At 41.2% G+C, this 117,946-nt stretch overlaps 4 protein-coding genes across 5 annotated transcripts; 1 reads left to right on the top strand and 3 right to left on the bottom strand.

The window, feature by feature from the left end:
• Positions 1-8,070: 8,070 nt before the first annotated feature.
• Positions 8,071-15,711, bottom strand: znf281b (zinc finger protein 281b). Of its 2 annotated transcripts, none has more exons than XM_084039441.1 (7): positions 15,559-15,711; positions 12,816-13,343; positions 12,555-12,665; positions 12,306-12,429; positions 11,442-11,525; positions 11,189-11,307; positions 8,071-10,858 (listed from the first exon to the last, which is right to left on the bottom strand). In XM_084039441.1, the coding sequence occupies exons 2-7, from the start codon at positions 13,269-13,271 to the stop codon at positions 9,236-9,238; spliced, it is 2,517 nt and encodes an 838-aa protein (XP_083895567.1). In that variant the 5' UTR covers positions 13,272-13,343; positions 15,559-15,711; the 3' UTR covers positions 8,071-9,235. The 2 variants fall into 2 exon arrangements, with proteins under 2 accessions (XP_083895567.1, XP_083895566.1); XM_084039440.1 differs by having other exon boundaries at positions 11,442-11,535; positions 12,307-12,429.
• Positions 15,712-17,757: 2,046 nt separating this feature from the next.
• On the top strand, positions 17,758-29,793 carry LOC311008398 (G protein-activated inward rectifier potassium channel 1-like). The gene is made up of 3 exons (XM_084002052.1): positions 17,758-19,068; positions 27,013-27,229; positions 27,600-29,793. Exons 1-3 carry the CDS (start codon positions 18,400-18,402, stop codon positions 28,259-28,261), a joined length of 1,548 nt encoding a protein of 515 aa, XP_083858178.1. The 5' UTR covers positions 17,758-18,399; the 3' UTR covers positions 28,262-29,793.
• A 32,676-nt stretch (positions 29,794-62,469) lies between these two features.
• On the bottom strand, positions 62,470-102,605 carry svild (supervillin d). The gene is made up of 29 exons (XM_084039890.1): positions 102,248-102,605; positions 90,245-90,778; positions 85,776-85,810; positions 82,417-82,466; positions 80,082-80,179; positions 78,766-78,862; positions 77,166-77,650; positions 76,684-76,816; positions 72,528-72,675; positions 71,883-71,966; positions 71,669-71,755; positions 71,212-71,395; positions 70,931-71,103; positions 69,678-69,839; positions 69,299-69,435; positions 69,051-69,198; positions 68,750-68,895; positions 68,361-68,536; positions 67,981-68,116; positions 67,514-67,814; positions 67,142-67,296; positions 66,863-66,965; positions 66,445-66,652; positions 66,232-66,365; positions 65,966-66,121; positions 64,912-65,055; positions 64,697-64,806; positions 63,989-64,144; positions 62,470-63,788 (listed from the first exon to the last, which is right to left on the bottom strand). The coding sequence occupies exons 2-29, from the start codon at positions 90,628-90,630 to the stop codon at positions 63,702-63,704; spliced, it is 4,419 nt and encodes a 1,472-aa protein (XP_083896016.1). The 5' UTR covers positions 90,631-90,778; positions 102,248-102,605; the 3' UTR covers positions 62,470-63,701.
• A 1,783-nt stretch (positions 102,606-104,388) lies between these two features.
• On the bottom strand, positions 104,389-108,850 carry LOC311032828 (glycylpeptide N-tetradecanoyltransferase 2-like). Its single transcript, XM_084039891.1, has 12 exons — positions 108,743-108,850; positions 108,557-108,659; positions 108,200-108,344; positions 107,007-107,125; positions 106,775-106,866; positions 106,294-106,410; positions 106,042-106,212; positions 105,752-105,860; positions 105,433-105,603; positions 105,163-105,330; positions 104,937-105,074; positions 104,389-104,551 (listed from the first exon to the last, which is right to left on the bottom strand). The coding sequence occupies exons 1-12, from the start codon at positions 108,760-108,762 to the stop codon at positions 104,528-104,530; spliced, it is 1,377 nt and encodes a 458-aa protein (XP_083896017.1). The 5' UTR covers positions 108,763-108,850; the 3' UTR covers positions 104,389-104,527.
• Between the last annotated feature and the right edge of the window lie 9,096 nt (positions 108,851-117,946).

The raw sequence follows: 117,946 nt of genomic DNA, 5'->3' as shown, positions 1-117,946 counted from the left end.
TGTAGTAGGCTTTACAGTCGTAGAAGTCACATCTGCTGTTGTTGTAGTAGGCTTTACAGTCGTAGAAGTCACATCTGCTGTTGTTGTAGTAGGCTTTACAGTCGTAGAAGTCACATCTGCTGTTGTTGTAGTAGGCTTTACAGTCGTAGAAGTCACATCTGCTGTTGTTGTAGTAGGCTTTACAGTCGTAGAAGTCACATCTGCTGTTGTTGTAGTAGGCTTTACAGTCGTAGAAGTCACATCTGCTGTTGTTGTAGTAGGCTTTACAGTCGTAGAAGTCACATCTGCTGTTGTTGTAGTAGGCTTTACAGTCGTAGAAGTCACATCTGCTGTTGTTGTAGTAGGCTTTACAGTCGTAGAAGTCACATCTGCTGTTGTTGTAGTAGGCTTTACAGTCGTAGAAGTCACATCTGCTGTTGTTGTAGTAGGCTTTACAGTCGTAGAAGTCACATCTGCTGTTGTTGTAGTAGGCTTTACAGTCATAGAAGTCACATCTGCTGTTGTTGTAGTAGGCTTTACAGTCGTAGAAGTCACACCTGCTGTTGTTGTAGTAGGCTTTACAGTCGTAGAAGTCACACCTGCTGTTGTTGTAGTAGGCTTTACAGTCGTAGAAGTCACACCTGCTGTTGTTGTAGCAGGCACTGCAATCGTAGAAGTTATTAAAAAATAAGTTTAAGTTCACAATGTTTTATTGAAAAAGACAATGCCAAGCCAGCATATCATAATGAAATGACATAGCATAAGAATGTAAGGGTAAGCCAATTAGAGGTAGAGTAGTTTGGCTCATGCCTTTGGCCTCCAACACCTGTTTTACTGTGTAAACACCTAGCCATTATTAATCTGTTGGCTAGCATCACATTAGAAATTGGTTATATGGTAGCATACATGCCATATTCTATTTGTGTAACTTAATTTGTATCAATAGCTTCATGAGGTTTTTAGTAAATGTTTATGTACAAACTGTAAATATATGTTATATGCAGGTCTTATACATCTAATCAAATGCATAAGTGGCATATATTACTAAGATATTCTTATTAATGTATCCAAGAAAACCCATGCAATGATCATGTCATGAAACTGCTGAACTAAAATGACGACTTTTTTGATCCAATTCAGACACTGGGCTTTTCTTTACTTGGAGATAAGAAAAGGACCATTCATAGCAAGGAGAAGTACAGCTTAAAGGGCGGATAGTGAACTAGGCGTGGCCCTGCCATATTTTATGCAGTAAGCCTGGAAAAAGTCCAGCTGTTCGCTGTGTAAAAGGCTGAGCATTGTGGCGGTTTCATTGTTATTAAAGTTAAAATAATTCCATCAGCAGGTTAGTGGCATCAATAGTAACTGGTGACACAATCCAATGATGTGAATAAGAAAACATGTTAAAAAAAGAGACATAAATTGACATGCAAAATGCATTGTTATATGCATTTCCTTTTTATATATGCAAATTGGATACAAGACATGGGCAAAATAAGCAAAAAACTAAAAATAACAGGTCCAATGTCTGCACCCTGAAGCTCACTCAAAGCCAATTTAGGATACAAACATTAACCAGACTTGGGGGTTTAAGGTTTTTTTTTTTTTAAATAGACTTCTCAAGGAACGTAAGGTAAAAACAGGGTCGTAAGATAAGCTCAGATTGTCAAGATCAACACAGCAGTTAAATATGTGCACCAAACAGATCTGAAGGTAGAAAAGTGGTTGTTAGGCCAGACTTGAAGCAATGCACATTCCGCCTTAACTTTACTGTTGATTTCTGACTATCTGATATTAAATTGAAAAAAGACATTAACTATGAAAATAGCCTCTTGAGAGAATAGAGATAGTACTGCTGGTGTAAAAATGTTTTTCAACCTACATCATCACTTTCCATTTTCCATTTCCAAAGGTATTACTGAACATTGATTTATTAAGCCATGAGATGCTATAAATCTTCATATCTCATACTATCTGATTAAAGCCCAGATAAACATAAGCCGAGTGATACAAGATATGTGCTTTGGGTATTTTCTTATTTAAACTTAAGATCCAGTGGAAATTTGATTAAACAGATTAAAAGTCAGGAATATTTCTCTCAATTGTAAAATGTACCTGATATTTCCCTTATGATGTTCCACTTATGAGACACAAAGGACTAACATTTAAATGTTTCAGACTTAAAAAAACATAATAAAAAACAACAAGCGACTTACCAAGACAAGCAACAACAAAGCAGATGACTGAGAGGAGTTTGAATTTCCGAGCCATTGGAAAATAACTTGGAGACAAAACTTCACAAGAAAGAAAGTCGGACAGGGCTATGACCGGATGAGGTGTAAGGACTCAGGTGTCCTCCACTGGCAGTTTTAATCATTAGCCACTCCTCCGAGGGCGGCACCGTGGGCTAAAGTACATTTCACGTCCATAAACGAAGGCTCGGTGGGCGTACTTTCTAACAAGCCATTAATCTGTTTATGAGTCTTCCATGACATAGATCTGTCTCTGCTGTTTCTTTTTGTTCATTTCCAGAAAGTGTGTCAGATGTAGGAGGAATATAAAGCCAGATCCAGGCTAAGACAGGGGTGACTAAAACGATCACAAAGGCAACCTCAGACCAAATCATCGAGAGAATATCCAAAGAATGGAAGAGCATTATAATAGAGAAGATACTCAAATAACATTCTCATTGCTTTAAAAGAACAAAACAAAAAGGGAGAAAGCATCGTAATGCTATTAGGGAATGGACAGCTAACAGTTTTTTTAACAGCTCAATGCTGACATGATGGAGGTTCTGGTTATTGCTGTGGAAAAAAGGTCACTCCGATGATCATACAAAGTACTCGCCACTCTCTCTATGTAGTGCAAAACTCACAACATTACTCAACACTGATTATTATTGCCATTAAAATGTCTTCAACAGAACTTGAATTAAGATTGTAACAGGGCAACAGAATGTCATATTTGACATAGATCTCAGTAAATCTAAGTCATTACAATAATTACATTGATTTAGTATTTTAATTATGTAACCGTTTAACATTTAAATAGTTACTCCCCAACACTGCATGTTTCCAGGCTGAATTTATCTCCATTGCTGAAAACTTATAAAACAAAAATTGGAGGATTGTACACAAAGAAAAATACTACAATGACAAACAATGTATGTATGTTTCTTTACTTTAATATTCACCGTAATGACTACAAGTTTTTAGCTTATTTCTAGAGATCGTTGCACATCTCAGCCTCTGACTTTATAAGTTACTTATAGATGGCGTAATTAGCAGGAGGGACAAAGATTACATTCCTTGCCAGTCATTTTATGAATTTATAACCAACCAACCACTTCTACAAACACGATTTCTTCACAGTACTGATTAAAAGATGACGTTGTCCACACAGCTGCGTCCATGAAGGCAAATGGCAATTCAAAAGTCTAAAAATATCACTTCAGAAAGTGTTTCTACCCATTTTGAACTTTCTTATCAGAAACTGGGTGGCCAATAAAATGGGGTGGGACAAAGGATAACATGACCTTTGATTCAAAGACGTCATAACATGTGAGATAATAGGATCCCAAAGTTGGAAGATTTGGAAATTTGGTTTTAATCCTTCACCTAAAGAATATGTCTGAAGTTTAAAATTCTTTAAAGCTCAGTGAGAACTGATCTGTCATCCCATCACCCACCATGAACATGATATCTCCAAGTTGACTTTGATCCCCATGTATGAATTAACACATGACTAAAGTCTGACACCACTTCAGCGTCATCATGCTATGTGACAATGTGTCAAATTGCCCTAAATAAAAAGATAAAAAGCAGGTAGGTTTGAGCAAAAGTGAGATAGTTCAGGCACTGGTTTCCATGGGTGTATATGAATTAAGGCCAAAAAATAAACGGGTTTATAGATAAACTAAGACACATCTGTTTAAACAGTTTGGGGCTTCAACATGAATACAAAATGGCAATACTACTACTAATAATAATATTAATAAATACTTTAAAAAAATGTTACTTACAACTAAAAAATAGACGTTATTTAGGTTTTTGGTGCTGTTAAAGTTTGGTTATTTTTAATCTGCAGGTCAAACTCTTGAATTATGTAAACAGTCAAGGCAAAAAATATTACATGAACAGTTTGTTTCTTGGCAATGAATGCTTCACTCCCGCAGATTAAACCATTTACGGTTATTCCCAAAATACATTATCCACAAGCAGGATTTACATGTTGTTGGGAGTCAACAGAGGTGTGATCACAGTGTAATAACTGCCTCTCTGTCCTCTTACTCATGGTAAGTCCAAAGTCACTTACAGTTATGGCCATCCATAACCCCACCCAACCTGCTGTTCCTGCAAATGACGATTGTGATTACAGTTTGAACATTATGTTCATGGGAGGGAGGCTCATACCATCTTAGCAAAACTGAGCAGTGTCAGTCTTTCCCCTGAAGACCCTTGACTCTGAACTCCAGGTTTTTTTTCATGGAGACGACACAAAGCAAATAGGACAGAAGGAGGGACATTTCTTTTTCAAAACAATTATACTGCAATGTCATGGTTAATTTATAAATGTGGGTGGCACATAAAAGTACTCAGAATAAAAGCAACAATACAACAGTAATACTATTATATAGTAATTAGAAGCCATACATTTACATTTTTTAGTCAAATAAATGTAAAAATATTGATAACAAAAGTAAAAGTACTCATTATGCTGGTCCATTTCAGACTAATGTATTTAACATCATTGCATTAAAATGATTGATTCATTAATATGCAAATCATTGAAATGCTGGAACTAGTAAAGATAGAGCTGGTTTACTACTTAACATACTTCATCTGCTGGATAGCAGGAACCATAGCATAGTATTTGAGTGTTATATTATGGTGTAATATCACAGCATTACTTATTTGTTTATTATATTTTCTATTATTCAAATGTGGGTAAAGTGCCGATTTATCTGGATAGCGATGGTCCGACCACTGGATTCACATGTTATTCCTACTGAGACCAATAGAGTAAGTAAAGAGAAAGCACAGCTTGCTCCTTCTAATTTGAGGTAAGAACAGTTAAGAACATTATGGTAAACAGACTGAAAACAAAGGATCTGGTTGACATTGCATTCAGCAGCTATTAAGGAGGCCATTTTACAATGTGTAAAACATTTCAAACAACCAGTAGTATAAAAATCTACTGTCAATATTTCATCTGAGTTTCTGTCTGTCAGGAGATGCTGAGTTTCTTGGTGGAAAACAGCTCCATCCCCTGGCTGCAGGGCCTCGTGTAAGCCTTAGCATGAATCACCATCGCTTTAAAAGCATAATTTCCCCGAATGGCCTGTAATACACAAGCTTCAACTGCATAAAGAGAGTAATAACAACCCTAATGTATTCTGGAGAGCAGGGCGAGAAGCATATTTGCAGTGCAAATAAAGAAAGGTTGCTTCTGATTTCAGGCTCTTTAAAGGTGCACTCAGAGCTGATATCATACTGTCAAAGTATAACCAATTGCATTTACTCAAATACTGTGGCCTATGTAAACATACAACTTGAGTATCTCCATATTAAATGCTACTCTATACTTCCACTCCACCACATTACAGAGGAAACAACATTCATCTAACACCTCTATTCTGATTTTTCGTACAAAAAAAAGGTACTTACGTACGCAACAACAGTAAATAAAGTAATATTAATATCAGATTAAACTACATTGCACTTTATTGTCATGGCACAATGTACCTTAAATTAATTCGGGACATCACTACCTGCACTCATACTTTTGGTACTCAAGTACACGGTGCTGCTCATTTTGTATGCATTTTCGTTCAAGTACAATTTTGAGTGCAGGACTTTTATCTTGTTGGAAAATTGGTATTTTCAATTGGCTCGAAACTGTAAAACGTTACACAAAACCGCCAGTGACTCGCGGGATCTGTTAAGATCCGTTCACGGACTGCTATGACGAGATTATCGGCGTTCTCTTTTCGTTTGAACAAATCACCTGAGAACACAAAACCTCTCCTGCTGCACTGAACAGAACGGCGCCGCGTATTAAGGTTTGTCAGTACCGCGGCCATTTTGGAAAATGGCGCAACTAGCTTAACTAGCGCTACCTGTTAGTAACGTTAGTAATTTAACCTGAAAGAGGCGGAGAGAAAGTAAAACTGGTAGATACTGTCATGTACTGACACACAAAGCGTACCAGGAGATAAAACTTTTACCTTATCTTTCGGGAAATTCGAGCTTTCCTTTCCGCTCCTTGCGCGTGACCTTGCACGTTGGGCCTTCTCTTTTCTCACCGGTTGTCTCGTGCACGCAAAAGGAGACGTAACGGACCGCAAAAACTACAAGTTTAACAAACCGATTTCCGGTAACAATTTGACTGAAAAACACAAAATGCAAATGTAATCTTGAATTCCTTATTCTCTTTATATTTGATACATGTTATATTATGTTTTACAATCTGCCAGGATTCATATAATATTTTGCCCTTTCCTGGTTAATTAAACTTCTCTTTCAACTGTAAACAACTATTAATACCTATACTCCCCTGGTTAGTATAAAGGCTCTTATTTTTGCAAAATTGTATTTACTTAATTTGAATTTCCAACTACATTAACAGTACACAATTTTGCCTCATGTTTTCCCCTCGGCTATATTTATTTATAGAAGAATCAGTGATGTTGAGACATAAAACACACACCATGTACTTTTTTGTAACAAAAAGTTTTTATTGGCTTCTCTAATCCGTTCATCATCTCAATAACAGGTACAGCCTGGGAAATCATATCACAAGGGGTCTAGAACAAATAAGACAAAGGGATGGGGAGGCTTTTGCTACAAAATTTGGTATTGAGGTGACAGTCAGAAAAAAAAGCCATACAAAAATGTCTTTATCATGCATACTGGAGAAAAACTCAAAAAAAATTGAGAACACACATTTTTAGTGTTTTTGTACATTTTTGTAAACAATATCCTTCTAGAGATCATATCAAAACACATTATGGCAAGTAACAAAAATAAGGGATATAACATGAGAAAAAAAAAAAGAATGTTCTATGAGGCATCTAGAATGCAACACTGCTTGGCGTGGATGTTTAAACAGAAAAAAAAAATACATTTGCAATTTGACGAGTCATTTGCTCTATAATTGTAAACACAGGCAGTGTTAAATGATTATACAATATGTCGAACCTATACTACAAATATTTCCACTACATACATGAAACGCGTGTCCCTGCTTTCTTACGCTTTAGTGATATGAGGTATATTTAGGTCAATCTTATTGTCTTTTTTTTCTTCTCCATCTCTCACCCACTCTTTTTCTCTCCTTTTAAAAGCATAGTGTGTGTTTGGAGTGAGTTGGCTGGTCAGTCAGTCTTTGTTCCCTGTGATCTGAGCAGCTTCAAAGTCTCTTGGCTGTGGAGCTCACAGACATAGGAAAGGGAAAGGGAAAGGGGGGGGGGGCGCCTCACAGGAAATCAACTAAATTAAATATCAACCCTGGCTGCCGGGATAGAATGGCTTTAGCCACGGAAGACAAAGAAGGCCATTGTTTATTTTTGTGAGTGCAGGGCTGCATTTAGGGGAGGGGAAGTGGGTATAACATAACTTTTCTGTTTCTTAACTTTATCATTGAAGCAGTTTCTTGCAATTACTACAACAGTAGGGTTAAAAAAAAAAAAAAAGTAGATGGGACGGGGAGTAGGGGTGCAGGTCCGGTGATTACTTGCCAAAAATATCTACTACTGAGTTCTGTTGTGGCTAGTGGAGAATAAATAAAAGGGTTTGGGTATGCATCCAACATATCCGTGGGTTCAAAGATATATAAGGGTTCCAGCATGTCAGCCCGTCTCTCAAAACACTTAAATACAAAGAGGTACTCTCAAAATATTGTATAACAAAATTATGGCAAATCATCTTTGTACAACATCACCCGACAAACCGTAAGAAACCCCCCTCCCCTATCTTCTACCCTTGAGAAAAAAAGCAACAAAATACATTTAGATGCCCATGGTCATGCCTAGTCAACCCCTATCAAACCCCATTTAACAATAACCCAGACCCACCCACCCACCCACCCAACCCCCGTTCACAGTTTTCTCCTCTTAAAATAATATTAATAAGCATTAGCATAATAATCACGTATCACATATGCAAATTGAATGGGTTGTTGTTGCTTCCAATGTTGATTTGTTTAAAAAAGTGCTTGTTTGATTCCATTGACACAAAAAGGAACAGCAAGGCGTGGAGTAGATAAGTGGTGACTTGTTTTAAAAAAAAGAAAGAAATCACTTCAGCCACAGCATAATGAAAAGATCACAGATCTGTGTTTGTTGCTTTGTGAGACAGCCCTAACAGCAACTGGCTGTCCGAGCTGTATCTTTTCTATTGGGCAGCGGTGCGCACAACCAGAGGTGCATGGCTAGACATGCTTCACCGGCTGATGCTTTATGACGACAGAACCATCAGTTATGTCCTCTTCACTTCAGAACATGCTGTGCGCTGAACTCCACTACCATTTTTATACTACCTTGTGTACACATGTGGCTCTCAAAAGAAGTGTGGATGTCTTCACATTGACACAACAGTACCATAATCTCAACAAAGCTACACGCAGTAGAAACCAAACATGATCATGTATTGTAATTTGTTGTTCTGACAAGTTTAAAATAAAACAACAAACAAACACAAAAAGAAAATCAAAGCTTTGTAGTCTCAAAGTACACCTGTAAAAACTGTGCTAATTGCATCTCATAATACAAAGTCTTATTACACAATTTTGCCTATTTTCCTGAGTTAATATGTTTCTTGTAACAGACAATATATACTTTTTTGCAATTTGAATTCTGGGCCTTTCCCTGCCACAAATGTTATTATTGAAATTATCAACATTATTACTTTACAATGTATGATGATTGATAAAACACAGATTCAGAAAAAAAAATCAAGCAAGTTTATAGCTACCCTCTAAATGTTTTAAATTACATTTAAATCTACGGTACGTTCATATCAAAAATCACTACTCTTAAACAAAATTTAAGCGACTAAATACATAATAAAAATGAGAATAACTTTTTTAAAAATTGCATTTGAGGCCATGAAAGACCCTCCCTGGTCATTTTTGTATCAACATTTAATGGCAGTGTTTAAAAAACAAAACTTTGCTACAAGAACAAAATTAGGATGGGTATAGGGACTGTATGGACAGTAACAGAACAGCCCCCTAGTAGATTCACCTCGTTTGACCCTTATCTGAAACTTTGGCTTGTCTGGGTTTTTGATCCTGTACTCACTGGCTCACTGACGTCAGCTAACAAACTGGTATACCCTGAGAATTCTGACACTGGAGTCCGTATTCGGTGGTCGACCTCTGCCCCAGGATCACTGCCATAGCCCAGAGGGGTCACCCGCCCCGACTTGAACTGGGAGCCAAAAGCCTGGGCGAAGTTCTCAATCTGGTACGTGGTTTCTTTAGGGGGGTTCAATGGGGACAGGTCTGGGTAACTGGAGCCGTTGGTGGGTGCAGCGCTCCCTCCAACCTTGGGCTGCTGCCCCTTGGAGCCCTCTGCCGAGGCAGTCAGGTCCCGGGGAGGTAGATTGAAGGCACCGGGGGAGTGCTGCTTCTCCAACTGCTCGGTCAGCTCCTGAGATGGAGTCAGCTGCTGGTGGCTAGTAGGTTCCAAGCTGAGGTGGTAGCCGGCCTGGGAGGGCGAGCCCACAAGCATGCCATAGTGGGACTTGGAAGAGGACGAGGAGGAGTTTGATGAAGGGGTGGCGATGGGCAGTGGCGAGGAGACAGAAGGCGGGTAGCCACAATCCAGTGGGGATGTGGTGTACACATGTTTGTCAGAGAACAGAGGCCCCGTGGGACTGGAGCTGCTGGACAGGAGTGGGAAAGGCCCTGTTTGGCCAAGGCTGGGGAAGGGCCCACTATGGCTGGTGCGCTCCAGGGCCTGTAGGAGGAACTTTGAGTACTCGCTCATCACTGCCGTCTTGTCACCACCGTTGGGAGAGTCATCATCCAGCTCAGGGGTAACAGGGGCTGCCGGCTGGAGGTCTACGTGGTGTGGGTGGTCTGACAGGTCGAAAGTCACATCGTGGTGGTGCGACCCCTCTGGCTTATGGCTATAATGCTCTAGCAGGCTTTGCAGAACCTCATCTGGAATGCCGGACTTGTCGTGCTTGAGATCTAAAGGCGAGGAGTCCAGCATGGCCAGCGTGGGCTCAGGCCCCAGGGACCCCTGGATGACACTGTTGCCCTGCGATGCCATGTGCAGTGAGCCGGCTCCATAGTCATTGTTAACTGCATGGAGGTAGCGCCGCTTTTTCACAAACTGCATTGCATCATCGTAGTTGCTGCTGGTGGTAGGCCCCTGCTTGTTGACCCCGCCTCCCTGAAGCAGACCCATGTTATCGAGACCAGAAACCTCCACATGATCCATGGAGCCAGGCTTCTGGCCCAACCGTTTTTGTCCGTCAGCACTGTCTTCCAGAGAGAGGAGGCCCTTATCCAAGCCCTTGCGGCCGGCTTTTTTAAAGACCAATTTAGGAGTGCGTCCCTGCATGGTGGGGCCAGAGCCTGAGGGGTGCTCCATGCTGAAGTCCTGCAGGCCCAGGTCTCGGGCCATCCCCCCAGAGGATGAAGCTGCTGATGCCGAGGCATTTTTCTTCCTCTTGCGCTCACCGCCCTCACCGTTTTTAGACTTGGCCCTCTTGCGTCCGGAGGTGGTAGAGTTTCCCTGAGTGAGTGAATAGCTGCCCTGGCCTAGCTCCGCTTCGCTGAGCTCCAGCATGCTTGGGTCCAGGCCCTTCTTTATGGCTTCTCCACAAGTCCGTTTGTGCTTCAGTAACCGGTCTGTTCTTGAGAAAAACTAAATGTGGACAGAGGAAAAACAGGTGAGGAAAAGAGAAAAATAAAAGTTCTGTTTTCATGGGATGGACAGCAGAAGTTCTAAAATCTTATATCCAAATATATATCTTACATTTAATATCATGAGACAACATCACATTCTCTGACATTTTCTGAGATGACTAATTGAGGAGTGGGATTTAAGCGTGGCATGTACAGAAAGACCATAAACAGCATTCAATAAGGGGTCATTTAAAAGGCATTCAAATGATAAAACATCACAACATAAACATTAAATTAAAAAGACAAAACAGTGGTAAGCTACTTAGCAAACAGACTACATATAACCTACTTGTTGACAGGTATCGCAGCGATATGGCTTCTCGCCACTGTGTGTCCTTTTGTGTCGCTCCATATGGTACTTCTGGATAAAGCGCATGTTACACTGGTCACAGCTAAAAGGCTTCTCTCCTGCCAAAGACAGACGACTGTGTTAAGCCTTGTGCAACTAGAGCAAAGCGTATACAAACCGATAGTGGTGGCAAGTGAAAGCATATCATTCCAAAACATGCCAGCATACTTTATATCCAAGTGCAGAAACTCACCACTGTGGATCTTCTCGTGCCGCTGGAGCAGATACTTCTGGATGAAGCTCATGTTACACTGACTGCACCGGAAAGGCCTCTCACCTGTGCGATCAAGAGTACAACAATCCGCTCACCACATTAATTTACTCCCAGCCTGTCACATGACTGCTTTCCCCATGAGGTCACAATGACACGCGAACGCGTGGCACACTACCAAACACCTGGTACATGAATACACATCAAAGTAAGATGTGTTGAGTCTCACAAGCTAAACGGTCTCAACCCTTACAATATATTAAGTATGCATGGTGTATTTGTGATATACCAATAGTCAGTGTTTTGTCAGAAAGAAATGACACAAGAAAGAATTACCAAAAATGGGAAAATAAACTGCGGTTGTTTTACTTGAACTTGTTTATGAGTTCATGATCAAAGAGCCTAGTGGGGAATTCCCAGCAAAGATGACTAAGACATCCTGAAATACATGAGTCATGATTGAGTCATGCATAGCTTTAGTGATTGTCTGGTCTCATGTAAGGCCCCGAGCACTCATGAAGGGGAGATTAGTAAGTGTGGAAGGTAGTGAAGAGTGTGATTTAATGTCTTACGGTTCTAAGAATGAAGTGTTCACTAATGGCAAATTGTGTTTTTGTGCAACCCTGGTAGGCATCTAGCATTATACTGGAGTCCATGCAAAAGCATCCGAGGCTGTATATTTAATCAAGCAAACGTCCTTATGTTCTGATGTAGAGGAGAGAACCGACCCTGGTTTCTTTAACTGTATCTGTTCTGCTTTTGACCCAACATATGCTGTGTGCAGCTTACATTTTTGGACAATTTGAGGAAAAAGTAAATCACTGACAAGCAGCGAAATTCTCTCACCTGTGTGTATGAGCACATGTCTGCGCAAGTGGTAGGAGCTGCGGAAGGCAGCATTACAGTGCTCACAGATATGTGGTTTTGAGTTGGGGGACAGGCAGGCTCCATCTGCATCCAACATCATGGTCTACAAGGAAACAAACATGAGTCCAAGTGAGTAAGTATACATAAGACACTGTTGATTTTTAGCACAACTTTTAGGACATTTTATGGTGTAGTGAAGGGGAGGAGGAAAACAGATGTGTGATTAACCTTTGCATCGTTACGTTTCCTTCGTGCTTTGCCTCCCTGCCCATCCCCGTTGCTCCTCCTCCCTCTTCTACCCGAGGACTCTTTTGGCTCTTTACCCGGTCTTCCAGGCATCTAAGGACAAACAACAAGGTATGTTCTATAAATGGCAAATAGGTACTGAATCCACTGCTGCAGGAGGAAAGAAGGGTCTACAAATATAAGTGAAACTAAATGAATATTAACAACATTTCATTAGAAACAATATTTAGAATCACTTCTCACCGGTTCTCCAAGGGAACGGACGTTGCTGAGGCTGAGGTCATGCAAGAGCATGTTCTGGTGATTTTGGTGGTGGTGGTTGCCGAAAGACATGTCCGGCATGTCATTACCACTTTTCCCCGCGCCCCCTCCAGCACAGTTCACCCCTACTCCTCCACCCCCACCGTAGAGTGGCATACGGTAATCCAGCTCGCTTAGCCGTTCCTGCTTAATGCCCATGCTGTGGAGGAAGCCCCCTGTGTTCATAGCAGTTGCGCCCTGGTGTTCTGGTGGCGAGTCACGCTCTTTCTTCAGGATCATCTCCTGAGGAAGCTCGCCCATAACGGACTGGGAGGCCAGCCGTGTAAAGCTGGTGACAGGCGGAAGGTGGCTAAACATAAGCATACCCGGTGCAAAATTGGGATCCATGCCACTGTTGCGCAAAAACTCATTGCCTAATTTGTCTTGGATAATACTCATGGTGGTGGTTTTGCTTTGTGCGGGGATGAAGGTGGGCAATAAATCTAAAAAGGAATGCAGGAGAAGAATATCCTGAAAGACAGAGCAGATAAAAAGAGTCATGTTAGGTATAGATGAGTTCAGACATTAATAAGTATACAGTCACATTTTGTTGTACATTTTTGTTATAATCTCCTATACGTCTTGCCAGTTAAGCAAATGTAACCAGTTTCACATAGCTTTCATAGTGTGTACTGTATGCACTACAATGTTCTCCGAATTTCCTCTGTCGCTCCCATTAATTGCTTAATTGGATTTAAGGCTTTACGTAACGGAAGCACTACATAAAATAACTGGAAACCTTAATGAATACTTAAAAAAAACACACGACTCCATCAACATATCTGGTAAAATGCTGTTAAAGTCATCATACAGAACCACTCAATATACTGAACACATGACTGAAACATATTGAAGGCAAATTAGGAGCAATTCAATTTTTCCCCAATCGGATTACCAGACTCTTGGCATTTTACTCAAAATGCTAAAGTTTAAATGCTACAATAATCAATATGTCATAAACACTCGGAGACCTCACCATTTCAATACATTTGAATATTACACCGCAAATGAAAAAATAGGTCAGCCAGCAGGAAAGAACCGATTATTGTTTATATATCAAATATAATTCAAGATTAATAAAAAGAACATTCGATGGAAGACACATTCATGCGGTCAGCATATGCCTAGCATTAGTAAAATGCAATTTTAAAACAAAAAGCCCCAGAAAGACACACATTGAGGATGAATTATATCAACGATACATGTTGTGTGAGGATTTGATCAAGTGACTTAAAAGTAAAAATTGTGATGCTTTGCACTTTATCAAAATACACTTTTCAGCAATGGACCACTTCTATATTATGTTCAGTATAAGAAAGCGAAAGGAAAGTCTCCTCTGAAATATCCACATGCCGTATTGTTCTCCTAGTGGCATTTAGCACTACATGTGTGTTGGAGTGTCGCCAAAATCAAATCTGTGCAGTAGCTTGATAGCTTTTAGACAGACATCCCTATTGTTTTCGCACTTAAATGAATGCAGGACGGCGCCGCTTGCCATTTTGGGCTAATAAGCCAAGATGAATGAAAAGGCTCGGGGCACTGGTTGCAATATTGGCAAATTAATCGGTTCGCTACGATCGCCTAAAATAAACAATATTTAGGTCAAATAACGCTACAGCAAGCCATTTCGGTCAAATTTAACCAGCGCAGTCGAGGGTCACTGAGTGGTGCGAGTTTTTAAAACGACCACTGAATACCTGAGTGAGAATTTTTTGTTTAGTCTAGACCAGCCGACCATTTGGCTCGCGACACTGAATTCGACAGAAAGCGGATGAGCTTTTGTGATGCATAACAGTTAGCCGGCTAGTTAGCATAGCAAGCTAGCCGGTTAGCCACAATGAGACACAATCAACGCACCTTTATGTCCTCAATAAAAAACAATAGGCTAAGACGCCACAAAAGCCGAGATCAGTCCTCCAAACAAAGTCAGGCAAACACTCAAAGTTACGTGGTCTCAAATGAGCCACATATGCGGTCAATATATGTCTAATTTGATTCATTATGACCGATGTAACGTAACGTTTAGCTTGTTACCTAGTGTTGCTATCAAGCTAGCTAACGCTAAAACAGGATCCATGATTTGATACCATCTACGCCGATATTTGCTACTTAAATGGCAAGTATATAAAAGAAAGCATCCTTAAACCATAACAGTGTGAATCAACCAAAGAAATCCAATAAAACAACAGTGGAGAGAGTGAAAATTGAACTACAAGTTTGCTTTAAAGTCAGATCAACGGCATATATCGCTCATTCTCCGATTCCCAAGCTTTGATGACGCTCGTGAAATCAAATCTGTCTGGCTGCGAGCAACGCTGGCGCTCTATTTATTGTTAGCTAACTTTGGCTGTAATCACAACCGGATAACGCTTACCAGTACATTCAGCTAGCAAAACATTCCCCGGCGGCTGCGGTACATTTGGACTTCAGATCCAGTGACCGAGCTAAATAAAACTGTGCGCTTTGAGGCAGCTGTGTTTATAACAATCAAGCTGCCATGAGCTAGCTAGTTAGCTGCTAGCTGCTCCGACTGAAAACCCGCATTACGGCCCATGCAACAGAAACAATGATGCTGGGTCTCAGTGCATCTCCCCGTTTGCGCCGAGCCAGACGATTCCGTCGCGTGAAATCTCGACAAAGCCACAGCATTCGCCACAAATAAAAGTCCACTCAGTTTCCCACTCACCTACACATGACCGCAGTTGGTTTCAAACGTGCCTGTATTCGCTCGGTATTCGCCGCTTTGAGGGTTTATTGCCAAAACATTGTTCTACGGCGGTCGCTGCTTTCGTCCATCTTGTCCTGGCGCGGGGAATTATGGGTGTAGCGGACGGGTCGTGAGAGGAGACAGGCGAAGGCTGCTGAGGTTTGAGAGAGACTCACTGGACAAGACGAGCCGCCCCGTGTGCTATAGCAATGTTAACAAAGTAACATTAAAATAATTAGTGTTTTTTTGTATTCTTTTTCCTTTTCACTTGTCTGATTCTGTATATTGTTAGTTAGTGTTAGTGGTGTTGGTCTAAGTGTCTGATTGGACCAGAAAGAATACCATTTGTTTTCATAAACCCACTGGGAAGCCTAATAAATAAAATTAAATGCAATAAATTACACAATAAATTGCCCTGCCACAAAGTTCATGTGTGTAGAAATTTTAATATATCATATTGGGATCTGCATGCATGAGTTAGCCTTTATTTTGTATGTATGATTGCATGATATGTGCTGTATTTCGTGTTCTTTGTCCCTCTACAAATAGGTATTTGCCAAAGGTGCAGCACAGATATACCCAGGCCAGATCCTACTGGGGCAGATGTGTTGAGATGGACCGATCCAACTTTTCAATCCAGATATCTCAATTCAAACCATCATGATCTGATAACAGTGCTCTCACACATTAAGATAGTTTTTTTTTATCTGGTAAACACAAAACCAGCGATTGTGGAGGGCCACAGTCACAACTGAGAAAATTAAAATATACACAAACATACAGCGCTGGATTACCTGAACAAAGCAGACAACCGCCCTGGAGCCCCAGAATGCCCAGACAACTACACTGCAAGTTGATATTAGGTCATTTCAATTATTAACTTCCATCAGGGGATTTTCTCCACTGTAGTAAATATCAATTAAGGCCAGTCCTGCATTACGACGTTTATGGTTTGGCCAGGTAGAATGTCCCTTTGTCAAAATCAAATTCTAAGTCCTTCAATATTTAACTTACTGTCATTTTCTGTTGGTGTGTGATGGATTCATGATGAAAGTGTAATTTCATTGTATGAGTTGATGAGTGTTGAGGCGCTACATTTGTGGCTTAACTGGTTCATTTGATTGCTTACATAATAACCCTAGAGAGCTTTTCGTTCCCGAATGATGCATTTTCATTCAAGTGTTAGCAACATCAGTCTTAAAGCAAAACATCTCATCTTTTATTATTAGCTGAATAAACACCTTCTCATTGTCAGTTACAAGTTCATGGCATGTGCTTTGGAGAAAACAAAAATAATAACAGTTGAATGTGACTGAGTTGACTCATCAGATCACTCCCCTGTTTGTTACAAATACAAGTATTATATAAGTATATATATTATATGCATCACAGTATATTGCTGTTAAAAAAGAATAACCACTTCAGTCTGATCCATTTTTGTATGGAGGTGAAAACAAGTGCATTGCTGAGTAGATATTCTGTTCCTTTTGTTCTCACATCCCATGTCCCATACAAAAAAAATCCCCATTATCATTATGTCCAAATCCAAAAACTTCAGGTAAAAGTGTTTTCCGTTTGTTACTTATTTTCCATACACTTGTAATACTGAACAGCTAATTTCCTGCTGACCCGGGACTAGATTGTGTCCCTCTTTCTGCTCTCCCTATCAGCCTTCCATTCCTTTAAATTCCAGATATTTAAAACGTGAGCTGTTGTAGGTGTGTGAGATGATAAATTGATGATGATGAAACATTGTGAAAAATCACAATGTTGCTAAATTCTCCATGCATGCAAGCTTGATATTCCTACAACTAGTGCCATCGCCTGCTTTCACAAAGGTTTGATACGATCTTACTACTGAAAACATACACGGAACAGATATAGTGTAGATCACATCCGGTTTGATTCCATATGCAAACAAAGTAGATTTGACAACTAATTGTCACATATATTTGATTGTCGTTTTTTGGATAGATTTCTTCACCATACATCAGACAAATTGATTATTCTATAGTGCATAATGCGGCTCACATCTACGGTTATTACCTCGGATTTACTTCCACTGCAGTAACACTAGGGGGCAACAAATAGCTGCCAATCACTACGCGTTTAGAACAACCAATTGAATAGTAGTGTTTCCTCCGAGATTGAGATAAACACATTTAAAGTAATGTGGAGGGGGGGGAAAAAGAAAGACAAAAATGCTGCCAAAGGTTGATTTCACGGTGACGTTGTTTACTCGCTCTGACGATTTGACCTGATGGGGTTACAGGCCAACACCAAAGAAAACACCTTTCCCCTCTGCACCCCCTCACTAGCCACCCCACCCACGGTGGAAGAGGCATTAGCCACCCGTGCTGCGATTTGAAGTCACTCCTACAAGAGCGTGTTCCCTGAGGCAGAAGCGCACACTCCAAGCTGCCATTCACGTTCGCAGGTCTATTGAAGCAGCACCTGGATCTACCAAGGACACAGCCTTTGAATCGAGCCGTTTGAATGCAGCTTTTGTTTTAAATGTAATGTTGAAGGTTTTTTTTTCTTCTTCTTCTCTCCCTCCACGGATGAGACCTGAACAAAAAAAGTTGTCACTTGCATCAGACTCCTTTGCGTAAATGAACCGAGTGTGAATCATGCATTGCGCAGAATCTCTGCTCTTTTAGGATTAATTTACCGGAGAGAGGCGCATCTCCACCTCACAGGATGCGAGTCGCGCTCTGGATGTGAGTGCATGCTTTTCGGCAGGGGGGGTTTACCAAACTTGCGCAAAAGAGCCCGATCCCGAACAAGTATTGATTGCTTGTCCGCGAGGTGATTGGCAGAATGTCAGCCTTACGGAGGAAATTTGGGGCGGACTACCAGGTGGTAAACACCGGCGGGGGCATGACTTTTTCCGCACCCGCGAAGAAAAAGAGGCAGCGGTTCGTGGAGAAGAACGGCCGCTGCAACGTCCAGCACGGTAACCTTGGCGGGGAGACCAGCCGCTACATCTCCGATCTCTTTACCACGCTGGTGGATCTCAAGTGGCGCTGGAATCTGCTCATCTTCATCCTCACTTACACAGTCGCGTGGCTGGTCATGGCTTCGATGTGGTGGGTGATCGCCCTCATCCGTGGCGACCTGAGCAACGGCGGCCACGCCGACTCCTACACCCCGTGCGTCGCCAACGTGTACAACTTTCCCTCCGCGTTCCTGTTTTTCATCGAGACGGAGGCGACCATCGGCTACGGCCACCGCTACATCACCGAGAAGTGCCCGGAGGGGATCATCCTCTTCCTTTTCCAGTCGCTGCTGGGCTCCATCGTGGACGCCTTCCTCATCGGCTGCATGTTCATCAAGATGTCGCAGCCGAAGAAGCGCGCGGAGACGCTGATGTTCAGCCAGGACGCGGTCATCTCGCAGCGGGACGGGAAGTTGTGCCTCATGTTCCGCGTGGGGAACCTGCGGAACAGCCATATGGTGTCCGCGCAGATCAGGTGCAAACTCATCAAGGTATGGCTCTGCGTGACACAGTTGTGGTGCGCAACTCAGCAAGAAAGTAGAGGCACTTTGGCGCAGTGAGCATTTGTCCCCAAGACTAATTGACAGCCACTTCATTTGTTTTCTTTAATTGCCCATTGTGCTTTATAAGTGCTTTCCGAGCCATGCGTTGAATTTCCATTCATCTCCAGAATTGATTGCATTCCCTTGAGGGTCGCTGTGATTTGCAACATGGGGTAGCAGGTCATTTTAATGGGTTGCCATTTACATCCAGCCCTGCAGCAACTACTTCAGTGGCTGGATTGGTCCTGGACACACTGTTGTGTTTCTGCTGAGTGTGTCCCCCCCACCACCCCCCCAATCAACTGTACATGAGATGAATGGGCCCCAAGGGAACAGTAGGTGGGAAACTGCTGTTATTGCCTGAAAGATCAATTGAGCCAATTCCTTTACTGAGCGGACTTTTCTTGAGATCCGGCTTGCCTGAAGGCGAAACGCCACTAATCCGAAGCAGTGCGAGCGGACAGTGATACTGTGCCTCTGAAGTGCATGGCGTTCTCAGAGCTGAAGGCACGAGCTGCTCCGTTAAGAGGGAAACATTCGGTGTCAACCTGAAACTGCAGTGTAATCACACCTGCGTTGTTTCAATTCTTGTCCATGCACCACAGTCTATCATATCATTTGATCAGCTGATATATATTGTGTTGTTTATGCACAAGCCCCACGTTTTTCTCACAGTAGCAGGGACGTCTCATATGAAATCTACTTTCCTCCAGTCCAAACATGAGCAGATATCTAAAGGACAGCGGTGCTTTGTTGTGACAGGAGGAGCAAGCGGTGCTCTATTCATCTCTGTAGAGTAGCGTGATGATCTCAAGTGACAGTCTACTTTGTGAACCTGAAGGAAGAGAGCTCCCACTATGTTGTGGTTATACTAAATGTGTTGCCCTCAGATTATTTTTATCCAGGCACAGCATATCATTTAAAAAATAGTTTTCTCTCATGTTCTTATTTGATTACAGTAAAAGCATCCATTAGTGAAATAAAAGTCACTCAATTTAACACATTAAAACTTGTGACTCCATAACTTATCGCTAATGTTCCAGCTTTCTACAGCTAAGTTTTATTACATTTCATCATCATTTGATCTTTAATTAACAGCCTTGAAAGGCAAAGAGAGTTATGGTGTGTTAATTGCAATTAATCAACACAGCATCATAGAAGCACAAATAATATATCATCAATTTTTTTTGCCCTCTACAGAGGCTAGTTACATTGAGAGTTTAATATTCTCTAATAGTCGTCTATGCTTTCAATCAGTTATTTCAACCAGAATGATGCAGCGGGGTATTCATCCAAGGGGCATGCAGTAATGTTTGACCTTGATCAGAATTGTCTGTGTGCCAATATTACAGATATCACATTAGAATTAACTCTTTTTATGCCACATGGAGCCACTATAGATGTTTTTATTATTATTAAAGAACAGTTGCTGGGAGGGTTGAAATGATGGTGTTCATCTGCAGGCCCAGTGGAAAAGGAGAGAACCTGAAGTGTGAGCATGTTTGATTCACAACGTCAAAAGCAGAACAAGCTGCTGCAGCGCTGTTGTGGAGCCGATACATCACCAGTACTTTGGCTACACTGCATCTCACTCAATCCTTGAAGGTCTTCTTTAAAAAAAAAAAAAGAAGTAAATTCACCTGAGCCTAATATAATTAGGGCAATAGGGATGTGTTGTCACCGTGTTTTTCAGATTTTTTTGTTTTACAGGCCTTGGCTTTCTTTCAAAGATCCCTTCCATTTAAGTGCTCTTCCTAGATCTGGGCCATCTGCCAGTATATGATGATCTTTCATTAAATCATCTATTAAGCCACAGTTATTCATGGGTTGGTGGAAGGTCAGACATCACGTTCATGCCATCAATCGGGCCCCCGAGGACAACTGGTAATGTCAAAACGTGATTTCTGAGCTCACTTTTATACTTACTGCTGCTTCATGCGTTTCATGGATTTTCTTGGACGCTGGGAGAGGATGATAAAAATGTAATTTCTGATTTTTACGATCAAACCTGTATTTTCCTGGATTATAGATTAAAAAGGCTGCAGTGTGCCGGATACATTGCTGCTGGATAAATGCAGTATTCTAGTGTGTTAAAGTAGATGTGAACAGACACAGCGATGTTTTAGAGCTACGGCATTGCGGTGTCAGACGAGAGTGGCCTTTTGTAGTGTCAGTTGACTTGACATGGCCCCGTATAGTACTATACCTGCTGTGGAAACAAAGACGTGGCTCTCATGCACAGCTCAAGGTCACTGTCAGATGGGTTGCCCACAAAGCTTACTGGAGAAATGAAACATGGTGCAGTAAATCCTAATGATGGAACTGTGTAAATGCACTCCGACATGGCAACTGCAATCTATTCTTAGGGATAGACATGGGTTGTAAATTCTTATGGGACCTGGATACCTGGATAAAGTTGGTCAGGTTCTCGATCAGCACGCACCATTATTATGCAGGAGTGCATCTAGAACTTTTTAAAGTTTGGTAAAGATGGTGTGTATGTAATAGTCAACTCACATTAGCCATATTTCAATTATTTTCTCTTTCATTTTATTAACTCATCATATTGATTCAGGAAGCAGGTATAGGAAACCATTGCCTAAAGACTCACATTGTAGTATGTTATTTAAAAAAGAATATAAGAAACCAAAAAATCAAAAATCAAAAACCAAAAAATTAATGAATCCAAGATTGACCCAGAACCTGAAATATTATTAATTTAAGCTGCAGATTGTGTTCAGTGTTTTCTCTTCATTATTATTATCATTATTATTAACAAAGAAAAAGAAGGGTAAGTTGCTATGTAATGGAGATGGCTAAGTAGCTATATATTTCAAAGAATCCATCAAAAACTACAGTGAAAAATGCAAAATGCATGTTGGGAGTTAAAGTTAACCTCCACTCAATTTTTTTTTACAAATGTGGCTTATCTTTCAACTTTTAAAGTGAAGCCAATATTTTAGATTCTTTAAAGCCAGAGCTTATCATCACAATCACCCGTAAAAAGACTTTTTCTGCTACAACATTCTATGATAACAAAGGCACTAATGAATAGTATCGATGTCGATGTACCCACACGTCCATGCGCGCCTATAATAACTCATTTGATTATCAGCAGATACATTATTCCTTGGTCGGAGTGTGCGTTTCTCTGCATCCATAATGCATATTAACGGGGGAAAAAAAGAACTGTCCTTGAATATTAATTCATATTGATGCAGCAGCATTCACTAATAAATCAATAGAATGCAGTGGTGCTCTGACCACTGCAGCACTGCATGGCAGAATATGATTTTATTGTAAAGAAACATGTTTGGACGTGGCAGCGCATGTTGGAAACACACTCATGGAGAGGAGAGAGAGGGGTACTCGTCTCAGTAGGTTGGTCCACAGTAGGAGATAAATGATGAGTGCTAGTGGTAGCAGATAGACAGGCATGGATGCAGGCGTTTATCTAGACAGGCAGGCAGACGTGTGAGCATGACTCGCCACATCTGCCACCGTCTAACTCCGAAGGACAAGCAGAAAGAGAGAGGACACAAAGAGAGAGCGTAAGACAGTCGAATTAGCTTTAATGGTCGTGTCGACAGATCGGGAACGGCAGCTCAGTTGTGACGTCCGTGTGACCATTACGTTTGATGTCCGGCTTAAAGGTTCCAGCTGGACACTCAAAGACACACAGGCACCCAGGGGCCAACGTGCACACGCAGACACCTCTTTCTAACTTTCACTGCCATTGTTTGTGTGTCTTTACATCGCTTCGACATACACACTGCACACAACCGCCAAGGAAGAAGTGAGTCACCAGGGACGGCAGGGAGAGGGCCTGCTTTCACTCAACCTGATTCTCAGGTGGCTCGGTAAATTAAGCACTCCCTCCATATCAGGTCCTCTTCCAAAAGCCATTAATTTCCCCCTCGTGGCACTGACTGTTTAGTGGCGGTACGAGAACATACAAAGCTTTCACCTTGTTAAAACCACTCAGTGTCAAGCAGGTTTCTCTTTCCTCAGCAGAGGTATAATTCTGTTGCAGCGGAGCTATGAACAGCATGTGAAAAACAGCAGCTTCGCCCTCATGACGAGAATTGGTTTAAATATGGCCTCCCAGGAAATAGGATTCCAATCTCATTGACTTGTATTAGCATTGCTGACAAATGGGAGACCTGTCTGCGGTATCTCGGTGACAATTTTCATTTTTTAAAAGATTGGGTAAATGAAACAATTAATATATAATCACGGCAGCCTTTTAAAAAATGATGTGCTCTTCCATTTTACAGGAGATAAAAGAAGCAGTAATATGAAATCAAAATCAATTGCAAAAGTGTTACACTTGTATTCAAATGTCATGTTTGCCTGTTGCTTTTTTACACCTTATGTCTGGAGGATGCTGCAGGGGGATGAGACAGGAAGCTGGTTAATTAACTGCACACAAAGTACACCCATCCATTATTTGTAACCACTTATCCTGTTCAGGGTCGCAGGGGGGGGGGACTGGGGCCGTTCCCAGCTGATATCGAGCATAGGAAGGGTACACCCTGGAGAGGATGCCAGTCTATCACAGCGCTGACACCTAGAGACAGACAACCATTCACGCTCACATTCACACCTACGGGCTATTTAGAGTCATCAATCAACCTAACCGGCATATCTTTGGACTATCAGGAAGCTGGAGAGCCCCAAACTGACACGGGGAGAACATGCAGTCCCCTCTCGAGTGATATCAATCTTATCATCCAACTCTTGCTAAGAAAGTGAATAAGGGTATTTCCCTAAAGTGCATTCCTGTGCCTTTTAAGAGTGTGTTAGGTAAAGCAGTTGTTCCCGATGCACAACGTAGCGAAAGGACTCTCACCAAAATGTCCATAAATAAGTAAAAATCCATGTGACTTTGGGGGTCTTATGACTTGTGTGGACTTGTCTCCGATGCCAAATGGCCAGCCAGGACAGTCTGAGTGTGCATGCATTTGTTGCAGGTGTAACCCTGAGGAATGTAACTGAAGCTGTGTTAAGAGTCCCATGAAATAGCTTTAGGAGGGCAATTTTCTTCTGTGATTAGACATAGTTCCACATGAAAATAGGTTGTTTGGGTGGGAGTTAAAGTGATAGGGTAGTTCATTTTCCTCCAAACTTGAAATGATCATAGTCATGTTTTTGTCCTGAGCCTCAATCTACTGTATATAACTGCAAAATGATGGCTCCTCAAAGATGTGCTAGTGTGCATGAGCAGTCCTGCATGTTTTGTAAAATGGGAAGGGGTGGCTGAATCTCCCCCCAAAAATCTATGGTGACATTTTACTAGATGGAATATTTATTTGCCTCGGAGAGTTGGGTTAGTCAACAAAGAATCTTGAGACGTGGATGGATTTTGATGTAAAAACACAAAGAAATTATGTTTTGACACATTTCTTTGACGTGATAGATGGTAGAAAAATACACACAGGAGAGGAAACTAAATGAAAAAAGGTATTCTTGGGACCTTGATGTTGTTCTCTATGCACTTACTGGCAGACTTGCTGGGTAAAGCTGATAGTAATAAGGGTATAAAAAACAGTGGTCTCTGACATCTCTGCAACATGAGCATTGGTAACTTCACAGTTGCGACACTTATCTTTTACTCTCATTGCGAGGACATTAGAGCACTTTAAACCTCTATGTAGCCTAGCCTCAAAGACAAGTATCATTAGATTATGGAGAAGACACTAGTGCTCGCTCTTGGGAAACTAAGCTCAATCAAATAAAGTACTCTTTTAGCTGTTAAATTAAAACATGGAATTAGGAAGAAGGCTTAAACTTCTCTATGAGCTTATAAAAAACTGCTTGTCCTGTCAATTACAAGCCTCTTACTACAGTTTATACGTTAGGTGAATGATTTACACAGGAAGGGATGTTTGTTTCACCCAGAGGGTCAAAAATAAAAAACCCTGCTCCAACCGCTTTGAATATCAACAAACAAAAATGCACATTTATCACCGAATATAAGTCATAATCTCTAATGGCCCAGTTCAAATGCTTCTCCCTGCCGCCCTGTGGAAACTTGTATGCAAAGTAGCTCCACTGGTCTGTAGAGTGAGGAGCCACTTGGTCTACAGATGGCAAACAAACTGTCAATTTGTATTCACAGTGATGTTGAGGAAAGAAGGGTGTGACATTTCACAGGAAGACGTCTGTGTCCACAGATCTCTGGCTTGGTGGGGGACAGTGTCACCCATCTGTGATGGACGCACCCTGAATATGCGGACAGGGAGCCTATGTTGCGTGTCTTCTGAAGTTAAATCAAAATGAAAGTCTGACAGGCGGATATTTTGTAAAAAGCCACACCACCTGCTTATCATTTATTGTCCATGTAATGTCAAATCTGTTTTTTTAACACTGTGAGAAAAGACGTATGGAAAGATGTGGTGAACTATATAGTACTGAATTGTGGAGTTAGACTGTTTTTTTTTTTGTTGTCCTTAGCATCACCCCTCCCCTAACACTTAACAACAACAAGATTGGTTCTGCTACTCTATCCAATATTGTGTTCCTACAACAGAGCAGGCACTACAGAAACAATTTATGTTTAGGCAACAAAACAACGTTGTCAGGTTTAGGAAAGAATAAATCATGGCTTGGGTTCAAATAAATCCTGAGAGAGAACAAGAGAGCGTGATCGAGGGACAACTGGAAACCAAACTGGCACATATAGTGAGAGTCAACAGGCAGTAAGCACAGTTGAAATGAGTATTTAAAGTTAATTAAAATAGTAAAACAACAAGTATTAAACAATCATTTACGGTGATGACAATAGGCTTTGTGAAAAAAACAAGGTGTCCTAGCACTTCTAAGACCGCGGCACTAAAACTGCAGCTTCCTCTATTCCAGGAATATGCCACTCGCTCAATCACAAGTACAACACTTACTTACTACAGCCTACACTTTGCCAGCTAGTAGTTGTGCACTGGCCATCTGGCATACTCTAGGTGGGCTGTCAAAATGTCCATGTTACTCTCATGAAAACACTTTGCATGTAGATTCTAGTTAAACTTGTGCTTAAATCATAGGCGCCCCCATAACCTCCTGTTGTAGCTGTTGAAAAATGACATCCGAATTTGATCAATTTGGGTTTGTAACATTTGGACAGTGTTGAAGAGCTGCAAAATCCAATTATTTTATTCCCTTTAAAGTTAGCATTTGGCTACACCGGAAGTATAAGTACATATGTAATCAACCCTTCCCTACAAGTCAGCTGGGTTTCAGGGCCCCCAGTGTTTCTTTTTTTTTTTTATTACTTTTTATTGAGTGTTTTCCACTTAAGACAGAAAAGAAAAACAACAAGCCGACAAGAAAAATACCAAACAACAAACAAAAAAAAGTGTTTCAAAGCAAAGAATACTGCTTAATTTAAATTTTTACTTTACTCAGACTTTAATCTATCAGTCTGCATACAGTAGTATATTCTAAGTTAACCGGCTGCCTTATATTATTTAATAAGCAGATATGGGAATGGCTTATTCATTCTGTGGAAGAAAGTGAATAAGTGTATTTAACATATTCCTTTAAATACTAAAATGTATAGCATTGATTAATAATAGTTAACCATCCATCTTTCCCTCTCAATATTTAATTTCTTTTAAATGAAAGTGCCAAAGTAAAGGGTCAAATTCCACGTTTAATAATATTTAATATAAATAATTTAAACAGTGTTTCAGTTAAACATTTCTGTGCTATAAATTCAGAGGAATTTAAATTCAACAGTAAGCATTTAGTGGTGGTTAGATTTTCCAATTAGGCATGCATTTGCTAACAAGATTATTCTTGTTTTTTATTTGCTTGGAAGTTAAAGTATGATTCTGAATTGTCACTCATTAACACGAATGGAGATGTTATTAATGTCCTGTTCATTTGTGTTTCCAGTCTCGGCAGACCCCAGAAGGCGAGTTCCTGCCCCTGGACCAGTGTGAGCTGGACGTGGGTTTTGGGACGGGGGCGGACCAGCTCTTCTTGGTGTCGCCTCTAACCATCTGCCATGAGATCAACAACAAGAGCCCGTTCTTTGATCTGTCGCAGCGCTCACTCATGAACGAGCAGTTTGAGATTGTCGTCATTCTAGAGGGCATCGTGGAAACCACTGGTTAGAGCAAATTATTCCTTTTGAATGCATTTTTTCCAAATAACATTGAATGAAATTCCCTTTCCCCAATAATTAATTTCATTATCATTTAGCCTGTGGCACACAGCATTTCTCGTAATATAAAATAAAATATTTAACGGATTGTTTAATTTCATGGCCATTATTCAACAGCACAAGCTCCTTTCCGTCTCCGTCTTATTTCTTTTTTTCTCCGTCTGTCTTCCCTGAAGAAATTCTCCCAATTTTCATTTCTGTTCCTGCCTGTCTGTTCATTTCTATTTAATCGCCTCTTTCCACAATTTTCTTCACAATGTTAGTGGTCTTAGTCATACCCTTTTTTTGTGTGTCTCGTCTCTTCTCACCATGGTAGGTATGACATGCCAGGCAAGGACTTCTTACACCGAAGATGAAGTCCTGTGGGCCCACCGTTTCCTCCCCGTCATGTCACTGGAGGAGGGCTTCTTCAGAGTCGACTACTCCCAGTTCCACAACACCTTTGAGGTCAACACGCCTCCCTACAGCGTCAAAGAGCAGGAGGAGAAGTCCTCGCTGACGTCGCCCAACTCTCTCCCTGTTGCACCCGCCCCTTCCTCTCCTCAGCTTGGAAACGGTGGCCGTGGAGGTCGCAGGGAAAGGCTCCTGTCAGCTGACTATGCAGACCATCCAGACGCCTGCAGATTGCCCAGCAAACTCCAGCGCATGAGCTCCACCAAGGAGGAGCACCACTGGAGGGGACTGAAGACGGGGACAGCCTTGCCTGGGGGGAAGGCCTACAGCACAGGAGACCTTCCACTTAGTATTCAGAGGCTGAGGTCTAGCTCCATCCCAGTTGTGAGGCAAGGACAGCTGGATGAGCAGGTCCAGCTGCTGTCCTTGGATGGAGATGCTGAGGAGGATGAGATTGGGAAACACAGACTGCCAGCAGCCGTTAGCACCAAAGCTGCTCCAACCCCAGTTCAGATCCCCCTGGCAGGGAGTCGGCCAGAGGACAACCTGCCCGCCAAATTGCGCAGAATGAATGCTGACCGCTGAATTCTCACTACCTTTAAGACTTTAGGAAATTGTGTCAGGCTTAATGGGCATTGCATAAGAAAAAGACTACTGTGATTTATTTTTTTCCCTGCAGATTTTGGCCAGTATTTTACATTTATGTACGGGCTCCCTACTAAGTTGTCCATTGCCACAAATAGAAGGACAACGCCAATAAGCCATCCATCCGCTCACACTGTGAGTCATTTTTGATAGATCACCATCTGTGCCGTCCCAACCCCCCCACTGACTTCTAACACTTGTACCCCGTGCTTGTTTCTTTCACTTCTGTTCATAGAGTTGCATCAAATACTTTATTATCTCAAAAATGACACATTTAATCAAGGTAGTCATAAGTACCTGACCTGAATTGACCATTTGCTAAACCCCTCCCCCAAACTGTGATAGTCCCATCATAGCTTAGTAACTGTAATTCATGTTCTGTCAAGCTTTTGGACTTGACAGAACAAGCAGTGTGTGGCTTTATTAAGACTAAAGACTCACTGAAAGCAGTGCAAATTAAAGTTTGTCCCATTTCAATGTATATGGGACATGGAGTTGAAAGGCGTTGTGGGCTTTCTGGCGATGCAGATCTGACCAGCAATGGAGGGGTCGAAAGTTGAACATTTTCAACATTTTACAAATGAGGGCAAAATTTGCTTTGTTCACTCATTGGGCCTGGTGGTGTCTTAATTTTTTTAACTTTTCCAAAAACCAAAAACACAAGAGCAAAAGTGTGAGGAATGGATGAAACTGCGTTTATATGCTCTAAAGTAAGCTGCAAACATTAGCATGTCTGGCTAACAAGCTCACTAGCCACCATTACAGTAATCCCCTGCACATCCACTGTGTAGTTTTTAGTTTGGCTCAACTGGTGAGGATGCTGACTTTGTATGCAGACCTTTTAGCATTGGCCTAAGTGTTTGGGCAAAACATAATGTACGTAGCCATTAAGTGCACATCGTTTAAAAAAAAACAGCCAGACATGATGTTTTCAGCCAACTCATGGAGCTAAAGTTAGCATAATTAGCTAGCTAGGGTACATCTGGTGCTTGCTGGCTAGAAAATGAGAAATGGCTTTTGTCTACCTCTCTGTGAAATGAATCACCCATTATTTTAAGAAGAACTGAGTGATAAATCCACCACCGTTATCCTTGCAAACTGCATATGTGCTACACGAAGATGGAAGCTTGACGTAGCATCAGCAACTAAAGCATACGGGGCTTAGCTAACGGTCAATCCAACTGAAATGGGTGGAAAAAATACTTTATCACTTGTACTGAATATTTGTTTATTTGAATGCTCATTTGATTTGTATGTTTACTACTGTACAAATTTTAACTATTTTTACCGGGTGCAGTGTTTGCATTGACCTGTTATACGCATGGATGAAAAAAAATGTAATCACAGATCAATTTTGGGACTCTTTCATCGAGAACTTTATTAAACTGTAAAACAATTTTTTGGGAATGCAGGGTTGCTGACATCAGGGGACATGTATTATTGCTAATAGAAAGTAAAGATAAGACTTCATATTGCAACTGCTAAGTAATAAAATCTTTGAAATCACATGTGTGTATGTGAGTATTCTTTAACGACAATTAAACGCTCATCTTTCCTGTGGGACTGAGCTCACTATTTCAACAAACAGCAGCTCATGTGTTACCTGCTGCCACAGTTAAACCAATGTTCATCAAATATTAAAGCCTGAAATGTGAATGTAAGTTGATTCCTATTTTGAAGCAAATTTCAGGCGGGCAAGAGTTCAGAAAAGTAAATAAAACTCAACTAAAATCCCCGAGCATTCAAACCCAAATTTTTAATTGTCCTGTAGCTGACCGAAGTCATTCTGTTTAGCAGTGGCAACTAACAGAAAACCCTGAACCTTGAATGCTGCACTGGTTCCGATTCATTTCATCTTGATTGTGGTCAGCGAGATAAAAGTGACATCACACATCTGAGGATGTCCAGAGCTAATTAGTCATACTAAAGAGAAATTTCATTATGTAACTCGCTGACAGTGCAAAATGACCTCTGTCCAGCTTAAGATAAAATTAACTCGGATAAATCACAAGGGGGGAAATATAAATCACTGACCATTCTTCACACAGACATAATACTGTATAATGATGGATTCAACTGCACAGGAAAATCTGTTTAGGTCATTAAAATGTGCTTGGGAAATGGGTTAGTCTAATTTTCATTTCAGTTGCACTTCCTTGTTGGAATGAAGGCCATTACATGAATATAATAAACATGGCACTATGTTTATAAGCCATTACATTTTCCTGAAATGGATAAGACACAACAAAACCAATGAGACCATAACAACAACTAAATGTAAATATTTAAATTGATCTTTTAAGTGTCCATTTTTGTGTACTATACTATACTTCAGCTACTATTCAAGATAAAGTATTTTTAGGATGGTATTACGTTTATTAACTTGAGTGAGCTGAGTACTTGCTCCAGTTGAATCCCATTAAATGTACCTGGGTGTATTATCACAATATAGTATCATATCAGATACCATCAGAAAGGCTACAGCAGCATCCAAAGTGCTCTGGATATTGGTTATTATATTTCTCTGCTCTTAAAAGACAATCAGTGTGATCTCAGTCTACAATTCCTGTTGCTAGGCTCCTCGATGTTAACAAGAGTTCAAGTCATTGTCCGGTACAGTCTTAACTTGTATTTTTATGCTGCCATGGAGGCAGATGAGGGTGCAGAGCGTGACTCTGTGTGCTCTCTATGGCTGCATGTTTATCTGTGTGCACAGGGAAAGAGAAAGACGCTCTCAGAGGGAGCACAGTGATCAGATCACACGTCCACATCGACCAGATGCTCATCCATAGTCAATGAGAACAGAAACCGCCGCTTCTCTAAAGCGCGGCGCCATAAGCCTCGCGAGCCGGGTCGATCATGTAAATTGAGAGATCATCTGGGTCGTGAGGATTCAGCTCTGTTGTATTTTCAACCCTTGACATGGATAGAGTCATTTACAGGTATATCTGTATCTATGAGCTAATATCACTTTGAAAGTGTATAGTTGGCTTTTCCTGTGGAGCGGTAAACCACTTCTTTTGTTAGCACATATCAGAAATAGTCTCTGAAATAGACAAATATAAAACTTTCGTATAAATCTTTTATTTTGATAATTTTGCTATTTTATTCAACAGAAAATGCCCAAATGGTAATGAAAGAGTAACTACGAGATTTTTTAAATTTTCCTTTTGATCACCATGAGAGATTGGAGGCATAATTTACTTGGGGTATCAGCTGTGTTCTGCCCAAAGGCTCGCTCCGGGCAGCCTAGGTAAATAGTGCTCAGCTCGCCCCTGCTGAAAATCAATTGCCTTTCTTTGCTTTCTCTGTGCGTCACCATACATCAATTCAAGTGCTCTTTATTTCTCTGGCATCCGTTCAGACTGGGGAGTATGAGAAAAAGTTTTCATAAAAAGAAAGTGTTCTCCACTGGAGAAGTTGTTATTTCACAATCTATTTTCCCAGTCTTTTCAACTTAACCGCATACACTCACAGCAACGCAATCTCAGTCTTTTTTCACTTACATTGTCAGCAGTATTATGATCCAAAGTTATTTACAAAATAAAAAATTTGTTTGAGGTAAACCTGAACTATAAAAAATGCAGTTTGTTTCTCCGAGAGAAGGAATAATTATTTTCTCACTTTATATCTAAATCTATTTCAGAATCCTACAATAAAAAGCGGCTGTGATAACTTTTTTTACATCAACAATGGAAAGGCAAGATTATTTATATATCAATTTATCATAAACAGAGTTAATTCAAAGTGATTTACATTCAGAAGATAAGAAATATCAAAATATAAAATAAAAGTACAGACAAGTTAAAACCACACAATAAAAAAATAACATAGAAACGGATTAAAACTGTGAAAAAGAGAACTGTGGCTTATCAATCCTTTAATAGGGTTGTTTTTGGGGACTGCTTGTCTTCAGTGTGAACATAGTGGGAGACTTAGCAGCTGAAGGGCCGTATTTTCCTCACAAGTCGGAGGAGACCAAAAACAGAGCTAAAAGGAAAGAAAATATTGGACCCACTTTCACCAGGTTGCCAGAAATGCGACTCCAAATAAATCCTAATGTTGCTCCGTATCTGCTGATGAGAAAATACTGAACAAGTTCACATCAACTTTATGAGGGGATAATATGTCAGTGTTTACAGTTCGTATCCGTTGCTCCTAGGTGATGAAAAAACATGGTAATGCATGTTTGAATATTCATGACTCACAATCAAAGTTAAAGTTTTGGGGGGGAAGTCAAAGGCCCTATTTATCTTTTATTAATTAAGAGTTTAACACTCAAAACATACTCATTAATGGGCTGTCAAAACAGAAATCAATCATTCATCTATTTATGTATGTATTTTTGACTTCTGACTAATTGATGAACTTGTCATTGCAGCATTAGATGAGTCCATTATAAGCCAATCATGCATATTTTAGGAAAGGTTTAAGGCATCTCAGCGAACTGTACAATGAATAACGTCTTAAAAAGATTGCGCGTGCACTTTCACAATCAACGAACCAGCAGGGGAGGGTGTTGCATCCTCTTTTCGAGGCAGGTCTTGCTTCCCAGGACGGCCCTGATTGAAATCTGCTCAGAGTGAGTGCTCAACATGAGCTCGCCTTATTACAATCCCTGTCGCCCCATTACAGAGTGACAGAATCTTATGACATGCCCCTCATCGCCATCCTAATTGGGTTTTCCCATCAAGACCTTTTTTTCCAAACCGTCTGAATTACAATCCTACCACTGTGAATGCAAAATCACTCAGCGCACATTAGCAGATATGCACCTCAGGAGCTGCAGCTGCTGCTTTGAATGAGTAATTGTCTTCACAGGGCTTTTTCTTTGCTTTAACTGCAAGGAATCCTTTTTTTAGTCGTTATAGTGCGAGTAAGTGAAGCAGACGGAATCATTTATGATCTGTGTGAGTAAAACTGTTACATGGCTGAGCATGTTCATCTCTCTTGTGAAAAGTGTGCTCGTCGAATAAATATTTGATAGATCTTTTAATAAGTGAGAAGCACAGCTTGGGGAACTCATTCCTGCATAAATGTGTGACTTCATCTGTCTACCACTAGATAAAAAAGATGACCTGAATATTTTAGGTTAAGTGTAATGCCTGAGACGGTTCTATGGAGCAAAGATTACGGAAGGCGTGATCGGTTTTTGATTGCTTTTTCGTGCCAAACGTAAGAATATTGTTTCTTCTGTCTCCTATTGATTCTTTGCAAAGCTTTAAACTCATGAAATAAAATGTCGCTCTCCTACTCACCAGCTCTGCTACAAGCCCTGATTCAGGTGAGACCATTGGTGAGTGACAATGCCATAATTTCCCTTCTCTTTGGTACGTAGAAAAAAAGCAGCTCAAGCACCCAACAACCTCAGCCAACTAAAACTAAAGCCTTTGATCTCCCAAAAGGCCTTTCATTGCTCACACAGTTCGCAGTCCTCATCATGTTAATTCATCTTCCCTCTCTGGATTACCTAAGTAACACATTCAGTAAATACTATGTGGGATAATTTAGTAATCTTCAAAGAGAGGATCGAGAATTTAGACTTGTTCATGTCCCAAAAAATTTACATATTTTGAGGACATTTACATATTTTCTGGGACATGGAAACGTCTCAGCTCCTCTTAGCGATTTCCATCATTCCCACAACTTTTAGATAGGATGTGTTTTGTCTGTGACACATGAGATGTCAGCTAAGCACTGTTTTAAATGGAAGGCTAAAAGTGTATTAATCTTCAGCAAATGTGCAGCATCCGAATACTGAAAAATACTACAACAAACACTGTTAGTTCTTCAAACTTCTGACTCCAACTTCCAGTCTCCCTCAGATTTATCAAGCCACAGCATGCTGGTGAAATGAATTGGCTTTAATATTGTCTACCCGATCAGTATTTCCGAGCTTTGTTCAGGTGTATCCCATAAAATGAAATCGCTTCCAACGCAAATAAATCTGATTAGCTGAGCACACGGACTTATTCAGTGCAGTGCTGCGACAGCTGATTGAGAGGTGGATGTTTCATGCACACTAAATTTGATAAATAATTCAAACCTTTATAATACGCAGATGCAAGGAAAGCAATTCCCAGAATAGCTGAGATGAGATGGCGGCTGCTAGTGTGACTCGAAAATGAGGAGGCTGCAACTAAGTGCTTCTTCAAGGAAGGAACATGTATGTTGCGACCTTACCTTTGACTGACCATTTCAACTTTTATTCAACAATTTCACTTATCCATTAAGTCATAACTTCGTTCCACATACTCAAACAGTAAAACATCATATATTGCATGTTTATATCTGAAGAAACATGAAAGAAAAGAAAAATCAACAAAAAGTTGCATTTAGGTCAAAGTGTTATTTGGAGGATTTTTGGACAAAATATCTGTCACGACTCGAAACTCAAACTCGAAACTCCGAACAGATTTGCTATTGGTGCAGCAGAATAACGACCAATAAAATGTTGTCTTGCACGTTTGCCAGTTTCAAGAGAAAAACAGCAGCTGAGCAAACAAGCCCTCCAATCTGGCAAACACACAAATGTTGAGTGCACGTGTCCCAGACTGGCCACAATGCCAGTCTGTCTTCTGGGGAAATGATGCTAGCCAGCACGTAAGTTGTGCAGAAGCTGCCTCTGTGCCCTCAACCTTCTGTCTTATCCAACTTAATGCCAGGCAGATTTACAGCCTCTGGGTGAGGGTTAATCACTGCATGGTTTGGGGACAAATTGGTAAGGCAGAAAGTGAGTCCTATGTACCATGGGTAATGACCTTTCCATCCTGGTCTTTACTTGGCAAAGCAGATTATTCGCTATTCAGGGTAATAGGTTGTAGAACAACAATGACACTGCAAAGCCACCTTTATTGATTTGGCCAGCAGGTAGGTAATTATGAAGTTATGGAACATCAGGCAGGTGCAAAAATAAAAAAAGAATAACTTAATGCTTGATATACGACTGCTCCTTTGCACGGTCTCTCTCCCTCAAAGAGCTATGGAGGTGACTTCTCTATTTTATTACACTGGCTCCAGTATCCCAATCAATTGGGAGTAGCTCCAATGAATTAGCTCTGCATTATTTACCCAGCAAGTCCCTATGGGATTCACTCAGACAACAGCAATCTCTGTATCTGCTGTCCGCTTCCTGGCGCTCAGGAAAACTCATTGCTAATAATATGACACGATTCCCGCCCGGCATTTATAAAATGCATTATTCGTTAATCACTCTCCCCATTTGAGGAGGTTCATCCTGAAATGGAGTAAATGGCTTCTTTTCATTAAAGCATAAGCTTAAACAAATCAAAAAATTGATCACGCACACACAGGGAATTTCAATCCAAAGTGACATTTGGAGAAGTCTCTGAGCGGCTCGTTAAGAATTTGGAATGAAATTAAATGTTTGATTCTTAGACTGTTCTCTGCTGTGTGTTGTTCACATAATCCTGCCCTACTCGCACTGACCATCTGTGACTAGCCTGCCAGCCAAGGGGGGTGGGTGGGTGGGTGGGGGGGGCACGCTAAAGCAATTAATGCAGTGACAAAACTTGTACTTGAGGGAATACCATTAGTCCACAGTCGATGAGGAAGATGACCATCTGTAGTCAGAAAGGAAATCCTAATCACTTGTGGGCACAAAATTTCACTTTTCACTCAACATTTAGACTGAATTACATTTTTAATGAAAACCAAAGCAGAGCAGAGCGACCTCTTTTAATAGACGCCACTAATGGAGTTATTGGTAAATGTATTTAAGCACATTAATCACATAGCCCCACAGCCAATAACAGCTATAAAGATATAAACTAAAATAGGTGGGGCAGCTACTTAGTGTGTCCTTCTCTTCACCCGTGTCTGCTGGTGAGCTGAAGTCTATTATTACTGGGGACTTAATAAAACTTCAAAGTCTGCCCTCAGGAAGCTTCGGTGACCTTTTGCCACGATGTCTAATAACTAGTGGCGGTAAATTGGGTCCAGTGATCTGCTAACACCAGGGTTTTATGAAACTCTTTTCCATCTTAGAGTGTTGTGTCAATGTTACTGCAGCGCACTACGTCATGGTAATTATCAGGAGAGGGAAAGTGGTTTATATGTTCAAATGCCCTTGAGGAAAAAGCTGCATGCACCGTATGCTCATGTGAGTTTATAACAAGACAGTACGGCAGCTGAGATGTTGTTAGGGTGAAAAATATCTTTTTCATGCAAAATGCTTTTCCAGCGAGTGATTCTTTGCCATCTGGCTCTATTGAACTGTAAGGTAATTGTTCCAAAGAAGCAGGTTTGTGCAATCAGGATAAGCAGAAAATTGTTTGCAAGACTAGAGTTGTATAACCATGACCTACAGCACATTTTCAAGGTACTTTTAAATCATGGTGAATTTGTGTGAATTCATTCACCCATTTTTCAGAACCTCTTCTGTCATCTTGGAGGCGTGAAAGTAAATCTGAGTTTAACGTCATCCTGCGGTTTGACTTGACAGGAAATGTTAATACTTTACAGATTTTCTTTTGAGTGAATCTCCACTTTCCAGTCAAAGATTTTGGACTTTTTATATCCAGAAGAGAAACGACAGGCTGAAGAACAACTGAATGCTGGCGGTCACAATTAAAGTCCGTGAACCGAAAACAAACTGCGAAAGGGTTAAAGAGCTAAGGCGAAACAAGCGACGTAGCCAAGCCTGGCGAGAATGACCTTTTTCTCATTGCCTGCAGACTGATTTGCAGATGTTGGCAACTCATAGATTTACACTTTTACAGCCAAACATAAGAGCATATATGCATGGTATGCAAATGTCTGGCTATGTTAAGGGACATATTTACAGATGTAACAAACAAAAAAAGAGGAAGAAATAAAAGAAATCGAAAAATACATCTTATCTTATCATATAATGACATTGGTTTGAGTCAATACATATGCAGGATGGATACAAAAGTGTTCTAATCATTGACTAGGACAACTATGATACAGGAATATCTAAGCACTGACTATTTGGTTACCGGTAGTGGACATTACCATCTTTAAGAGGAGGTTATGTAGCGGGCTCAATCTTAATGAATAAAGAAACTGGTATCATGTGATACAAGACAACCTATGAATCCTTTGGTACCAACCGAGTCACGCTAGCTTTTCCGGGAAGGGCCTGAATAATGCTCCAAAGATAGGATAAATACCAACATGCCCACTTAAAATGTAGCAGTAAAATGTGTAATTTCCGCTTTTTCTCAAAATGGATTCTGCACACTGGGGTCCCCAAACTGTCTTGAAATTGCATTAACTGTTGTGATGTCTCCGATAATCACAGCCTCATGAAAATGTACAACCAAAGACAAAGGACATTCAAAAATGAATCCCCTCTATAATAGATAAAAAACAGGGCCAATGTGGGTCTCTGTGGGTTAACTGACTCAGTTCCAGTTTTGGGGCGGAGACGTGGCACAACGCTCTCTCTCTCATCAGTATTCACGATGAGCCCTGTGTCCTGAAACGCACTTGATAAGACTTGCCACACTCTAATTTACCACAGAGGGGAAACAGGCGGATAAAATTGCTCCTCAAAATATCATTCCCATGACGAATCAATATTCCACTAAAGTTGGTTGTTTTGATTTTCTTTTTTCTTCCAAGGGTGACCTTTTGAACTACTGTCAACACAAAGTTGTGATTTTAAAACCTAGTTGGTTAATCCTACTGCAGATATTAGAGGAGGTGTGACTTCAGAGTGGATATATGGGGAAAAAAGCAAACAATTATTTTGGTCACAGAGACATTTGTTCCATTTACATGGTCTTTTAGTGCTGAATTCAGGAAATGTTGCAGTACTGTATGTAACACCATACAGAGAAGAAGAATGGGGGTCTATCTGCAGCTGTCGACCCTACATAAAGTGTGCAGCATGAATAAAGATCATTCAAGTTGGACAGTGACTGATTTTTTGCTATCAGAATATGTTAAGATTAGCAGCACTGTCATGCTCTTTATTAGGTTAAGGGATGGTTAAAACGCCAGGCAAACATGGTGCGTATACATATCAGGACAATTAGCTATACATTGAAATATAAGAACACTTTTTTTTATGTTCATGTCTTCTGCATTAGCCTCGGTCTTAGCATGAATAATGCATGTATGTAGCCCATCTTTTTTTTAATTAGATTATCATTTTAAAACTGTCGGGGAAACATGCAGTCAAGAATGAACAGGATCAAGAAATGTCTATGAAATGCAAGTAGTAAATGCTACTGATGTCTGTGTATGTGTTGTGGAAGAATGGAAAGCTTGACAGGGACACTAGTAACTGAAAAAAATATATATTTACTGGACTCGCGGCACTTTATGTGACAATACTTAACATGCTTATCTGTGATGAAGGCCACTAGAACTGTATAGACATAAAATAAGCCTGCAGCTCAGCACCTTTTGCACAATGATAAGTAAATGTTGTCTAAAGAGTCGACAACAGGGAGAAAAAAAAACAGATTTTGTTGTTGTTGTTCTTTTTGACTGTGAATATAAAGTGGGTATTATAGGCCTGTGCTCTCGCCTTATGTGTCAGGACATCGTTCACCACTCAGAGAGGTAATTCCTCCTGTCAACGGGTCCTTCAGAGCTCAGCAGTGTCAGTAAACTGGGTGACAGTCGAGGCCCGGGACGTTCGCCGACTGACTTCCTTACCTGTGATTGGCAAGTACGTCAGTCAGTGACTCACACGCATACAGTCACACAAACAAACGTGTTGTCTTGACTCAGAACATATTTGACTGCATTTCACCTTTCAGGATGAAACTCATTCCTCCGAGGACAGACATGTAACTAGTCTAACATATTTCGGAGGTAAATGGGTGGTTATAAAGGTATAATCCTACAACTAGAATATAACATATATCCCTACAACAACATGACTCATTTTTTCAGGATCAGTAGTCACATAATCCTGAACAAGATCTCTTCCCTGTCTGTCTTATTAAGCGTCTCTAGAGAGCCTCAAGTCTAAAAGAGTGTAAATGTAAATCAGGTGACACTTAAAAGCCGCGCTGACAGAAGGGATATGCGTTTACATTGAAGTAAATGCGATTAGACAAACTATGGTTCTCTGCTTCCTTACCATCACGCCGTTGAAACAGTGTGTGGAGGCAGGTTACATTCATTTTCATTAACACCAGACAAATTGCGTTTGGGCGGGATTTAATCAGGTTGTGTGTTCTGTGGAGGTCTGTGGTTTCTTATACAACCTTGTGCTCCATCAATTGGGGGATATTTTATATTTGATTACTTGATTGATTCGATTAGTCAGTGATTTAATCAACGGAGTAACCAAAAAGGAACTAGCACGCTTGTTCAGCTCGTCTTGATGAAAAAATCACTAAGACTAGCTTTAAAATCTGCATGAACCTACATGTTCACATGATTCATATATTTATGAATGTAGCCTTTTTATAAGCAGTATTGATTCTTGAATGCACATTTACAAGCCATGAACTTTAGCTTAATAATTGATAAAACTAAGAACCAAATCATCAAATATATATATCAGAGGAACTATAATAAAATGCTCTGAGCAGAAAAGCCCACCTACACTGAAGAAAGCAGCGGACCTTTTGAGGATGTTTTTTTATGAGCAGGATAATTGAATCGATAGGGGACTGCTAAGGGCATATTCCTACTTGTGAGGACTTGCAATTGTTTTAGGCCTGATCTAAATCTAAACCTACAGGTCTAATCATGACCATACCATCGTCGATAAACAGTATATTTCTATGTGTGTTTCTTGTTTTATGTGAAGAGTGTCAGGGATTTTATTAAGTGAGAATGAGTATCACATCCAGTATCCAGCTTCCATCCTGCATTCAATTCTATTTATGTGCAAGAGAAAGAACGGGAAGTGTGAGGTTACATGCAGTTGTAGGCTTATGGTACCATGACCCTTCTACTAAAACAGCTTGTGCACATTGTGCTTTATACGGGAAGACAGATAACAAAGTATGTATATAACCTTTATTTAATCAGGTAGTCTTACTGAGATTAAGATCTCTTAAGAGAGAGACCTGAGGGTAAAATATACACAGTATACAAGACACACAGTGCAGCGAACAAAGTATAACCCACTTCGATGGGAACATAAATCGCAAACATTACCCTGATAATCATTCAAATATGTTTAAAACTCTTAAAATGACACTAAAACATATTGATATCACTTAACATTTTGTTAAGAAAAAATATTATCATTGAGTCACAGAAGAGACATCTTTTTAATGAAATCATAAGGGCTCCCTGCATAAATAAATACATTTTTGCTCTATTTTTAAAACCTCTACCACGATAGAGAGCTAGACAGCTTCTTTAAGTCACTCGTGACAATATTTACGATTATCCTGATAATGAAAATGCTATAAAATATATATCTTCCCTTCCCTAATCCTTGCACTGAGGACAATCAGAGGCTGTGCTGAACATCACAGTGAGGAGGTATTGTCATGTACAAGAGTGTAAATTCCACTTCCAGTTAAAATACAAACATGACTGTATCAATCAAGTATCAGGTTACTTTCAGTTACATACATATTAATTTAGGTGCATTAATATCACAACAATGTCTTGGCTGGCCACGACATCAATGCAGGAAATGGCATTCATGCAGTGGAACAGTGATGCAGAAAAAAAGGGGGGAACAAATCTAAATAACTATGAATATTTGAAATCAAGTGGATGAAAAAATTAGCAAAGTGATTCAAAACCTATTAATAAACTTCTCACTTGAACATAAACTTTGTTTCACCAACATGTTGGCTCAACAGAACCATGTAAAGAAGTGTGGGGCAGAGTCAGTCACAGGAAATATGAGAGTTCAACTACGATTGCCACCACTGAGTAAGTATGATGAGGTCAGACTGTGAGGTCAGGAAATGATTTCCCACCAAAACTCGAGCCGCACTGCTACACACTGTCTCATTTAAGTACTTATCTTAAAGGTCATATGGTCAAACAATCAGGCATATTTAATCATGTAGCCACGACCCCAAAGGCTTTTATACTTCTTGGGCTGGGCATAACTCACGATTTAGTCTGGCTGTGCATTAGAAGCTCTTACTTTTTTTGTTGGTGGGTGCTTCCTCTTTTTTTCCAGTCCATGTCAGTAAGTCATGCATATGTAGTTATATAGCATTAATTAGCCTGAGAAATGTCCATTTGTACTTCTATCATGCACTGACACACCTCATCACTCTCTCCATTTTGTTTCACTGGGTGTCCTTCCTGTCTTATTAAAAAAAAATAACTGCTTCTAAGTAAAACCACAGTGTGCTGATCGTCTGAGGACATTTTCAGAATTTTGCCTGCAGCGAATTTGTGCCTCAGCTGACCTTCGGGAGGCGCTTACGAAGCCCATCTGTTATTATTTCAAGGTAAAAATCCACTGGTTCAGCTAAACAAGTGAAAGGTCATCATTCTTCCCTCAAGACCTGAAAGGCAGTTGGAGATTTCTGTCTACTATTCATTTCCAGAACCTTATCCCAATATGCCGCAGCATGCTAATATCTTAATCGCTACGCCGGTGAGCACACAGACCTCGTGCAGAGAGCACGGAGCTGCTTGGAAAGACAGGGTGAGGATGGGGCAAGATAAGATTGGAAAAAAACCTAAAAGACAAAGACGGAGAGTTATTTTCAATGACTATATTTCATTTCGAGGAGCCAGTGGTAATTAAATTATATTGAAAAGTGATTTTATAACTAAATCAATACGTGCCCCCATTTACATACATCAGGGAGTCATAGATAAACAAGACTTATCCATGCTAGAAGCTCTATGAGGCACAACAGCAGATTTGATCTAAATGCCAATGTCAGCATGCACAGTTGGTGTAATGTTTACTATGTTCACCATTTTCGTTTAGTGTATTAGAATACTAATATCGCACCAAAAATATCACACACTTCAGGGCTGAAGCATTTATTTGGTGATGAAGCAAAATATTGGACAATATTGTCCTGATGATAACGGATGTTAAGTCAGTTTAAAGTTATTGCAATTCATCCTGATGTGCATGTTTGTCCCAAACAATCCATCTGAGAGTGTATTTAACTGACAACCCCGAATGTGAACTTCAAGGTTGTCAAGGAATCACCAAACTCCGTCAGATTCACTGTCTGGGGACCATGAATGTAGGTTTTGAGACATTTCAGGATCAATATTGCCTTCAAAAGAGCCATGCTGCTTAAAATGGAGTAAAAAAATGGTTAGTACTGACTGTTAACATCAGGAGATTGGACTAATCAACTGCACTAACTGATTAGTTGAGTAATTGAGTCGTAAAATGCAGCGATTTACTGACGGTCTTGAACCAAGGTACACATAGAAAAAGACAGACATGCTTGAAAAGATAACAGCACATTTACATGTAGCATGTGAATATATTAAAACACACACAGTGCTTGGTGCATGGTGTGAACATTGTACGGAAGTTTTCTCCGCCCTCGTGATTTTAAATCGCTGAACTGAACTGCAGGACGCAAGAGATGAGACTGGAGATGTGGAAAAACAAATACATGCGGCGTCTCTTGCACTTAGGAGATGTTGTTTAAAAATGTATAAGCCATTAAAGTAAAACACGTTCTTTTGTACCGCCTGCCTTGAGAATAGGAAAATGTTTTGCTGCAAGGTTACAGGCAGCGGCGCGGCTCCGGCCCTTGTAGGAGATAACAGACGATTGCTCAAGCGAATCATCGGCTGCAGCAGAATTTCAGCTGACACTGGTTTTGTCTCATTCTATCAAGGAAATCTATTTGTTCTATTTGGTGGTAAAGTGAAACACAGGGCAGATATGTCACAGTAGTCCCGACCAATGAGATCGATGATGTGAGAAGTTGGAACGGAAACGGTTCCTGTGGCTGCATTGGTCGAACAGTGGAACTGATCTGATCTTAATGAGTGTTACACATCGAATATTACTTCACAGAAATGACTTGGAACTATTCATCATTTAAGGTTACATGTCATTTCTAAAAGATGTACGTCTACTTTCTTTTTCCAGAAACAATGTCCCTGCTGATTTTCATAATCCACAAAACTCCCTGTTTAAGATGACTTGATGATAATAGCTCATAGTTCTGTGGATTATCCAGAAACTGGGACACTTTTATAAAGAAGACACCATGTATACCATGTAACTGCAGATAATATAATATAAAATACCTGAGAAAATAACCATTTCACGCCTCAAGTCACACTCACCAACCCACCATGCAGGTTCGAAGCAGTTTACTTGGATTTCGGAGCTCCGTAGTCGATGACCCCAAGACGTAAGGCTGGGTATAATGAGATTTATGTATCTTGACATCTGATACCCTGTAGTTACTCATGCAACACAAAGGAAAATAAAGTGCAAAGAGCTGTCTCCACTGACGCAAATACTCAGCCCCTTCTTCATTTTATATTAAAACTAAGGAATCAATTATAAAAGAATCCAATTAAATGGAAGAGGATTTGTTTTGACAACATCAGCCTCCAAAGACTCATTTTTTTAACTATATAGTATGAGTATTTCAGACCCAAAAGACAGTATGTGCATCACTTTACAACTGATGCTGTAGTTTTGCACTGAGGACTTTCTGAAAAGCTGACAGTTTGAGATTTGTCCCAGATCAATCCTTCCGTGGTTAATTAAACGAAGAAATCAAGGCTTAGGTCTTCCATAATATGGATGATCTGAGGACTCAGCAGTGCTACTCTCACAACACAAGCCTTAAGACAACAAGCATGGATGTAGGTTTCTTACGTGCAGCCATGCTAAACAAACAGCAGACACACACACAAATGTGCACTCATGCAAAACACACACATGCACACAAGCGTTCCTCTCAGGGGCTTAGCTCCTGTCGACCACTGTTCATTCATGCGCGAATAAAACACGGTTTTCTCCGGGGCACAAAACGCATGCATCACCCTGAACTTCAAACACATACGGAGCACATAGATGCACACCTGATCTCATGCTCTTCCTTTTCGCCTCCGGTAATAGCAATGAATGAAACATGAATGCTACATCAGTCCAGCATATCCTTTATTTCTCTGAAACGTGCACAGCCCCTTCCTCTGTTTCAGCCCCCCCGTCTCAATTTCCATCTCATGTTTTTAACAGAAACGCTGGACCTGAGACGAGTGGAGGTGAAGAAGTAGGACTTAAGGTAGCCTTCACAGCTTCATTATTAAAGTTTGCATAAAGGAGAAGAAAGAGGAGGTGAGAGAGAGGAGGACGTGTCTGAATACGCTTTCATCTTTTGCTTCTTCGTGTGTCACACACTCATGCATGTGTGCACACACAAACGCGCATTGCTTGTTAATAATGCAGCAGGTGCAGTGTGCCATACATACTGTAACAGCAGAGGACTTATAACATACTCAATAGTACTGTGTATATTGTACGGATTAACCCCCTTAATGCATGTTGTTTTAGACTTATTGACATTTTTTATTTTAACTGTAAGGTGACCTTCAGTGTTTAGAAAGGCACCCTTAAATAAAATGTATTATTATTATTGCATTAGCCCATAACCCCAAACTTTAGCCTTCACAAATATCGTAATCCTAAAACCACTAAAACCAAGTCTTTAATCTTAAACAGAACCTTCAATAGTCCACATTTGTCCTTACTCTTTCTCAAATTGAGTCGTTACAAAGAATTCAAGAGCACTCCATGTGAATCCTCTCTGACCCGTTGGCCTGTGGTTGTCATAATTGTAATAAATAATGGACCATTTTTTCCACAAGCCACATAACATCTGAATGAAATTAAACTTTCCAGTCAGACAAATTCAGAGAAAATGAACTGTTCAAGACCTTCAGTTTTTGGGTCACGGTTTGGTACGTTTTCAGTACTTTAGAGAAATCCAATCAAAATGCAGAAAATAACTTTTTTCTTCATTTATTTTGAAAATGATAAACATTCAACAGATGCTGATTGTTCATAATTCTTACTTTGATGGTTAAGGCACTCCAATACTGGCATATTGTCGGTAGATAATAAATAAATAACAAAAATAAATCTGTATGTACAATGCAGTGGGGCTCAAGCACTCGACCATATGCTTTATTTTTGTCTTTGATCATGTGCGGTCACATATAGAGAACTTATAAACACTGTAGCCTCGGTAATTACTTTGGCTTGGTCTGAATCTCTAGTGGGAGGCTGCCTGAATGCTGCGGGGAGAAAGACGTTATCCTAATTGACACATTCTGGCGATGCCGTTGCAAAATTAAACGTTTGACGTGTATCCTCAGACGTACCGGTTTAACAATCGCGGCATGCATTTTGACACAAATCTTAGTCTATTGAGCTTCATTAACGCAGCTAACCACACAAAACCAACTAGCATGCTGCAGCTGACAAAAACTGATGTGCTGGGAGGGCAAACGGGTCATCACAATGCCCACTTGGGAGATAGGAAGTGTATAACGTTTCAATCCAAGCATGAATCTTTGTTAAGGAGTCCCTTTGCTCCCACATCAGTATCACACTATTATAATTTGTGAAACACAGATTACATGCAAAGATTCAAAGGCTCGATATCTTCAGCCATTTGACTCCACTCTAACAACGTAAATCCATTGATTCCTACCACCTACTAAGTAGTTCCGGTTCTCTGTTCTATATTAATGCACTGGTTACTTTAAATGATTAAAAAAAATAAATTACCACAATGATTGTAATCCCTCAGTGCCTCTTCCTGTTAACACCAAAGGATGGCGACTGTAACCAAAAGCTGCAAAAATTGAGTTACACTGACACTCTTCACTTACTGACAAAGATATGTGATTGTGTTTCACATTATTTCCGCTATTCAACTTGAAGTTGCATATGGCCTCTTATTTGTCCATGAAAATATTGATATTAAATGGGGGGCTTTCCAGCGATATCATCCATTCCTAGCTTGTCTTGTTGTTAAAAATACTATGCAATAGTATGCAATGTTATTGACCCTATGGGATGATAACAACATTACAGGCATAAGCAAACCCTCAGGGTTTCCGGGGAAACAGAGTGAATGGCTTGTTGCAAAATGCACAGACAAAATGTAAATGATTGGTTTTTATTTGTTTTTCTTTGGCAAGTGCCTTTGAGGGTTTTTGCTATATAGATTAAGTCTTTAGATACGGGAGAGAACACAAATCATCAAGCTTGTTAAATCTCATAATTCTCTCCTGCTTTTCGATTTCAAATTCCTAACATATCGACTTTTCCAATAAGTCTTCCCCACTTTTGTTCAAATTTGACTCACACCTGGGCCATTTGAGAAAACAATGCATTTACTCAGCTGCCTGACTCATTTATTTTATGCTTACATCTAAAAATATGTTGTAAAAGTTATTTGAAATGATTTTAGAAAAAGTTATTTTGCCCATGAAGGCATCAAGAAGTGTTGTTTTGTAGGACAGTGTATAGTTTAATTTAGTTTGAAGCACTTGTTGGGCCAACCCTTTGAAAGCACTTAACATTAAGTGTGATTAGTTGTTTGGCAATGTCTTTTTAGTGCTGTGTAAAGCTCCAGTTTGACCCGACACCCTCCATCGTAGGAGCTTGTTGTGCTGAATCCCCACAGCAATTATCGAGGCCTCAAATCCGAGTCAGTTACTCTCATGAATAGAGGGAGAGGGAGCTCATCCACATGAAAATACAGTACGAGCAGAAGCAAGCACACACACACACACACACACACACACACACACACACACACACACACACACACACACACACAGTGTTGTACTGTGACTACATGAATAAATTGCCTAATTACATTCTCAAAGCACATGACAACAAATGCAAGCGCTGGAACGGGTAACCACAAATCACACAGGCAATAATATGGATTTGATACGACGGGATTACAATAGGCATGGGACTCACTCGCACACATATGCACTTAGCTAATTTTCTCTTATCCCACCCTACTTGTCGTCATGCAATTAGATAAGCGAGTGTTCGACAAGGCACTTGGCACCCACACGCTTCCATTTCGGTGCCGCTTTCATAACCGTCAAGCTCGACTCTACCGGCCCACTTTGACCAAACTCTGTCAATTGGAGCCCCGAAACCCTCTCCAACACAGGGAGTCGCATCCCACCCGCCTACTCACAACCAACTCTCATTTCCCCTGCTGTCACACAATGACTAACCTTAATGGAAGCTGTTATGGAGCAGTCGAAAATTGCTTTGAAAATCCAATCCGCTCTTTTTACGTAATGGGTGTATAAAGTCAATATACAAGAGCTGAGCAGTTTGATGACTTTGATTAGATTGTCATTCCCAAATGTCATCAGTGGGAAAAAGTTATTATACAACACGTAGATCCGACCGAGCAATCTGATTGGTCAATCAGACATTTTAGAATGTGCTCAAATGAGCGTTAAAGCACAGCTAGCCGTGCTCAAATGAAAAATGCCTCATCACTGTAAATATCACTCCGCCTTATTAGTAATTACGCAGGAGCAGTTACCAAGCAACACAGGTAGCCTACCTATCTAACGGTAGAGCTAAAACGGCTGTATTGACCTGACAGAAAATGGATCGGTTTGCTGTTAATTTTGATCTTTATGGCGGACTTAGTTTTGAGGAATGGCTGGAAGAAGATGAAAAGGAGAACATAACACCAAGAAACGAGAGATTTGCTACTTTGTCGGGTGAAGAGCTCAATCAGTTAGAGAAGTCGAGGAATGAAGAGAGTACATACCGATCAACATCTTGGGCTGTCAAATGTTTCAAGGACTATTTAAAAAGCAGGAAACAAGCTGTGGATTTTGCAACTGTAACAAAAGAAGATCTCAACAAGATTCTCCGTGACTTTTATGGTTCGGTTAGAAATAACCAGGGTCAGTATTACTCCATTAGTAGCTTCGTCGGGTTGAGAGCTGGCATTAACCGTTTTTTTAACGACCCTCCTCTTAGTCGCGCATGGTCTATCATGAAAGACAGTGAGTTCACTACGTCAAACAATGTGTTTAGTGGGCTCATAAAGTCTCTCAGGAAAGCAGGCCACGACAAAACTCAACATCATCTCGCCATCACCGAAGAGGACTTGATAATATTGAGGAACTCGGAGGCAATGAACCCAAACACACCACGGGGCTTGGTGAACAAAGTCTGGTTCGACATCCAGCTACATTTTGGGAGGAGAGGAAAAGAGGGTCTGCGAAAACTTACACCACAGTCTTTCGCAATAAAACGGGATTCAACAGGTGGGTTAATCAAATAGCCTAAAGGACTTGCAAAGTGCCATTAATGGCACAGTGATATAATAACACTGTTAAGAAGAAACGTGGTTAAATGTGTCTGATTACTGTTTTATTTCTGTCTTAAGGCAACAAATATGTGACGCTCACATTCAATGAGGATACAAAAAACCACAAAGAACATCATGACAGGGATCGTCAAAGTAGACGGGGGTTTATGTTTGAAGATCCAGGGAGTGAATTGTGCCCAGTTTCATCATTTGAAAAGTACCTGTCTAAAATCCCAAAAGAGGCTAAAGCTTTTTACCTCCATCCAAAAAGAGGAGAAAAGTTAGGGGAGGTGTGGTACTCTTTGGAACCGATGGGTGTAAATTACCTAGGCTCCATGCTATCGCGCATCTCTAAAGATGCAGGCACATCAGTGATTTACACAAACCACAGCATCAGGAGCACTACCATCCAGAAACTGGCCGAGTGCGGACTGGAAACGAGAGAAATAATGGCCGTTAGCGGACACAAGTCCGAGAGTTCATTGCACAGCTACTGGGCACCTTCTCTGGATAATAGAAAACTGTGGAGCAATATGCTGTGCACCAGCCGTGGAAACGTCACGCCAGCGGAGACCAGCCCCTCAAACACCTCTACAGCATCACCTGCAAAACGGCTGAGATCCAGTATGGACTTTATGGATAACTGTTTCACCAACTGTTCTTTTAATGGCAGTCTGCAGTTCAATTTCTACAAATAACTCCTTGATGAGTTACTGGATACTACGTGGTGTGTAAAAATGAGATAACATAAAATAGTGAAGTTGCATACAGGAATGAGATGTGTGTAGCTACATAATAAAGTAGAAAATAAAAGTGTTGTGTGGTTTAACAGTCTGGATGTTACCTGGCTAATTTTCACCTGGTATATCAGTACAGTAGAAGAACATTAAGATTAATATAGCTATTGTAGCCTATATGCAGAATAAGCAGAAGTAATAAATACTGAGATGTAAGAGACGATGTAGTAAATGTCACCTAAAAATTGATCATATAAACGATCAAATTGCTGATTAATGAAAGCAGTATAACCGTTAATCATTGTAGATAAAGATCAGCTGTGCTGATGAGTCGTTGACATGGCAACTGCTACCGTAACGTTAGGCTACTAGCTTAAAATGACTGTAAAGTCGGCAGACGTAATAACTATATCAGTCCATGAAAAAAATATTTTTACCAGTGGATATCTTAGTTACAACATGATTGAGCTAGCAAAGCAGTTGTGTGTTGCTTTGTGTGGTATTTATTCAGTTTTGGGAAATTGCGATGTCTCGAAAGCATAAGCTTCAGCTTATGCTTTCGAGACAGCTGCAGACGTTGGCTGTCAGCTGACAGGGACTAGTTAACGCCAGACGTCATGTATTTCCATTGAAACGGGGACAAACACTAGCAAAACACTTATACTTTGAGAGCGTATTGTTCCACATCATTTTCTAATATATTTTATTTTTATTGTTGGTCGTTGTATAATCGCATTATTACACGAGAGGGTGTGCTTTACCGTCATTATTGTCACGACAGTGATGCGGTCAGGAACGAGGCGCTTGCGCCAAGTTCCGTTAGCATCACTGAAGTGCTATGCTTAATTTGATCATGTTTTGGAAATGAAACAAAATATGTTTGCTGAGCAGCAGACAAACACACTAATCAGTCAGTAATCAAATATGAGAACTCGTCTCAAATGTCAATGGTTTTGTAGTCAGGTTCAAAATGTACAACAATATTTAACCACAACTGTCATTATATTAGTTTAGCCCATTTCTACTAATCGGCAGTAAACAAGATAAAAGGCCATCATCTCAACTATGAACAGGTCTCAAAAAACCTTTTTCGAAAAATGTGATTATCTTATCTTAAAATGCATTTAACCACTGAGGAAGGCGTGGAAGTCATACATGAGTTTTTACCTTAAAGGCCTTACAGACCCAATGCAACTCTAAAACCCATCATTTCCAATGGCTTGTGCCTCACCATAACAGCAAACAAAGCTTGAGGGCCCAAAGTTCAACCCGCAGAACCTGGTGGCGAGCACAGCACAAACAACTATGTGTCTGAAAGCCGTAAAACATTGTTATTAATTCTGGGTGGTCACAACAACAGTCGCTTCTGCCTATTCAGTGATCTGGCTTTGGACAAGTCAGCATAACCTAAACTCTGCAAAAGGTGGAGGGACGATAGGACACAATTAAATTTGTTAAGTGGGCTCCCCAGCTGCATATTTGTTCATTAATTCAGTGCACTTATGTTTTTGATCCTGGCAGTCGCAGTTGAATGTGTGGAAGGGCACCTTGAGGGCCCTTCGAGAGGCTGACAGAGTCATTTGTCAAACGGGCAAGGCCATGAATTTACTGCACCCGCTGTCTTTCCGCATGTTTAACCCCCTGCACTCCTAACACACACATATAAACCCCCTGCCCCTGCAATGTACACGAGGGGATCCAGATCTGATGGAATTAGAGTGAGATAGAGTGATAGAGCGAGGTAGAGGGAGACAGGGAGAGAGAGTTTATTTAATTAGGGGGAGACAGGAAGAGGACTGTGTGACATCATTTCAATGTCGCCCCTCACCTCCCCCCCTGATATAGCTCACTGTCAAGAGCTCCATCTGGTAGACACATGACACACACACATAGTGCCATTCAGTATCCACACGGAGACACAGACCAGCACAGACGCTGCACCCTCTTTCACTGAGTCAGTAGTTAAAAGAAACTACGCTTCTCCTTTCACACATCCGAGCTATTAATCAGCTTCATTGGCACCATATGGCTCTGACATTCTGCCCGTGTTACTGTTCATGCAGGGATCCATCAAACCAGGCCTGTCACACAGCACACGTCACTCACACACACACACACACATGTTGGGATCAGGTTAAAGGAGTAAACAACATATTTTTTTTTTAGAGATACTTCCCTTTAAGTCGATCCTCTCTTGAAAAAAAAAAAAAAAGTGTGAACTAGGGGTGTGAATCTTTGGCTTCACAGCGATTTGATTCGATTAACGATTCAGTAGTTGGCGATTCGATTCAAGGACAATTTTTTTTTGTGTGGAACGATTCGATTCTGGATTCAGTAACTTGTAACCAAAATTGTATATCCATGAAATAAACATTCAACAGTGCAAGTGAGACGATCTGTATTCTTCTAAAAGGTGAAAAACAGACCACAGAATTACTTATTAAACATATTTATTCTATAAAAATGTAGTCCTGCATAATAGTTTATGATGAATACAAAAATGTAATTAAACATTGCTCAGTTATTTTAAGTAAGTTATTTTAAGTAAGAATCACGATTCATCCGATTAAACGCATTTATATCGATTATTGTTGAAGCCAAAACGATTCATTCTATTTATTTATTTATTTTAGCAGATCGATTTAGTTGAATCGGCAGGACTGACAATCGATTCATCGATTAATCGAATGAATCGTTACACCTGTTGTGTGGACACTATGTGTCTGGCTTCATCAGGATTTCTGACATGACAGTACATGCGTGTATTTTTGGACATATTTACATTTTTGGAAGAAAAAAGTTCTCATCAAATAACTTCGGGGACCCAGTAACTCACCCACTGTTGAAGATCTCTGCTATAGAGACCACAAATGTTCATTGGACTCCATTCAACAGTTGTTGAGATTTCCCAGTCTGCTTGAGAGGACATATGCATGACTGCTCGTCTTTGTCTTTGTCCCCCCCCTACGGAGCCACTGTAGTGTACCTGCAGAGTCACATAAGGGACGAGCAAGCATGCATTTTTAAACATGTACTTTATATAATACACGTCTTGTGTGACTGAAGGGGTCTTTCTCTCTGTCAGTGCAGTGAATGTATGTCTTTGTGTTTGAGTTTCTGTATGTGAGTGTATGTGTTGTAGTACAGTATGTGTCCAGTTGTATTAGTGTTAGTTTCTCTGCCTCCGTGTGTGTGTGTGTGTGTGTGTGTGTGTGTGTGTGTGTGTGTGTGTGTGTGTGTGTGTGTGTGCATCCCAGCATGGAGAGGATGGAAGTAGCCTCAGCGGAGAACCACACAGGAGGGGAGGTGTTCAGTGAAGTGTGTTGCGTTAGTGTGTGTGCGTGTGTGTGTGTATGTGTGTTACGTATACTGTGGGAGGACTGAACCTCCCGTGGCTAGATCAGTAGCAAACCACAGGGGAGGAGGTGTCCATGAGAGCTGTCAGTGAAATCCAGCATGACCGCATTGTATGCATGAGTGGGTGACATTTAATGGATCTTCTCTGTTTACACAGATGCAAATTAAGACATGTTAGTTAAAGAGAGAGCAACTGTCATTGTGTAAAACCTCCCTTTAAGGCACATTTGATCAGCTGGTTGAGGAGATTTCAAAACCAGATAGAAAAGCAAGACAATTGTGCAGCAAAAGAAGGTGAATTTAAGCTCAAATGCATGCATACTGGTGTTGACTTGCACTACTGAGGTGTTACCACTTTACAGGACCGACAGCTTATTTAAAGCCCTGCATCCCATCCATCAAAGTAAACCTAACTGATCGCAACAAACACAAAGATTGGGCTTCTTTGTGTGCGTGAAAACAATACCGTGGCATTATGAAATGACCTCCGGGTCATGCTGAGACGGATCAGGGGCACACAACAAATGTACCCAGCCTGTAGGAGCGGAAATCATCAGGCAGGCTGTAAAACAGCAGGTACATGGTTTTGCTCATAACCTCTTGTCAGGAGGGGTCAAGGCAAAGATTATTTTTCAAACGCGTCAAATGTGCTGTCGGGTGGAAATTGGGGGGATTATGGCAATTTTTTCGGCCATAATAAACTCCCTTGATAGCAAATATCTGTTATGGACGGCACTTGGATGGGATGGATGGGACATTAAAAAAAAGAAGAAAAAAATGCAGCTACAGCAAGCGCAACAGAGAAAATTGCTGATGTTGTATCAGATATATTACATCACTCCGATATATAAAACAAAAGAGGACCCTGGCGAAACATATCTCCCCGAACATTTGTAGATATTGAGGAGAAAGCGAATAATGAAAAATCTAAATTAGATTCTGGACATTTCATGGTCACATTTTCCACCTAAACACACGTACTTCTTTTACCAACGACATTAGCTCAGACATGAAAGGCAAGACAGAAAATTACGCTCCTGAGGAAAATTGAAGTTCAGCGGAGGAGATAAACAGACGGTTTGGGACCGAGAGGAAGAGACGGCCCTTTGATGTTGGGAAATTAAACTTTGTGTTGTCTGCGGCCGAGGAAACTTGTCTCTTCGCTTCTGCAGATAGGTGAAGATGGAGGGGATTCATTTTTACTTCTCTCTGCACATGTGCCGGGGGAAACTGCAGGAGCGCCTACACGATGTCGGGCTGCACGCTGATTATAATGTATGTAATGTATAAATCCTTTGTGACAGTGCATGCTACGTGTGTGCAGTGACACATGCTGGGGAATTGAGTCAGCTTCTTTAGGTCATTACTTCCGCAGGGCTCTGTCAGGGGGGTTAGCTGGTCAGTTTGCACAGAGGCTAGTGTTTCCATCAGCACTACAATCACACAGCATTCATCCCAATTACACAATGGCCATCATTTGTAATAGTGTGGTGATGCTGTCATCCGGACCGCAAAAGAAGCATGCATTAAAATTGTGATATTTTTAATGTTTCTGGCCTGTAACACTGCAAATGCATTTTACAAATGGGAAAAGCCTGTTAAGGGAAACCATATGAGACAATTACAGAAAAGGTTTTAAACTCTAAAAGGAGATGAATGGACAAAGTTCCAACATAGATACCATCTTTCAAACAAATAAAACCGAATTCCTCCTCATCAAAATTCAGGTCAGTGGGGAAACCAATCAATGTTGCATTATCCACATTTGTTTTGTTTTCCCATTGGTGCTATGGCGTGCGTACAACAGCACCTCTGACCCCAAATTCAGATGCCGGCTTTGGCAAACATCTGGAAAATAGCCTGACAGAATGTAGAATGGAAAAAAGGTAGATAGGAAGGGACTTAATGGAAGGGGATGGAGGGAAAGTGATAGGGAGAAAAAGGAAAAACAGTTACATATAGAAAGCTGCTGCAAAAACACCTGCAGTGACGCTGAAAGCCAGCTGAAAATATACTTAATAAACACATGTGTATGTGTGTGTGTGTGTGTGTCTGTGTGCAGCAAGCGTTACAGGCAAAGGTAAACACACCTATAAAAGCAATTTCACAGCATCTGCGTAGGAGAATGAGTTTGTAAAAAACCGCATGAGGCACATATAGCCTGTAACAGGGATAAACTAGAATAACCACTTTGCACACGTGTTCCTCCACCAACCAATCATGTTGCAGTTTACATCCACGTCTGTCCAAAATGTCATCACTTCATCATTTTTATCCTGTCAGACTTTTGTGTGAAATTGTCATCATCAGCATCTGAATTCTTGAGTTGCGACCACAACAGAAGTGTTTGTGACCTTGACCTTTGACTTTTCCACCACATTTTTGCCAAATTGGGACAAATCTGTTCAATACGTTGCTGAGATATCGTTCGTTCATGGGATGTAAGGACTGACTAACAACTGGAATACATAATGCCTCCGTCCATGGCTGTTGCCGGCGCAGCGGCATAAAAATAGAACCTCACCAGATAGTCCTGAAGGCCAAAACTCACATTCACAAACACACATTGCTACAGCTTTAATTCACACACCACTCAGTATCCTATTACCACACTCCATTCACTGTGAGCCATGGGAGAACCGACCTTGATGAAATCCAGGTACAGTACGAGCCCCTCACGAAACCCTCAGCTGCAGATTGGTTTTTAGAGAGGTTCAGAGGAATTGGATTTGAAGGGTTTCAATTCAAATGTTTCTGTGAGAAGGGCCGAAAATGTCTCTACAATAAATAGACATGGGACAATAGATTGCTCTGTGGTGGTGATGACTTATATTAATAACATATATTGTGGTCCCTGTAAAACAATATGGAACTGTCTCAGTGTTTGTGAGATAAATACGAAGCTACGTATGCTAAATATGTGGCTATAGCCAGCAGACAGTTAGCTTAGCATAAAGAGTGGAAACAGCTAGAGTGGCTTTATCCAAGGGTTTTTTGTCTTTGTGTTTACTGGGTGAAAATCGCACCCTATAAGCCTCCTCAAGCAAAATCACAACCTACAGAAATATCAGTAATCCAAAAAGAAGAGAACTATTGATTTTTTTTTCTTTGCAAGAAAACGCTGTGGTGCACATTACATCCGTCATCGGTGTTTGTCAGACCGGACGTCATCGGAGGAGGTCACCACTCTCCCCACCATCCGTCTCCCCTGTCACCTGTCAAACGCTTTGTCCAGTTCAGAGTTATTCATTCTGTGTGTGAGTGAGTGACAATGTTAACTGATTAACACAAGACAACTTCACCACTAATTCCTTCTCTGGTCCGACCGCCGACAACTGCCTGTTCTGAGCACATTCACCGTCACTTCTGTCTGCTGATCGACCACGTCATTATGCTACAACAACATTACATATAAACACGTGGACTGCACTTAAAACACTCATTCTTTTGTCATTCATGCACAAATCCTATAAAAGTTATACATGAAATTGCAACGTTTCTGCAGAAGTTTCAGAAATCATCCACTACTGCAACAGTGAAGGAGTCATTTGAGAATTAAATATATAAAAGAGACAAAGGAATAGTAGCAGAAAGAGTGAGGGGAAAGTGAACGCTGAAGTAGTACAGAAAATGAAAACATTATAGAAAATTATAGAAAATTGCAAAAAATTGAGACATTTAGTACTTTCTACACAGTTTGCTCAGATTCCTGCTGTCAGTCAACCAGACTGCGATTTTGGAGAAAATCACTTTCTATAAAAAGCAGAAGAAGAGATATTATACGGAGACTGGAGGTGAGGTAGGGAGGCGTATAAAACCATGGCAGGACAGAGACCGTACCCTCACAGACCTAATTTTGTTTCCTCTGCCACAGAGAAGGTCACTCCAGTGGACAACCCCATTTAGCTTGTGCCAAGAACCAGATGGACTTAGCGAGGATTAGACGGCAAGCACAAAAAAGCTCACTGGCTGTAATAAGTACAGACAGAACAGTGAGAGCGGAATCCCATCATCAAACCGAAATTATGGCTCAATTACAAAGCCGTCTCCTCCGGCTGAAATCGCTAAGACACAGAAAAAAAAGTAAGTCTGCTTCCAGAGATCTGCAAAAAGCACAGTGCGGCCAGCTACGCCTACATTGTCTGTCACAAAATAAAGCAGATCTATTAACTCTAACTGAGGCTCTTCACTGATATGTGAACATTATAGTCAATGGCTTTAGAGATGAGTCATGTCTTTCGTTTCAGTTTCCAAAAGCAGAAAATACTTTTGTTGCAGCCACATATTTAACAATATATAAATATATTATATATATATACAATAATTATATTTACTTTAGAAGGCCATTTGATATGAATTTCTTACGAGGCAGTTCACTGTGAAGTATAAAATCCTTTTCTGCAGTGTTTTTTTTGCTCTAAGCTCTTGCTGAACTCTCTTTATCGTGGCTTTTACATGACTGACAAACTCCTTTATCTTTACCCTCAAGGATAAAAAAATACTTATTTACGTCTGCCGTCACGGTGCTCCACAGCTTTGGCCCTGGCGTTCTATTCTAAGTAATCGGTTCGTATCGCTGATCTTGAAATCTCAAGTTTATTTTGCTGTTGTGCTCAATGTGAGGTGGATGAATGCCATCTACATCCCAAAAAACGCTCTGCTCAGTGTGCAGACATCACACTGTTAGGGGCTCAACAGTTTAGTGCTTTCTCTGTGAACCCACCGAATCAAAGACTATACAGAGGGGACTTTGGAACTAAATAGTTTGTTTTGAAAGCTGGATAAAGAAATGAATTGAAATTTTTGAGAGGTAAATATACTGTGTGTACGGTATTGTTTCAGTTGTTTATCATTAATGTTCAAGTTTTTGTCATGGTGTTTGGTACACGGTGCAACAACTGAACAGACATAATAGAAAGAAACGTAAATACTACTTTTGACTACTGCAAATACTAACTAAGTTAGTGCCTCACGCACATACAAAGCAAATACATTGCAGTTTTGCATCCAACCTCATATAATTTATGCTTGTTATCAGGGAATTACATTAGCACACAGACACACAAAAAAAAACGCATTCAATTTCAGACCTTACTTGTAACGGCAAAAGACACTGGCAACATGAATGGATTCAAAATCCAAACTTCCCACACCATCAGCTGAGACATATCTTAGCGGAGCTCAGACAAATCCCTTTGTGTTGTTGAGATTAAATTTTGGGCTGCTCCCACACTCAGTTACAGAACTTTTGGCATTAGATTATCAAGCAGCTCAATAATAATGGAGGTCTGCTACCTGGGTATTCAGGAAGACAAGGTCAAGTAAAGGTTACTTTGTATTAATTCAGGCCTGACAAATAGCGGCCCTCTTGTCCTGTGTGCGGGTGCCAGAGTCCCAGCTGCATGTTGTCTAAATCCCCTCTTGGATGGTCAGGTTTGGCCTGAATCGTACTCTCTCTCTTTCCAGCAGATGGATTGAACAGCAAGAGGATGATAAACAGGCTGAAATGATGGATGCTTGAGGGAGTGAGATCTTTCAATCAATCTGTCATCCATAGTTCCCCTCTCCTCCACAGGAAACAGGACTGATGTCATGGTCGATACAGGCAGACTTTTGTCTGGGAGGTGTGTGTGTGTGTACATGTGTGTGTGTGTGTTTGTGTATGCATGTGGCGTACAGTTGTACCTGCTCCGGTCTGAGGGTGGTGTAGGAATGGGAATGTATATTTGTCTGTATTTGTTTGTTGCTTGTGCTGTTGTCGAGGTGTGTGGGCGCACATTTGTGTGTGTGTGTGTGTTTGAATGTGTTGTGCTGAAGTTAAGTGGGGAAACTGTCACCATCTGCTGCCTGGAAATTCCCGCTGACATTACACGTCAGATAATATAAATGCTCACTTCAGCAGTTGGCTCAGTGGGGAGCAGCTCTCCTAATCCAAAACATGTGTGCCATGAAAGTGTTTTCTTGTTTAATCTTATATTCTTACGACAAGATCATCGCCCAAAAGACTCTATTAGAAGATTCTATGAAAGGGAATAACAACATTTTGGAAGTTATTTCAACTAATTGGTCCTTTTAATGGAAGATATTTTGATTTGTCACAGTAGGACTGCCCCAGGTGTACAAATTAAAATGAATGATGGCTGAATGGCATTCAGCTGCTTCAGTTTCAGAGTCCTGGTATTATATTGCCGTGACTAACCGAGACACTCCAATAGAACAGTCATAGGTAATGTTATTAGTAACACTGCTGCTACCATGACAAGTCAAAAACGCCTGCCGTAAAAACTATTTCCATATTTGTTATACATTAGTTTGTTATATTAGGGATCAGGTATGACTAGAGACCATTATGCAATGAGATCACACCAGTTGCAACTTCAAATCAGCCAATCTGTCCACAGATATATAAGCAAAGCTCTTAAAACTACTTCTGTGGTTGATTCTGCTACAGCAGGTGAGTCCAGGACTACATTTTGCCATAATGACCTACCTGATGGATCAGTAGATTTTCTAAAATACAGATATATCGCACAGCTCCTTGCAGTCCGGGAGAAGTTGGCGAGTTCATCTCACCAGCATGTATCCAGAGCCAGAGCGCTGCTGGGAGATAAGCCAGAAAGGAACATTGATTAGCAACATTATCGCTTTTCAGCGCACACACATATGCAAATACACAGACATCCAAGGTTATTGCATGTTTATTTCACTTCAATATTGGCTGCTCGCAGCATACAATGAATTGTTTAAGACCTTGGATTTCCCAAATAAAAACAAGAAAGGCTATTTTTCATCCAAGCGAGCCAAGCGCTATGGCTTTGTGAGTTTTGTGAATCTAAAGGATTCACTTTTCTTCCTCAAGGCTAGGTAAATCTCTGTGTTTCCAGCCAATGAGCATCTTGCAGTGAAAGAAGGCTCAGAAAAAAAGCAGTAGGATTGATTGGCTGGCTCTGAGGCAATCAATTCTTCTAAAATATCTCAATTTAATGTGGTGTTTATTAACTCTTTTTCTTCTGTAGTCCTGCTGTTTTGTTGATGTATTGTGTGTTAGAAAGAGAAGCTCTCAATCGCCAGAGAATACATTGGCAATGACAGTTAGGGCAAAGTTGAACAATTGCTGAGGAACAGTTGCCTAGAATCAAAGGTAAATGCACAGGGTGCAACATTTGCAGAAGTCTCTCCCTAATTCATGCATTTTCAAAAAATAACTCAAAGAAACAGTCTGACATTTGGAAAAATATGCATATTTGCTTCTCAAAATGTCAACACCATGTTTTGATCTGTCTGTTAATACTGACAGCTGGTTTACCTGCAGAGAATGTGACAAAAACAGCCACTGGTGTAGAATGTCAAATGAGAAAATCTTGTTTTTTTTAAATTGGGTTTACTTCATAAAATATTACTGAAGCATGATTTCAGGGCTGAGCTGATGACTTCTGCAGGCTCACGCTCAGTCAAAATCTGGATCCTAATCAAAGCTCTAGTCGAAACTATGTTTCCCTCCCAGGGTTGCCCATTCGGCTCCATCATCACGTATCCACCACATTATTACTCAAAGTAATCCGTCTTGTATCAGCAGCTTCATTGTTTGCCTGCATGTCAACCACATTGTGGGCTGCTGTGGCACCTGAGCCAGAAGGCAGAGCGATGCAGGTGATTAATGCTCGCAGGACAGAGAGTACATAATAAATAAACAAACCAGTCGCTGTTTGAGGACGGCGGCAGCCATCTGTTAAATAACTTTACAGCTGCAGGTTTGTTGGCATCATGTGACAGGATGGGATCTACAGTATCAGAAGGAGATGTAGAGCCTTTATGTTTGTATGCATTTCCTTTATGTGCTGCACACCTGTGTCTGAGTGTTTACAGTACGTCAGTGACCCTGGGTGTGTGTCGCACAGATGAGTCAGACAGAACATAATGGTTTAAATGTTTTTCACAAACAATTTCAAGGAGCTCTTTAGTTTGTTTTGAATGGTTCATTTTAAACTCATTGCGTGGGCTATTGATTATGTATGGCCCAAAAGGCTGCACAGATATAAAAGGGAGAGCAGAATGCAATGGTTGGACAGACACCGCCCCCTGGTGGTTAAATCTAAACACGACCGTCACTTTTGGATTGCAAAGAAGCCTTCTCTCTCCCTCACAGCAGCCCAAACAAGGACTGCGCAGTAATTTTATTTAAATCTAACTACTTTAAGGGTAACAAATGAGTAATTAATTAATCATTTCCAACAATATATGGCAGTGTGAAGGCTTTGAATCAGGATTTGGAAATCATTAAAATACAATTTAGCAGTTAGCTTAGCTGAATTAATTCTAATTCTGTAATGTTAGCAGCACTCATTTCTATGAAACGTTTTAGCATGTTTTACTCGTGGTTTAGTTATTAACAGCCCACAGCTTTATTGTTGTGGTTTATACTGTTTTAATAGTGTACCAAAAGAAACAAGAACTAAAAACTCACTGTATGCTAATGCTAACATTAGCTGCCCAGCACCAAACAGTCTGTCTAGCTAGCTAGTTCGCTAAGCGTTAGCTGCTAACATCCACATATTTCGTTCACGGGTTGGAGTAAACCAAACGAAGGGCTGAAAGAACATTAAAATACTTACATTTGATGAAGTGGACACAAAACACGGATACAATTGGGAGCTAACGTCGCTCTGCACCCACATACTGACGGGCTGCTTCGTCGCTGTACTGCTGCCCCCAAGTGGCCAACAAAAATATATATTGTAAGTTTCCATTGAACAAAAACTTCAATATTTCTAAAATCCTGAACACTAAAATATGATATTGAAGAATGAGGTTATTGGTCGTGTCAGGCATGCCAGCTTGAGTCATTTTAATGAAATGAGTTTTCAACGTGATGGCTTTCATGCTTCTAATGAACCTAAATTTTAGAAGCAACAGCAGATGTTCTCATATTTCCACATATCTGCCACAGATGTTACCAATAACATCAATAGCAGCTGTGTTCACTTAAGACAAACCAGTTCCAGGGATCTGATATTGTACTCGCTGGCTGAACTTTCTGACATCCCTAAATGAAATGGAGCCACGGTTAATGTTATTAGGTCCACCTTTGCTTTTCCAGCTGTGCAACAATACATTGGTGCCATTAAGGAAAAGCCCTTACTGGAAGAGATCAGACTTCTTTGTTTTTATTTTTTTTTAGAACACCCTCATTCCAAGTTGTATTTCTACTGCAACTTTATTTCTAGTACAGGGTGGCTATGTAATATTGATATTTTTTCACAGGAGGCATTTGTGACTCATCACAGTGGAAGAAAACATGTGTTCATAATAACAGGTGGCTCCGCCAATTGAATAGCTGTCGTTAATTATATACACCCAGAAATCTCTTTTCGAATGATATGACGTTATGTTTAAAAGAGGGGCTGCACGGTGGTGTAGTGGGTAGCACTCTCGCCTCACAGCAAGAGGGTCCTGGGTTCGATTCCCGGGTCGGCCCGGGGTCCTTCTGTGTGGAGTTTGCATGTTCTCCCCGTGTAAGCGTGGGTTCTCTCCGGGTTCTCCGGCTTCCTCCCACAGTCCAAAGACATGCATGGGGATAGGTTAATTGATGACTCTAAATTGCCCGTAGGTGTGAATGTGAGTGTGAATGGTTGTTTGTCTCTACATGTCGGCCCTGCGATAGACTGGCGTCCTGTCCAGGGTGTACCCTGCCTTCGCCCAATGACAGCTGGGATCGGCTCCAGCCCCCCCGTGACCCTAAATACAGGATAAGCGGTAGAAAATGGATGGATGGATGGATGTTTAAAAGACGATCAGAAGCAAGCATTTTTAAAAATACTTTTATTCAATAAGGGAATCTTGATCATTAATATCTAATTTCCCCACCACTGATGTTTATGTGTTATGTGCCATGAAATAAAAGCTGGCCTTGAAGCTCTCCACTCATAATGGAGATCTCATGAATTAAAAAAAAAAAAAAGATGCATATTGCAACAAATTAATACACGATTGTTAAGCAGAGAATTTCCTAATTGAGACGTCACAGTATATTAACAGTGCGGTTTACGCATAACATACCATTACAACACATTTGCAGTTTACAATATTTGTGGTGTCAGCCACAGCTATAAAGCAGTTTATACTGCACTCACTCACTCACACTCACACACACACACACACACACACAAGACAAAAAGATTGGATTTGGTCCCTAACAACCAGTTAATGCAAGGACTGCCACCACTGGCACACAGGCAGTTATTCATGAGAACCAGGAAGTATTCAGTACCGAAACTTGAGAACACTGTTATGGGCCCAATTTCAAATGACGTTGACTTTAGTCAGTTGCAATAATATGGTTGCCAAGTCAGCTACCTTTCCATGATTCAGTTTTTCTTTGGAGGTTACTTTGTCACGCCCGCATCCACACACATCTACAATAGAAATGAAAAACTGAAGACGTTTGCTGTTAAAGTTATACGAGTCAGGCGTACTGTATACAATCATGTTTTAACACCACCCTGTTTCTTTCAAAAGTCCACAAATTACAGTGATTGTTCTCTAAACGTTGATTTGTTTTGCTTGTTTTCTTTGTCCACGTCTGGAGACGTTGCTGAACAATTTAATCCCATTACACGGAGCTGGCTTTCTCAATGAAACATTAAAAAAAAAAAAAAAAAAATCAATGAATAACTCCCAGTTTGAAAACAGCAGTCAATTATCATACAAACACATTCTCACATGAAAATCAACACGGTCTGGTGTCAGACATAAAAACACATTCATGTATAGTATATTACATATTTATAATGCGAGGGTAACTATTTTTACCATACAAGGAAAACATCTCGCCATCGTAAAGATTAACAATTGCACATAAAGATTGGCTAAAATATTTCTGTTACACAGGGAAACATTAAAAATACATTTGAATAAAATTGTACATTTGCTGTCCTTTATCCTTTATACACAATGAGGACATCATTTTCTTTCAAATGTAAGAAAAGCTGCTGAGAAAAAAAAAAGAAAAAAAGATTTGTGTATAAAAATATGTTTTTAAAACAGGCCCTTGCTTTTCTTCAGATTCTTTTGCTTCCAGTTTGGCAGAGCGTTGAACTCAACTCGACTCATCTCAAGGAGCGTCTGCAGGTAATTAAGGTGAAGTGTTACATAAATACGGTGAAAGTCACAAAGTTAGAGTGCCTAACACTTATTTTGACATTTTCCTTCAGTCTTCAGTCATTTGGCTTGTACTCTGCTGGAGTTAACGAACTGCAATGACATCATTTGACCCAACAACACATGACCTTTAAGCAACACAATGCTATTGGAGCGTGTCCTACCTTGAAGTCCTGGTCAGACAGGTAATCCTCCAGTCGTAGAGGGTCCACTCCCTCCGGCAGCTGTTTCCCCGTCAGCTCCTCGATGGAGTACTGCTGCTTACTGAGCCGAGACAGCGCCTCCTTTACTAACATCACCTTGTTCTTGGAGCTCTGGGTCTGTGTACACATACAATTTACAGAAGTAAACAACTGCTAAAATGGACTACTGTTGTTACCATTCTTCTATCTGTTTAACATTCAAATGTCTTTCTTACATAACACATTTGAATAATATCAAAAATATGTGCAGATGAATCATTCCTTCCAGGAATAATACAGCACACTGGAATTAACTGAGGCTGATATGACACTTTCAATCCAAAATGGTGACTTTATTCCTGTTTGCCACAGAGATGATAAAGGCATTTAAAGTTTAAAATGACTTATATTATTATTTGAAATTATTTTGTGCTCTGTATCTCTTTTTTTTCTTCTTCACTGACTTTCGACTAAAAATGATTCTGCATGCCAGCTTTGAATAGACATATCTGGGGGGGTGACACGTTATCTTAACAGATCTGGCTGAGTGAGATTATTTGGATTCTTTCTAATGTCAAATGCCTGCAGTACAACAGTGTATTGTCTAAACTGGGATACTGGTACAACTCTCCCAACCCCAACTGACACATCACAGTAAAAAAGAAAAAGAAAAAAAGAAGCATATCCCACTTTTGAAGTGATACTGTCCTTCTCCCAGTATGGGAAGATGTTGGTGAAGGTGAGAGGTTCACAGCCTGCTTGGACCAGATAAGCCAGAGGGGGGCGCCGAGGGTTCTTCTCTGTAAATCAAACCACAGTGTAGAAGGCGTGTAAAAAAAAGAAAAGAAGATATCTACTGTATGGGAACAAGTAATGTGTGTCATGTGTCGACTGTGAACTCTGACCTTTGCAGTACTGCAGCACAGTCTCCATGGCACACTTCCTCTCGTTGTTCCAGCGCATCTTTGCAGAGCCGGTGCACTGTGTGTCCTCAGGCTGCCAGCCCTGCCACAGGTACACCTCCATACGGTTATCCAGCAGGAACAGGGCTGGAGGAATAAGATGGCAGAGCACTTACATGTACATCCAGTAGCACTGAGAGCAGACACACGGGACGATATGAAAATGTCACGATTATCCCTGGTCACAATATTATCCCGATAATCATCAAAATATGCTTAAAACTCTTCAAATGACCCTAAACATACTGGTATGGCTTTACATTTTGTTGAGAAACAAATACTTTTATTGCATGAAAATAACACAACAGCATTTTTTAGTGAAAAACTAAAAAATAAGATGATCATAAATCATCAGGTCTCCCTGCATAAATAAACAATAAATGAATAATTTATTAAAATCAGGCTCTATTTTTCACTTCTTTACCATTATAGCGAGCTAGACAGCTTTTTCAAGTCACTCTGACAATATTTATGATTATCCCGATAATGAAAATTCACCACGATCGAATGGATGTGTCACACAGTCACAATAAATCATATCCACTGATAGAGAAGCCTGTGAGAGAGCCTTTTAAAACTCCAGCAACTTATTGTTTGGTTTTCATCAGCCCAAGGTCGAAACAGGGAACGACGTGCAACTGAATGTTTTTGTAATTTGTGTGTTTTCGCTTCTCTGTGCCTGCCCTTGATGAGAAACCTGCCATCTTTCTTTTAAGAAAATATCCGATTTACATTCGTGATGACATATGAAAGCAGAACAAACACTGAAATTGTCATAATGACTATCTAAAATGTACAAATTATATAGATAAGTGACTCACAAGGGGACAAAGCTTCAAACTATGGTAGTCAAGACACAAGACAACTAATAAAATAACAAAGATATGATGGTTTTTTTGTAAATAAATACAGTTGTTGCTAAATAAACCTTTTTTATTTATTTTAATGGCTATTTAATCTCATTTTTATGTGCCATTGCTGCAGGTGTGTGTGGTACCTGGCTGTTGTGCCGAGTAGAGGTTCTCCTGCAGGAAGGGCATCGCCATGACTTCCTCCGTCACCCTGGCCGGATACAGTAGCTCCTCTCCTTCGAAAACGCCGGAGCTGGCGCTCAACCCGAACAGTCGGGGTGTGAAGTTGTACTTGCCTGGATCTGGAGACGACACACACATCTCGTCACACACACACTTCACTGAACACAAGCAGTCAATTAAGATCTCTCTCTGATCAAGTGGTTTTAAGTATGTGAAGGCGAGGAAGCACCTTGCAGCATGCAGTCGTAGGCCTTCTTGTCCTGCGGGCCCAGAGCCTTCTTAAACTCTGCGGGTTCTGATCCTTCCTCCACTTCCTCAACTTGCACGCTTCTGGAGCTGCTCAGACCCAACTCCGAGGGACACCTTGAAGACACAAACGCAGGAAAATTGTCAACTCATAACCCATGACCATTTCCCATTTCTCCATCTGCCTATTCCTCACCTCTGGGTTAGTTTGTCCGCAGCTCTTTTGGCCACCTTCCTGGCACCGGGATGTGCTTTACAGCCGTGCCACAAGAAGAGAACGCCTTTCTGAGCATTAAGAAGCACCAGGCTAGCACGAGAGCGCAGACTGGCAGACTGGACCTCTACCTCCACCAGGGAGGCCTCCACCTCTGCCTCACCACGGACACAGAACAACCGCCAGCCAGCTGGAGAGGTGAACCAGACCATGGTTAGAAACATAAATAATTCAGCGTGTTTATTTGATATTAAAAATGAATAAGTGGTTAACATTTCCCGACACACCATCTGGTAACAATGAGTTGGAAACAGCATTTTATACATTGAGCCATACATAATTCAGCAGTTCAGTTCATGCATAACTGAAAAAAAAAAAAAAATGAAGAATGTTTTTTTACCTGTGTTGTTGGCATTGTTTTCTCTACTGTCCTTGTGGATGATCAAACCTCCCTGAAAGAGCTGGAGGAAGCACGGAGGCTCTTTTCCCTGACTCACCAACACCTGGACAGCCAATCAGATACATGCAGATGAAAAAAGACACACTTTGATTAAATCCCATTTGAACACAGCCATTCATCTGTTTATAACAACTTCATAGATGAATGAAAGAAACACTTGTGTGAACTGTATGATTAAAAATGTCATTATAATGATGGCTGTGATGAACTGATACTCACTTGCGACCCCCTGTGGCTGCCCAGCTCCACGGTCATTAGAGCAGAAGTTCCTTTCTCACTGACACTGGAGCGACTGCCTTGCCAGAAAAAACAAGCAGTCCTCTCTCTTCCAGGAGCGCCAGCACTCAGTTCCCCAGGTTTCTGTCGCTTCCCCACTAACAGGACAGAACCAGAGGAAATCCAACGGATAAAATCAGGACTTCTGCTTGCCACTTAAAAATAGTGCTAAAGCCTCTCTCCTTTCAAACCTTGTTAGCTATGCTTAAATGCACCTTTATCGCCAAGGTTACCATTTTGTCATATTCAATTCTCCCATTTCACACAGTTTATTCTCTGCCCTTGGGCTAACTCTGTGCCAAACACACAACTCACCAAGTGTGGTGATAGAATACTTCCAACGGATGATGTAGGCGTCGCACTCGTGCAGTTGGCCCAGGCTCTCTTGAGGCAGTTCCTCCTCGCTGTGCTCTTTGATGTGCCAGGCATCGACGGTGACTGTAGCCAACTCCGCCTGTCTTCCGTCATCCGCCCTCACCAGGCCGTGGCCCCGCTGGACGTTCACCCCCTCCAGAACCGTCTTCACCGGCGCCGGCTCGTTGTCCAGCAGAGCCTTGGCGTCACATGGCTGCAGCTCCAAGTCAAATTGGGGGCGTTCAATGCAATGGACTGGGCTCTGAGCAGACAAAGAACATGTTTAGTTGGTTTTAAAATGTCAGGAGAAGCAGTATTTCTTCTTAACTCCTTTAAAACAGATTGTCAGATATCTACAGATAAACAGGCAATAAGAAATACAGTATTACACAAACCCTGGGTCACACATTCAGTCTCATCTCTTTTACCTTGATTTCATCTGCTTGAGCTGCTTCCTCTTTCTTCCTTTCAGCCCAGTCCAGGAACTTCTCTCTGAACAGGGAAGTCTCATTGTGTTCTGACAGGCGGCCAAACAGAGTCCAGCTTGGACGACCCTCCCCCTGCCTGGAAATCACACAGAAACAATCCCTCTGTGTAGCTGCACTGACAAGGCAAAACCACTAAGGGGTACGATAATACAACCAGTAATCTAAAAAAAACGTTGCTCTCCATTTATTCCCACTTTATATCAAAGTGCATTTATTAAGTATGAAGCTTATTAGATACAAGGATGAAAAAGCACCACAGTGTAGTTTCACAGTATGGTAAACCGCTATGAAAGGTGGTTGGATTAACACATAATACTCACTGTGGCACATCCGTGTTCGTAAAAGAGGCATCTAAAGGGTTGACTCTGCAGTTGCTGTAGTCATAGCTGCCGCCGTAAAGCTGTTTGCCCAGTTTCACCGCAACTTTTCTGTCACACAAGGGCACGTCTTTGCCGTGCCATACGTACACTTCGCCACCGAAATCAAACACTAAGACCTGACAGCAGGGGTAAGAGGGAGAGACGATGGATTGCAGTTAATAGAAAATGCAAAACGACAGAAACAATGTGTATTAAAATGTCTGTCTAGAGTATTTTGGAAACATTACGGACATCTCTTAACTTTTATACAATAACACATTCTATGCAGGTCCCAGAATTATCAAAAATTCCCAGACCAATGACATCATCAGTCTTAGTAGGAGTGTTACCTCTTTAGAGTCAAGCAAGGAGACACTCGGGATGGAGGCCCAGGCATCTTCATGAGGCACCAGTTTGTCTCCCTGGAGTCTGTACACCCCGTTAGAGTCTAACACACCAGTCTCATATAGCTCGTCCTCGTCTGGCTCCCCTGCCCCTATCACACACACACACACACACACACAGGCAGAGTTAGCATACGTGTAGGGCACCAAAATACCCTCATAACTAATCTTGTTTGTAGTGCATTAACCTCCGTTTGTGCTTGAGCAGAGTGAATGTTAAAGACAGAGTGTATGTGTGAGTATGAACCTCTGTATTGGGTATGTCCTCCCAGCAGGCTCCAGAACTCTTTGGCCCATCTGTTGTCGGTGTTGATGCCCTCCTCCAGCACTGTCACCTGGGAGGCCTTACACCCGAGGTCCCTCTTGGCCTGAACGAACGCTGCCATCTCCGATGCCTGGTCATAAAAAACGCATTGTACAGGTTGCATCTGTATTCAAGTGGAGGGTTTATCACGCTTAAATCTGGTTCTTCAGTCTGTGTGGGGGGTTCTCTACCTTAGCTTTCTCAATCACGTTGGCAAACTCTCCACTCCACATATAGCAGTGCTTTGGGGTTATGAGAAGAAAGCAGTCGCCGCTGTTTAGAGAGTGGGCTGTGGGCTCCACCAGGCGCACCTGGACGTGCCTCCGACCTGCAATGACAAAGCACCTTTTACTTCCACTCTTTTGTAGCCTTAGTCTGAAATAAATCACCGATACGTATCTGCATTTTAATCTTACACTCTTTGTTTGAAGAAAAGCAAAGTTGAGTTTAACTGCACTTTTAGAAGTTTTCAAGTGTTCTTCATTATAAATGATCACCATACATCACACCTCCATTCAGCAAATATTCATAGAAAACAAACACACAGTTACTTCACTTGTGTTTTCTGACCTTTGATGCGAATGAGCATGAGCTTGTTGAAAGGCAGTGTGCTGTTGTTGGTCACCACATCGGTGGATTTCACACTGCGGAGGTTGACCTTGCGGAAGTTCTCCTTGCTGGCGAGGCCCGCCAAGGCCACATCAGCTAGGTTGGTTTTGGAGTGTTTTGCCACTTTGAGGGACAGAAAAAGAAGAAGAAGACCAGTGACAATGAGAAATGAATTGAATTGACACATTGATCATTACTATTGATCTCATCTGGTCTGGCTTATTATAACAAATAAAGACCAGATCTATGACTGAATTTTAAAAAAATGTAACATGTTCTTTTATATGAGCTATACTAGACGGCTGCCCTGTGTAATCTGTGAAAAGGTCACTGAGGTCAGACTAGTGCAAAAGAGTTTTTATGTATAGGAAGTAAACGTAGGTAATACACAAGCAGCAGAGTAAACTGAAAACTGAAAGCACAGCATGTGAATATTAGGTAGCAGGTACAGCTGGTGTTCCAGCCTTTTGCCTTCATGTAATGTGTTTACAGATTAATTAACTGTATGTAAAAAATGTAAGAAGTCAAGTTTAAGTTTGATAAATATTTCACTGCAACTGTAGTTTGGTGTGATAAAAAAAGTCCATGTGACCATTTGCATGACACAATGAAAAAAACATACATAAACATGTATTTACAGGAGGTTTATTTCTATTATTTTTGCCATTATGAGACTTTATCAAGTTTTGTGTTGTTGTTGAGGTTTGAGACACCTGCAGAGTGTCTGCAACCTTCAGTTACCACTAAAAGCCACTGGAACATTGTACGTTTATCAGGAACAAAATATCTTCATAGAATCAAAGTTTGGCAGCGGATTAAACTGTAGTTGGCGTTTGAAAGCTGTTGAGCCATATAATGCTACGTTTACACCAACAAAAAGGCCTAGCATGGCCTGCTACATTGTTGTCGAGCTGCCGTTGAAGTGTTGCTCAAGCAACCGTTGTCACAGTTATCTCGTTAAACAGCGCTGGTATTGTGTTATTTTTAACCTTTCAGCGCATCATTGGAGTATGGGAAAAAGTTAAGACTAGCTCAGCGTTGATATGTAGCGCGTCACGGCACAAGTGTCAGACATCAGTATGTGGCTTCATGTCAGTGTCGTCCATGGAAAATGACTTGTAGTTCTGTGTTGTTTGTAGTGTGAACAAAGCACAACAGTCTGAAGCCTAGTTCATGTGAGAACAGAGATAGCACCAGAGTTTGAGCAGTCTTACTCCTCTCCACTTGGATCCTCTTGGTCTCCAATGAGGCTACATTAAGCCTCTGCTCGGTGTAGACCTGGCGGATGTCATTGCGGGCAGCCAGAGCCCTCAGAGGGTTCCTGGAGCCCTGGTTCCTTCTGGCTGGTCGTACTGCTCTCTTGTGTTCTGTTACGGCTGAGGTGAGTCTGAAGATATACATGCAAAAACACAGTGGTCATTCTTTCACGCAAGCAACCACGGACTTAAAATTGTAATTAATTAATTAATTATTGTTATCGCTATTACAAACTAACTTTGGTGTATCGGCCTGGATCTGGCTGAGGTCCTCCTCTGTCATTACCACGCTGGAGTCCTGGAGTGTCGACGGCGAGACAGATTTGTAGAAGTTGCCGAACGTCTCCTCATCATCCAGGGTCATCACTTCCTTCTCCGTCTCTGCCGTCACCTCGACAGTGGATGTCTTGCTTTTGCTCACGCCTGAACAACATACCATGGCAGGAAACAGGAGGGTTTAATTAAATATGTATGAAATCCTGTCCTGAGAGCTTGCAGAATCATGTGTGTAGGTTCCTCTATGAATTACTCATCTTGAATGTTTAATATACAATATGGCTATGTGGCAGTAAAAGAGGGTTAAGATTGAAATTAAACAAATGTGGAATACAACGATGACTACAGATCCTCCTTGATAACAGAATGTGTAATTAAATATCATCTTATGTGGAAAACAACAAAAAGGGGGGATTGTACCTTTATTGTGAAGCTTATCGAGGAAAGACTCGAGCTTGTCAAGTCTTTTATCTCCTTCCACCTTGACATCAGTTCTACTGGAGATTTCTGTCCAGCAAAGACAAACAGAGGCCTGCTTTTAAAATGACTACAAAGAAATACATTAAATGTGTCACCTGCTGTATTAACAGGTTCATTGACTATTGACTGTATGTTGAAGGAGAACATCAACTACCTTCATGCGGCTTCACAGGCGTGGCATTAGACTTCTTGAGGGAGGAAATAGGTGACTCTTCCTTTCCGGTGTCCGTCACAAGACCTGGAGGAAGACGAGGGGAAAATAATGGCTGCAACTAACAATCATTTTCATTATCAATGAATCTGACAATTAATTGTTTTGTCTAAAATTTGTGAAAAAGTACACTGTAGTGTATTTAAATGTTTTTTTTTGTCTGACCAGAAACTAAAAATCCATTTTAAAAAAAAAAGGCATTTTGCCAGAAAAATTACCAAAACTACCAGGACATCAAGTTTAAACTATTTAACTCTCGCTTGAGTGATTAATAAAGGAATTAACTAAAGATCGCAGCTCTAAAGGGTTCTTCATAGGTTCCACATACTGTATCCAACAACCCTGAAGATATCCTATCCTATCTTTATGTAAAGCACTATAGGCTGAGTGCATAGGGAGGATCCAAATAGTCACACAGCAAAATTGCCATATATGCTGTTATAAGGACTGCAATGATTGAAAATCATATTGATTAGCTCGTACTTGATTTTATTAAAACTTTACGTCAACTTCTGACTAATTTAAATGCAAGCTTGACTCTCTCGGCAGAACAGTGAGCATGTAAACAGTAGCACAGTGCAGTTTCACCTCTCTTGGCCATGCGTCCAGCCACAGTGAACTGGACAGAGTCGTTGGCTGCTCCTTTGCCTTTGCTCTTCCACTGCTCCTCCTTGTCTTTAAGAACCTTCATCCGGTCTGCCAGCGACGTCTTGGACCCCAAATCTACATTGGATTTCTGTTGGAACATATATTCAAATACAACTTTTAGATGTAGCATTAAGTTTTTTTTTTATTAAAGGAATGTAGGTCAGGCATACGGTTCAAGTAATTATTTTTGGGGAGATTTCTTACTGTTATTCAAACTTCATTTTTACAACAAAAGACATGAAGAATGTAGAGTCCTGATGATAAAACCCCCCAAACTATACCGAGGCATTCAATCACCCTGTTCATTAGAGCTTTTCTTACATGATTTACTCTGCTCATTCTTCTTTAATGGGGGACTTCAGGTGCAAAACTGGCAGAGGTTTACTGGCCCCCTGGTCCCCCTGGACCCCAGGAGCTGTTTTAATTAATGATATTCTACTCCTAAATATTTGAAGCGTTTTAATGGCCCTGCCAGAGTTTTTACTGGCTGCTACCCTTTATTCCTTTGCTAATAATGAGCAAGTTACTGTGTGCAATGTACCATGAGTTGACTGCCTTTGTACTGCCAGTTAGACACAGCGTAGTGGTGGAATATCTCTAGTCTACTCTATGAGTGCACAGGAGAAACTTTATTCTGTATAAATTAACCTCCAGGCCTGTATTGGTTGTCTACATAGTATTACAGTTTTCTGGAATGAAAATTTGTTTTTTCAAAGCAATAACTTCAAATCTCTGAACAATTACTGTTGTGTTCAAAAGATAGTTGCATTTTTAATTAATTTAGGCAAAAAAGTACATACAATTATCTACAGTTTTCACAATAACCACGTGGACATGGCTTGCTGTTCATAACTAAATAGTAAAAATCAAAGAATGCACCTCTCCTACATAGTGTGACAATAACTAACTAATTATGGATGACATGAACTACAGTATGCTTTTTTAAAAGGCTTATAGGTTATTTAAGTACCTGATGAATTCAGTGCTTTCAGCTATCATAGAATGCTTTTTTACCAAACTATTATTTAATTAGTAAAAACATTAATTCGTTTTTTGAATCTACACAAACAATAGTCGATACTGCATTACCGAAATCTCAAGGTCTGACTTTAACAGGCCTAAGAGAATATGTGACTGGAAGGTTAAAAGTCTAATCCTCACGACAGACCTTTTGTCTAACAATTAAATACTGATTAAATACTAAGACAAGGAAGCATCCAGGAAAAAAAATATGGGGAATCATGTCATTTGTCCTGAACTAATATGACACATGCTACGATATACAAGCATTTAGTAACAAAATCAACATCAGTTTGCCTCAAACAATGTTCCACTCAAACCATAACACATGACACACTCTCCCCCGTCTCTCACTCACGGCACACAGTTTGTTTGTACTCTAATGTCAAACATCTTGCATGGAGTGGTCAAATATTAGCCTGGCATGAGACAAAAGTTCACAGAAACACAGCTAATCACACTGGTATGTTCACAAACAACAGACTGGGGCTGAACATCAAAGTAACAGTTTTTTATAACAGGAATATGATACATCTTCTGACACGCAGAGCCGTTTCGGCATGTCTTAAACAAAGAAAAAATGTGTACTAGGAATGAGAAAATCCCCCTTCTGTTCTCATTTAATCCGTAACTAATACGCAAAAATATCACTCCTAACTGCTTGAACACTACATCACAAGACAGTCTCTTAGTACAACAATGCTAGTACATGCAGACTACAACATCTGTCATCTTACACAGTCCTGAAGCTTCTCACACAATGTCAGACTGACACGGCCCCTCCGGCTAGAAGCCCATCTCTGGAATCAATCAGAGAGGGGAAATACCTTGGCCTGACAGGACCCCAGAGGGAAGGGAACGAGAAGCAAGGGCCTGGGCCTCAAGCCCCCACAGGAAACCATGTTTCTCAGCCCTGCCGTACTGTACGGCGCAGGCAGCGCCTCGGCCAAACCACCGACACAGATATCGACCAACTGAGGGCCGGCAAACCACATTCATGTACCAACAGCGAGTGTGTTGACAGCTCTGATTTCTCAGAGGTAATATTTAGAGAGCGTGTGAGAAGCTGTCCAGAGCGCAAGCAGAGAAATAAGGGGCAACAATTAGTTTGTGATTAAGCCCATGCAAAGGGGGCACAATAATACAGTATATGTGCCGACGCGCTTACCTGGAGGGTCTGGGAAAGGTTGACAAGCAGGTTTCAAAGTCAAAGAAAGGGGTAGCGTCCGCAGGTAAGGACAGAGGAAAACTGGAAAGAAAGGTTAAAGGAGGAGGGATGGAAGTGAGAACAGGAATGGGAAATTATCAAGAGAAGAATTGAGGAGAAAGAGCATAGCAGGGCAACAGCTGGTTTGGCAGGATGGGAGAGAAAGGAAAAGGGAAATATACTGTCTATAACAGAGCATGCAGAGAGGGAAAACACCTTTAACTGAAAGCAATGCAGGGTACGAAACTAGCCTCACGGTTTAGTTGTAATCAAGTGAACATGTCTCACTCTGTTGGTGGATTTATCACATAAAGTTTAATTCCTTTCAGTGCATTAACTTGTGTTTTTACTCACTCGCGATGTATTGGACACAATCCACTCACCCTTCAGTTGATTATCTGAATTTAGATCAACAAAGCTGTGGTTTTCCATAAATTGATTGACGATTAACAATCATTATTCGAGACCCTCTTTAAATTTCATTTACAGCAACACCTCACTTTACAACACAGCGGCGATGTGGAGAAAACAGCTTGGCTGGCTTTTAACAGGAAGCATCTGGAGCTGGCTGAAGACGACCGCGGTGTGTGTACCATGCATGTTACATTCCCTGGACTCCCGCACATCAACCAAAGAACAACAACATCTGCTCCGGATTGGCAGTGTATGAGATAAAATGACATGCCTAAACATGAAAACCGATGGCGAGAGAGAGAAACGGAAATGTAAAATGAGAATAAAAGGAAGAAATGTGCTGACAGGCTTTACAACATTTTCGTGCATGTGAGTGTTGAGGATGTTTGGACACTCTGTTTGTTTATTGTAATGAAGACAGGCCACACAAACATTAAATTACATCGGTTTTCAGTATATAGTTGAGTGGGGATTTCTTCTAAAATGCTGGCTGTCTGTACTTACTTATTAAGTGGCTGTTTCCAGACTAGGAGTGGATTTATTCTAAGGTTAGCTCATCCTTGGATGAAGGATGAGCCCCAAACCAGAAATCCCCCAAGAGGACAGACATTAAGCCACGAGACGCTCCATATAAATAAACATGACATCACTTCAATATTAGTGTCCAACATGGACTGTTTTGGGGTTATGCATGTGGCCCTCATAGGGTTTTTCCACCACTGTAGGTGAATTATTTTCTTGCACTTTCAATGGTATGGTTATCATGTTGTTTATCCACTTGAAAACGCAGCCAGGGTGGTCCTGTTTGTATAGGAGAAGAACACGTGGAAACCTGCGTGCACTTCTATCACCGCCTCAGAAAATATGTTGTATTATCTTAGCATTCGTTAAACATTAAACCCTTGACCTGTGGTAAACTACAATACGTGGATATTTATATCCATTTGTGAGACATTGAAGCATATAAATAACACAAAAGCTTGTTACTTTGCAGACAGGAGAGTCTAAAAGCCAACAAAAGAAAGCAAACATTAGCTTGGAAGGTTTGCATGTGTGCAGTCATGGTGTAGGATTTTTTTTTTTTTTACCCACGACGGGAAAGGGTGTGCTCTCTTTCTCTTTGGGAGGCCAGCTAAACCCTGGATCTCTGGGATTTGGCGTCACCACTCTCAAATCTGTTGTACCCCCCGAGGCCTCCTAACCTCTCAACCCTTTTGGCAGCAAGTCGGGGGAAATAAGCTGATTCAGCACAGGAAGAAACGTGTCCGCGGCCAAATCTTTCCGACCCTGCAGACAAAGCTGCGGGGGAAGCCTCAACATGTGGCAGGAAAAACAATGCACTCCAATTCCAGTCTTGTGAACCTTGGTATTTATACTAACGAGCCAACTCACGAACCAACTGTTGACCCCCGCCACAAGAAAAACAAAGAGTTTGCTCAATAATAGCAAACCTACCTTTTTCATCCAGGCACTTTCAGCATCTTGGAGCTGACCGAAGCGATCAGCCAGCGATGTGCGGATCACATTGGATGATTTGGGATTCTTCAGTCTATCCTTCTCAACACCTTCACTAGTGTACTCTTCCAGCCTGAAAAGGGAGGAGAAACATTCCCCATTAAAAAACATGCTATGAATTTTGCAAAGCCATATCTTGAGCCTTAAGTCTGAGTATTAAAGACATCTAAAAGTTGGCTTCTCCTTTTGCATATTACTTGGCCACATGCCTGTAGTAATGCTTGTTATAACTATTGTATATTTAAGATTATTGTGACAAACTGTGTTTTTGTTTGCTTTGGTTATATAATTCAAACGATAATGATTTCAAAGTTACTTTAATATTTTTAAAATTCCCTTTTTTTTTTGGATAGAGACAAATATTCATATTTGGGCCTTATACTTCATCATAATGAAAGCTGTGGATTTGCACATCAAATGACCTCTGTTTGATTAAGGAGCCCTGGCTTCCATCCAAACTGCTCTCCAGTTCCTCGACATCCTCCGACACTGTGGACGTCTTCTCCAGGCTCTCATCAGGCGAGGGAGTCCGCATCTCCTCGAAGCTACCTCTACTGCTGCCGCCGCCGCCGCTGCTGCTTCCCTCACTGTGTTGTCCATCGATGCTGAAGCTCCCTCCGTCTGTGAAATCATCAGTAAATGACTCCTCCTCGCCGTCATTTTCCCCATTGGCCTCTTCCTCCATTTCCTCCTCCCCCAACTCCTCCTCACTCTGGGGGTGGCTGAGAGTGACACTGCTTTGTCGGACTGGCGTGCTATCAGGCGCCAAGCCCTCGCTGTGGTCCGACTCCACGCTGGTGGAGCGGCTTTTCTTGAGGATTCCCTTGATGCCCCGAGGACCAGAGTCTTGGCGCTGCAGCGAGGGAGGAGGAGAGGCATCTCGGTTCTTGCTGAGGAGACTGGAAGGCTGGTGTAGAGAGGGAGAAAGAGAGAAAGCTTTTCTTTTTATATTTCCATAATATTTCTAAGATCTGGAAAATGCAATTCAAGTTGTAAGACTACTTGGAGTGAATTCTATGGTCCTTGATTATGGCGTTTAACTCTCTCTGACCATTGCAGTTTACACTTTGGGTGGGTTTTGAGGGGGTTAATAAATGGATAAAACAAAGAGAAACTAACAGGGTGTCAAGAATGATTGCGAAGGCTTTGCCCTTGTCAATAAATCTGCAAGACTTGCTTAGGACGTCACTCATGTCTGTTGTTTTTCTCAACAAAAAACAAAACAACTTAACAAGAAACACGTGTTGTGGCAAGTAAGGTTGTGATTACAAGACACAGGCTTTCTGTAGCCTAAGCTACCATACAAATATTAACAGTTTTAAGGACATAACCATGCGTTTGGAAAGCATTTTAAAGACCAGTACTTATTTCAAAATGCAATTAAGATACCTATTAACGTGATCATGAAATGACACCTTTTGTGTGTGCAATATGCTATTGGTTAGGCGATACATCAGCAGCTGGAGCAACAGCAGACGTCCTACTGATAGGTCAAAGGTTATGAGGGAGTGCTGATTTAGGAGGAGATGACAGAAGAAGCCGATCGGGAGACCAGATGGGTGTGAAAGTGTAACGCTCCCCAGGTGGTCTTCTTAAATGAAAAAAACACCCGAGAGCATAACGCTTGGGGGCATTCTTGTGTGGTATACAGTACGTATACATACTTTCACTACCTTGAGGTCCAGCTTAAGATCATTATATCCAGGCGTTTGTGTTGCAGCTCTTCATCAGTGACATGAATTACGATCTACAACTGGACTTCAAAAACAAAAAAACTAAACTAAACCAGACCCAGCGGGAAAGAAAGTGAAGGTGAGTAAGACTTTTGGAATTGGCTTGCATGCGGTGCGAAAGCAGTGTTGAAAAATATGATCCAGTGTGATGACTTTTATACGCCAGCCTACCGAGTTATAAAAACCAGGTGGCTATAAGTGTATATACTGTACTGTATATATATATATATATATATATATATATATATATATATTATGTAATGTAGAAAATGGAAAAATAAATACTGACCTTTTCTTCGACAGTGGAACCATGCAGCTCCTTCCACGAAGGCTCATCGGTGGCCTCTTTCTCATCCATTAAATCGCTTGTATCAATTTCGGGAAGACTGAAATATGAGCGGAAAAAGGACGAAGACGTTGGAAACAGACAGTAAGAGGAAATGATGATGTAAAAATGATTCAGCCAATACATAACTGGATTGCAGGAAAGAGCTGGCTGCAAGGTGAAATCCATCCACAAATGTAACAATCATGGAAATGTAACGCCATGACATCTTCCTACCGTTATGTCACTAGTGGTGAGGGATATAATGAGGTGCCGCGTGTCCTTATTAAGTCATATAGTAAATGTACATGTAAGAATAGTGTCGATAATCACCCCTCAACTGAATCTCACTAAATCTATCTGAATAAAGCTTGTATCAAAACACATAAGAGGGTGTTGCCAAAATCAATAAACAGTCACGGATTTGGCACGCTGTAATCAATGTAGGCACGGAGCCAGCACAATAAAACTGATGTTTTCAATTCGCTAAGACAACACTGAGCTCATATTCACGTCATCTGATGGGACAGTTTTTGACCTTTGGGAAGCAGTGATCCTCAGACACATTCACTTTTGCTTTTGTCGTCCCCTGAGCAATGTCTTTTTCATGCGATCATTTTTTATAAGCTTCGTAAAATGTTTGTTTTTTTGCATGAAGTGCGATGGAGGTTTGCTGAAATGGTCATCCACAACCTTTTTGCTTTGGGAGGAAATGGAAAACAGTTTACGGGTCAGTTCAAACTCCACGTGGACAGAAAAGGGACAGGGACAAACTAACAGGACTTATGTCTTTAACCTATTTCTGAGTACAGTTTCAGGCTCTCACTGCTGCAGCTGTTAACATCAATCAGGTTTGGTTTGCATCACCATGGCTACCACAGAGCCTTGTTGTGTGTTTATGTGTGTGCGAGAGAGAGAGAGAGAGAGAGAGAGAGAGAGAGAGAGAGAGAGATAGAGAGAGAGAGAGAGAGAGAGAGAATGGTATGGTATTAAAGGCAAGCTCTGCAGGTTTATCTGGTTTATCTTTACAGCTGTTTACATCATTAGACAGCCTTTCAATTGGTCTGTAATTACCTCTGTGCTCCGCTCTGTCTGCTCACGCTGCATGTGAGTGTGTTAGTTGATTCCACGGTGAATCTGTTTTTTTCTAGCCACACGTGTGGTGGCATACGTAATGTACCGCAGACCGCAACATCTATTAGTAGAACTAAGACATAGTCTGACACTTAGCAGCACATCAAAAACTCTGCTGTGACTCAAGTCAGTTTGAGTTGGCCTACCTGGCAGAGGATTCCTCTTTGTCGCTGCTCATTGGCTGACACTTGGCCCTGTCGTCGGCATGTCGACCCCTGCTTCCATCCTCCGTCCCCTCCAGGTCCTACGGGCAGAGATAACGGCGGCCGCAGCCTTAAGGTTGGGATTGTGTTTGCAAGAAATTGTGCTTCCGTCCTACACTAGTTGTTAAAACCTAATCTTGATAAGGGGAGTGAATGAATGAATAAGACTCCACCCATACGCTTGAGTTAACCCTTTAAATGCTCCAGCCAAGGTGCTCAGGTCAGTGCTGTAGTGTGTGAGTGATTGTGAAGGAAGGCTAACCACCCAGAGTACATACAGTAAAAACTCAAACAGAGAGAGAAGAGTACTGTTTTTTCCACATTAAAGCAAAGTGCCCTCAAGGGAGCCATTATAGTTTCTTTTACTTTTTTTCTTTTCCATCTTTAGAGGTTAAAGATACCCTCCAGACATAGTATATGACATTACAAATGTGCTGATTGTTTTTCCACACAAAAAAAAAATAAAAAATAAAAAATCTCCTCTCCATCCAGAATGTATGAATATGCAAATGTGCATTGTTTCAAAAATATTAAATGTGTGCTACTTCTCAGTGTATGTGTGCTGGAGGCTTTCCACTTTCCACTTGCATGTTGGACCAGGTAGGCTTGCCAGTATTACACGAGTGCGGTAAACCAGAGTATTAAGAAATCCCGGCGGAATGATTTTCAATACGGTCATGCAGACATTCTACTTATTATGATGCTGTATTGATGAGATCTGAGCTCAGAAAAACAGTAACAGATTGTTTCGGGGTTTAGTTCTCTTCAAACTTCAAAAGCTTGTAGTGTGATTGAGGTGAAAATGTCAGTGAGAAAACAGATACCATCCAAGATTACGACCATGATTGGCTCCAAACTAGTTGTGATGTCATAAATCATGCTTGTATAACTCATTTTATTTAAGGTGGACTCAGAGAAACCTTCGTCATTCAGCAGGTTCATGTGAAAACAGGATTCTAGTGTTAAGTTCTACACATATATTATTCTGCAGAGTGAAGCTCGGTAGAAACAGAGCTTATCAGACTTTTTAAAACAAATTATTCAGCTGTGTATGACCTCTGTCAGAAAATACTTAACCGAGGCCCTGAGGTGACCTAAATAAATCTATATTTTTTATGTGAACCCTGGCTGCAAAACAATTTCCCCCTGGTGGGATAATAAAGATAACCTTAAAAAAACTAAACCTGAAAGATGAGTGGATCTCCAGCTGTGAGCCAAGCTACGGAAATCAAATGCTCCTTTCTCACAAAATAAGATAGCAAAGCTTAAAATATTAGAGCCCCTTTGAATCTGACTGATGCTCACTGATTATAAAAGGATGGAATTCATGCACCCAGCATGAATTAATTACCGTCTGAATGACACGTTTTTATAAACTCAGGAAACTCAGTCAGGGTATTTCAAATAGTCAATGAGCTGCATCTCTCTCAAGTAAGTCCTTATCCATGCTGGAGAGCAGACGTACTGTAACCTCACTCCCATTCTGTCTCTCCGGCTGGAGACACTGACTCACTGGCTCTCAGCGGGGATTGTGGAGGAGAAATGAGTGATAAGGGAAACTTGAAGACGGCAAAGGAGCAAGTGAGACATGTCAAAATAAGAAAGATCTCGGAACAGAGGCTGGAGAGAGCAGAAATAAAGAGATAAAACAAAGTGTGATTGTGAGATAGCCTCTTCGTGGGAGCCTGTTTTCCCAGCAGGTTTTTCTGCCATCTGGGTTTACTTGGCCAACCTTGGCACTGCTCCTGGCCTGTGAAGGCCAAGTTAGAACAGCTATTTACATCAAATATCATGAAACCTAACCACTCCGGGAACTTAAGTGGCCTGGGAAATACACATGCGGTCTTTTTTCGGCACACGTGTATATCCCCCGTGGGATTAGGGGCATTATCAAGCTTTTTGTTCGCGAATGGATCTTTTAGCTTGCATCCACCGGCTATGTGTGTCAAGTCATGACTTTGGCCAAGTGTGCATCCAGGTGCGGGACAGCTCAGTGCTGTATGGAACAGCTCAATTTGTTATTAATGGAGCAAAGATCCAGGGGGGGGTTGAAGCGTACACCAGCTGCACTGGAAAGACCTGGGTGTAAATCAGCGAGGGAATGAAAAGCTAGAACCTTTGACTGTAGAAGAAATATCACTCATACGTTTATTAATGCGATTTGAAGCTTGGATTTGGTTGAGTGTGTGCTGTCAGCTCAGACACAACACAAAATCAATCAGACGATATGAAACATTTGCATGAAGGGAATTAGGAGACAAACATAAAAATACTGTACCTTGAAAAGAGACATCTTGGTCCTGGCTGAGTTCACAGGCTTCTCGTCAACTAAAAAGAACACATACATATGGTTGACAATGGATACAACAGTGAGAAGATATTGTTGTGTCTTATGATCAGTCAGAGAGTATCTTAGAATGAGGGTTTAATGCAAACAGTGTGTGTTTGGTATCCACAATATATTACATTGTTGATGGTTTGGGAGATGGTGAGGTCATGCATGGTCAACAACACACAATACACTTTTGTAAATACAGGATACAAAGGCAGAACTGAGCGTAGACATGATGGATTAACAGATAATTCAAAGCATGCCTGGACACTACAAACTTACATGTCTTTTCAAGGTCAACTGAATGTTTTGATTACTGGGGATAACAGCTTGAAACGGAGACAGGAAAGCTGACAGCTCAGTCAGTCGATAGTTTATGGTGAGATATTTTTTATGTTTATAGAAAAAGAGAAAAGAATACCAGTACTGTGTGTGTGAGTGTGTGTGTGTGTGCATATGTTGCAAGACGGAAATTATTTTTCATGTGAGTTATAATCAAAAACAGCCCGGAGAACACAATCTTCTACTCCGCTCAAAACAGAACCATTAAATTTAATGATATTCCAAAACAACACAAATTTCTTAGGTCAGCACACTAAAATCTGGTGGTTTAACGGACATAAGTTGATCCCTACGGAGGTTTACTGCCGATTGTTATCGGCCAATATCCTGTAAAGAAAATATGCAATCAGGAGCATTAATGCCTTCTAGTCGCCAATCCCAGATAATGCTATTTAGTGAAGAACAAATCCATACTGAAATCTGAAGGAGAGCTAGAAACACTGGCAGCACTGATGCTAACAGCCAAAAACAGAGGTTCCATTGACTTCCATTGTGATGCATTCATGCTATATTCAGTAGAAATGTGTATAAATTATCATGATGTATTCAAATGCAATGCTAATAAACACACAATCGTTTAATAATCATTTGAATTTAAAAAAAAAAAGTGCTTTAACAAAACTAAATTTTTACAAAATGTTCACAGTTTATACAAACTTTGGGGCAGTTAATATACTTTGTTTTGGGGCGGTGGTGAAAAGGAAATAGTCTGGATATTCTTGTATACCAGCTGGTACATCAAAACAAAACAACAACAAAAAACTATCTGTATTGGCCGATATGGCTCATCTTATTTCTCTGCTGATCCAACCCGTGACTCAAAACGATCCGTTCAGTTCTGTGATCCGTTACATCCCCACTCAAATCTATTCTCCTAAATCTGTTCATTGGCTCCACAATGAGACATTTCAAGCTGAAATGGTTCCCCCCTCAAGAAAACAAACGATCAAACAAATCCAAAAAGTGTCCCTGACAAACTCCCATTTTTCCAATAGAAAAACAACAACTGTTCTGTTCAGGCCTAATACTCTAGATTTATGTTTCCAAGCTCCCCTGCTGTCCAGAATTGTGCATGATTTATTTCAGATGATGACACTACACATTGCAGACCGGTGAATCCCTGCAGACTTTTAGTTTTGAATCCAGTCCAATCTTTTTCACATCATCATCCATCCTATGTCCGAGCGAGAGAGACAGAGAGAGAAAGCGAAAACCTCAAGAGATGGAAAATCCTCCACTTAAGTTCACTGACTTTTCCATAAGTGTTTTCATCCATCTCACAAGACTGCTCAGCCATAGCTGCTGAGAGCTTATTGGATGAGCCTTTGAACTCTGATGGCCAATAGAGTCTGCACATATGTGAATATTAGCCAATATTCTTTCGAACCTGAGGAGTGAAGTAAAGTTCATCCAATCTGCATATTGTTTTATAGCAGAATAACGCCACAATGAAAATGTAATGGTGGGTATTGAAGTCATAGTGAACTTGTGCAGTGGTAAGGCACATCTAACTGTAGGCTTCTACAGTAAAATCCATTCAGGATAAAGCAGTTGTTTTTATGTATTGCTGACTTGTGACAGAGCTGAGGCATCAGGGAAACCTTTGATGTGACCACAAGAGGCGTTCCGGCTCTGGACACTAAATCCTCTGCCAGCTTGGACAGGAAGCTCATCAGCCGTGTGAGTGCGCCACCGATGCTCCCACACTCACACTCACACATCTCAATTACAGATGAACACTGACTGTTCTTTGTTCGTCTCTCTTTATCTTTGGTTCGTTCTGGTACAATTCTTACTCTTCTCCAAGAAGGGAAACATACCGGCCGTGTTCAGAGATAATCAACCATTTAAAGCAAAGGAAATCCTCAGTATTGTGTATGATTTTGTATTCTGTCTTTTTAACCAAAGCAGTGGCCGTGAACCACAGCCAGCCAGACAACTAATCTTAAATTTCACAACCTCTCATCATAGATCAGACCCAGTTTACTGAAAAAAGGGTAGAACCTCCAGTGCTGCGATGAAAATAAAAAAGCCCCACCAAAGGCTATTGCCCAGTAAGCAATTTAGTCAAATACACCATCATGATTTAACTCTGCCATCTACAATTTATTCCCACTGTGTACATGGAGAAAGTCTATACGTATAAAATGCAACATTTTAAATCAATGATTTGATTGAAAAACAAGCAAACTATACAACAGACTGCTGATGAGCTTCACCTTGGTTTTAGCTCTCGTTTCCCTGCATGATTAAATAATATGTGTTGATTAAATGTGAGAATCATGAAGACTTTATCTACCAGTTAACTTAAAACTGAATTCTACACAAAACTGCTTCACATGTCCTGAAATACTGAAACCTGTGTCCTTCCATCTTTTTGTCTCTCATGCAGTCGAGCATTCACACCCACACATAAGCAAAGAAACACTAATTAGATCAAAAGACAGGATGCCGCTGACAGATGGACAGGCGACAGGCAGGCAGACAGACAGACAGACAGACAGGTGGGCTCAGGCGGTTCAATGTGAGTGGGGAAAGCAGCCAAAGGCCCATGTTTAAAATTAGTCCAAAATGCTAGCTGGCTGAAACAAGCTCCCAGTGTACTTGCATGTGATCAAAGATTTGCACCAAAAGACACACAGGGCTGCTCACCCACTAAGTCATGGTCTTTGAACAAAACTCTGCAGACACGTGCCAGACATTATCTCCCTTATTTTTGGAAAAGAAAACCATCGCTCGAGGCCGAAAGCGTTCACTTTGAATTATACAGTGAACGAAAGCAGAGCCAAAGACATCAGTAGATCAGTTTTCTTTCACTCCTCCACGGTGACGGAGTGTTAAAACAGTCAGCCTCTATAAACCAGGTAGGTGATCTGACATCAGCAATGGGCTCAGTATTCCTTCAACACTGAGTAATGCTTTCGGGGATAAAGAGTGCAGTGAAAGTGAAGACTTTGTCTTACCCTTTGGCTCCTCTGTATCATCGGTTTCCAGCAGCCTAGGAGAGAGAGAGAGAGAGAGAGAGAGAGAGAGAGAGAGAGAGAGATAAATGAGGTCATTCTCTCAACACACTGAAGCGATGACAGAAATCATGTGTCTGTTCAAACTGAGGTTTGCAAACTGGACAGAGAAATGAGAATCATAAGACTTGCACAACCACGGTCCAAAAATCTACACTCAGGTGACAAAAAAAGGGATAATGTAAACCGAACTATCAACAGAGGTGCAGACAGCCACTTACCGTGCAGTGCATGATATCCATCTTACAACATTTACTCATGCTGCTCTTCCAGTCCCATGCTGGCAATGATACAACAGCAATGCATGTGGATGGATGTGTGGCCTCTGAAGACGGCCGTTCATCTCTAAGTAATGGATGGATGGGGACAGCAGCTGCCTATGGGGCAGCGACGATGACGTAACAGGAGGAGAGGCGAGGACTGCTTTTAACACAATAGAGAATCGTGGTGGACATCTGGGAGGGGTCAGAGGTCACCAAAAGAGGGGAGCCGGCCCCTGTAAGCTCAGCAGCCTGTGCTGACGCAATCACAGCACTAAATCCAGCTTGTATTGCATTAGTAGTAATAAGCAATATCACAATGTGATTAACATAATTTGATGTTGCGTTATGAACGGACCATCTGAGTCAGGAGTGTGTGACAGGCCAATTTACTGCCCAGATGAGCCCGGGAACAACAATGAGATCAGAGGATGCAAGGTGCCCAAGGCTGTTTGTTTACTGGGAAGTTCATGTGGGGGAGAGTTAGTGTCAAAGAAAACTAAAACTGATCCCACATGACGAAATTTGGGATTTGGAATCGGCGAAAGAGAGACGAAAAACATTCAAGACGCAACGTGGTGCCGCTAAAATCCCTGCTTCCTTGTCTTATTTCATGTTCGTTGGCAGTTGGCAAAACAGATTACAGGTGCATTACCACCACCAAGTGGACTGGAGATGCCACACTCTTATTCATGAGTCTTGCAGTTGCTGAGTCAAGTGGTAAACACTCAGGTTAGAGTAAAAGGCTAGCCATTATAGTCTCTCCCGGAAGGCATAGTTGTGTAGACGATTTTTAAAAGCTCACCTCCTCCTATCTGGCCAATCACTGCATTAAGTGGGTGTGAATGTCTGATTGGCACTTTTGGAAAGTTACACAATTCCAACGTCAGAAAGCTGCTGGGGGAGGGGTTAACTGCAGCTATTTGACCATCCAGGAAGCACTGCTTTATGGAGCATACTGGTCCCTTTAGTGTGGACTGTGCAGCTATAATGTAGAAAATACATCATCCGACTTTACTTTTTTGGACTGGTGTCATGTTTGAGTCCGCAAAAACAGTGTTGAAAGTAATTTTACAGAGCAGTATATTATTACGAGTAATTTTGGGCTTGGGTTTTGCTACCACGGAAAGTTTGGGCTGGCACGCCTCAGTACAACTTTCTGATCGAGGGGAGAATCTGAAAATGCCATGCCAAGGTATGTGTGCATGTCAATATAGTGTAGCTACAGATGGGAAATGTTATGTTAGAGCATACATTAAGGTAGATGTAACAAAAATGAAAGAAATATATACAATGTTGCCCATTTAAGGGTCTCTCCTCGTTCTCAACCAAGCTTTAAGACTGCATTTACAACAAATCATGCTACAAAAACACAGGTTAGTCATTCCCCACAAAACTGCCAGCTGCCACCTTGTTTAGGTTTATTTGATGAAGGGAAGAGTCATTGGTAAAACAGTTGATGGTCTACCTTAATAGTCAGCCCACCTTAAGTGTGCCTGACTGCTCTCTACGGGGGATACACCAGGCTTATGATAGACTGGCAGAAACGGACTGTGCCAAGCAGACACACAGCTGATAACCTTGCAGCTAACTGAATTTTTGCTTGGGTTACAATTGCAATAGGGTAGCTTGTTAGGAACTCCAACCACAGCCCCTCTGCATGCAAGACACTAATCATGTCGGTTAACGAGGGTTGGCTATGGGTCAGAAAGAAAATTAAAAATTAGCATCCCTTTTCAGCAACGAATATTTGAACGTCATTGCTCGCCAACTTTACCAGCCCCGTATGTCGAGCTGCGTTTCTCCAGGAATCGATTCCTTTGCGTTTTTTTTCTTTAAGCATCCCCTGTGCCGCCAAAAAGCCACATCCCAAGTGCACTGCCCTCACTCAAATGAATGGAGTGCAGGTTTTGCCACGCCGTCTGATCTGGTGTTAATCCAGCCCAACGGTCTCCCTGCAACCACAGGGCTCAAAACTAATCAGAGAAGACGAGTGGAGTGCAGTACAGAGAGAGGAGGAGAAGAGCAACGGAAATACAGACAGAATAAAGGGGGAAAGTTAAACACACATTCATATCTAGGCAGACGAGTCATTAATCAAACACAGTAACCTTCCTCACACTTGTTCTATTCAATGATGTCATACGCACAAAGAATTAAGTTAGACAGTGAAATAAGAAGAGAAGCAGATGAAGTAAGACTACAAAAGTATATAGTCTTGAATGTGGTTTCATTTTAATGTTTCTAATGTGTGAACTTGAGAAGCTCAGTTCTTCATATGGCCGGAAATAGAACAGTGTAATGGTTCAGCCATGTAAACAATAATTAGTCCAAATGCCATTCAGTTTTGTTCCTCATTGAAGGTTTTTGGCTAAGCCAGTTAAATGCACATTGAGGTTAGACATGCATGTCAAAACAGGTTTACATCCAGTTAAAATCTTCCAAATCTAACTGCATATCATACAACTATGTATGCACAGTACCTTTAGATAAAGAATCTCATTCCTGTTTTTTTTAAACACTTCATTGTCAACGTCAGAATGTAATGTTTTGCAATGTCACTCTTCCACTGTGACTTCACAAGGGAAGGATTCTTGTCTGTGGCAGATAAAGCAGTTGACAGACAGTTTTCATTATCGCTGGAACAGCTGAGTTCCAGTTTCCGCAATGCTATTCCTGGAACAGACACACCAACAAGTTGCCTACGCACGTAGTGAATATGTGCAAAGCTCTAATCATAAAGTCAACCAGCAATCTGGAGGATATTGTATCAATATACAAATTTAAAATGATCTGTAATAAAACAGTCAATTACCCCGAAGAATTGAGGGTGTAACATAATATACAACTAACCAATAACGGGATTGGCTGACAAGTTATTGTCATTCTCTGTTAAACTCTTGATGACACACAAGTATGCCGACACACAAGGCTGCAAAAGCTGGATGGGGACATGCAGCTGACGTCATGACAAAACTGACAAGATTAGTAGCCAACATGACAGGCATGCGAAACACGTCAACTGGCTTGCACACTCTCTGTAATTAAACGTCCAGTCCGGAACCTTGTGTGTGACTACATTTTGCCAAATATTCTTTCTGCTGTAAGACGAGTTCCTTTCACTGCACAATGTGCAAAAAGTAAGAATATGATTAGAATGTCCTTCATGTTCACAATTAAGCTCACTAAACTGATGCTTTAACACATTTTCATGACTAAATTCTCACATTTTTGACATCAGCTGGGCCATATAAAAAAAAAAAAACCCACACAAAGAACATTTTGCAATTAGGAGATGATCAAGTAGGCACTTCATAGCTGAGATTTGCTGAAACATGCTGTGCTACACATACATTAATTTTTCATAACGCATGCCTTGTCTCCCCCCATCTCATAACAAGCCATCACTCACAGCTATCTAGACGTCTTTCTTCATTAAGTGCAGGCCTGAAAGCTTGGCAGAGCCTAATAACTCCCCCACCACCCCCCACCGCCACCTCCACCTCCAATCTCATGATCTGAGCACCGTCCATCCGAGTTCTTCTCTCTTCATCAACAATCCCTGGGGCTGTTTTTCAAGAACAGACAAGTCGGTTGACAGCCGAATACCCAGTCTGATTACAGCTCAAACATCCCCAAACCCAGGACTGAACATGTTTTACTCCATCTATGTCGAAAATATCAGCAGATCATTCCTGGCTACCAATCAGAAAACTCCAAAAGTCTTTCAGGTCATCCCAACAATGTCATTTTTTAACTACCAGACGTGTTCAACGTGAGATCCCACATAATATAACTGTTAAGTGAACCAAAACAAGCAACATGGCGACAACTAAATGAGGCACTCCTCTGCTTCGCACACAAGGCCAATTTTGGAATTGTTAGCAGCCGTGTTTACTTCAAAGAGAATGATAGACTGTGCTTTCCAAATGTGCCGACTCGTTGCCTCCTCTTCTCTTATAAGGAGCCATCAAGGCCTTTAGCAGTAATTTAAGAGCTGTCGTTATTTTTGCTTTCCTAAACTCGCAAATCACTCTAAACAAAGGGATGCCTCAGAAAGAAGCTAGAGTGAGAACAACACTCTGCCTGATCTTGCACAAAAATACAGAAGCGTGCTTTGTCTTTAACTTGTGAACATGTGGATAAACTCACCTCAGATGAGAGGACACTTTCATGGAGGAGACAGCTTCTGATTTAGAGTGCATTGTATCTGTTTTGAGGTGAGTGGCAGCATCTTTTTCCTGTGCAGGCTCATCCTCAGTGTGCTCCACAGGTTCTGCTACTTTATTCCTGAGGCCCCTCCTGGTATACGTTTGCTCCGATACATTATGCTCATATTTTTCCTTCTCTTTGGTTTCTGAAGACACGGTTTCCAATGTGTCTCCAATTTTCCTGTCCCTACGGACATATTTGGAGGTGAATTCATCCGTGTTGCCATAGCGCTCGGCGAGCTCCCTCCTCCTTTCCGCCTTGTATCGAGCAATTCGCTCAGCCTTCGTCTCTGGGGCCGAGCTCTGCAAGGTGTCTATTCCGTCCATTCTCAGGTTCGATTTTATTTTAGGCTTCGAATGCAGGCGAGGAGATTCCAAGTTGCAGCTTCGATCGTCCGAACCCGGATGTGTCGTTCAGCACTCTTGTAGATCTCCCTTGTCAGCAATGTCTCACTCCATCAAAATCATCCCAGTGCTGCAAACAAGAAAGGAAGACATCATTAGTGCTTCGTGATTGTAGAGTACAATTTCATGACAGGCACTCTAAACCCGTGTATAACTGGATGTGCCAACCAAGGCATGCACTTCTCCAGCTTTCATAGGAAACTGGCTCAGCTGTAGAGCTGCAAGCCAAGCCAAGCCCTGCCCCAGCTAACACCCCCCCCCCATGAGAATGATGTCAGCCAGCTCTGCTCAAAGACAGCCGACCACCGCAGTGAGACTCTCACATAACCTCTGTTCCATTGACTCACATGAAGCCAGTTGGAAAGAGGAATTAGAGAAAGGGAAAAACACACATCAAATAACATCATCATTCCCCCTTTATTTCTTACTTAGTTGAGGCTTTGTGCCAGGGCCAGTCACCTCTAGAACATTATCCCACCTCATAATTACTCTGTATTTACTACAAAAAAAATAAGCAGGATAAGCTGAACGACATGTGTTAGCCCAGTGAAAGCCTTGCAACCTATCAAAAGTGTGCATGCATGCTGGGACAGGCTTCAGGCGTCATCCATCCTGGAATAGATAATCAGTTTAACATCTAATTTCCGCATCTAGCACAAATTAAAAAAAAGAAAGTGCATTTTTTATGAACTCAACTTTTCAAATTAAATTAAGGAGGTTAAAAAAATAAAAAAAAATCAGGAGTTCGAGTTGAGCTCATTTTGTTCCATTAAGTATTCACAGAGCAGAAAACCACACATATGGCTCAGATGCAGAGGTCTGAAAACTGTGCTCACATAAATGAATCGCCAGCTGACAACAGCAATAAAAATTTATGTGTGTAAAGTTTCTGATTGCACCAAACCAACCGCAGGGGCTTTTCCACAGACATTTCTCACTGCGCAGGTGTGCTTACGATGCTTTTGGGCTTCTGTCCGAGGACAGCCAAGCAGAACAGAAATGATAGGCCAAAAGGTGAATAAAAGGAGGTGTATTTATATAAGAGAGGGGTAGGGGATTAAATCAGCCCCCTGGTATCCCTCAAAATAAAGAGCATTCAGCACATTGGTTCTCACATTTATGGCCAGGAACAGGGGTAGGTATAGGAAAAAATATAAATGAAAAGTGCTGTGTCTGGACAATGTTAGCGATGAGAGAAAAAAGAGGGAATGTGAAGAACGGGTCATGGCAAGAGGGAATAGAAAGGTGAGTCTGGTCATAAGGTGGAATAAATGAGTTACATTTTCTGTAATGAAGACAAGCTTGAACCAATCTCAAGTGCACCCCCTCTGACCCCGGACCACCTGCTGGGCGATAAAACCAACCCTGAATCAGGACTCTTGGTCCTCTTAAAATAATGTGGCTTTGAAATATTACACAGGAAATAGGTGTGTGTATGTCCAGGGATATTTGTCAATGCTTGTGTGTGTGTGTCAGTCTTCAGCTTGACCTCTACTATCCCTCCTCCACCTATCATAATAGTGCTTGGCTATGCAGGGCCTCCCTTGTGTACATTTAAATACAGTCCTACCATAAAATGTAACTCTGCTAGACGATTACATGATGTCTGCTCCTTGTTTTCAGCCCAAAGATGTCCAAGACACCTACACTCTGGGACATGTACGCTTTGCGCTACGTAGAAATGAATCCACCATCTGTTTGTTAAATTAACAAATCAGCACCAAGCACCAACTAGTCCAGCGACAAGTAACCATGGCCAATTCAACTTAGCCAGAACAGAATCTACAACATATTCTTGGATTGTAACCAGGATGCAGGTAAAGCTTTATAAATGACATTTACTGCATAATATGAAAACCGAATGGCCTATCAAATACGCAGGCATAATCAATTGGTAGCGGTAAATCCACAACCAGCCTCAAGCCTTCAAGAGCTCCCACAGCCCAATAAGAAAAGGATGTTACTGGAGTTGTATTACATATGTTAGCATTTCAAGATAAGGTTTGGTTTTGTAGCCTATGAAATGTAATAGTGAAATAAATGGCATAACATTGCTAAAACTGAGGCGGATGCAGATATCTCTAACGTGTTATGGTGGTTTAAACGGAATGTCATTTCAAAGTCGCTGAATTGCCTTATGAAGGCAAAACGACGAGTTTGGATGTTGATTTCAGGTCCGTGCACACGCTTGCATAATTCACCTAGTTCACTACCTATAAAAGGAGCGCTAAACAGCGTGCTAAAGCTAGTCTGTGGAAACCCAGAACATCGAGGCTGCTTTGTTTGGAAGCTGCTCGTGTTATTTTAAGCAACAAGGGGGACTGAAAACACAGCGGTTAGTCATACATGAAAAATCATCACCCCTATCAGCAAATGTGAACTCACCCGGGAGTATTTGTTTTGGTGGGCGTTTCACACTGCCAAAAACACCCCACGATAACTTTACCTATTTATGGTTATTTCTGCAGAAATAAAGAGAAGTGGAGCAGGCCGAGACATGCAGGGGGAACAAAACCCAACGAGAGAGCTCTGAATACGATCTGATGTACTAGCATTGACTCAGAACCAGCTGGAGGGGGAAAATCACTTAATGCACTCAGTGTCACACTTACGCTTACAATAAAGGGTTGTTGATGGACAGAATGTGAAAAGATATTCTCAGCACATGCTTTCTCTGACGTCAGTCTCCCTCTTAGTATGTAGTTACACCAGTCCTACCTGCTAATTCATATGGCCATTATTATTTCTGCTCCTCTAGGGCATGTAAACAAACTGAGTCTTCTGTTTCCAATTACTAGAGTGTTCTCTGACCCTTTGTTGCCCGTTGGGAGTTGTATCTGGCTACAAGAGGAAGAGCTTTCTCAACAAAGGCCAAGTGTGTCACTTCCTGACCGTGCGCCATATCCTCTTTCATAAATACTCGATTAATCAGGAAATGTTACTCATGCAACTGGCAAATGTCCAAAACCCTTCAGAGACGGGATGGGTGAGGGCAGCGAGAAAACTTTGAATGGGTTCAACAGCCAGACATCCCCTTTGCATTCAAAACAGTATCGGATTTGGTGTCATGGTTTCCTCTTATAAGTCTAAGTACTCCACGATGGCCCAGTTTATAAATATTTACTTCTCTGCAAAGACCTCCAGCGATTATGAGCAGTTACTTTGGATTACATAATCGCTGTTCAAGGCCGACTATCAAATACAACATAACCCAGTTTAAGCGGTTGCAATAGCCAAGACAGTTCAAAGATGATTTAAAATGTGTGTGGAGAATTGTTTTCCTCTTTTTATCAATGAACCCTGTATTTTTTTCTGTCTAATATGCCGCCATAGTTCAGTCAGAAAAGTTTGAGCACCTCTTCAAAGGCACACCCTTCCAAATGCGCAATGCGTAAATTGCTTTTAAACAAGACTTTATTTCGCAGCATCAATTATATAAACAATAGTGTATTCATACACCCAAACTGTCAATTAACTTTAAGTCGCAGAAGCTGGACATTTCAAGCATTCATCATTACTTTTAGCTAAGTTTTGCGACCATTTTGGGCTGGTCGATCATTCAATATGATATATTTATTATTTTGTCATTTCATCTTGAAACTGCTTTGATCATTTTGTACTAAAATTACTTAATTGGCTTACAGCCACACCACCCTGAACACGCCCGATTTCGTCTGATCTTGGAAGCTAAAATTACTTAATTAAGTGAGTAAATACTTTTATTTTTCAGTATTTAATTCACACAGGAGTAAAGAAAAATAGACTTTACCATGGTGGTTATTCCTTATATACTTATATATCTATTTATTTATTGAATTAACAGATAACATGCTATATCGTGACATTAACAGAAAAGGTCAACTAAAAGTCAACTAAAGCACCTGAAAAAAATCCAGTCGATTGTCATTATGTCATTGTTACTCACATCCCCTTGTTTATTGTCTAGGTGAAGTCACACGGATGCATATGAAGCACATATACATTAACTCAGTGATTCATTCCAAGACAAGGGCCAGACAGAAAACTGTCTCAGAGGCAAGCTGACCTGTAGCCTCCACCAGCCTGTGTGTCTTTTCAGAATCCACATGTCCACACAGACACTGACAGAGCAGGAATGCAGGCTACACCCTTCTCATAAACAGTGGATTTGTGTGGCAAAAGGACAGGATTTTGGCTGCATAAAACCAATCAGGGGCTTTCTCTTCAAGTGAGTCACTCCTGACAAAGCGACGACCTGGTCACCTCATTTTCCCAGGCCCATGAAACTTGCATGCAAGCTCTGTTTAGCAAACATTTAAAGTCTTATGTGTTCAATGTATCAACATTGTTTCAGTTCCAGTTTATCGCAACTACAGAATTATTCTTTTATCTTTATCTTACCTAGAAATCCTTCGTCTTCACCACAGAGAGTTTCACCAGAAACTGCCAGTATTTTGAGTTACGTTTTAAATATATATGCCCCTGTTAAGTTGCACTCACACCACACAAAGTATCTGTTCCCCAGCAATGTTTCGTATCAAGACATGTTGCCACTGTAAACCTTCAGGAATCCACATAAAGGTACTGCAAACATCAGAGAGATGTGCCTTTGCTGTACAAAACAAGAAGAGGCAGTTAACAGACACAGCCAGCCCCTGACACACATTCTTCCTGAGGGAAGAGGGTGGAGAGTGGAAACTTTGCTCCACTGAGAAAACCAGGTGCCAATGCATGGATCGCAGGCTAAAAAAGACTGGGAAACGTTCTTCAGCTGGAGCAGCTCTGGGAAACGTTCAGCCAAGGTCAGGGACCATAAAGGAGCAAAACAAAAGGTGGAAGTATCTTCAGTGCTGAGGAAGTCTGATTGACTTTCAATACCATTGTTTCCTTGCTCGGAGGTTTGGTCACATAATGTGTATTGAAACTATTCCAAAGCCAAAATAAAAGTCGGATTTAGGGTGAAAGGAAAATCAGATATCCTATTCTGTTGAATATGCATTCAGAAAAAGTAACATAGCAGACTACAGGGAGCATAAAAAGGCATGTGCCCTATGATTTGTACACTATCCAGGATGTTGCACGTTTGTGTGCATGTGCATATGGCTATAACCAGGTCAGGTGACCGATCATTGAAAGCAGATGCGTACGGGTCATCAGTCCGTAATCCAATAACTCCATCTTGTAAATCAAGCATTGGCTCCCAATTGATCTATCCAAACAAGCAATGCATCAAAAACCAGTTGGGGAGGGGCATGGGTGCAGGGTGTGTCACACTGTTTAAAGCCACCCTCGTAGAGCAATCAACCACATACGGAGTGGCCAGTGTGTTTCTCATTAAAAAGCAATCATTCAGCACAAGGGGGTTTAAGTACCCCACATGAAACCACCGGCAGGGTGAGGTTTTAATTGTAATTGTAGAGGTTCACAACACTTCATCCTGTTCAAACGGGCCTCCGCTAATAGAGAGCTTCAAAGGATGATTCTGATAGGAGGGGTGTGTTTGTCTAACATTGTTAAGGCCCTTCATTCACATGACTCAACTCTCCACTGGCTTTGAGCTGGAAAGAAATATTGAGGGGGGGAGGGGGATGTATTGGTAGGGCAGTCATTCCTAAAGACTGGGTCGGGACCCATAGGTGGGTCACAGGAGATTATATTAGGGTCACCAGATAAATTTGCAGAATAATTCCCAGAGACGTTTATTTAACATTTAAAACTACAGTATACCTTTGAGCCACGAGGGAGATTGAATGTTCGTTGTTGTGATGATTGTAGCCTAGTTTCTAATTAAGGATGCATCAATCCAACCTTTTCAGTCCAGATACCTGGGATTTGATAACACTACCAATCTGATACCATGTGTTTAATTAATAAACTGTAAGCATCATAGCGTGCAAGAGACTGAGGTCATTGGTTTATGTGTAAGGCAACATCAGACATGACTCAAACATTGCTTTCCTAACTTTGTAAAACGAAATATAACAAATAAAAACAGCTATAAATGTACTGAATCGTTATTTATCAAAATAATGGTGTCCGATACCAGATGGGTCATCGATACTCGATATCCAACATCAGTATCAGTGCAGGGAGGAAAGAAAAGAGAGCCTTTATAAATGATTTAACATAAACATTGAAATGTAAAAATAAGGCCTATTGTGAATTGGGTCACAATGGTTCGTCATTTTTAAAAACTTGGTCGCAAGAAGTTTAGGTAAACATTGCGATAGAGGATGAATTGCGGAGGAGGATGCGAAAAGGAAATGAGGATAAAAAGGGATGGTTGGTTAGAGAATGAAGAGAAATGTAGAGATCAGAGGGGAGAGAGGAAAGAAGAGGGAAATGATTGAGAAGAGAATGGCTTGTGGGGGGGTGGATGTGATGGCTTTGTGGGGCATGTGTCTCCAGGGTGCCAAGGGGCCCCCGTCTGGTGGTACGGGGGTGGAAGGAGGACGAGATCTGCGGCGAAGGAGGAGGAGGAGGATGGGGCAAAAACAAGGCCTGAGACTAATCCACCCCTCCCTCTCCCTCCCCTCTCTTTCTCACAGACACAAACTCCCTCAAATCCCTTTTACCAGAAGTCCTGCTGACTGTAGCCAGTCACCCGAGAGCCAGTTGACATAACAACCCCCTGGGCACTCATGCCTGCACTCTGCTTTGCCTAAGTAACTGACACTGTAAAAACTGTATTGACCTGCGTGAGGCGGAGCTACCTTTGTCACCAGACAAAGAAAGTGTGCTGCTTTGCCTCCTTGAGATCTTTGTCCAGGGGGGGGCAAGCAGCATATGTCATTCAAACTCTATAAAGCAATGAAGTTTAACAGAGGGGCATCTGTGTGTTTTCCCTTGGTTTTGACAGGCTAGCTCTTTGTCCCAGCCTTCCGGCTCTCTGTTTGCCGCACTCAAAAGGAGCCATTAAATGTGACGTATGGGAAAGCAAACAAGCAAACTCACACAGAAACACACACTGCAGTGCATGTAGACACGCAACTGAACAATCACAATAACAAGCCGACAGATACACACACACACACACAAGGCTGCAATCATGGAGGCTGGAGTGTGGGAGTGGGAAGGGTGGGGTTTATGGGGTTTATCTAGCTAGAGGATCACATGCGTGCACATACACAACACACACTGAGCTACACTGCACTCCCTTCGGCAATTAATGTGGACCAGAGACAAACACCCACTCAGTTTTTTTATGGGACAGATGTATTGTAGTAGGTAGAGTTGAAACCCCTACCCTCACGCCGACTGCTACCCTTTCTTGTACTCTGACATACGGGAACCATTGCCTCACTGCAGCAACACTTGTGATGGAAAGGATGAAAAATGTGCAAATTGACCATCCATCAGCACACTCAATCAAAGCCCTTTCAACTATTTTAAAACTTGAACAAGGCCAGTTATTTTGAGTAGGGTTTTTTTTTATTTTTATCTGCTGTAATTATTCCTGTTCCATGTGTAGTTCCCGTATTTATTTTTACTTGTTCCTGAATAAAAATTGAGGACAGTTATTTCACTCATGTTGCCGTGCTTGTATGCATCCTCATTTACTTTCTTTTTGTGATTTGCGTACGACGCCAGCTATTCCTATAAACCTTGTGGCCTAAACACAGAAATGAGTGAGATCTTCTTACTCATAGTTTCCGTTGACAAACCATCTAATGTGATTTCACCGCTTGTCAACAAATAATCAACATGGACTTCATCCTCAGAATGGACGCCTCGCCTGAAAGACACAGACAAGCCTGAGCAGAGAGGGAGGGCAACATGGGGGGGCGGGGGGGTTGGTAGCAGGGTGGAATGTCTCATCCGGTGAATCCTGCTGGTGGGGTTTCTCTCTCTCTCTCTCTCTGCTCTCTGGTGTCCACTGTGCAGAGCAGACACCATCTGGCCAGCTGGAATGCCACTGAGCAGGGGGGTGGAGGGGCTAAAGGGGTCCTTGCAGGGGGATGGGTCACTACGTCTGAGAGATGGAGTGTTTACAGTATGGTATTAACCATGTAATGCCAACTTAACTCCTTGAAATGGGGGAGAGAAAAAAAAAAAAGAACAGAGATGGGAGACCACTATGGTACGCAGCGATTGGCCTTTTCCTGTAAATGTGTGTACAACAGCAGCACAATACATATGGGTGCGTTTTGTGAAATATGCTTTTGGTTTCTTGCCATGGGTTGGATGAGAAAACTGACAGGACTCACTCACTTCTCATCCAACTCGGCAAGAAAGCCAAGGGGAGTTTTAACCAAAATGTCAATTGTTTTACAGTAGTTTAAATGATTATGGTGAAGGACAATGTTTGAAATCATAGTACAATAAACTGATTTTTGCAAAGAATTTACTCACAATAAGATTAAGAATAAACTGAATGCAGGCTGTAGTATTAAAATAATATTTAAAGATGAATTTAAGGGGAGAATTGACATCCCCTTTATAGATTGCATTAAAATGTTGTTGCCTTAAAGCACAATGCTTTGACTATATCCCTTCCTATGGTTACACTTGTTTGTGCAGGCTTTATTAATGGATGTTTCTTGGCAACATCTGTCACTCATGAACGCAAAGGCAGTAAAAGCCTTGTCATGCATAGAAAAAGTTGCCTATTAACTCCCTTTTCCCCCCTCGACGTAGATTCAAAACACTCTCTGCTATGTTTTTTTTTCTCTTTATTTTTAGTTGATGATGGTGTCAAATGAAATTCTGCTCTGGCACTGAGCTAAAACAAAGTGAAACGTAGAATGGAGAGAAGCCTTGAGCTGCCCCTACACATGGAAACTATTATGCGTGTGCAAATCAAATGAAAGTCTGAAGTATAACCATATGTTTATGTGCCATGCAAATATTACACTGGTTAAAGACGTCATTGAAGTGGGCCCTGGCTGAGCAGTTGCTGACCAAATACAGTTAACGTCTCGGTGACGAAGCTGGAAGCGGTCCACTCTAACTGCTAGCTAGGTTTATAAATATGTCTTAGAGGAGATTAGCCCGAGGGTAACCCCCAAGCACTCTTCCCCATGACGTTCCCGTTGCTCACGCCGTCACATCCCTTCTGCTTTATATAAATATTTGCACTGCAGAACTTCTTGGCTGTGCAGCCGACATCAAACTCTACTGAGAGCCGAGGAGAGCGCATAGGTCAGGCTGGAGAGAGGGGAGGGGTTGAGAAGGTGGTTCTTGTGTTTTTGCAGCCAAGTTTTGCAGTTCTGCTGCAGCATGTTATTTAACTGTTGAGTAACACATGCAGGTGAGGCTCGAGACTCAAAAGTGCTCAATTAAAATACTTGTATGCTGACTATTTGAAACAAAGCCTTCCACAATAGATAAATGCTTCCCTTACTTATGTAAGAACTGAGCTTATAATATAAACATGAAGCCAGAAATATATGCGAAATAAAACACAAATCAACTTCACTCTTTGCAGGTGCAGCAATGCATAATGGAGACTTTTCAAACTAATTTCTATATGTAGCATAGAATCTAAGTATCACCGATCCAAAATGCATATAATCATCATCAGCTCATTTTGAACTAAACTAAGGCAATTCTGGTACACAAGTGTACTTATTTTGTGTCTTTTCCTCTTAAAGCCTTGTAAAAAAACCTAAATTACCCATTTAAATCCAATTTACAATCCTAATTTAACAAGAGGGTTGTTCACATCCCTTCAATTACTTTTCAGCTAAGCAGCACTTTGTGGGAGGTAAACTCACTCAGTGCACCAAACGAAATCTTAAACTTGCGCCTTCGTGACAGAAGGTTGGCAGAACAGCAGCAGAATCTACACAGTAAAAGCCCCGTGAGGGACTATTAACTGATCTGAAGCTTTAGGATGCAGAGGCCTCACAGAAGCCAAAAAAACAATGCATTTCAAACCCTTGCATTCCTTTCTTCTAGTATTAAAGATTCAGGAATTGAAACTCGATCTACAGTTTCACTGACAATGACTCTGACGAGGAACTCATTAATAACAAGTAGAGGTTCCAGTGTAAAGCAGGACAAGTCCCTGCAGCCTCTGAAAGCCCTCTTGCCAGTATTGAGTAACAAGATCGCTGCAGGGGCAACGCAACACCACCCCTGGATGAACGCGAGGCGTTCAGGTGAATGTGACCACTTTTCAAGACCACATAACACTCACTTCATCTCTTTCATTGGTGTCTTTACATGGTCCAAAGAAGAGGCAGGTAAAGAGCAGCAGAATTACGTAAGCACCACAAGAACCACTCCCTGCTCGGACGAGCCCGGCCCTACGCTGCTGGTCATCAACCTACTGTCATTGCACAACACGACAATAGTAACACAAAGCAGCACAGTCTGTTTTTAATGGGTTAACACAAACATGCGCCATCTTGCTCAGTGCCTGACAAGCTCAGAGTATGTCTTATCAAGGCGAGCTTTTTCTGTGTTGCTCAACCCCAGCTAGGTCTTGGTAAACCTGTTGTGACACTGAGATGCAGTACAGTATTGAAAATGACCGTCAAGCCTCAAATAAGCACAGCCCTTGGATATGAGGCTTCAATTAGTTTCATTCTATCCACTGTTTGAGAACAAAAACAACATACTCTTGGAATGACTGATAGCACTCTTACACAGTGAACTTCAGGTTGTACCATTTTCTCACTTAAACGACATTACTTTGAACCCAAACCTTTGAAATCGCAGCCCGGCAACAAGTGATAAGAGGCAAGCCCAGATAAAAATCATAGGAAAATGTTTGCTGAAAGCAATGCACGCTAACTAAACAAAGACACCCGGGTCTCGTCCATCTCAATGTGCACAGACATTACCCAAGCAGCTTGCAAGTATTTGCATAGCCGTGGCAGTTTGACACAGATAAACATGACTTTGATTCCAAACTACGCGGTGCCAATTTACAAAATCTAGTCTGTATTGACATTTCTGTATGATTTATTTTAATTTTTTACAACAGCAGAGTTGAAAAATAAGGTACAGAGTGACAGACACTTCAGCTCGCCCACTTTCTTATCGCTTTGTTTTCACAGGTGGTTGTGCAGAACTCACCCCCACATGCTTCGCCCCTCTCGGTCGCTGTTTGCAAAAGGACTGACTTGGCTCGTGAGTCCCTGTTGACCAATTTGCCAAGTCCAAGGTAAGAGTGGTGTGACAGGAAAAACAAAAAACAGCTGGCTTGGACGTGCAGTCACTTTTTTTTTTTATGTCACACAGAGGCTGCCTTAAAAAAAAAGGCTGCAGATTGATATTATTTAGCAAGTTTAGGAAAGCAATCGATCAAAAAGGACGATTTCCTGCAGTGAGAAATAGGCTGATGATTAAGGAAGGAAACTGCACTGACGAGCGCAGTGGCAGCTGTTGAGGGTGCGATTATAACAGGGTTTTCGACACACAAAACCACGCATCATATCCTTCAGTGTGACATAGTGACACCGATTATGACAGCCACGGATGAGCATTTCCTGAAACACCTACACATGACATAAAAACCGTGAAGGTAGCCTCAAGTTTGTGACAATACCACCGTAGTAAGCAACACTGCAGCAATACAATGATTACAACGTTAACAGCATATTTAGCTTACCTGCAATCGTTTATGGAGGTACGTTTAAGCGTCAGCGAACACACCATCCACGCGTATATCACCGTGGGACTTTTGTAAGACAGCTGTTGACACGAAACACCACACTGTAACGTTTCAACTGCCCGTTAACCGCTAGCTAACGTTGTGTTTTTGGAAAGTTGCCGTCAATGCTAGCGTTACCCGCTGTACGCCACCGGACTACCGTTCGACCCGGTAAAAACCACTTCCTCGACGAGAATGCAAGAGTACAAACATAGAGGCGAAACGACTTCTTTTAGAAAACAGTTTGTCTTCCTCGGCTCATCCTCAACCGACGCTAAGGGGGAGACACGTCTCTGTCCTGCCCGGACAGGGTGCAGAGGCGGCAGTGAGGGCTGCTGACAGGTCCACTCACTTACTTCAAACTTAAAATGCATTCTCGCTTCTGATTGGCCCGAACTCAGCGCGGCGATGCGTTCAAGTGCCTCTGGTGAACGCGGTGTTAAAAATATGACTTGTTCGCCGTTTGCAATAGTTTGACAGAAGTAGGCAAAAGTAAGTAAAAGAAGAGCAAAGTAATTATAATTACTTTCAATTTACTTTCTGAAATTACATTTCCTGCTTCTTGTACTTTAGCATTTTGTGTTTGTGTCACTTTTAACCTAGTTTGACCGAGTGATTTAAGAGTTATCTCCTTTCTTTTAATTATGCAAATTGGAGTATATGTTTTTATGGGGTAAGCTATTTGCCATCGTAATATCAGTCTAATTATTGCCTGTAAATGTGTAATGACTATATTTCCAACTATGAAGGCATCACAACACTGAGTTGATTGGTTTCTTATGTTATTCTTGATGTCTTATAATGTCCAACAAGCACGCAAACCCACACTAGATTTATGTACGTGATTTTCTTACGCATGCAACAATAAAATGCAAAGCAGGTAATGTTTGCATCTACACTCCCTCTGTAGCTAGGAGGCTCACTGCCATGCTAAGGTGACAGTGCCCCCTGCTGTTCACATTTAGACATTGTAATAACAGCTAAGTGGCTGTAAATAAAACAGGAGTGTTTCGAGGTTGAAGGACATTCGGGGCTAAACCAGAGAGGATCCTCCCCCTGGATTTAAAAAAAGAAATGCATGTAGCCAGGTGATGAAGTGGTACAGAGTATTTTTTTTATTTTTTTAAATAGTTTTGTATGACTTTTTTTGTGAAGTTATTGCTGTATAAACTGTTTTTCCAAATAACGCTGTGGCTTTAAGATTAGATTAAAGATAGATTAGATCCCGCGAGACTTTGTTCCCGTGAGAGTTTGCTAAAACGGTAAACACGGAAGTAGCTATACTACGAAAACCGGTGACTTCAGAAGTGTGCATTTTGTTTAAATGAAAGAAAACAAGTATTTAAACATTGACAAAAATGCATACATATATATATATATATATATATATATATATATATATATATATGTGTGTGTGTGTGTGTGTGTTTGTGTGTGTGTGTGTGTGTGTGTGTGTGTGTGTGTGTGTGTGTGTGTGTGTGTGTTTGTGTGTGTGTATGACATTTTTATATCATAACCTAATATCTTTTTCTTCCTGGAAAACAAATTATGATGCATGCTTTCATCAGCCTGTACCGACCAATTTCAACCAATGATATCATGACATCCATCAATCTGCACGCCAGAGAAGGTCATGAGCTAATCTTCTGAACAATCAAATTAATTTCCTCCTAACATTATGTCCCGCCTGCCGATCCTGTTACATTTAGAAATATGTCACGGTAGGGAAGCAAGACTCTCTTGAAAAAACTTTTGTCCAGACAGAATTATCTCAGCAACTTTTGGATGGATTGTCATGACATTTGTTACAGACTTTCAAATATCCTCAAAAGCTGAATCCTACAGTTTCCTGATTCTTCCTCTCCTGCCACCATGTGGCAGCATTTTATTATTAATGTCAGCCTCAGCTGTTCTTTTTAATTAGTGCTTATTAGCTAATATTAACATGTTAACTCCAAGATGGCAGTTAAAAAAAAAAAGTATACCATTTGAACGTTGCTGCTGTTAGCATGTAGCTCCCAGCACCACGTTGTCTCGGTCAACACTGAATGAAAGAACTGACATCCAGATGATGAATTTTTACAAATGGAATTATGTCTTTATTTCTTTAGGTTTATATGTCAGTGTGTTGTTTTACAGATTATCAGTTTAAATTTAAACCCAAATTCATGCTGGTGATGCCAATTGCTCCTTCATCCTCCTTTTCCCTTCACCAGTCTGTCTTCTCTTAGTGGCAGGTCAGTTGGGGAACACCAAGCCCACCTGTGAGACATACAGCCGTTACCATTAATTACTGCCAGCTATCAAACATCAACAGTACACTGAACTCACAGCGTAGGTACATGGGGCGTTAAGATCTCGTATGACACAAAATGATATATGTAGCACCGCTGAACTTTTTATTTCCGTAGTTTACCTGATTGTGTGTACAGTCTTAGTAACGGTCATACAAACTTGTCTTCAGATTTCTGTGTGTTTTTGGAAAGGGAATTCTTAAAATAAAATGCTTGAATGACCAATTATTCAACATGCATATTAGAGTTTCCAACGCAAAATAAACCTTGATTTTCTTTCTTCAGCAGAGAGGATTTGGGGACTTTGAGTACACAGAAATACAGTGACGTGTGTTGGCAGGAGTATTGAGTACCTTGTCTGGGCTCATGTTAGGACACATCCAGTTGTACAGGTAGTAATGAAGACTCTGGTCAGTGTTGTCGAACTTCAGCTTCTCCAGGAAACTCTGGTTATCCATCACGTCGAGGGCAGCGAAGACGTCGAAACCTTTCTGTCGGTGACGGAAAAAGAGCATTTAATGTGTTGTAATACAGAAACCCACATCTACAGGAAATACATGAAAGGGCAGTTCTACTCACAGATTTAGCCAGAACCAGCGCGTCCTCCATGAGGTCAACCGGGTCTGTGGTGGTACAGGCGACATAAAGGAGATGAGCTGCTCTCAGACAAGCGTGGACCGGGTGATTCAGCACCCTGGAGGAGACGCTGTAGAAACTCACCATGTCCGTCAGTGTGCCGTCATCCCCCTGCATGTGAAGAGGGGAACACAATATTAACCACAACGGCATCAGGGCTTTGAATGTGACAGGAAATGATGATTTCCCCTCCAAAGAAAAAACAATTCAGACCTCCACAACATAGGTGTCGATCACATTGTCTCTCTGTAACAGCCAGTGCTCCACTTCCTGCAGGGACACGATGGGGCTGAGGTGAAACTTGCGGAGGTGTGCCTGCAGCAGCAAGTGTGTCCCCACAACGTCTGCTTTAGCTATAGGACGCAGACCTGGTGTCTTTGTCACCTGGGAAACAAAGGGAGGAAAGACATAACAGGACAGGAAGTTAAAAAAAAAACACTTTCAATAAGTGCTGTAGGATCAAAAACGCCAGGTCAGTCTGACTGTAGTGGCACTGATGGGTGTTTGCCACTAGGTGGCAGCACACACTAACCTCAGGCAGACGGTAGAACTTGAGGGCTGTCTGCAGGTTCATGTTCTGTCTCAAGCCTGGGTAGCTCACCTCCATCAGCTTCCGGGGATTCAGAGGGCGATGCCAGGACCTAAAATATTTAGTTTGTTCATTTGATACGGTAGAAATAGCATTTCTGAAAACAAAGACTGCTTGCTGATTAAAGGAGGGTGTCATGTCCTCAAAGACCATCCGATTTAAAAGTGCTAATTGTGGCTTCGCTGTGGCTTTAAATCAAATGTGATTGAATCCCTAGTGGCAGCTTACTATACCTGCAGGAGCTTAGCGGTGTGGGCAGCACCACGCCAACTGCATAGACCGCCTGGCGGAGGCCCTGCTGGTTGACCCGTCTGGTGAGCTCCCGGATCAGGACCGGAGTCATCCGCTTGAGGCGCAGCTTCTTGTGGACGCACAGGAATTTGACCTGCGCCATCCTCTTCTCGCTGGCAGGAGAGCATGTTTTTGCTTTGAGACCCTTCGGCAGGTTAAAACATTTGCTAAACACGCATCAAAACAAAACTCACGTCTCATATATGCGGACATCTGCAGGAAGAGCAGCGATGAAGCCGACCAACTTGTTGTTGGTTTGCACTCTCACGCCGCAGTGCCATTGGGCCAGGCAGTCAGGAGGCTGTAAAGCCCTGAAGAGGAAAGAAATGGCATCGTGTGCTTTATGTGAATAACATGGGTTCGTATACTAAGATAATTTTTTCTTTATGATTTAATGTAAATGTTCCCCAAATTATACAGTGTGTGCAGGTCAAAGAGGGCAAAGGCAGTGAAGAGATTAGAGAGCTTAAATGGTGTCGGAGGAGGGTCAGGCTGGAAAGTCAAGTAGGGGAAATTATGTTTTGGATTTTTCTATTTTCTATTTTCTCTATATGCCGTTATTCCTTTAGTGCACCCCTAAAAACGGGCTAGATATGCCTATGGCATGTGCCATCCTCCTCTGGATGAATAAAAGGCTCTATTAAAAAAGTTCTGCCGGGCCTGCTTGAAGCTCACCATTGCAGATACTCCGGCGAGAACTCCATTCTGATCGTGTTGTCGTCCTCTTCCATGTAGTTCTGATTGAGCAGAGTGCAAAGCTCTCTCAACTGCAATGATAAGATGGGCAAAGTGTTGAATATGCCTGGATGTGATGTCTTTTTTACTCCCTGATCTTAACACCAAGAAAAGTACAGTTCCTTACCTCTGAAAGTGATGCAGTTTATAATGATGTACAGACAGTACTTACCACCGCAGGGCTGCTCAGGTCCAGAGTGTCCCAGGAGAAACCTTGAGGTAGAGAGTAAGGCTCCTTACGGGCACCGACTTCACCCTCTACTATCGGGCCATGCGTCCCAATGCTGTCACCTGAGGACACAAGTATAAAGAACCACAAATGAGGGAACTTCATTCTCAATATTGTAATTATAGGGAATGATTTATGGACTTTGAGTAATGACTTTTTAAAAAAATGAATGCTGTTATAATGACAATACTTAAATGGGATTATGGTAAGAAGCTCTTTCTATTTTGAAACTGCAAAATGTCATACAGAGGCTGTAATGGGGCAGCGGAGTTAAAGGTATCCTGAGCAATGTTTTGATGGGTGTGTGTCAGATTGTGTTTATCCTCCATGCCATACAAACGTCCACAACCCGGGGGATGATGATAACACATCTGCCCCACAGCAGGAGTGTGCCAATAAAGAAGCAGCTTGAAAGTTGATGTAAATGATTTAGAAATGGTCGACAATGATCTCTCTTCACAGTGAACAGCACGTATTGTTATACCTAAAAGAACACTTTAGTTTGGTCAACATGTGTTTTCTGCAGGAGAATTAGATGAGAAGACCACGTTTACATCTGTCCGTTAAATATGAAGCGACAGTCAGCAGCTGGTTAGTTTTCTGTAGGTTGATTTAAAGATGGGAAACAGGAGGAAACAGCGAGTCTCAACCTTCTGTCGAAGGCAACGCAATCCACCTACTAGCACCTGTACAGCTCGCTAATTTACATGATATAACTTGCAGAAAACCAAAGTGAAAAAATTACAATTTCCCATTTTCCGACCGGGCAACTATTTCTTGGCTAGGACCAGAAACTTGCCGAAGTTTCCGCTGGTTGCCTGGCAACGGCTCAGTGCCAAAAAAATAGTCCAGCACATAATCCCCCCATGAGAAAACAAAATTGCCATTTTTACAGAGCAGCTTTTGTACGGATTAAACAAACAAGACATAAATTGTTAATCACTGAGCTTTAGAGGTGTTGTTCGACTGAGCCAGGCTAACTGTTTCCCCTGTTTTCAGCCTTTATGCTAAGCTAAGCTAACTGGCTGATTGTTATGGCTTTATATTCAGCAAACAAATTGTTTCAAGTCTGAGCTAATGCTTTTGATATTAGCATATTCCAGCAAATAATTGCTGGAACAGCAATAAGGCCTTACCCAGTCTGGGGACAGGCTGCGTTTCCCAGAAGCGGTACGTGTGCTTTATGGCCTGCTGAAGGGTTTTGGGCTGACTTGGCCCCATGGAGAAGAGGTGGAGGGCCCTTTGGATCTCCTGCTGCTTCGTCTCTGGAAGAGCTTCCAGCTGGGGACAGGCGAGGACAAGTTACCATCGAATATTTCTCAAGGAGACTGAAGTTTGGCAGCTTGATCCCCACAGCCAAAACCGACACATGTACCTGTTTCATGTGTGATGTGCATAGAAAACACCCACGGGCAACTTCGTGAGTATTGTCACAAACGCAAAGCAGCACACACACTGCAGGCATGCATGCACACTCTCAGATAGACACAAACCATAGCAAACGGATCCCTGGGTCCTTCTGGTTTCCAGCCATCTTCCTTCTTCTGCTTCTTTGTGCTCCCTTTTAGACTCCCGTCCTCTGTCTGCTTCTGACCGCTGAAAGACATTTCTTGTACATTGTAAGAGTGAATTTGGAACACAATATGTTTTTTACTAACCGAAAATGCCGTTATACTCACTTGGTGTTTGAATCAGTCATTGTGAACAAGTGGGCTGAGGGCGAATCGGGGTGTTTTCTGACACATTTGTGGTTTTTCAGCTCTTATCTTGGCGAGCAGCGCGGGGAGGAGAGTGACCGCCTCAGACACCCAACCCAACTCCCACCCAGTCCAGAGATAACTGAGAACAATACCAACAATTAAATTAAACTTCTCACGGTCTTCATATGTCAGACGGCACCGCGGCAGATTAAACTTTATAGCAGCTTGATCCAGGCGGCAGATTTAATTGGTTGAGGTTGCCTAATTGCGCTGTTCCCATATAGTCTTCCATTTAAAAGTCAGCACTTTTCCTCCACAACTTTATGTCTCTCGTGGATGTGATAATCATTGTCGGTGTTCAGTGCAATGTGCAATAATGTTAACGTCGACTCAGCGGATCGAGCACACACTCAAGCTGTTGTTTATTAGTTTATGCATCGCCACGACAACAAATATGTAAACACCAAAGTAAAAAAAAACAAACAAATTGTCTCATGGATTTCTTTTTCAGAGAAAGTTTCGTTAAACTGCTGTCATGTCATACTGTCTCCTTGGCAGCTGGCTAAAATGTATTTTCCCATCTTTTAGCTTTTGATGATATATATCTAGACATTTATGCATTTAAGCATAATGTAATTCCAATGTTTTGCTTAGCTTTATTTACTACTGAGGAAGGATAAAAAGATTTGATGGAAATCAGGAGATTATAAAGTTGTGGTTATGCCAGTGAAGCAAATTGGAATTTGTTCCTTATCGAAATAAAAGTGATTTGCCAAAATAAAAGTAGCTCTATATGGCAAAAGGTGTTTACTAAAATAAAAAGCAGAAAAGGCAGCATTGCCCCGCCCACTCCTTTTTATTACAGAGAGATCTACATTTTCGAGGGAGAGCATGAAAGTGTCTTTTAACTTCTTTTCATCATAGATTTGGATTATATCTCAGTTTACCATTTGTTTTGTGTGCATCAGCAGCCACGGAGCGTTCGCCTGGCTGTATTCATTCTTTATGAAGCATCTCTTTGTTCAAAAACAGGGAGTGTATCACTTGCATTGTGCATCCATCCTCCTCAGTATACCCCAAGAAAGGCTTTCTGCAGTCCCTGTGGAGTCTGTTGCATGCTGCTTGCATTCATCTGGGGAGCATGTCATGTTTTATTTACACAGCCCAATACAACAAATCACAAATATGCCTCAAGGGGCCTTGCAATCTGTATAGAATCCTCATGAGTATCGAGCCCTTTGTGCCTAATACGTCTGTGTACCCATTTATGCTATAAATGGTCCAATCTCATTTGAGTGTTTTTAATATAGTAATATACATGTAAAATAGATTATCTTCCATTTATAAAGTGCAGCCTGGAGCGATTTCCATCTCTACTGCGGTATTATCCAGCCATGCAAATACAGAAATATAGAAGAAGGATGCTTCCGACACTGTCACCATGTCGTGTGAAGGAGTGGTGATTGTGCAGTCCTGTATATGTCCATGATGAAGTGCCGATTGGACAATAGGTGCATGACAGGGCAGTGGAGAATGTTCCTCATGAGCTGTTTCAACATGATGCAACATATTACATGTCCTATTGATTACTTGCTGTCAGGGCACTGTGCTTTACTGCGCCAGAGAGGAAGCGCCCTGACAGGGCGAGCAAACTGGTGACGCAGCAGGCTCAGCTGCACACTCTGCAGGCTGAAGAGGATGAAGGCCGAATGAAAGAACGTCTCCGGTGATCTGATGCAGCCTTGAATACCCCGTATATTTAGGTCTGACTATATCGAGCCCTAACTTCCGTCTAGTGTCCGTGTTTTTTTTCCATTCTGAAAATGACTCAGTGTTTCACGTCATGACTGTGCTGAAGCCCACTTGAGTCACCGAGGAAGGCATGTGGAAAAGTCATTTACCCATTCTGTCCAGAAGGCAGGTAATTCAATTTGAATGTATTAAAGCCAAATATAAATCAAATGAAAACTAAAGTTTGTATATTTATATTTTCCTGCTTGCTAACTTTAATAGATTCAAAAAAATGCAAATTGATTCCAGTCTAATGCAATTTTAACTTCTCCTCTTACTGTGTTTCAAGTCATTTTAGTGGTGCATGACCGCCAGCACAGAGACGAAAACAACCTTGAAACGCATAAAAGTAACTATGTTTTTTTTGTTTTGTTTTTTTATAATGTTTTTCCTAAAAAAACTTCTGAAGTTTTCTCGGATGGTTTCTATGGTGTTCCTACACCTAACTAAATCCCTCTAAATAGGCTATAACTGTGTAATAAACCTAACCACTCAATGTTTTTGTGTGTGTGTGTGTGTGTGTGTGTGTGTGTGTGTTTGTGCTCCCAGCTGATACAGAGACTCCCTTATCGGTGAGAATAAAGAGGACTTTAAAGTGCCAGATGTGAGGGGAAGATTGAGATTGAGGAGACATACAGTATGCCATCCCTCACTTCACAGGATGAATCTTCTTTTTCTTACAACATATTCACACCTCATTTTGCAGATTTCCTTTTTTTATTATTATTATTCTGTAATTGCAATGGATGTATGCAAATGAATCCCTAAAATGCAAATAAAAATGAATTCATACCCAGGCCTGCTAATGGTGCAAACAACACCTACAATAATGACACCACTACAGCCAATCCATGACAAATTGCAGAGTGGCGTGTGTGTTCTGTCGGTTCCTGCGCACACACACACACACACACACACACACACACACACAGTCAGAACCATTACTAATCTGTAAATAGATCTGTATTGCTGTGATCTCTCGCTCTGCCTCGCTCTCTCTCTCCTTCTAGCCCGTCTCCCTCTCCCGTCTTGTTCTCTGTTGTTCCTGAGATTGGATGAATGAGCAACAATCCCTGCATCTCTCCTCCTCTCTGCTGACTCTTGCCTTTCAGTTTCTCTGACTCACTGTCTCTCAGATTTTCCCTTTCAGCCCGTCGTCGCATTGTCTCTCACTCATGCATTTAACTCGATTCCTCTACACAGCCGTGACCGTCAAATAAGTCGACATGATTCCCTAAATGTGTTGCAAATATGTCCAATCAGTGCACAGGCCATTAAACATCTGTTTATCGTTTTGCCTTCGGCCCAAATAATCAATAACTGGCAAGCGGGAGAAGCTCTCCTCCTTGTTATTTTATGTGTCTGTTTGTTTCCGTCTTCGTTCCTTCCTTTTAACAGGACCGGAGATAAATGAGGAAGAGTGACACAGCCAGCAAGAAGACTGCCTGTTATGCAGGTCTAAACTTTGCTAGTATGAGCGACCAAAAGTTTATGGCTGTACCAGACAAAGAAAGGCTGAGTGCATCAAACGGAGCAAGGCTGAGTTTTATCGCCTACGAATTGAAGTGCGCTTGTAAGTGAAATGATGTGCCTTTTCTTTTTCCAGTAGTTACTCAGTCTCACTTTAAGGACGTGTCACTTGAGGTGACTTAAAATGTTGCTGTTTCTGTTGATAACGCTATATCAACTCATGTTGATTTCAGACAGATTGAAGGATGAGAACTGAGAACTAAGACACTAAGGAACTGTGAACTGAACATACACACTGAACATATGACATATTTTAATCCCTGAATGTAAAAAAATGTGAAATAACATCTTGAAATAACATATCCCATGAATATGCCTGATGCCAATAATGTATACAATGTATACCTCTCTGCACTCATCCACTTTTTAATTTTATTTTTATTCTTATTTTTATTTTTCTACATATATATATATTTCTATATATATATTTATTTGTAAAGTTATGTATAGGTTGTTATGTAAATTTTGAAACTGCACTTTGGGGGCTGCTGTACATAATCTCGTTGTTCTATATGTATCTAAACTATATGTACTGTGAGATTATAGCATCTATTGATGAGTGTTTTAATGTGAAACAACCTGAGCTGAATGCTGCAGAAGTTGGTGACATGGACCTCCAACGCAAGACCCAGACGCAGTGGCGGTAATAAAAAAATGTTAAATGTTCCAGAGTATGGGGATGAATCAGTCTCCAGTGTAGAGTGAGAGCTGACAGGACTTAGCAGGATCTGAGTGAGTCGACTACACAATCCAACGATGACACACACCAATCACCATAGACTGGTCCGGGAGACAGACGGGAACTCCAGAGCCACAGGTGGAAAGAGGACACTGGGAGGCCACGCCCTGGTGTTAACAACCAGACAGACGGACGGACGGACGGGGGAGAACAGACACAAAGGAAGGGATAAAACAGCAGACGAGAGAGGGAGAGCGAGGGCAGATATACTAACAGACACATGTCGCTGTGTGACGGGCGTGACACACGACAAATCAAAGTTAAGCAGGTCTTAACTTTTTTTTTCCCAGCACTTCAAAGATGCAGCGAAGCGTCAACCAGTCATATGGGTTTTATTTTTCTACCCTGTTCCGTACCATCGAAAAGAAAACACAGTGCTATTTAACGTCATGACTGAGCGACGTAGCTGGCCATCACTTTTGTCGCTTATACTGTGACCATAGCATAAGTTCACCGATGACATCACGATGCGTCTCTATTTTGGATTTAAATATAATTAAATTTTTTCCTTCAAATCTTTCAAATCAATTCCGATTTGTATGATACAGTTGCTGTGCTACATTACTCTTTACAAAAATGTGGAAAAAATGGATTATAGACTTTACTGCACCGATAGAGAATCGTTCAACAAAGCATCACGATGCATCATATAATTGATGATTTCTCCCACCATTTAACAGTGATTCACCAGATTTTGCATTGTGCTGATAGCTTCATTTCAAATCCACAGAAAGGAGGGAACGGGCTTGTGCTGTGCCGGGATTAAAATGCCACACAGTGGTTCCAGAAAAAGCCGTGTTAACATTTTCTACAATTTCTTGACTTGATGTCATTTGGCATCTTCCAGTGTGGGCATTGTTGTTTGGCAAATAAGTTGTGAAAACAGTTATCTCAGGGCAGGAAGTATACTATCCATCCACACTCTCTCCTACGCACTTGTCACTCAGCTTGATGGGTTGTCTACCTTAAAAACATTGTCTGGCCTGAGGCTGAGCTAACTGCCTCCCCCCCAAGGGTGAGGATGAAACAAACAAACGGGGGATTCTCACATGAACACAAAGACTTAAACTGATAAATAATACATCCTTGTTTTTTCCTCGTTTCAACATCAAAGCGTTTTTCGTGTCGTAACATTACAAGCAAACCGGTGGGATCAACTCCTGTAAAGTTGAAACTTTGTTCAAAATAAGCTTAAAACCAGAACTCGGAGCGCCATTCTCGGGTTAAATCGGAGCAGGCAGCACCAGCCGCCTTCCTGACTGTGGAATTAGTGCTGGCCTGGCTTACTGGGTCCTAATCAGCATCTTTTCATCAAAGAGCCGAAGACGCCACTTTGATGTTGCCAATAATTCAGAAAATTAAAAACCATGGTTCTGTTCTGATTGGAGAGCCCTCCCTCTTAAATCATGCAAAAACAGGACATTGTTTGTTGATATTATCTGGCCACGTTGTCTGGCCGTGATGAGTGGACAATATTTGCATTCCCCTTGAGCCACCAGCTAAATACTCACTCTTCGTGCCAGATTGTGCTGTATAAGAGGTCTAGCTTTCAGTATTAAAGTTGGCCAGCTGCACTATTGGCAACTTGTCATTTCTGTCCACCTTTGTCCATCGTACATTTAAGGCATGTAGCTGGCATTACGGCGGCATTAACAGCAAGCCAGCGGGATGCGGCGTCGTGTTCAAGGACGCCGGGGACAACTCTCGGAGAATCGAAACATTTACAATAATGACCATTACATCAACAACAATGGATAACCTCCATCTGACCTTTTGTTTCTCTCAACCACTCACTCTGTCTCTTGTTTAATCTATCCATGCGACGGAATGTGACAGAAAATGGGACAGAGATGCACTTTATCTGAGCCTTTTTTTTTTAAATTTTGATTTGGCCTAAAATCTCGAGAACTCTCAAGGACAAACGAGACACAACAATCAAATTTAAGTATTAATTACATCAACATCCTTGGGTGCCCTTAAAGGAACAGTGAGTAGCATAGAGGGCTCTATTGGTAGAAATGTATTATCATATACAAATGTTTTTTATCACTAGAAAAGTGTCTCTGTTACCTCAGAATGAGTCTATTTGTGGATTTTCATCACAGAGCTGACCATCTTGTGTCTACAGTAGCCCAGAATCATATTTTTTTCGGGAGAAGTTACACTTGGTTGCAATCTGCAACCTCGCCACTAGATGCTGCCAAATCCACAACACCGCAACTCTAAAAACTTGGCAGGACTTTGGAAACGTAGTACAAGGGCGGTTTAAAACCTAGACTGTATATAAAGATGGATGACACGACAGCTCGCAGTGCATGCTGATGTATGTATGGTTGTTTCTCAATCGTTATTTGATGCTGTAAAATCTGGAGTAAAGTCGTCTCAATCTTGTATTTAGCACCTTTAAAGTTCTCACGTTTTCCCGATCATTTCAACCCTACCCCAAAATAGGTTGCAGTATTTATACATGCTGTCATACGTGCCATATTGTAATACCACACTGTTAATACGCCATATAATGTAAGATTTAAGCACACGTTGCTGGTATAAATTGATGCGATGCCTTCCTAAGTATGCATGGATTGTAGTCAAGGCAGCAATTTCACGGTATTTCACGGAATTCCATATAGGCAACCTCCTGTGCCCGTAAAACTCCACGTGTTAGCATTTGACATGAAATAACATGAAATGAAAATAAAGATTATCCAGTTAGGGGCCAAATGAACACACCGCGCAATGATGGCATTCATGAAATAAGCTGATTATGAAATTATTATTGGAAAGGCAGCAGAGCTTTAATGCCTACTTCATCTAAGTAACATTTCACCTATAGAATCCTCAAATTGAGATGAAAGACAAACTGCCTGGCGAGAGTGCCAACACACACACACACACACACACACTCACACACACACACACACACACACACACACACACACACACACACACACACACACACACACACACACCCGTGGGAAGAAGGCACACAACAGGATACAAATATTCTGAATACATAATGAAAATATAAGCTTACACAAACACTGTGCAACATAGACAACTTCCCGTCTACATAATGAGGGCATGGCTGGAACAGGGCAGTCGTTAGCCATCAGGTGATTTCATCTGAGCACGCGGGGAACTTGTGACACGGAGCTTTGATGTGTGAGCTCAGTGTTCACGTTCTCTAACAGGGTACATGGCCCGTCACTTCAAACCCTCTGGCGCTGCCTCTGTGACAGCTACAAAACAAAAGCATGTATCGTTTTGGAGAAATGGTTTGCCAAGAAAGAGGGCGAGGCCACAATAAATCACAGTACAATGGAAGTGCATCAATGTGCTTGTACAGTCAATTACTGTAATGTGTGGCTTAACTTTTTTCCACGCGTCCAAATTCCTGTCAGGTAGAAAAGAAGACACTAGAAATAAGCTCAGTGTGATAAATGCTCCCTGGGAGGAGGATTTGGGAGAGGTCATCTCAGAGGACCAAAGTTAGACTTGGTAAAATGTATGATAATATTGCCCCCTCTTGTGAAAAGTGTGGAAATATACCAGCGAATCATCTTCATATGTTTTGGTCGTGTTCAGCTCAACATGCTTAATGACTGTGACCTTTAGCACATTTACAGAGGTGACTGGAACTCTTTTCCTAAATTACAAGCAGAACTGATAGCTTTTGTAACATTGCTATGAATGAGATGGAAATCACCAAGACCACCATCTCATACTCTGTGGATAATAGATATTTTAAATCATTTGCAACTTGAGAAACTACGGTGTATACTCAGAGGTTCTTCCAAAAAAACTGGTGAAATGTGGTGACTTTTTTTGGCTTATGCAAAGAAAATTACTTTTCCAACTATCCCTGAATAAGACTCAATCTTATTTAAAAAAAATAAATACATTCAGACTTAAAGGCTGACTGTTGATTGTATTGTCTGTTTTTATTATTTATTGTCTAATTCCATGAATGCTTGTTTATTTTTTGATATGCACATGTATATGTGTGTATACATTCTCTTTTTCCATTTGCACTATTTTACATGTTGTTTTATTATCTCTTTACACTGCCACTTACAAGCACTGTATCTGTTTTGATTTGTGCAGAAAAACACAATAAAGAAATGTCGTAAAAAGAAGAAAAGAAAGAAGCTGTGTAGTGTTTATCAATGCTGATGTGATTCCTCTGAGCTCAGCAACATCCCAAATATTTCATCACTTACGAGTACAGCGCACACAGAAATATGTTTAATCAAAATACACATTTCACTGAAAACATCTACAATTCGCTATTTTAAAATGCATTTTCAACTGCTCCATCCTGTTAATCCTTCTATCAGCTCAGCCAGTCAGTATCAGGTCTCAAGACTAATTTCAGTTCAGAAGGCTAAATAAAAGCAAACGACGCATAATTCAATGCGCTGAGTCTGAGTCTGGAAATGAAGAAACTGGAAAGATATAAGATTATAATTCCTCCAACGCATAAAGCTGTTCTCCTTATCGCCAGGTCACTCTTAAATACATTGATTCATTTTTACTAGAATAGTTTGCCATTTGGAAAATAAACCTAATTGTTTTCTTGATTGAGTTTGATGAAAATATTAAAACCAGTCTCATATCTGTCTGGTAACTATGAAGCTACAGCCAGAAGTCAGTTAGCTTAGCTTAGCATACAGACTTTAAACAGGGGGAAACAGCTAGCCCTTTGCCATAGGTTAAAAAAAAATAAAATCCTCCAACCAGTGGATGGGACTTGAATTTGAATGGTGGTCTTGTTGTCACCATGGCAACCTCGATATAGTGCTGAACACACACTGCTGTGCTGGATTAAACAGCTGTTTCCCCCCCTGTTTTGCTAAGCTAAGCTAACCAGCTGCTAGTTGTAGCCTCATATTTAATGGCATGAAGTTTAGTATCGATCTTTTCATGTAACTCTTGACAAGAAAAGTAAATATATTTCTCTGTCATTTTGTAAGTCTGTATAGTGGCTTCACTTTGCATTAGCTTGTGTGAGTCACCGCTTTGTTTTCTAGCTAACAAACTCCTTTTAAACCTGTTCACCGTGTTTCATTTGTCATCTGTAAAGAGGAGACCAAACCACCGTACTAGCTTGGATGTGCCGTTAA

The sequence above is a fragment of the Eutrigla gurnardus genome, assembly GCF_963514095.1.
Source record: "Eutrigla gurnardus genome assembly, chromosome: 22".
NCBI classification, from domain to species: Eukaryota; Metazoa; Chordata; class Actinopteri; order Perciformes; family Triglidae; genus Eutrigla; species Eutrigla gurnardus.
The sequence above is the reverse complement of the archived record's forward strand: the minus strand, read 5'-3'. Positions and strand labels throughout refer to the sequence as shown.

Excerpts from the sequence above, each read along its gene's own strand:
- znf281b (XM_084039440.1), bottom strand. The coding sequence starts at position 13,271 with ATGAGTATTATCCAAGACAAATTAGGCAATGAGTTTTTGCGCAACAGT. Across the intron at positions 11,308-11,441 it reads GCACGAGAAGATCCACAGTG|GAGAGAAGCCTTTTAGCTGT; the intron begins GTGAGTTTCTGC and ends TGTCTTTGGCAG. Across the intron at positions 10,859-11,188 it reads GCTGCGATACCTGTCAACAA|TTTTTCTCAAGAACAGACCG; the intron begins GTAGGTTATATG and ends GTCCACATTTAG.
- LOC311008398 (XM_084002052.1), top strand. The coding sequence starts at position 18,400 with ATGTCAGCCTTACGGAGGAAATTTGGGGCGGACTACCAGGTGGTAAAC. Across the intron at positions 19,069-27,012 it reads TCAGGTGCAAACTCATCAAG|TCTCGGCAGACCCCAGAAGG; the intron begins GTATGGCTCTGC and ends TTGTGTTTCCAG. Across the intron at positions 27,230-27,599 it reads GGGCATCGTGGAAACCACTG|GTATGACATGCCAGGCAAGG; the intron begins GTTAGAGCAAAT and ends TCACCATGGTAG.
- svild (XM_084039890.1), bottom strand. The coding sequence starts at position 90,630 with ATGGACGGAATAGACACCTTGCAGAGCTCGGCCCCAGAGACGAAGGCT. Across the intron at positions 72,676-76,683 it reads AAAGTGCCTGGATGAAAAAG|AAATCCAATGTAGATTTGGG; the intron begins GTAGGTTTGCTA and ends ATGTTCCAACAG. Across the intron at positions 66,966-67,141 it reads GCAGCCACAGGGGGTCGCAA|GTGTTGGTGAGTCAGGGAAA; the intron begins GTGAGTATCAGT and ends TTGGCTGTCCAG.
- LOC311032828 (XM_084039891.1), bottom strand. The coding sequence starts at position 108,762 with ATGACTGATTCAAACACCAA. Across the intron at positions 108,660-108,742 it reads ATGACTGATTCAAACACCAA|CGGTCAGAAGCAGACAGAGG; the intron begins GTGAGTATAACG and ends AATGTCTTTCAG. Across the intron at positions 108,345-108,556 it reads CCAGGGATCCGTTTGCTATG|CTGGAAGCTCTTCCAGAGAC; the intron begins GTTTGTGTCTAT and ends GCCTGTCCCCAG.